At 34.8% G+C, this 103,518-nt stretch overlaps 3 protein-coding genes across 8 annotated transcripts; all 3 read left to right on the forward strand.

Moving 5' to 3' along the window:
* Window positions 1-6,227: 6,227 nt before the first annotated feature.
* Window positions 6,228-28,500, forward strand: mRpS11 (mitochondrial ribosomal protein S11). Of its 4 annotated transcripts, none has more exons than XM_071591163.1 (6): window positions 6,228-6,334; window positions 6,507-6,605; window positions 8,123-8,250; window positions 12,192-12,292; window positions 12,382-12,447; window positions 26,702-28,500. In XM_071591163.1, the coding sequence occupies exons 2-6, from the start codon at window positions 6,529-6,531 to the stop codon at window positions 26,807-26,809; spliced, it is 480 nt and encodes a 159-aa protein (XP_071447264.1). In that variant the 5' UTR covers window positions 6,228-6,334; window positions 6,507-6,528; the 3' UTR covers window positions 26,810-28,500. The 4 variants fall into 4 exon arrangements, with proteins under 4 accessions (XP_071447264.1, XP_071447262.1, XP_071447263.1 ...); XM_071591162.1 differs by having other exon boundaries at window positions 6,241-6,370; XM_071591164.1 differs by lacking the exon at window positions 6,228-6,334 and adding an exon at window positions 8,002-8,041 and having other exon boundaries at window positions 6,493-6,605.
* On the forward strand, window positions 27,672-78,357 carry Chd1 (chromodomain-helicase-DNA-binding protein 1). 2 transcript variants are annotated; one of them, XM_071591158.1, is made up of 29 exons: window positions 27,672-27,776; window positions 29,393-29,556; window positions 29,657-29,807; window positions 36,930-37,084; window positions 37,238-37,447; window positions 37,527-37,699; window positions 38,054-38,223; window positions 45,884-46,043; window positions 46,836-47,077; window positions 52,235-52,348; window positions 54,751-54,915; window positions 55,003-55,283; window positions 56,707-57,061; window positions 58,057-58,281; window positions 58,416-58,565; window positions 60,259-60,513; window positions 60,932-61,099; window positions 61,262-61,391; window positions 62,423-62,571; window positions 65,437-65,647; window positions 66,353-66,509; window positions 68,932-69,169; window positions 69,793-70,203; window positions 73,312-73,490; window positions 73,601-73,727; window positions 73,821-73,972; window positions 75,102-75,587; window positions 76,169-76,276; window positions 76,872-78,357. In XM_071591158.1, exons 1-29 carry the CDS (start codon window positions 27,768-27,770, stop codon window positions 77,143-77,145), a joined length of 5,769 nt encoding a protein of 1,922 aa, XP_071447259.1. In that variant the 5' UTR covers window positions 27,672-27,767; the 3' UTR covers window positions 77,146-78,357. The 2 variants fall into 2 exon arrangements, with proteins under 2 accessions (XP_071447259.1, XP_071447261.1); XM_071591160.1 differs by having other exon boundaries at window positions 36,945-37,084.
* A 7,753-nt stretch (window positions 78,358-86,110) lies between these two features.
* Window positions 86,111-101,440, forward strand: LOC139692836 (ankyrin repeat and LEM domain-containing protein 1). 2 transcript variants are annotated; one of them, XM_071591136.1, is made up of 9 exons: window positions 86,111-86,332; window positions 86,430-86,591; window positions 86,985-87,214; window positions 87,299-87,408; window positions 91,126-92,053; window positions 94,999-95,217; window positions 95,713-96,083; window positions 100,835-100,964; window positions 101,212-101,440. In XM_071591136.1, the coding sequence occupies exons 1-9, from the start codon at window positions 86,262-86,264 to the stop codon at window positions 101,373-101,375; spliced, it is 2,385 nt and encodes a 794-aa protein (XP_071447237.1). In that variant the 5' UTR covers window positions 86,111-86,261; the 3' UTR covers window positions 101,376-101,440. The 2 variants fall into 2 exon arrangements, with proteins under 2 accessions (XP_071447237.1, XP_071447239.1); XM_071591138.1 differs by lacking the exons at window positions 100,835-100,964; window positions 101,212-101,440 and adding an exon at window positions 98,759-98,843.
* Window positions 101,441-103,518: the final 2,078 nt, after the last annotated feature.

Here is a 103,518-nt window from a genome sequence, read left to right on the forward strand (position 1 = left end):
AAAATGGAATGTAGAAGCATTAAATGGTTTGAAAAGGAAGGATTACCAACAGGCTGTAGAGGAAATCATGGAGGATGGTAAAGAGCTAAGTACTATCGAAGAAAAATGAGAAAGTATCAAGAAAGGGTTGTCTAAAGCCGCAAAAAACACTATTGGAACCATTAATGCTGAAAGAACTAGGAAGCCATGGATCACGGATGAGATGATTACAAAGATGGATGAGCGGAGAAAATGGAAGAATGTAAATGCAGAGTTAGGCAAAATGAAGTACAAAGAGTTAAACAATAAATTGAGGTAAGCTACAAATAAAGCGAAAGAAGCATGGTGGAAGACACAGTGCAAGGATATGGAAAGTATGCAGAGGAAGGGTGAAATCAGTGTGCTGTACAGCAAAGTTAAATCTTTATTGGGAAGTAAGAAATGGAGATCTATGCTAACAGTTAGAGATAAGGCGGGTAAGGTAATAGTTGACACAGGAAAGATCCAAGAGAGATGGAAGGAATATATAGAAGAACTGTATAGTAAAGAGCTTAGACCAACAAAGTTAGACATTGAAAAAGAATATGACGTAGAGGAAGATAGCTTAGGTCCAGGCATACTAGACGATGAGATAGAAAGGGCATTAAGGGAGGTGAAACTAAATAAGACCGTGGGGGTGGATAACATTCCTGCGGAACTATTAAAAAGCTTAGGAAATTGTGGGAGGAAGAGGCCAAATGGACTGATCAGTAGTATTTATGAGGAAGGAATCTGGCCGGAAGACTTTGTGAGATCAGTTTTAGTTCCTAATCCGAAAAAGGTAAAGGCTATATCATGTGAGGACTACAGGACAATAAGTTTGATTTCCCACACAGCTAAAGTTGTTCTCAGGATCATAAACAAAAGGATAGAGAGTAGGGCAAATGATTACTTAGGGGATAATCAGTTTGGGTTTAGGAAGGGGAGAGGTAAGCTTGATGCCATTGCAGTAATGAGATTATTAATCGAGAGGAATATAGAACACAACCAGGAGGTATTTGCCTGTTTTGTAGATTTCAAAAAAGCATTTGATAAAGTGAATTGGGAAAAACTAATGAGTATATTGCAGAAAATGGGAATAAATTGGAGGGAAAGGAGGCTAATCCACAACCTGTACATGTCTCAGACTGCTCAGGTGCGGGTGAGGAACAGGGTGTCCGGATGGGCAGTTTTAGGAAGAGGTGTAAAGCAGGGTTGTGCATTATCACCATTGCTGTTCAACCGATATGCAGAGGAAATGATTAAGGAGGCATGGGAAGAACTGGAGGTAGGAATGAAGGTGGGCGGGGAATTCGTAAAATCAGTTAGGTTTGCTGATGACCAAGCTTTAGTTTGTCAGTCAGCCAAGGGGTTGCAAGCATTGCTTAGTGCATTGGAAATTCAGTGCGACCGGTAAGGGATGAGAATCAATATTAATAAAACAAAGGTTATGCGATTTTCTAGAAAGAAAAAGGCCAAGCTTAACATTAAAATAGGAGGGCAAAAACTAGAGCAGGTAGAGCAGTTTACGTATCTCGGTAGTGTTTTGAACCAACACGATCAAAGTAGTAAGGACGTAAGGAGAAGAATTGCGCTAGGCAAAGAGGCTTTCACAAGGAAGAGGGAGTTGATGACAGGGACATTGAGTAAGGATGTTGAGAAAAGACTTGTTAAAACTTTGATATGGAGCGTAGCTATGTACGGCGCGGAAACGTGGTCATTGAAGCTGGAGGATAGACGTAGATTGGAGGCTTTTGAAATGTGGGTGTGGAGAAGAATGGAGAAGGTTAAATGGACAGAGAAGAAAACAAATGAGGAAGTACTTGGTATGGTGGGCGAAGAGAGGGGTTTGTTGGGAGCAATCCTATGGAGGCAGGAAAAGTGGATGAAGGGGGTGTTGACTGGCAGTGGGATGTTGAAGACTGTGATAGAGGGTAGAATGTTGGGCAAAAGAGGAAAGGGAAGGAACAGGATAGGGATGTTGGACGGGATGAAGGGAGGAAGAAAGTACTCAGAGATGAAGAGGGACCTGATATAGAGTAGGATGATGGATTTTGTGTTTTGTTAGGAGTAATAAAATATTTGTTTGGTAGTTGTGTCCATCCAAAAACCTACCTTAAACAGTAGATTACCTTAAAAAAAATATATATATAAATGTGTGTATATATGTAATATACATACACACATTTATATATATATATATATATATATATATATATATATATATGTATATACATACAGAAACCCAAGCTATGTGATTTTTTTGGTACCAGGTCTTCCTGGGAAACCATAACCGGTACAGGGATAGGAACTGGCCCCCCTACCCTGATGTCTGAATTTCACACGCCGTCGTGCTTAGTACTGGGTGAACTCTAATAAAAATTGGTAAATATATATTATAACAGGTTTGCAACATTAAGATTTAGAAATGGTACAATTTAAATGAAAAAATTATGTAAACATATCTAGCACAATGCATTTCTCTTGCAAAATAAATAATTATGTATATTCATGCACCAGACATACTCATCATATAAATATTACCGACACGCAAGACATTAATGTATTATCATATGCACTACTTACCTTATGTATCTCATGAGGATAACCTTTTTAGTACCAGTTCTATTTTTCATTAATATCCCATATGGATAATGCTATGATGCAGTACTCACATAACTTTTAAATTATTTAATTGGAATTCTTGTTGGAAAAGATATTAATTGCTAAGATAATATCTTTAAAATACCATATTATTTAGGGTGATCTGCTGATGGTGAACTAAGAAATTTAAAAAAAATAAGGGCTTCTCTCCAGGAAACCTCACAATGCTCCATCAAGGCATATTTTCCATGAATTAATTTTGCTTCCATTCCCGTGCATCGACATTATGTTTTTAATTCTATGTATAAAAAATAAAATCGGCAACTATTCTCCTAATTCTAACTATCATCATCATTACACCTGAAGAAAGAATGACTTCCATTATGGGAATATAAGAACTAAAGCATTGAAATTAGGACCCAATGAAATGGGCATCAGATTATATAACAAACTAACCAAAAGTATCAAGGATACAAAGAGAACTGCAGCATTCAAGCATAAATTAAAAAGATATCTACAGCGCAATATGTTCTACTCAGTTGACGAATATCTCAACAATATTCCCGACCAGTAAGCTCATACTTTTAGTTTCTAGCAATGGTCATGGTCTGATTCATGTTGGTGTTCAATGATTTTTCTGAATTTGATATTGCATGTGCATGTTACAGTCAATGTTCATGGGTTTATGCCAAACATTTATGTAACCATGAGCATCATTTCTTTTATGTATCTTAATTGAGCCTGTGTCTTTGCTCCTTTTTGATGTGCCTTATATCATGTACATACACCACCCACCTGGCATTTTTGTATTGTGATCTCTGGGCAAATAAAAAGTAATAATAATAATAACTTCAGCATATGTACTGACTGGACTCTCTCTCAACTGAGCTGACTCTCTGAAATTGCATTTTTATTATTTGGACATGATTGAAGTCTTATAGGGTGAAGAGTAATACAGTTGACCAAGTAATTTTCTTTTAAGTTTCAAATAAATTTATTTTCTAAGATGAAATGAAGCATAGTGAAACTCTAAATGGTCAAATATAATGATCACTTGACTTAGGATCTTGCTTATGTCAATGACCATGCACATGTCCTTTTACAGGAAAATTTAATTTTCTATCATTTTTTTAGAAATGTAAATGTATAGATAAAGTTCTAAGACTTCAAATGAATTGTTCTCAATCGCGTCCCCCATTGTTGATGCTGGAGGGGTTCAGTACCTATATAGTTAATATCAGTAGAGGCAATGGCAAGAATGACTGCAAGTTGAATCAAATTAATCTCCAGTCAGTATTTTGCCACACTAAAAAGCCAAAAATCAATAATTCAAAGCCAAACCCATGAGTAATATATGATTACCATATTTTCCAAATCATTTTTTAAGGAATAACTTGGTTCATGATGTGGTATTCTGTCACAGTTAATATACACCACTGGAAATCTTATACGAGTATGTATTAAATAAATGGTTCAGGAGTCATGACTGTTACGTATCTAATTATTAATCTTTAGATGTTTGATGTATTTTAACTGAATAGCACCTTTTGCCCATAGTGATTTCTAATACACAGCATTACATATAAAAAACTCAATCCTCGGAACTTAGAGCAACTAGGATGACAACAGCAATCATAAGCTCGGTCAATGATCATTTTCTGAGAAAGATGTGGATGTGTAGTTTTTCATACATCGGCATTCCACTACCCTTGCATTTCGGTATACAATATTTGGAGATAAGGCCTAAGCCCTCTAAATAAAAAACTAGTCGTTCAAAAAAATTGGTGCCCACTTGTTCGAACAATACCACAATTTCGATCATGGGAAATTACTTCTCGATAGTGAGTCTTGCTCATCACCCACCGCCCATTTCAATAAACATTAATTCCTTTGCTTTACCGTGTTTAGCCACAGACGTAAATTTTCCAAAACCATCCTTTTAAATAACACCATAAAAATGTTCTTTACAGCATACAAAAGAGAATGTACGCAGAAAAACTTTCAATCAAATACCCACATAAGAAATGGAAACCAGTTTGAAACCACCACTTGTGCCAGTTCATATTGTGATAAAAGGAAATTATTTCCTCAGAACTGTAACATTATAGACAAATTCCAATGTCATGGCTATCTCCTTCTAATACGATGTGTAAACCTTGTACTAAGAAATAGGTGGTTAGTTTTCATTGGGTTGAATCAAGACTTCGGGACTTGGTATTGCAGGGATTGCTACTCCGCAAATCATATTTCAGTGGTGACTACAAAGGCCGAAGTTTTCCATCCTTGAATTAAGAAGAGGATAACTTATGAGAACTGTTAGAACTACCGTGCCTTCATTAAAATTTTCAGTTACCGTCTTTGATAAGACATCTTCTTTGTCAATCGAAATGATTTTTCCCAATAAACCCAGCCTAGCGGTAAATGACAATGAAAGTTGTTTTAATCAAAATAGCAAACTTCGGAAGACGAGCTCCTGTGGACCCTGCGTTAGAATACTCAAATTTAATTTATTAAATAAACAACAGCGTAGTTATTATATATTAATTATATGATGCATATATAATGGAAATATGGTCTCGTCCCCAGAATTTAAAGTAGCGCATTTCGTGACGCCTTTAACATATATGGTTTCCCTGGATGTCAATAAAAACGGCAAAGGCTCACATAACTGGCCAAAACGTCTTGAAATATGAATATTGCAGTCTAGAAAAGGGGTTGGGAGTACTCTTAAAATAGCAGAAGACGTTGTGGCGTGTACCTCTTGATGCATTCCTAGTTTAGGTGACTAAAGCATATAAAAAACTCAAGATTTATTTGAATGGTTAGAATACAAGTCGAACTAAGTTAATGTTGCGTGAAATGCACACATCACTGTATGGGGCTTCCTTGAAATCGTTTTCTAAGTACTCGCTAGCTTATGAAGACGACTTATCAAGGGCATAACTATCTTAAGATCTACTTATTAATTATTTAGGTTGTCACACCATACTCGAAATATAATACGTCCCTCGACAAATACAGTGTCCTTGGCAAGAAAAAAAGTCGGGAATAAATGTTGCGGGAAGACTGCAACACAGGGTGTGTAATTTCTTATTGAATTGAAGGGTTACATCTTAAGCCAATAGGGAGTTAGGGGCCGCAACAATGTACAAGCCATCTCATGACTAAGCATAAGAAAGTATTATTATTCTTCTTGCTTCCATGATTCAATACCAAAGGCTTATGTTTGTAATAAAAATGAGCCCATATTGTACTTTTTTTACAATGAATTAGTAGCATAAGCCATTTCGTCATCTCTAAGTCATTCTCAACACCTCGAAAAACATTCCATCAAGACGACGCATAATGTTGGTGTTTACAAGAACTTGAAGAATTATTTAGACGTTAAACACTCAATTTTGCGAAAAACTCCGCTGCGAATTGTCAATTCTGATCGATGAAAAATTATTTCTGTCGACGGCTATTATTCGATACATAACTGATAGTCATATATAATATGAGTTTGCAGGTTTTAATTCTAAATAAATGTAAAAAAAAATATTCGCGCACTCCATATTTATCTTTTTTAGAATACCATTATTCATTAGATTTCTCTTTTATTTATGTATCGAAATTTACCATCGATTCGATTGTCTTGTACATCAGATGAGTAGGTCATTCGTTCTAGGCGAAGTGTTACTGGGAAAAGCAGTGTCAGGTTACTACAGAGGAAACGTAGGAGACAAGATGATTGGTAAAGCAGTTAATTATATACGTCTACTTCCTAGAAGTAGGTGTAGTCTGAACTGTATTATCTCTAGTGAAAATGTTGGCTCGACTTACCCCAAATCGAGCTCTGTTTCTTTGTCTCCAATACGAAGCTCGTTGTGTAATAGCAAGCATATTCACACTTCTTTGCCACGTAGAAAAGTTGAAGGGCGACGAGAAATGCTAGCCTCCATGCCAGTGAAGGATGAGGGAACGGAAGGGGAAAAGTCAATCATTGTCGATGCCACGATAAAGAGGTAAGTGAATTTTAAAGTTCCTGGTTTAGCGTACCAAAATTCTATACTCAAAATGGCGTCCGAAGGGAACAACTGGTGTATTTTAAGTTCCAATATGGCTGAAGTGAGCTAAAGGGTGCGGCTTTGTTATCCTTAAGAGCATTCCTTCGTAATGGCATATCTCAGCGTTAATTTGTTGTTGGTTAAGTTGCACTTGATATTCTATTTAATATTTACATTTATCTCATCCCTCAGCAAATAAATTCATGTTATACAGAAATTATCTAGATGTCCTTGTACCAAGATAGATAGCCAGCGTCAAAATGTACTCCTCTAAGAATTGTGGATATTCTGCGTTTTATACATGCGATGCAGTGTATGGGACACTATTGTAAATTCATTGGAGTACTTCATCGAATTCACCAGAATCATTGTTGTGCATACGCCATAACTCTTCGTCATTGCTTACATTCTCTTGTGCATTGATAGCCCTTTAGTGATTGCTCATTCGTAGCATGAATTTTATGTTTTAGAACTTAGCCTGTATATTTTTGTTACTAGCTCGATTAACATGACTAATACCAACGAAAACTAATGCCGTTTCACTTGCGGGCGTGATACCATATATATGTTGTCAGTTGTGCGGATCCTGATTTATTATATTATCATGTATCCTATGCAGGAGCAAAGGAAACAAATAACACCTCTGAAATCCAAATGAATTAATTTAGTGGTTGGATGTTGGACTTTATCAAAATAGCCTACCTGGAACAATGTTATCTTGGGTTCAGGTGATACATACAGTATTCGTATGCTGAAATATAAATTGATGAAATTGCGATGGATGCTCGAGAACAGTTAAAAGAAAACTTCCGTAGTTGCAAAGGATTATTATGCGTTTAATAAACTTTACAACCTTACTTAATGTCAATCAACTGCTGGTGTGGTCATAAAGAGGTTTTTGGAATACCTGCTAGAGTCATTTGTTCCCAGGCTTTCCCAAATTCGTCGCTGAACGTCTTCTTAGATGATTCACGATTTTCCCTAGTGTATCTTTATACTATATAACGCTGTTACCCACCATGTGAGTGGTCTCTTATTTGCCCTGTAGTTATGAGTGCCCTGCTATAATTTTGTTACGTTTCGTTTTGTTAACGAAGACCACTAATATTTAAGTTTATTTTAGTTTCTATGTCTTAATGCTGACTCCCTAGGAATGGCTTTGCCAATTCCTCCCTGAAGATGCTGTTAATCTAATGGGAGGATCTAATTGCATCATATTTAATTTTAGAAGCACTGAAATGATTTCCTTTGTAAGGAATCGTGCAGTAGAAAAAGATAAGATTTTTTCTTTGTGTATGAATTGAAGTATTTTGTTTGTTCACCATATAAGTGACTGAATTTGTTTATGTTACAGGCGGTATGACATTCCTGGGGAAGAGGATTCATTTTTCACAGTATGTTTACTTTAATTTGTAATCATTACACCTTGTTTGTAAATGGTTAATATTTCTAACAACTCTTATTTCGTATTTTAGCAAAGATATCTACCCAGATGAGGACACACCAAACAAATTATTTGGAGGGATACCATTTTCTGACCTTCCAATTTGCCATATACGTGCATCTCCAAACAACACTATACTGAGTGTAACGGATAGTAAAGGTTTGTTTTCAAATTTTTATTTGAATGTTGGGAAGAGACTTTAGAAGGAAGCCTGTTATATCTGTGCATTCAGTGATAATTATAGTTGAACCTCTCCCAGTGCCTGTCCCTGACAAACTAAAGGTTTTCACAGAGCTGAGTAATACCCAGTTAGGTAGGTGATCATACTTAATTTTTAATTGATGCAAAAATTACAAACTTATTTTGTCATAAATGGTTATTTGGAGCTATGTTTTAATAATTACTGTTTGATGGATAATATCCTGGTCTCACGTGCAATTGCACAAACATTATGTAAAGTTAGTTTATTCAAGGCTACAGTTGACCCAAAATATTGTATCAGACTTTTTCGTCTCAACTCCTTTTAATATCTTAAACTTGCCTTGAAGAGCACTTAGGTCAGATCTGTTAGTGGTCAATGTGGGCAGCATTTGAAATTCGCAAAACAATGTATATTAGAATATTTGGGGTTGATTGTGCTATGAATACCTGAGGGTTTGGCTTTCACCCTTGTATCTGCAGTTGTAATTTTTAATATTTTTGTTGGTAATGAGTCTTAAGAGTAAATGTAAGGAATTGAAAAAATAATTTTTGGTATATTGGAATGATATCTATTTGTAAAGTGAAATCATTAAAATCAGGAACAATGTGTGAGCAACGCTTCAAGAATATGGACGAGACTTTACTATATAGATGCTTCAAATAAAGGGATAAATATCTACGAAACCATTATGTATGCTCAACGGTGTTGAAAGGTTCAAGATTTAAGAGATAAAGAGACAAATTAGATGAAATGTGCCTCGACAAAAAGCAATAGCTATGTGACTAAATAAATGAGAATATAATTTGAGAAGGGAAAGTGATTTTCATTAACCTCTTTTATAAGATGTCAGGCTCATCAGTGACCAAACAAGTGTGTAAGGCAAGCCGTGCATGATTCCAGCTCAGCTCAAAGCTCCAAGATCTTTGAGTCAGCAGCAAACTTCGTCATTGACTTCAAGAAGCCTGTGGATTCTGAGGGTTACCTGCCACAACAAATTTTTAATTGTGGCGAGACTTCTATTGTGGAAGATGATGCCCAAGCAAACATCCAGGGTCCGTACATTAAGCATTGTGACTGGTTCGCTCTAGCCTCAACAGATCGGTGGATGGGGGGTCTAAACCGGTCGGCTCAGTAGAAGGGTCCCCCACTACTCAGGCACACTTAGTTCAGTTGCCTCCAGGCATGTGCTGAGACAGGAGGTGGATTTTTGTGAGGCGTGATTGTTTGTGGTGTTGTCGCGCCAACATTGAGTGCACCGTCGAGCAATGCTAAGGTGTGAAGTTTTGCGTTAAACTCGGGAAATCCGTGTTGGAGACCCTTGAACTCATTGAACAGGCATATGGGGATGATGCCTTAAGCTGATTAAGAGTTCTTGAGCGGAACAAAATGTTTAAGGAAGGCTGGGAGCTCGTCGAAGATAAGCACCTCTTCGGATGCCTGACAACTGCTCGAACTGATGCTCAAGTGGCCAAAGTGAAAAATGTTTTGGAATCTGACAGGGGTTTAACCATCGCCCTTATCAGTAAGGAGACCGGCCTTTCAGTCGGAACCGTCCACATCATTGTAACAGAGGATCTTGCGATGAGGAAAGTGTGCATGAAGCTGGTGCCAAAAATCTTTGGCGAGGAACCAAAACTGTCGCTGGTGAAAATTTTGCAAGAAATTTTGGACTGTGTGCAGGAAGATGAAGATTTTCTCGACAGAGTTATTACCTCAAAGGGTAGCTCAAAAGGAGCTCAAAGGATATTGGTTCCACTCCATCAAGGTGGTTCAAGCGGTGACGGCAAAGGCTCTGAACAGTATTCTGGAAACAGACTTCCAGTGGGCTTTTGACGAGTAGTAGACGCACCTAACTTAAGTGTATCAATGCAGGAAGAATGTATTAGGAAGATTATTAGTAATTGTAATGATAACTGCAATAAATTTTGATTTTTGGAACCAGTCCCAATACTTATTGTACAGCCCCCGTATATTTGTGTACCCAACAGGAGAAGAGAAAGCATTGTTTGATCACAGGCTTATGAAAGGCAGTCTAACACTGCTATTTTGCGCAAGAGTGAGCGGTGATTTGAAAATCAAACCCCTGCTTGTTAACCATTCAGAAAATCCATGAGTCTTCAAGAAATGTTAAGTCCAAAACAGCAAGCTGAATGAAATGTGGATGTCACAGGAAAATTTTGCATTGTACCATGCATATGAGGCATCGCCCTAATAAGGAAGTGGTGCTGCGTGCCATAAATTTATTTGAGGATCATTTTGATTGGAATTTTTACCCAAATGTTGAAGAATTGACAAAAGGAATTGGGTAGATATCATAAATAATGAAAAAATTATTTTTTGCTTTTACAAATCAAGTTTGCATTCCCGGTTTTTCCATTCTGAGATAAAAGAAAAGGTGACTAATTTTTTTATGTGGAACACGTTCTTGTATTTTACATAAATTTATATGTAAAAGTTGTTTCACCATGTCTTTTGCTGATCGAGAAGGATAGCAGAATGGATTATGCTCCTATTATAGGTTCCACCGTAGAAGTATAGGACGGGAAGCCCCTTTCAGTCTTCACTCCTAATAGTGAAGAGGGCACAAAAAGGTCAATTGGCATATATTGCGTTCCTTGATTAGGAAAAGCCTTTTTTTGTCTAAAAAATATTTATGATCTCTAATAAGAGAATGAACAATGAAGGTGCCCCCTTCTAGTGTCAAACCTTGGTGAAGAAAGCAGTTATAGTTGTAGCTGAGAATATTCTTTGAATACCTCTGAATTGAACATTTTTGTGGCTTTTTCCTTTATTATAATCACTGAGTAGAGGTATTCTCATTTGAAGTCCATGAATTTGGGATGGCAAACTTGTATCCCATGTCTTTAGAACAAAAAGTAAGTGAGGGGTTGATTATATATTGTGGATGTAGGACTTCAATTTCTCCCGGCGGATGATGGCAGTGAATTCTTCTCGGGATTTCATCCGGGTAATCTCCTCCATCTCCATCGCTGCCGACGTTTCGATGAAATCCTTTTCCATCGTCATCAGGGCCGATGATGACGATGGAAAAGGATTTCATCGAAACGTCGGCAGCGATGGAGATGGAGGAGATTACCCGGATGAAATCCCGAGAAGAATTCACTGCCATATATTGTGGATGTTTTGCCCTTCAAAATTTGGTTAATAGCTTACCTGTAGTTGTGACTATAAATGTCTCATGGTTTCTGTCAATAAGATGATCAGCAGTATGTAGAAATACCATAGCTGGTGATACACAGAATACACATTATTGTAGCTTGAAAGGAGTCATTCTCAAACAATAGGACATTCATTACTTTTCCTGAAATGCTTTTTGTAAGTTTGTTGTGGAAATTGTCATCAAAATATTTGATTTTTTCCAGAGTCCCCAAAAAATTTACTAAGAACGTTGATGCAGATGAGCAAATACTAATAACTAATTTATTGCCTTTTTCCACCAAATAAAAATTTTTTGTTACATTTTTTAGCTCACAGATCCACTATTAGGCACCAGAATTCGTTTTATGAAGAAATGAGTCTTTTTGGGTTTCTTTCACAAGATCAAGCATAAAATTGTTAACCTTAAAGTGGAAACTGTGATTACAGCAGAATGCTGCACACTCATTGTGCTGGCTAGTCAAATTTCATAGAAAGGTTTAGAAAAAAAAACTATGGAAAGTTCTGGGGTTATTGAAATAGGAAATAATTGGTACATGTGAATAGGAAATGTTTGCAAGAAAATATTTGATAATGCTTGGCCGTTTAATTTGCTATTTGAAATTATTTATTGAATATCATAAGGGGTCACTGGACTTTTTGAAATTATTTTTAAATATTTTTCATTAAGTGATAGTACTACTTTTATTTGCTATTTATCCTGGTGCTAATTAAATTTCAGGTGGTGTTAAAATGCTTCGGTCCTGTGGTATGGAAGGCTTCAAGAATACAAGAAAGGGCACTAATATTGCTGCCCAGGCTACTGCAATTAGTTTAAGCACTGTAAGTTATTATGACAAAGAAAATATTTTTTGGCATAACTTATATGAAGTTTGGCGATTTAACCGCTGTAAATTTTCTTTGCTTTTTAGGCTGCTGTCACTAAAGGTTACAAGATGGTCCGTGTTAAGGTTCAAGGACTAGGACCTGGACGAATGGTGAGTTACAATCTTACAATTAATTTTGCTCTATGAGAGTGGTTGTCCTCTTTTTGCATAATGTGAAAACATTTAAGATACGTTTATGAAATTCTGCTGGATAAGCAGGCAAACTCTTTGTCAAAAGATGCAAAGTTCTATTAATCAATTATTTATGCTCTTTTAATTTTTGATTTTTTTTTTAAATCTCAGGAGATTCAATTCTTTTTTCTTTGAATTGCCAGCTCTTTTTAACCATTAGGTAACAAGATTTTGAATAGAAGTGAATTGTTTTATTTAAGACCTTTTTGTGTAAAAGTAAATATGTTAATGAAAGTCATTTGTTGAGGTACACTACTGCCACAAAAGATTTGAAGTGTTAATTCTCTGGTTAGCTAATAACAAATACAAAAATGTGTGCAAAATAACTTGCATTTAAAACTGGGTAAAAAGCTGTTGTAAATGTCTTTTCTTATCTTTAGAAACTGTGTTAGTAGCGGTATAAATTCAAAGTCATGCTGAAAATCTGTGATGGTATTCAAAATTGAGTTTATTTATTTATTAAAATGACTGTGAAAACAACCCAATTCCCTTCCACATAGGTTTTCTTATGTGAAAATAACAACTATAATGCATGTGCTCAAATGTTCATGAAAAAAGCATTACTTATGAACTCCCAAACAAGCAATTTTTTAGGTGAATCGTGTCTCAGAGAAAATTGGAGGTGTTTAGAAATGAAAAGTTTTTATTGTTTTCTGTAAAGGTTGTCCCAGTTCTAACAATATTCCCCCATGGTTAAGGAACAGTGTGACTCATGGTGGTGGCTGAACACACTTTACCCCCTGCCCTTGCATGTAGGGCATATATGTGATACTTCATCCCTTCGAGGTGACAATTCATATGCCTCTGTTTGTCTCATGAATGTATGCAGAATTTACCTGATAATCCATTCCCTATTTGAAGTTTAATTGCTCAACACTCCTGATGCCTTTTATTAATTATTATATTGGTTGACTTGTCATGTTGCATGCCAGTACCTGTATAACTTTCTATTTCAGTTTCCCATTGATCATTAGCAGTGTTTTAATCAATTGGCATAATTTCAGGAGTTAAATTGAAATGGTTATTTAGTTTGTTCAAATTCACCTGACAATTTTTAATCGTAAGGTCAGTTGAATGTATTTTAAACATTTTAGATGTGGGCCCTGTGCATTCCCATAAGTTCTTGCATTTATATATTCACAATAATTGTTTTTGCTGTGAGTGTGCAGAGTCATCTTCTCCAAGTTTTTCCTTAAGTCTTAGGATAATTGTGATTGGCGTGAGTTCTTTAGAGGTTTTAGTTATTGCTCCATTTAGTAGTGATTTATTTTCTTATATTCATGAGAACCATTTGTGTGGTTTAACTTAGCTTAGCTTGAAAGTTTATATCTTAAATTAATAAATTGGTTATCCTGGTCAAATTTATGAAAGTTTTAAATGATTTGCTGAGAAATATCTAAGCAGTTGTGTTAGTCTGACATGCATGGAAGAGTATGTAATTGTTTTTGTAGTGATGTTAGTGTTCCAAAATTATGGAAAATAATTATGGCTGTCAACTTCTTTTAGTTTGATATTTTATTTCACTTTAATATCAATTTATATTGCCGTAACAGTGAAAGATAAACCAAACTTGTGAAAAGAGTGCTTACCAGAAATTATGCAAAAAGTCAAGCAGAAGTCTGATCTGAACATAGATATTGAAATTCCAAATACTGACCAATGAAAATGGCCAGCTCTAAGAAAATACAAGGAAATCCTATACACCTTGCATTGCTATTTACCTTGACCTAGAGAAAGTCAGCCATTAAAACACTTAAACACTTAGGCACCAACAAATATCCAATGTGAATGGAGATCTCATTGGTTTGGAGTATTTCAACATTTAGTTTGCGTTGCTAATAGTGAAGGACACTTACTTGGTTAAGTAATGGTATTTAATTCTTTTATTTATTTTATCTTTTTTAATATCTGATACTGGCATTATAACCTGTTTACGTAAAATATTGCTGGGGATCAATAGTATTTATTCATTATTATTCTGTGATATATTTGATTTGTAAAATATCAAGATCATCCTTCAGCTTTCTCTTGTTCCACCTTCAAGGATGTACGATTATACTTCTACACAGTCGCCACCCTTAACGAACATGAAGATCTTTATTGAATTTCTCCAGTTTTCCACATTTGTATCAGTTTATATGCAGAGGTTTTCTCATGGATGTTTAATCTCTATAAACGGACTACTTCACAAGATATACACGTTTGAACAAATTCAGGAGAAATGAAATAAGCTGTTTTGGTGAATGTGTCATCATTAGCAGTAGACTTATTCAGTATCTCTGATGTTATATTTTTCTCTTCAGAATAAGTTTCCTTGCACATATCTGGTGTGAATTCTCTTTGAATGTCCTTCCCAGGCACCACATCCTCTGGCTCCAAATGAGCAAGAAGAGCTGTAAAACTAATAATCTGCTATTTGAAATGGCTAGCTCTGCATGGGTATCATTTTTCAATAATGATAGTTATGGACTACTTATTTTGGCACGTGGATTGAAATTTTCTTTTTTGACCAAGGAACTAGATATGGATAACTGAGGAGAAGCTATAGATTCTTCATTGGAGTTGCTGTCACAGGTCTCAGCGACAATGGGGAAGGCAAATTATCGTAGGCAGTAACTATTGAGTGGTTAATGTTGCAGTCACTTTCCAAGTGATATTGAAGAGAGCGTTTGGTACTTTGACTTAAGTTTTATTCAAAATTCCATGTCATTATGTGTCCCTAATGCTTTTTCATGGCAGAAATGGGTTCTCTATTGTTTCTTCCGGTTTTGTAAGTTGGAAAACCAATTAATGCTTATTTCTCCAGTACAAGGATTGAACTATTTTATTAGTTGTTAAGGAAAATTTGGCAGAAACCTCCCATCTTGCATTTTAATTGTTCAAAACGCAGTGAGACCTAATGATAGTGCTATTATGCTTACATATAGTTTGTTGTTATTCTTTATAGAAAGCTGGTTTAAATATAATTTTTTATGAAAATATTTTATTGGCAGCTTTGCATTATTGTGTTTGGGCCATGTTTCACAAATTCATGCTTAGCAAAGGAAACCTGTATTATATAACTATATCTGCTGAAGAGAATACATTTAAATCTCAATTAATCATTTTAGCTGACCAGGGAAAATATATGAAAATTGGGTGGAGGAAAACATTTTTCCGGTATATTTTGATATAAAAAACAGTTATCAAACTAAAGGTTGGTTTGGTAAGTGATAGCTGAGTTCACCCAGTACTAAGCCCGACGGCGTGTGAAGTTCACACATCAGGGTAGGGGGGCGAGTTCCTTTCCCTGTGCTGGTTATGGTTTCACAGGAAGATCTGGTACCCAAAAATCACATAGCTTGGGTGGAGCTGCAAGTGCCTAGAGACTTGCCCGGGAATTGAACTCAGGACCCTCTGGCCAATAGTCCAACGCTCTACCCCCTGGACTACTGCGACCCATTTTGATAAATTACAAATTAAATATTTCTCAGGAATGTAACTAGATCTAAAATTTAGACAAAAGATTTGTTTGTGTAAATAGGTGCGATACATTAAAAAAAACATGCATTGAAACAATTGAACCATAGCTTGTTGTATAGGAATTAGGGCTATAATTATAATTCATTTATTCATTAATGTAAATGAAGAAATAAGTTATATATATAATATATATATATTTAATATATATATATATATATATTAAATATATATATATATATATTATATATATATATATATATTAAATATATATATATATATATATTATATATATATTAAATATATATATATATTAAATATATATATATATGCATAATTCATAACCCATACATATGTGTAGTATATACCATAAGAAAATCTCGGAGTGTAAAAGGATGCTTGGATAGCTTAACTGGCTAAAGCACTCAACTGGACATAGAGGGATCCGGGTTCGAATCCTGGTCAAGGCAAATGATATTTACCTTGAAGTAGCTGCATGGAGTCATTAAATGTTTTTCATGCTGACAATTCACTCCTGTTTTATGTTGTTGATTGCTTCTTGAGGTTGTATTAGGGCAAAGTGGCACTAAATCTTAGAAAATAAATTTTTTTCAAAATTCATTTATTGGTGGCTTGGATTCAATGTGGGGTCTGTATTTATTTGTTCAGATGCAGTATTTATATTATCTGCTGTTTGCGTTGATGGTTGGTGGTATCTCACATTTTCTATCTTGAGGTTTGTTATCATATTAGATGATATAGAACTTGAGGTGAACATCTCAGATGTTTTTGTGATACCGTTTGTATATGTCTACATGAAGTATCAAATACTTCCTTATAATGCATTGTGCAAGGCATTTTTGTGAGCAGTTATTAGTTTCCATTTAAATGGGGCCAAGGAAGGAGGCTTCTTTATAACATTAAGCATATATAATGAAATCAGGGTGCTTAAAATAGTGTAATATGTATGAACCATATGTTGAATGATGAATGGACTGGGATTTAGCTTCACATTCTAGCATTAAAAAGAAAAGACTTCATTCTTAACCATGAATTTTTGCTAATATTTAAACACCAGGAAAGATACTACCTTGATCAAAAAGTTCCCGGAATAACCACCGTGTGGCGCTCCCATCGTTCCGATTTGAGTTCTGTTTTTTTTGTTAAATTGGTACATCTGTTGTTGATATTCCCTTTAAATCTTAGTGTCATAACTTGACATTTGCAAAAGTTACGGTCGGTTTTCGGTATGTCCATCAGTGCTTCCTGCGATTTTTCCATTACTTCCTCTCGGCTGCTAAAACGCGTTCCCCGTAATGGTTTTTTAACTCGATTGAACGGAAAGAAGTCACAGGGAGCCAAATCAGGTGAATTCGGTGGCTGTTGGATGGTATTTGTTGCATTTTTCGTCAAAAAATTACGAATAATGATAGCACTGTGCGACGGTGCGTTATCATTGGTGCAAAATCCACGAGTTTTCTGCCCACATTTCTGGTCTCTTTCGGCGAATTGCTTCACGCAAACGTCTCATAACGCCCAAATAATACTCTTTGTTTACTGTCTGGCCTTCTGGCAAAAATTCATGATGCACTACACCGTTGTAATCCATGAAAACCGTCAGCATTGCCTTCTTTTTTGACTGAAAACGACGTGGTTTTTTTGGTCTCGGCTCATTTGGTGAACGCCATTCACTTGCCTGATGTCTGGATTGCGTGTCGTACTCATAAACCCACGTCTCGTCTCCAGTAATGATCCTTTTGATGAATGTGGGATCGGATTCAGCCTCGCAAATCATGTCTTTTGCGACGTCAACACGGTCTCTTTTTTGCATGAAATTGAGGTCTTTTGGAACCAACTTTGCTGCTACACGACGGAAACCCAAATCATTAACCACAATGTCTTGGGCGGATCCATAGGCAATGTTCATGTCCTCCGCTATTTCTCTGATGGTTAATTTGTGGTTATTGACCAACATTTCTTTTACTTTATCAATTTTTTCACCGACTTTCGATGTCGATGGTCTGCCACTGCGTTCATCATCTTCGATTGACTCACGACCACTTCTGAACCGCTCGTGCCACTGGTAAACGACCGTTTTTTTTTAGAGAATCGTTGCCGAAACACTTTTCCAACATTTCCAACGTCCGTGCGCCACTAAATCCGTTTTTTACGCAAAATTTAATACAAGTTCGTTGTTGCAAATTTAAATCCATTTCTGCAATTGTAAAAAATCGCCAACACACACAGAGATAGATGTACTCTTGGCTACGTAACTTTTGCAAATGTCAAGTTATGACACTAAGATTTAAAGGGAATATCAACAACAGATGTACCAATTTAACAAAAAAAAACAGAACTCAAATCGGAACGATGGGAGCGCCACACGGTGGTTATTCCGGGAACTTTTTGATCAAGGTAGTATGTATTGAACTACCTTTGTAAAAAAGCAAAATTGCCCAAAATTCAATAGTAATAATTTGGCATGCATTTTTAAAACAAGTGGCCCCGTTTTTACCATTTAATATTTAGGTTTTGGAATTTCTGAAAGTAGCCTACATTGAATTGTATAATTAACTAACAACAATAAAATAATTTGATATGAACGAGCTAGCAAGTGATAGTTTGGTTTTGTCACGACAGCTCTAATGCAAACTGTTAACTGTAGCACTATCACACAAAGGAAAAAAAATTGATTTTCTCTGAATTGGGTTTTATCAAATTTAATTTTTCTGTGTGGCTGTTAGTATGAACAGTGTGAACCAGCTCTCTAAGGCACACTTCCTATGAATCTCTGTCAACTCCTTGGATTTGTGAAAGTGGTGCTGCGTTTATTTTATATGCCATGAATATTTTTCTTAATTCATTCCAATTCACATAAATGTTCAATGAAAATTTCCAGCTATTTAGTTTAATTTGTGAAAGGGTTACCAATACATGGTGGTGCACATTTCAAACTGCCAGTATTATGAATGTTGTTCATTTCATGTCCACATTTTGAGTTTATCATTTTTTTAACGCAAATTATTAAACCGTTTATATTAAAGCCTATCTCTTCTGCCCTATACCAAAATTCCAGTAATAATTCTTGGATATAGTGTCCCCATTGCTAATTTTAGAACATGCATTAGGCTGGTGTACTTCATGTATGCTACAAACTTTGGCAAAACTAAACATTTGGGTAAAGCACTTTGAAAATATTACTTATTATCCCTGTGTATGAGGTCATTTTATCAGATATTACATATAATGTATAGTTTAAAAAATTTCCAAATAAGATTTTTTCTTGCTCAAGCCTCTTTTAAAATGTGTTACCATTATTAATTAGGTGTAATACTGATTACTGTAGGTGCAGTAATGTCTTATATTTGGTTCGCTTATTCCCATTTCACAGCATGCATTTTTTAGTGCTAGAGGTATCTGTGGCAATTCAAGAGACTTAGGTTCATTGATTGTAATTAATCAATTTAAGGAGTCCCTGGCCAGTCAATGGCCAGCATTGAGGCATCTTGAGGCACATCATTTGACAAATTTTGATGTTATTAAGATTGGTTGTATCTAAAGTGATGACTGGTAATGAAACAATTACTTTGGTTTTTATTTGATAATCAAGAATTGCTCTATGTGTAAGAAATAGTTGAAAAACAACTGAGAAATTTTTTATCCCTAGTTTATTCCATAAATTGATTGCAGAAAAGTGTTTACTGGATAGTGGATCTGAAATCATAAGACTGCTAATAAATTGATTATAAATGCTATGATAAGTTCTCTTCCTGCTGACCGTTACTGATCATAATTGAGTTTATTATAGTAAGATCTGGTGCTTTCCAGGCGAATTAGCTTCATGAAGTTTTCTCAGGTCTTCCACCGGGCCAGGGGATCCATATTGGCTGACGTTTCGATGCGCGACTCGTGCATCGTCCTCAGGGTAGGTGATTTCATCCACCCTGATGACGATCCCTGAACCGGGCATTAAAATGTCTGCCAATATGGAACTCCTGGCCTGGTGGAAGACCCGAGAAAACTTCACGGAGTTCATTATACCTCCTCATTACTTAGAGGTTCTATTTTAGGTATTAATATGGTAAGTGTGTTTCAAAGAGTATTTGCATGGGTGTAAGTTATTTGTGCCTATAAAAGTGCTGTAAACCCTCCTTAATCTGCTCCCAATAAATCTGGACTCTTGCTCAATCAGGATAGAGTCAGGCTGGGTACAGTGTGAATTATTAAGGGGTCACGAGAAACAGCACTGCTGCACTCTGCCAAAAAGTTTAGTTTTCAAGTTTCTATGAATCAGGCAGAAAAAATCATAATAATTAAATCAATAATCCAGATGTGAGATTGTAATAGTGAATAAACTATTGCTACATGAAATATAATTCGTAAATACATCTAAATGCTGCATGTTTTACATATGCAACACATATTTGAAACAGCAAATTCTTTCCATTGGATTTCATAACTCTTCATGTGCGTCGATATCAAATAATTGTGGAATCATTTGGCATAAACACCTAAGCAAATTTTGAAAATAGCACACAGAAGGCATCGAACGAAGTGAAGTTTCTTATGAAAATGAATTCGGAGGTTTTGTTGGTAGTTAGATATAACTTGATACTATCCGATCGCCAGAATTAAGAAGATTAAAGTACATTTGTTTAAACTAAGTATTTTAATTAAATTTCCACTCCCTGGCAAGTCAATTTCGGTGAAGTATGTTACTGGAAGCGGAAAGCAAGAGGCTATATGTACATAAACAATCACACGAGAAGAAATGGCATAGACTTAAAAGATACAGCATAAATAAACTAGTCAAATATTTTCATGCAAAGAAACTCCAATGCAATTAGTGGTTGGATTTGGTGGTTTAGTATGCATATTATTTTCAATGAAGGCACATCACACTTGCTTGTCCATCAAGCTTGGTGATTTCTGAGCTATCAATCAAGGGTAATCTCTTTCAGTTTGTTGGTCTTTATCCGGTTGATATATGTGGCATAACTCAACTAAATTAAGTGGAACACATGTACTTAAAAGCAATGACAATAGAGGATTTAGAAGCAATGGTGATGGATGTGATACTTGGGAGAAAGTACTTACGTACTTATGAGACAGTTAGTTAATATGCAAAAAAATTGATTTTTTGGGAAGTAATGGAATAACCTCTAAATACATTATATTTAAATTTATTAATTTTTGAGTTTTGAATCCTTAAAAGAGCGTCCGGTAATTATATAAAATCATTAATTTTTGGCATTGTTGATTAGAAAAAATACATTTCTGATGTTTTGCATCAGTAATAGAAAAACAATGATTGTCAAGAATTGCTAGCTCCCACCATTGCAATGTTTTTAAAGTTGAATTCTGCGTAATAACCACCTTTCCTTGTTAACCTTTTTCCTTATTAATTTGAATGCAACATTAATCCCCAATCATTTGCTGTAATCAAATCATCTGTTATCATAGTTTGATAGTGGTCCTGCATCATATTTTTTCTCACTTCAACCTCATAAAAGCAAATTATATGGCAAAATGTTTCAATACTGGCATTGAAGTCTGGATAATATGGCATTGAAAGAGTAAAAGTTACCAGGTTAACCGTGATTACATGGCAGTTTATTTTTATTCCCTTCTCAATAACTCTTGGTTAACGTAAAAGTTTTGATGGTCTAATTCCTGGTGTGTTACATTTAGCCTTACATTATGGTCATAAAATTGAAAACCAAATATACAAGGATTGTTCAATTATGAGTGGCTGTACAGTTTTTATTTGCATAATTTATTATGAAAATATTGAATTTCATATTGTTAGCTTATGTTTTATATACATGTGGCACAAGTTTCACTAGTGCTACAGGATCCAGTATAACAGTGCTTCAATTATAAACATGCTCAGTTCCCCTCATTGATTGATGGATGTTGCCTGAGATGCTGGGTTGAAATTTTGCATTATTGTGAACTAATCAGCTGAGCCCTATGTAAATATGCATGAATATTAAAAAGTCTTTTTTCTACACTGCACAGCTAGAGGATGACATAAAATGGGGGGGGGGGGGTAGAATTTTAGGAGCTCTAATTACTCCTATTATGGGAATGAAGATTAAGCACCACTGCTACCATTGTAAGAGAAGATAGTTATTAATGTTCAGAGTGCTATCAGAAATATTGAAAATTTAGTCGGGTGTTACCCACTGGCCGATATATAGCAGAAAAATGTTCTTGAAAAGTGTTAGTGTGTTGGGCTCAATGGAATCATTATTGTCTCACTGTGAAGAGTTTTAATCTCCTTATAGTCCAGACCTGTGACTTTTAAATGTTCCCCATTTTGAAAAAACAAAGTATTTTTCAACATCAGAAGCAGGTGAAGGCAAACTGAATTTGTCAATTAGCAATGGCTGCCACAATATTAGAGTAAGATCACTGAAACCTGTGCCAAGTACACGTAGAGCAATCAGTATTAGTGTAAAATTTAATTTTTTTCAAATTATGCAAATGTAGAAGTATATCTTTATTGATCAGCCATTATGTTATGGTGAAAGGGACAGAGATTACAGAAGTGAAGAAGATTTGGAATAGTTAAGTAAAATAATTGCTATTTTGTGAGTCACTATTTCTTAACCGTGTTTCATTACACTTCTGAAGTAAATGAGATCCACATAGTGACACACCTAATAACATTTATAGGGATGTTTGATCTGAATAATGGCCATTTATGTCCATTGGTATACAGTGACCAGCTGATAAGTAAGCTGGTTGCTGAATGCCTTGAGACTTCCTTTTAATGTGTAATGTCTGATGTGTAATGATTGCATAAGTAGTCTAACCAATGATGTTTTCGTATATATGAGGTAAGTGAAGGATATAAAATTTTACCGTTGTGAAATTTAATTTTTCTACATAGCCTTCTGGGTCTTATCTGTGATATTATTCTTTTTATGCCACATATCCTACAATATCAATCTAAATTCTCATGTGACTATTTAAAGATATAGTATATCTTAATTTACTATTTTATTCAATTATGTTCTCTGCTAAAAGTTTCCATAGTTGTCTTAAGTATGCAATCTAATATTCACATTAAGCCATACTAACTTTGGTAAACGAGCTAATTACAGTGGTAGGTCTCCTTTCCATTTTTTGCCATAATATAGATGCACAAGGTATGTGAGGACACATCACTTTAATGCCTATTGGCACGTTGACCATTTTCATTACCAATCATCGCTTTTCATCATAATTTAAATAACTACATAGCAGTGAAGAATTTTCTTCAATTTCAAGCTAGATCATCAAAGAAAGTAAACATTAGTAGTAATTGTATTCATCATAAAACTGATGCTGGCTTTTCATCATTCAATATCCAAAACTAATTATTCCTCAAAATTTACTACGTGCCTTCTAAACTTAAGACATTTAAAGGAAGAAAGAGTTGGGAAGCATTTTTATACTGCATTACAAAGTGTCAAGAAATTGCATTACTTGTAAATATTATTATTAAATACTATATTTTACAAGATCAATTAAAAACTTATGATAGTTGTCATGGTTTGTACTCTTTACCATTTCTTACTTTAAACCCTAAGTGCATGCGTACACATCTTAAAGGGATCACTGTGGCACAAGCCTAATGGGAAAGTTAAAACCTGTTTTTTATTTTCAGATTTTCATTTTATATTACTAGCTAGATAATTTCTTGATATATTCATCAAATTCCTCCACGTTCACCACTTGGTATCCATAGTGAGTATGGCTGTAAGGGTAATATTTATTCTGCATCTATAATAATGTAACATGTGGATAATGGATTGATTTGTAGATGGTCCACCCTACAAGCCAGACTGCCTAGGAATTGCAATTATTCCGTGGAATATCAATCAATAAGAAAACAAAACATCATAAGATTCTCAAAAAATAGTAATGCTATAATTAACATTTAAAGATTCAGGTAGAAGCATTTTACTTATGAATGAAGATGTAGAAATTAAATGAAGACTTAAACAAAGTAAAGGAGATTAAATAATGAGAAGGGAGTTGAACACTGGGACCTCAGATATTTAAATAAAAGGTATAACTGAAAGTGGAAACTGGCCATTGAGTTTTGAGGCTTGGCTATCGAGTCTTGAGGATAAGCATAAATTTAAAGCTTGTGAGGTGATGGTGAGGAAGGATAGAGTAAGATGGAAGGAAAGGATGCTAGGCATGGTAGAGTAGTTTAGTTAAGGGTGTTAGAAATTAATTGAAAAAATATAGATATGGAGTGGTATTGAAATGTTTTCGGGGAGAAAGTTTTGTAAGCACGATAGAGACAAGAAAACGAACATGCATATTGGGTAGAATGTATGTGGAGTTGAATGGTTTATTTTAATGCAGGGTATTAATGAACTTGATGTCTTGATGGTTGTTAAAAGTAAACAGTATTGAATCCTTGGTGACATTAAAAATCAACTTTGATTGGTAAATACTCTTAGCAGTTGTAGGCGCGTTAATTCAGATGTAACTGAATTTGTGCACGCATGAATATCTGCTATTCAATTCCTATTTTTAAGTAGTTTTCAATTGCTTCCTTGCTTATTGCTCTTATTTGTAGTGCATGTGAAGAAATATCATTTGAAAAGTAGGTACTACATATTACTTTGATGTCTATAATTGTACAGTAGTTGTTATTATTTGCCAAAAGTTACTCCTTGTGTGTCATATTAAAATTTTCACCCAAGTTATTAAAGAAAGAAAAATTACCACTTTGATGGAACAAACTAGGATGCCGTAGGTTTGGTCCTGTCTCTTGACAAATAATTTGCTCTTAGACCTCTATTGGGTTCACTTTGTGAATCTGCCTCCATTGCCTTTATTTGGTTTTCCTAGTCCTTTATCTATATTTTATCTATCCTCTATTCCATTTAATATAATTTCTTCACTTTCTCGTTTATGTATTTGCATCTTCTTTTCATCCCTTTTTACTTTCTGAATTTTTCGATTAATATTCCTCATTTTTTTCTCTTTATTACCTTTGCTATCATTACTTGTTTTATTTTCTCACCAAATGTTTATTATTTCTTTGAGGGTTTATCAAGGATCTGGAACACTGATGGAGATGAATTTTTCATGGAGTGTATTTTTGGGCTGCTTGGCGTCAGTTTTAACAGCAATTATCATAATTCTGATATTTTTTCTATTATCATTTAAGCAGAGAAAAGATAAATTTATTGTTCTAATACATACTGGGAGTCATTGAAGCAACTTTTTCCAGACCACCCTGTGGCCCCAAAGACTATTGTTATTTTCTGATTTAAGCTCCTGCAGTTAATATAATAGCAACCAATTTTTAGTCCTCTCTCCCACTTGTTAACAACTATTGCATCAACCTGGTGACGTAGGTGACTTTTCACTCAGCCACATGGTTGCTTCTTCATAAGATTATTGGGGATAGTTACAAAGTGGATTATCAAGCAGTAGTCTAAACCATTTACATTTGAAATAATTAGTGGCAGTGTTAAAGAATTTGAGCTGTCTCTCATTATGCTCATACCTCCTACTAATGTCTGACCATTGTCAAGTGCGCACTAAGGGCCAGTCTTAAAGATGTTTGAAGACGATGATATTAGAGATTAGTGTAAATCAAATTAACTTATCTTATTTTGCTGAAATAAAATGGAGGGTGAAAGTGAACGTGTCATTGAAAAGTTATCCTGCAATAAAAATAATTTCCATGCAAATATTTCAAAAAAACAATAGGTAATTTTAGGCTAGCAAAATAATTTATTCAAATTTTATATTATATTGATGGGCCTCAGCATTCATCCAAAATATCCTCAAATTCATTATCCTTCCCTCAGTAGGTATATTTCAAAGTGTCTAACCAATACCTGATATTATTAGTGGAAGTAGTAATCAGAAGAAATCAAAGTTGGTTGAAAAAATTTATTTGGGAAGTGTGATAAAATTGTCTCTTTAACGCTTTGTGTGATATATTATTTTGTGAACATGAAATATAGTGGAAAATATACTCATGATGGTGGGCAATTCCCATGTGGCTGTTAAGATTATTTTTATAATGGTATGCTTCTCTAATATTAAATTTGATTTTGGTAGTAACATTCACTTGTTCTAAATTATTGGTTGACTTAAGTCTCCATTTCATTTTATCCCTTCTTTCAAAGATGACTTGGGAAGAATTATAATTTATGCATGGAAATATTATGTTGTACCAGGCTGTAGTAGGTTGAATGACAGCTTTTTCTCCTTTTTTTGCTGCTGTTGGTAACTCCTCTTTCCTAGGGATTTAAAGAACCTTGACAAGTCATTAGACTCTGGTTAGTCTATAGATGGGTATCATTTTCAATTATCGTTTAACTGTTTCATTTTCCACAGCATTCATTCCTGAGATGACTCAAGCCTATATATCTTCAAGTTAGTGTGTGTGTCGTACTTTCTGGAGAGTAATAATTCGAAATACTTATTAGAATGACCCCTCAGATGTTCCCATTGTTGAAAAACCTTGCTTGAAAGCAGCTGCTGGTACCATAAATGCATAGGTTTGAGTCAGTCCTTATTTTAAGTAAAATATTTCTGTGCGCCTTTTTTAATATTTAAAGCATTCTAAATTAAATTGCACAATTGTATTTTTCGAGTTGTTTTAGGTTTGTCAGATGTTCTGTGGCAGTGTTATTTATTTTCTTAGTTTAAATAAACTTGTTTCTCATCCATCATTTTATTTCAGTCGGCCATTAAAGGACTTCAGATGGGCGGCCTGGATATCATATCAATCACTGACAACACCAAAGTGTCTTGGAATCCACCTAGACCCAGAAAGCAGAAGAAACTGTGAATTTGGTGAAATCAATCCAAGTAAACATTAAATGAGGACTGATTTTGAGTGTGGGGTACTGTGTGAGCTAAGTGCGCAAGTCTGAGATGTTGTTAGTTTATGCATTCTGCTAAATGCGCTCTTACTGGTGAAGAACATTTAAGGTCAACATAATTAAACCAGAGATGCGAATTATGTTTGGTCCATGTGATGGCCTGTTGTATCAACCCTGTACAGGAAGATTTATTTTTGCGCCTGAAAACCAAGGCTGCAATTGTGTAAGTAAAACCCAACATATTTCGCTCGTTTGCAATGGCTCCGTCGTATTTTATTCCTTTAAATCTGCGGATACATCCTGCTAAATAATACTTGTAATTTTAAAAATCCGCCCGTGCTTTCAGGACTTTCCTTTGGCGGCATATGAGAGAAAAGAGGTCGGACCTTTATATGTGGTTAATTTCATTGGACTCGAATGACTGCATTGGCTAGCAGGGTAGTGGGAACGTATTTTCGGGCGAAATCGGCGTTGAATTGTGGCACGTAACGTCCGCAAAGCATTCTGGGAGATGTCTGTGAGGAAGGTATCATGGCTGTCGGTGAGGTGAAAGAGTCATGTCTTTGATGCGTTGCCTTATCTAAGAGGAAGAGAGTTGTCTCATCGATTTACATTATTGTTATATTCATCATCAAGCAATTCCCATTATTTATCAATGCTTTTAATTTTGGTAGTTTATCAAGATGTAGTTAATTGTCCATTTTAGTGAAACGTTGCGAGATGAGTTAAAGCAAGATGGCAGACTACTTACCGTGACGAAGGGAGATAGCAAATTATTAGGTTTTCTTTGTTTACGTCGATGTTTCGAGTTTATATTCTCTATAATTTTGAAATTATTGTTAAATCTAAAGCTCTCGGCAACCAATCGGCGTTGTTGTTAAATTTTTAATAAATCGAGAGAAAGTTGGTGACAAACGATCGGGTATGGACCAGGTAAGGGCTAATAATGTAATTATTTGTGTTCTATTTACCCATATAGTGATCGTTGTCTTTCATTTTTGTTATTTACAGTTAAATTAGTATTGTATCTTTGCTTGGAACTTCATTCATTGTGCAATCGGAAGCGTGATGTTTTACAGCAATTCTTACTTTCTTACGTGAATTCCGTTCCTAATCTTGTAAAAATTAGTTGATGCAGTATTATATGCATAATCTGGTTAATCAGAACTTAATCTTTCAAAGGCTATAGTTTGGCAGTGTTAGATGATTCAATTTATTACCTCATGATGATTCCTTTACCTTGTTGCCGCATTGTTTACAAACGAAAAATGCTGGGTTTTACCGGTAAAATGTGTGTGTTCCATGTATTTTATGTAATATTTGGGTTCAGCATTAGTTTTACTTTACGTTGATACCGGAAGGTTGCATTTTTGAGGTGGACCCATTTTCGCAATTTGAGCTTAAATGCTGGGCTTGTGACTACGGGAAATAGTTTGTTTACCTTTTCCCTCATGCAATCATATTTTGAAGCTCAATTAGCATTGTTGCCTTTTGTATATTAATGATTGTGTTGGCCTCATATTTACCTGTGAGCTAGTCGAAATAGCCTGGGCAAATAGTTTTGTCAAGGCAGACTTGTATTCAAAACATGGTTCAACAGTCACTATTTTCATGTGTTGGTGGTGAGAATAAAATCATGGCACTTAAACCTGAATAACTGCTTTATTTATTTCACAATAGGCGCTATGGATTCGTTGGCTGTATTACTTCTATTTTATGATTAAGGCTTACTCTTTTTGAACCCCACTGAATTTCTTTACTTCGTAGTTGACTAAAGGTATTGGACCTTTGAGCATCGGTCGATTCGTGGCTCCTTAACAGTATAATTTCTTTAATGTTGAATAACTCTCCAGTTTTACTGGTGTTAACTGATAGTCATTGCTATTTTGATACTTGATTTTGAGACATGCTCTTTAAATAAACTGTTCTTTCTATATTTGTGATATTGCCCACTTATTTAAGCGTTAAGAATTAGTTCTAACCATGGAGGTTTGTCAATCTACTTCCAGTTAAAAGATTCTCTACTTCTACCACCGTTTTTTAGAAATCTACTTCAAAGTTAGCTAAGTTTTATTGTAACTTAATCACTCAAGGGAACAGCTGTTTAAATTTTACTTGTCGAAACTTTGAACTGAGCTTTATTGGAGCAGATCTCACGTTGCATGGACATATTATATTAGCTTAAATAATGGTAGGTAGCACTGTTAGGAGAATACTTCGTTCTCAATTTCGTTGGATGCCTCTAGAATTTTTAGATTGCACAATACGGAGAATTTCACGTGCCGTCCTAGTGGGCTGCTTTGTTGTAGAGCCTTCGGTTGGCTGCTGCTAATTTGCCTTGTATAATATTGCTTAAGGTGTGTAGTTTTAATTGGGCACTTCCTTCGATTCCATTTTTCAAATGACATCATCAGTTCACCTGTCTCATAATCCGAAGCGTTACTGATGTTTATTTAACGTTTTAGTGATTTTTGCGTAATTGTGTGTGTCCTATGAGAGGAATTTTCGTGTTAACGTGTGGTAAGCCTGCAAACGATTAAATTTTTCAGGGTTCGGGAGAAGAATCCGGACAAGACTCTGGGTCCGATTCGGAAAAAAACACTTCCATATCGGCTTCTGAAAATGAGTCGATCCAAGACGACGAGAGACCCAAAGAAAATAATAAAAGCACCGTATCTGGTTCTCAATCTGGTTCAGGATCTGGATCAGATAGGTATGGAATTAAGTAGCAGTCTTCGGTTGTATTGCATAGTAGTATTTGACCACACAGAACCCCTCTTAATATGTATAACTATTACCTGATATGCGTGCAGCGACTCGGGATCTAGTTCTTCAGCTTCATCAAAATCTGGAAGCCCTGGTGGAAGCGGATCAGATTCGGAATGTGGCTCAGATAAGTTGTCCGAGAAGAAATCCAGCCCAATCAAATCTCCTCGGAAGGAGAGAACCTCTGACTTAAAACAGGTAAGGTCATAGAGTCACTTAGCTAATCACATGACCTATTAGGGAATGGTATGGTAACGGTATGTTTATAAAAATGTAATTGGGGAATGTGGTTGTTCTCATTATATCAACGATGTGCTTTGATTTGGCAGCAGTGTGGCTGCATACTTTTTATTTATTAGGTGGATGGGGTATCTTTCAGTTAAATCGTGTGCTTGACCGTGGGTTTTCAGTAATTTCCTGGGGTACTTTGTAATATACTGGAAAATGTAGTCGGGACTAGGTGCGAGATGAGTGCTGGAAACGAGTGACATAGAATGAGTTCTGTGAATAAGTGATTATTGGTGTTATATAAAACGAGTGGGTATTAGAAATGGCTGTGAGATGAGTGCTGGAAACGAATGACATAGAATGATCTCTGTGAATAAGTGATTATTGGTGCAATGTAAAACGAGTGGGTTTTAGACAAGTTGTTGCTCTTTTACTCTACATATTTGTATCAGGCCATGAAGCAGCTTCCGATTTTGTCATTTGCAATGGGAAGTATCGGCAGGTTGTGAAACTCTAAGTGGGCGACTTATTTGCTGACAGCCTCCAACATGTAACTGACCGACAGATATTTGCCAAGTCAGGGTCGTTGGCGTGAGAAGAGAGAACTTTTCTGTTGTTTACTATACAGTCGTCGCTTGTTAGTAAAAAAAGCGCCAAAGCACATTAAAGTTCAAGTTAGTTCTAAAGAAGGTTAATTTCGACAATAATTGATAGCTTTATAACAAGCTTTAAAGGTACCTAGGGTGACAACATTTCTTCAATTGACTGAATGACTTTCTTCTGGATTCTCTTTGTGTTTAGCTGTGCGTTTTTCAGCCTATTAGATATTTTATGCATATATTCTGTTCCACAAAACTTGTTAGTTTTTTGTTCAATTAGCAGTAGGAAGCTATGCACACATCTCATGTCAATTTAGAAATTACCGTGTTTCATCTGTCCCTTGGGACCTGATAAGCCTTAATTCATTGTTGAAGTTCATACAAGGAAATGGTGTATAATTCTGAACCTTAACTCCACACTTCATTCATTGTTATTAAATTGGAAGTTGATGTTACAAGTTATCAACCAAATCTACAGTTCGAACCCTAATAGGCGAGTGTGTCCCTAGCCATGTGTGTAATACTGTAAGGGTCAGTGGTCTTGTGGGTGCAATGTTTTCTTTAATTATTGTCATTCGTATAAATTTAGCTGTTGTGTTGCAAAATCAGCGGTAGAACTAGGTAAGCTGCAATTACATGCTGTATCAATATTTTTTATAATACAGGCATTGAGTGATGATAGAAAATACTTAGAACTTTGTAAAAATGTCCCTGCTGCTATTCTGTCATCCAGTGGATTTGTATTCAACATTTTATAGTATGATTTATCTGTATAGACATCAGAGGGGATCCTGTACCCATCCGCAGCGAAAAAAATTACATTTAGCTCATTAAGATAAAGTAAATATTTTATAAAAATAAAAAAATATTTCTATTGATGAACAAAACTCAAATATTAAGAAAGCCTTGGTTGATAGCTACTTGTAATAAGCATTGTATAGAAAGCTTAACATACTGGGGGAAATGTATTAGTTTTACGCTGACATTGATATAATTTTATTCAACCATTGGATTAGAAGGTGAGGTCACCAAGAGATTTTGAGGGCAGTGGACTTATGATTGATTTTAGGAATACTCACACTCTATTTAAATTACACTTTATTCTAAATTTTAAATCACTTTGCTAAAGATTGTTAGATAGCAAGAAAACTAGAATATTACATTAAATCTAGATGAATTGATCAAATTACACATTCCTAAAACTTGTGGCTCTTTACATGCCCTGCCTCATATCCCTTTAGAGGCTTGCGTGGCAATATGTAATGAACTTTAAATTTTGCTCTTTTGTTGAAAAGGTTTCCTGTGACATGAACCTGACTGGAGATTCTGATATGTATCACTCCACAGTATTAAAAATGTTAATTAATTTTGGGGAAAGAAACTATGACAACTTTGTTATAATTTTTTGGTATTATTTGATTGAAAAAATACTAATTATATTGATATTTTTACAAAAAAATTTCATAATTCAATGCCTGTTATCTGTAAAAGTGACCCTTGGATCTCGAAATAAAATATTTAGTGGAACTTTTCAAGCATTTCTATTCTTTTACTTCATAATGGTTTAGAATAGCCTGAGAGAATACCTTGTTGACTGTGGCTGACAAATTAGGACTCATTAGGGTATGCATCTTTTATCTACTTTATTGTAAAAATCAAATATTAAAAGTTATAAATTGCAATAAACGGGAAGGAACGTTTGCATGTATATGGGATTAAATGACTAAATGTAGTTGTTCATTAAATATTTTTTCATAAATGGGAATTTTCTTTTTTAAATCTGTTAATTTCATGTTGTATCTGAAGTGGAATATAAAAAATGCACTTACATAGTCAACTTTGGACATGCCGATAAATTCAAGGTCACAAATTTATGCTCTTTGTAAATGAAGCTAATAATTTTGTATTGCACAGTACCTGGTACTTTTCATTTATTCTGTTTTAACATATTGCCAAATTTTCTTTCACCATTCAAACAAGCCAGCTACTCTAGTAATATGCTTGTGGAGATAAAAAGGTTACATTGAATTATTAAAAATATTTTATATTGAATTGATACATTTTTCTTTTTATTAAGATATAATGGAGTGATTAAAGTATTGCAAATCATTAATTATTCCAAAATGGGTTTATAGGCATCAAAAATGTGAAAATGGGTTTGTGAGTTGTTTAAAAAATCAGAAAATACTTGGCAATTCCAAATTAAGGGAGTGTGGATTCACAAAGTATTTTCAGCTTGTTAAATCATACAGAGGTTCCATTAAGTCACACTGGAAACCATTTCCTATTGGCAAGTAGGTGTTCCAATAGGTTGGGACTCTTATAAAAATGAATGCTTACAACTAATTAAGTTATAAGTGAGCTAATGATTCCTGTTCTCTGAGGAAATATTTATGTATGGAGAAAAACCTGTTATCTCTAATGGGGCAACTCTATGCAAGCTTACTCCTAATTGATTTATATTGTGACACTGTAGAATATGTAATGTTAATGAGGTTTTGAATGATTGAATAAAATTACGAATGTAAACATTGTAAGTTTCAGCTGCATTGAATGCCCATTAATTTGGTGATTTGTTATTTAAGCATAGTATCTGATTATTGTAAAATTTTTTAAAAAATTAGTTGTTGGGCATTAATTTAGTCTTTATTTGGCCAATAAAATTCATATTATTGTAATCTTAAAGGCCTCAAATGAACTTAATCTCTTCTTTCTGGGCTTGTAAACACTGGTAAAGAGCATCACAGGCATAATTCTTTCCAAATTATTACATTTAACATCGACATGAATACTTAGTATAATTGTGATTTTTTGACTCATGGTAAGTTTCATAATGTCTGTTCAAAAACAATTTTTACTATATTTTCAGAGAGATTGTTTAAGTGCTTTTCCATTTAAATCAATTCCTCTTAAAATTCAACTTGTGCATTACTATTTCTCATTAGAGCTATTATAATATTCACCTAATGTTAACAGTTTTCCTCAAATCCATGAAAAAAACTTATTTTGCTCAGTAATGTATTGAAAATATATTTATATGAATAATGTAGTCAAAAATTATTCATTCACCATATTTCACTTCTTTATTCTCACCAGTGGAGCCTCTTCTCTTAATATGGTGCTTAGTATTCATGATTGTGTGAATTCCAGCCGCTAACTATTGATGAACAGGTTATGGAATACAGGATTCATGCTGTGAATGTCTTGATTTACAGCTCATTTAATTGTGCATAATACATGCTCTTATTATAATTATATAATGGAAGTATTGTAACCAACTAGATTAATCTTGGTACCTATTTGTTTGGGATTAGGCACACCTGGCTGGTGTATACATATTTTATATGTGCTGCCAAACTTGACTTAATTATGAAGTATGACTTCATAATTTTCCAACTTAATGCTTTGGTAAATTTTAGGCAAGTGGCAGATTCCCCATCTACGGATATTATAAACTTCCTCCTGGTACTGTAGTGTTTTCTTTAAGAAGTTGATATTAATGCAGAGTAAATGGATTACTTTATTTTTATGGAATTCATCCATTATTCATAATTTTATTCCACTATAATGAACCTTATTGTAACAGGTGGCTTATTTAGGTAATGCATACTGAAAGTTAGGCTGGAGTTCATCATTTTATGAATGTTTTATCATTTCATGACTTTTTGTATCTAAGATTTCTATGGATAATGGATTGATGTGTAGAGGTGTAGATTATGTATATGGATGTATACTTGTCATGGAATGGCAAATTTCATGAGGTGAGGGATATACATCATTCCATTTGTATTTGTGGGACTTAATATTTGGTGGTTAAATGTCCTCTCTATGAGGATGAGAAATGGGAAAATGTAATAACTCTTCTACTTCTCTGATTGTTTCATCTTAAAAGCTGTTATTCTTGAGGGTTTCTAATATGATATTTGCACCTTGAAATTATTGCATCTGTAATTAAAACTTCAATTTTTCTATAAGTGGTTTGCTCTGATTTTTGAGCATTATTTCTGGAGAATTATCTGCAAGGATTCCTGGGTAGACACAAGGGTGATCTGAGAAGTTCTCAGCCTGATGATGAAAATTGCGTTAAGGTTTAAAAAAAAATTATTTGTCAGCATAAATAATTGCCTTTAATATTAATGCATTTCATCCAGCAGTGTTCTGGCCCTGGTGGGAGTCCAAGGGAGCCATATCTGATATATAGAGTGGATATTCCAGCCCTTAATTAAACCTTCTTTAAAGAAGAATTTAATCTCTGCACAATGCTAGATTTTTTCCATTTCTTACAAAACACCCAACAACTGATTGAATTACTGCCTACGCTGGATTACTGCTGGATGGAATGCATTGCAATTTCACACGGCTTCTACTCACAGTTGAGCCAGCACGAGAGAAAATTATTCGATTAGTGATGCCATCTATGGGCTGGGCCGAGGACTTATCAGAGCACTCTCATGTGACTATCTCTGTGTATATGCAATGTGCATTAATTTCTCAGGTCATGCACCACTTTAAGTTGATACTGCAACAGTTTCAGTCTTTAATTTCTGTTCCGTTCTGGCTGTTCCGTCGATCCAATTGGTGAAATCTTGCTTGAAATGAAAACTCTAGTGTATTGTCTATTTGAATTGTCATATCTTTGCCAAATATGAGGGTATGGAACTTCTTAGTAGCATGAACTATGGGAGGTGAATAGATTGATATTTTTTCATTAGTATTTTATAATGTTATGCATTGATATTGAAAACTCACTAACAGTTTCAAGTACATATGGAGTTGAAACATACAAGAAAATTTCTTATTTCAAATTTTTACTTAGTCCAAGATTGAAAATCCCTTAGTTCTTGTTTTAGATGAATAAATTTATAACAAAAAATTTGAAGTTGGTAATTTCACAGTATTTTATTTATTCTCTGGGTTTTGACGTTCAGTGCCAATCATCTGGTGGTGATGTTGAACGTCTAAGTAAAGTGTGCCATTACAATGTTTTATTTTACCCTATAAAATGCATCCATTCCATTAAGTCTTGCCTCTAACCACCAACAAATAAGTTTACTTAGTAAGTTTAAACTTGAAGTTCACAATTTCCATTATCTGATAACCCAAATGTCAAAACTTTTCCCTAAGTTGTTAATTTCAAGAATAGGTTTTTCCTTTTCACCCAGGAAATATATAAATTTGAATAATTTTAATGGTATCAGCTCATTTTGGTTTTATGTATGATGCCATGATCTAAAAATGTGCACTGTTGCTCATTAAAAGGCAAATGGCTGCACACACATGGTTTTGTTTGAAAGATGTGACTTTTTAGTCATAATCTCTGAACCGTAAAGATGTTATATTATGGATTTTTACTTTTAATGTGATGGTATCTTCTTCAACCTTCTGAAATTGTATCTTGAGGAGCTTGAAAAACTTTTTAGGTTTCAATGCAACAATTTTAAAGTAAAAATCATTTTCCTTTAATAAATGATTATTACTCGTTGAAATTGGTGCTTCGTAATGTGCATTAGTGGCTGACTCCTTTAAATGTTACTGCTGTGGCGGCATCTCCCGCTGTTTCGTAGAATTTTTAAATTTCACAGAATTTTATCATGGAGTTTCACTTAAATGTGGCAACTTTACGTTACATTCGTGATTGAACCCACCATTCCACTGTAAAGTTTGGTGAAATGTACAAAGGTTTTTTAAATTTACCATTATTATTTTTCTTTACTAATGGTATCATGGTATGATGGATAATTAATTTATAGCTGACATATTTTAGTTAGAAAGTTAACTATAGATAATAAAAGCTGACTGAGTCTGTTAAGAAGTTACTAGACTATATTAAATGGTTGACATGAGTATCAAAGCTTTTTAACATGGTGGTTATTGATTGTATTTCCTGCAAGGTGTTTTAGGTGTCTTATGAGCATATTCAGAGTTGTTATTATTACTCATCTAATTAAATTTTTTTGTTGAATGTTTTTAGCAGATTTATTTCCAGTTGAGTGTATAATACAGCCAAACATTAAAAGTTGGTTGAAAACACGTAACTAGCCCTTCATCTTTTATGATGCTGTAAAAATTTTGAAATCTATTTTAACCCTATTTTTATGCTAAACAATACAGAGCACCCGGGTTATTCTTGATAGAATTATAATCTTTTGTTGAGTCTCTTATCTCAGCTCCTGCTAAATTTAGAAATATATCATTGTATGAGTTACATGATTTCACTGATTTTCTATGTTCAAAATTAATGATGAATGAATGAAATTACTTTTATAATGTATTTTGCTTAGGATGTACTATTTTAAGGTTGTTCCTGTTCACCAAGAAATAGTCATGTAACAAGTTTTCTTCAGAACGAGCTTTAAATTATGCTTAAATTTAATGTTAAAGTTACAGAAATTTTGAATTTTGTTTTATTTTTCATATCATCACAATCATTTATTATTTGTATTTGTTGTTCTGTAAAAAAAATCATTAAAATAATTTATGACCCTGTTCATAGAACAACCTATTACAGTGCTGGGAGGAAAATCCTGATGTGTATGGCATACGGAGGTCAGGCAGGTCTAGGAAAGAGCCAGAGAGATTGAAGGTTGCAGAAAGTGATTCTAGTGACCGGGGTAAACGAAGGAGCCACCAGTCAAAGTCTCCTAGAAAGTTAGTATTGCTCATGTATTTATTCTAAAAATATGTGCTCATTTTTTGGTAATATATACTGAGCATTTGGTAAATTAACCTGATAGATTCTGTTACTACTAATTATAAATTTTTTGGATGAGATATTTTGCCCAATCATTTAATTTTGTTTAGTTCTAGCACATGGAATTCAGATTCTTCTGGGTCAGAATCTGATGAATATGGAGAAAAGCCAAAGCAACAGCATCATTCAGTTCCTTCCAAGTCTAAAACCCTTAGGTCACGAAGTGAGCATCAAGCTAAGAAAAGTAGTCACAGACGTAGGTTAAGTGAATCATCTGAAGATGAATCTAGTTTTGAGAGTGATGGAGATTGTAATCGCCGGTAAGGCTAATTATCTCATAGTTTTGCAACGTTTTTCAAATAACTTGGATTCTAATTCAATGATCATATTTTGTAAAAGGCTTACATCACGGCGTAGTGCTGCTCAAGTCAGCTATAAGGAGGCAAGTGATGACGGAACAGGATCAGAGGATTTGGTTGATGTTGAATGGCCTCAACCAGAGATCCCTGTGGAAAATGATAATTCAGAGACAATAGAAAAGATTATTGCTCAAAGGAGAGGGAAAAAAGGAGGTTAGTGAAATCACTTAGTTTTACATGCATTTGTATGTATGTGTATGCATGAATACTTATATAGTGACCTCTCAGTTTACAATTTAGTTGATCCCAATAAAAACCTTCATTTAATGAATTATCATGAAATGTAGTTACATGAAAAATGAAGTGATGTTCTTAATTTGTTCCAAAATTCAAGTAGGTTAGTCTACAGTTAGGAAATTTAAAATTGGTGGTAATTTTCTCTCAAATGCTTATGTTTTGTAAATGTTAATAGCCCCTTGTGTAGTGTACATCAAGCAATCTTGGAAATTCAAATGTCATTTTGTGTGTGATGCCATTGCTGAAACATTATTTTTCTGATATTTTTAGCCACAGGAGGTATTACTACAATATATGCTGTTGAGGAAAATGGAGATCCAAATAAAGATTTTGATTCAGATGATGAGGAGCAAAGTGAAGTCCAATACCTTATTAAATGGAAGGGGTGGTCCCACATCCACAATACTTGGGAGTCAGAACAGTCACTAAAAGATCAGAAAGTGAGTATATAAGTTAGATGAGAGCAACTGGCACGAACTTACTGTATTAAGTTTTGTGAGCATGGTAAGTGTAAATGGCTGATGGGTATGTATGATACTTTGGTGATGGAATAGTGTGTATTCTAGGTTTAATGATGTAAAAATTCAATCAGGTGTAAATTAGTATGAATCTGTGATAGTAAATGAAAAGGTTATTAAGTTACTCACAGACCACATATGAATGTAATGTATATATTCATATCAAAAGCATTCTTAAAAATTGTTTTGAATGTTAATTTGCATATACATTTGCGATTTAATCTCATTGTTTCAATCTTCTTTCAATACCTTTTATATACCTTGCATTTACTATGACTAGTCTGCACCATTCAAGTAATTTTGTAAGTGAACGTTTCAATTTATTTCATCAAAATTACTCACCTTCTTCTGCACCTGTTTGCCACATTTTCAAAAGGTATTAGTTTTGAGCCTACTGATTAGTCTTCAGCATACATAAACATATGTCTAATAAATCTCTCCAAGTTACTGTGCATGGCAAGAATATGAACATGCATTTATGAGTCTTCCTTTGCTACATGCCGTCAGTCTTGATTGCATGTCAGTATATTTCTGTGGACTCATCTGCATTGAAATTAATTGCATGAAATGAATTGATTACTCATCAAATGCATCTCTTCTTGATGTTTCTTTTTCAAAGGAGTGTTACCAATATATGTTACATTTTTAGTGTAATGACAATATATGTGAAGTGATAGATGGAGAAAGTTTTATTTGCTAGTTTAAGCATTCATGTATCTATTCTATTAAAGCATAATATGCCCATTCAGTATTTATTAGGTTATTTAGATTCTGAAGTTAAATGACTTCATACTAAATATTTCATCAATATTGCTTGATGAAATATTAGAATGAATGTCCTTAGAGCTGTGTTGAGTTTGTTAAATTGGTTTGGAATTAATGGAAAAATGAGATAGTGTTATCCAGATATTGAGAAATCTTTCTTAAGCGCCTCCTGCTAGGTGTTTAAAAAAAGATTGGCATTTTAGGAAGAAATGGCTGTATAGAGATTTAAGTAGTTTAAGGGAGAGGAATGAATTTACAACTTTAATTCATTTGATTTTATTTGGCTATGCACACATGTATTGATACTGATTGCTCTAATATGCTCTTCACAAATAATATTTTATTTTAGAAAATTAATTGTACAATTTTTATTTATTTGAAAAGCAAACTTTTTTAATTGAAAAGCTCTAGTAAAAAAATCATTTTTTTTTCCTTCAAACTGCCTATCATACCCATTGTATGCCAAAATTGACAGAAATTAGTTATTAAGTTCTATGATCAAACACCAGGGTGGATTGTGTCATGTGTAGGCATCAAAACTATGAATATTTAATGTTTTAGAGAAGTGAAATTGTAGGTTTATCTGTAGACCATTGCCAAACGTTATCAGGATATTACTTTCTTCAATAACATATTATATTACCTTAGAGAAAAAATCTTCATGAATAAACAATGCAGCAGCCTATATGTTTATTTTGTTGTAGTGATGTCAAGAACCTTTCTTCCCAACAGTGGAGAAGCATGTGTTTTGAACTATGGAAACTATCATCTTGTTAAATATGCGACATTTCCAAAATTTAACTTGTTAATTGGGTATGTGAAACCTTCAAAATGGATATTCCCATTCTTTGGTTTTCCTTGGCTGCTTTTAATAGAAACCCAGGCAGTACTTATGAAATATGGGTAAAACAAAATATGATCATAATTTAGGTAGGTATAATAATAACTGGGAAATGTTCACAATGTTTTGTATCCAAATTCAGTCAATGTTATTTCCTGTAAAGATTTTGGTTTCATCATAAATTAATGATGGCTCTCAGAATAGCTTAGCAGAAAATGTGTTTTCAAAATTTAGTAGTGCCAGGGATGATATCCTCTCCTGGCCTTGGGTGTTTTGCACGCATATCTTGATTCTCTTCATCATTGAGAAGGGCCTTCTGGCATAGAAAGTGTATGGTTGAATGGTGATTATCATTGAAGCAACTCCCTGTTTTACCAGAAACAGTTTCACTATCTCTGTTGTTGCCAAATAAATTGTACCCTTACAATGCTGTTCTTGTACATTTGACTCTATAAACAAGATGCATAATTCACTTTCTCTAGCTGGAAAAATCAATAAGGGTCCCATTGCTTCTTAAATTTTTTATTTGATTTTTAAAACGGTTTTCACTCTAAATTAATTATATCATAGTTCATAGTGTGTGATTTTCCTTTGTATGAAATTTGAATTTGACAAATTTCAAAATGCTCTTTTATAATGCCCAAAGAAGAATTAAAATAACTTTGAATTTCCACAGGATGCATAATTCACTTTCTCTAGCTGGAAAAATGAATAAGGGCCCCATTGCTTCTTAAATTTTAAAATATCTCTTCTGGAAATTTTTTATTTGATTTTTAAAACGGTTTTCACTCTAAATTAATTATATCATAGTTCATAGTGTGTGATTTTCCTTTGTATGAAATTTGAATTTGACAAATTTCAAAATGCTCTTTTATAATGCACAAAGAAGAATTAAAATAACTTTGAATTTCCACAGGCTAGAATTTCTACTGTCCATTAGTTTCACTGCCCTGTCGCATCATCTGGTCTGGTCCGAGTCCAGATGATGGTAAAGTGTAGAGTAACTAGTTGACAGTTAAAAGTCTAGCCTGTGAAAATGCAAATATATTTTGATTCCTCTTGTAAATTGCAAGGGAATTCCACTAAGCCTCAACTATATCTCCAAAACTCCTTTATGAATTATCTTGTCTTCTAGGCTCTACTGAAATAGTAGCTAGCCTCATTGTTTTTACTGGAGGGGAATCATTCTGGCTATTGGTAATTAAATAATATACCCTTCTCAAAACATTATCAAAGTTTTCTCTGAAGTTTGATAAATAAACGGAAATGTTTTCTACACTAACTACAAAATTTAATTTCAAAAACCTTTTTTGATGTGAAACAAATCAAACTGAGGAGATGCAGATGAGGAAATGTTGGGGGGAAAAATATTTTACAGCTGTGAACAAGCCTTGTGTCATACCAAACCAACCACAATAATTGACCCAAGGTTGGCTTGATAGGTAGTGGTTAGGAAAATATTTTTCACAAGTTAATAAATGTGAAAGATTGAAATAATACTTAATTCATTGTGTGCCCACACATTGCCTCAGGTTATATTTGAACTCTTATTTGAAGGCCACTGTATTATCTAGACATTACTGCTATTATCTGCAGAACTAGTTTTTCACTTTTACATCCTTGGAAGCAACTAATATGTTGAACCAGGGAACTAGCTGATAGGCCATTGTATCTTTGATATATGTAAATCTTTCCTCAATATAGGCAACAGAGCAGGATTGTGAATTGTTAAAATTTTGCATTAATGTCGCCTGCTAATCTTTGCCTGCAAAATAGTTGCCATGAAAGAGGCCTGGCAGCCTTTTTGTTTATTTCATCAATCTCAGAAATGAGTAATTTTGAATATTGCTTGGCATTCCTGAAAATAAGTTCAATTAATTAGGTGATTTAGGAAAGCGGTGAGAAGAAGAGGGCTTACCCTCTTTTTCCATCATTGTTATTCTGTCAAGTCATTTACTTAGGCAGTGTTGTGCACAGTGTGTAGAGAGGCCAAGGTTCTGCAAAACAGGTCAGGTGGTGCAGAATCATTACAAATTTATTAAGTTGGGTTAGTGGAAGAATAAAAAACTTCTTTTATTTCCTATTTTGGCATAATCTCTCATCTCCTTATTCTGGTACTACTATCATGTGGCCCCTATTGTTGAATTTGCTAGTGCTGATTATCTTGAGTTCCTGTTAGCTGATTTTATTAATGTGTGATAGGGGAAGTTGTTATTCCATGTAAATGGAACAATTACTCTGGATTGGGGATGATGGCGGATAAAATCATATGAAAGGATCTTAATTGGATTTTGAACTTCTACAAATATGCCTAAAGAAATTTGTATTTCTGGAAGTTAATTTCTCATTGTTATTAAATCAGACTTTTATGTTTTCAGCGGGAAACAATTAAGAATTTCAGGTTTTTAATATTCCTTTTGATGTATGAGATTTTGTCTGCATTTCAACGGGATGATATTTTGATTTAGTGGGAATAATGGATAGCGGCCAGCTTACCAGTCTCTTCCTTCATACTACGTATGAGTATGTGAAGTTAATGTGTGTTTTGTCTCAATACACTGGACAAGCAGTTGGCAAGCAACATAGGAGCTAGGTGATAAGAGCTCATGCATAGTCAGTCATAAGAAGTCAAGATTTAGACATGTTGTTTAGTATGCATCAAAATAATTTACCAGCTTGATTATTTTCTTCTACATTTTCTAGTCAAGTGTGTGAATAAATATTTTGATTATGCCTATATGAGGCAGTTGACTTCTGAAATGAATAATCAAAAAAGACCTTGTTCATTTTACTATATTTTCACCATAAAAATTCACAATAAAACAATATGGGGACCCATAGAATGTTTTTATCATGTTAATCTGGAAAATGGAGCCCTAAGGACTCATTCTAATGAGGTTATTCTAAAAGTAAATTTGTGGTCGATTTGGTGGGAATTTAAACCTTAGGATACATATTTCTACATTTCATTTGTGTAGCAATTATTCTTTCATATAGCCCTAAGAAATGTTACTCAATGTGTTCAGTCTGGTGTCTGTTATTCCTTAGGAAATAAGCGTGAGTTAACCTTGATCCCAAATGGTATCAATGGCAAGTATTAATAGCGTAGTCATTTTAATCTAAATTTTGATTCATATTCTTCAGCATTACAAGCACCAGAAATCACTCATACCTCAGCCTTCTGAATTTATTTGGGTTGTGAAGTGTTTTGTTTAATAAATTAAATATTTCATGAAATATGAAGTGATGTATGTTTAAAGCCAGCAAATGCTTCATAAGTGTACACTATATTTTAGGTATTTTACCAATACCATTATATATGTGCATTCAATATATGATTATAGAAGACATTTTCATTTAAAAATGTATTTTTAAGGAAATATTGTGTGATAAACAATCATAAACTTTAATATAGGATTATCAATTATAACAGTGCAGTATTTATTTCCAATACAAACTATCAGTCTAGTATAAATATTGCCATATTCATGGCACAACTGTGTGGCAACATTGTTGTGGATATATTGAGCTATAATTCCAGCATCATCATCTACTATGTTTTTGTAGCAACTATATCTTCATGTGACAAAATCCATGTTGACAATGTAGTTTGTATTTCCTTTATCATTCATGGTGAAAGCGTATTCATATCATCAACTCTTGACATAATGGTTTCTTTGAATTAATCATCTTAGCCCTGTTGAAATATAATAAAATATGGAACTGGTGTTGATAGTTCATTATGTTGCACAGTCTTATTAGAAATTTCAATAAATCAAGAATCCCTGTACATACTGTTTTATGTAATGAAATAGATCGTACGAATTTCAATTTTTCCAGGTTGATTACCTTTGCATGCATATATCTGAGATTGATACCTTTTAATAGGAGTGAAAGGTAATGGCATTTAGTGTGACAATCCGGTCCTTTTAATGTTGTAAACCCCTTGTGCATTTTTCCATTAATTTCATAATGAATTTTGTGCTGGTCTACTTTTTGAGTAAAGAACTCATAGCATACCTTGAATGCATCTCTGAGCTGAATCAAGTATTTTATGAATAATGCTCGCCCCACTTGTGATGACATTCATATTGTTTATCCTTTCCATTTCATCCTGTTGTAGTTACATGTGTGTTGTATTTTGTTGAGACAGAAACTGCCTGATTTTGTAATGCTCTCCCCCTTCCTTTGCTTAGGGAATATATAGCAACCATAAATTCTAAGGGTATGTCAATAATAACATTGTCTAATTGATTGTCATGCTTTGGGGGCTTTCAAAATGTTCTGTACTATGATTGCCATACTTCATTGGTTCAAAGTTGCACCATTGTACACGTCAATATTTTCTAATGGTTGAGATAGGAAGACCACCTTGCTGAGTAGGTCAGTGCCAATCACATGATTCCACTGTCTTATCCCTGAGAAACATTTGCTCCCTTAGACACCTGAAAACTGTTCCTTCAATAAAAGCCTAGTTTTATTTTAAATATGATTTAAAATAATATATAATATAAGTTTCTATTCAATTATGTAAGAAGTCTCCAGAGTGATGGCTAAAATGTGTTCAATACAGTTCGTATTGACCATTGATGTGATAAATTCTATGCGATAAACCTCTAATATATCTTTGTAATAGCAAAAAAAAGAAAATTTGAAGTAAGCAAAAATTAATTTGTTCTCTTCATAATATTGAAGACTAAAGCAACCAACCGCAATGAAAAATAATACTTTTAAAAATAAAGAATGATTTAGTGGGCAATTATGACAGTGATCAAAATAACCTATCTGGTACTTTAGGGTATATTGGCAAATATTTCAGAAACCAATTAAGTGAGAAAAAATTACTTGATGTATGCATGTAAAACAATAATTTATTGGAATTCATGAAATTGCCATTATTTTGGCCTAGAATGGGAGAAAAGTTGACTTGAAGTTAGAATGCATGGTCAAAATGGCTGCTCATATGATGAAAGCAGATTAATAATTGTATACTTTTAAGGAGATGTCAAAGTCAAACATTACACCCTTTAGAGTTTAGTGATCATAATAAATGTTATGATTGATAAATTCTACTAAAGAAACTAATGATGTTATTCCAGTCATGAAATTTCCCTCACTTTCCATCGCAAAACCGAAGACTGAATGCATCATTTATTCTTTACCATTCAAGATGATTCTCTATTGTATGATTTCAATTCATTACTTTATGAGTTAGCATAAAATTGAAAACAGTGCCTCCATTCTTGTGGATTGCAGATAGGTAGACACTATGTGTAATTCATTCTTTATTATTCATCTTTGTTGGCATGACATTAACTTATGTTTGGCCCTTTCTCTCTGGAGCATGTGAGATGTAGTATAGTCATTCTTCTCTAATGATCTTTCCTAAAATCTAATGTACCCATTAAATTCGATTTATGGAATGAATAGCCATTTAATAGTAGCTATGAATACTCTCCTATTCTTATTAATTCTTGTAATTAATATAAGTTAGATATGTGTATCACTCATATTGTTTTTCTGAGCATTTTGCTCTGTAGTAATTTATGTTATATATGCCTTTTTTGTGCTTCCAATGTAAATAATTCATCAATACACTCAATAGTCATTCATTAAAAATCCATTTCTATCATTGGTATGCTACTTCGTGTACTACATTTCATCATTTCTATATAATCCTTAAAAATCATCAGTGTGATTCTCAATTACAGCTTCATAAACTATTTAGGCAATCATTCACTGTTGTAGAAGTATTATTGTAAATCATCCATTGACTTTAACTTGATGTGCATTAACAGTTGTTTGTACATGTTGATCATGTGTAGCTTTTTTGTTCTCCTTGTTTGGCAGCATTTTATAATGAAGAATTCAGCATACCAGGGTGTCATGGATAATTTAGGCTAATTTAAATTTCATGACTAATTTTTAGCTTTTTCTAATTATACCTGGTGGTATAATTAGTGTTATGATTTTCAGGTCAAAGGCTTAAAAAAGTTGGAGAACTTTGTGAAAAGGGAGGATGAGTTAAGGTATTGGAGGCAGCATGCCACCCCAGAAGACATAGAATATTTTGAATGCCAACTAGAGCTGCAACATGAACTCCTGAAGTCATACAATCAAGTTGAAAGAATCATTGGTAAGTGTATATTTTGATTTCATTAACATTAGTATTAATTGTGGTAAAGATGTGTTTTTAAGTTTCCATATTTTTTGGAAAAGGATGAGCTCAGTCTAGAAAATACAGATTTCATTCCTGCTGGGTCACTAGAGTGTTCACTGGTTTTATGCAGGAAACATGTTTTGTCAGTTTTGTCTTGTGTGCTGTGCTTACATAGGTGTGTTGGTGGGCAATCCATGGGGAAAAATTACTGAAAATAATTGTTAATTTTAAAAGCCTCATTTCAGGCTATTGTTCATGAAAGATGTTTTTAAAATTAATCAGGATTTACTATTTTGAGTGGCTCTTGAGGCATAAGATTTCTTGGTTTAGCTTTGCATCACCTTCTTTGTTAAACCTAAATCATATTCAAGTCATAGGTTTAGGCACACCTTTGTCAGAAGGCTTGCTAGTTCTGCCGAATTCAAAATGGTTATACTTTCATGGCTAGCACCTAGTTTAATATCCTTAGTGGATGAAATTTTTCTTGTACTGTTACTTTTATTTGGATGTGCAATGTACCATCATGTTTATATTTTCTGGCTCCTTGGTGATGTTCATTGTGAAAGCAATTATTGACCTATAAAATATTATTGTCTAGCCAAAACATACCTTAACTGGTAGAGTACCAATTATAATAATAATTTAGTGCTAGGTACTTGCTATTGCCGAATTTGCCATTTTTATTGCAGTCCCAATTCAATATATTTTATCGTATAGTTACAAAATACAATTTTTCAATTCGTAAACTAATCAGATTATAAATTTCAGCTCAGTTTCAGAAAGCAGATGGGCCACACCCAGATTATTATGTTAAATGGGAAAGTCTTCCATATGCTGAAGCCACTTGGGAAGATGGCTCCCTAATCATTAAAAAATGGCCGAAGAAGATAGAGACTTTTCGTGAAAGAGAAGACTCTAAGAGAACACCATCCAAACACTGCAGGGTTTTAAGGAGTCGTCCAAAATTTGTACCTGTGAAGAGCCAACCTGAATACATGGGTGGAGATCAGGTAAGTTTTTTTTCTAAATCTTCATGGTGTATCACTCAAGTTATAATTTCCAGAAAAGGGAAACTGGGAATCACTCAAACTGTGAATTGTTTAGCAGGTCAGATTGCTGAGATTTACATAGAATAAACTCAAGAGGTGCTGGAGAACTGAAAATCAAACCTCTTGAAATGTAATGTGGACGCACCTTGTCTACTCTTATACCATCATACAGATGAAATTATTTTCAGTTGGATGTTAATGCAAACAGTATTCCCTCAAATTTTAAGGGTCATCACTTTCTAATGGATATTAAAACATGCTTTTGGGAGTCCCATGGGGGCTTTAGTTTTTTCTATTGCATTGTGATAATTGAAAGTGAGATTTGCACCATCTGTCTATTGAAATGCTTATATTTCCCTAAATGTTAGGCAGCTCTCTCATTTGTAGGTGAGATTAAATACAGGGATAGTGGTGGGTCATGAAGTCAGTAATGCCTGAATGGATCTAAAAGGTACCTTGTTAGATGTTGCAAGTTTGGTTCAATTTTTTTGAATGGTTCAACTTCATAATCCCTGGTAATAAACCTCAAGGCCAGTTTGACAGGCGAGAATAGAGTTCCCATTGTAGAAGCCCTGTTCAATAAATGAAGCTCACATGTATGAGTAGGGAGTTCAGGTTCTGTTGTTTATGCAGCACAGCCTGTGCTATTGCACTCCTATTGGAGATCAATGTGAGGGGTCAAACCAGGCTAGTTTTTTGCTTTATATTTATAGATATATATCTGTAGATGATCAACATTTAATATAATTTATTCACCATTATAGTACATCCTCCTAACATTCTTGATTTCTCTTGGCTGTGTAAATTACTTGTATACATATTTTTTATAATACACAATCCTAATAAGTCATGGGCTATTTCTTAAAGAAATATTTGGGAAAATATACTATGTAAAAGGAGAGGATGCTTCTCTCTTCTGATGTGAGAGGAGAGGATCGAAGCACCCAGAATCTGTGTTGAGCCTAGCTACTTGGTCCAATCACCTCCAGGACCTATTGTGACATGGGTTGACCTGTCTCAGCTGAAAAACTGACATTTGGGAGCAATGTAAGCTCTATTGCTAATTTTTTTAAATTTATACTACAATTTTCAAACTTACGGTGAGAATAGGAGCTAAATGTATATTTAGTTCGCTATACATTCAAAATAGTTTATCGGACCATTGAGTTGAAAAAACTTTTATGTAACCTTTTGAATGTTTGCATTGCTTTTTATATTTCTGACTATGGTTATAATCCTACAGTGGCTGAATAAGCAAGATAGTGAGGAAACCCCGAGGAAAATGTGGGTGGTTATGTTCTGATATGAAATATGTTATTCTAAATTAGTGAAGTTACAGTATTAGCAAAGGCAAAATCATTAGTCAAAGCTCCTAGGTTATGAAAACTGCATGTTCTGAAATGATCTTTATTTCATGTAATGAGTGAGGCCAATGTAAATATGCCACTAAAATAGTTAATAGTGCTGGTTTCAGTGAAGATGAGAGGGATCATTTAACAATTATAGGGAGTTTATGTTCCCTATGACACCATTGAAGGCTGCAATCTTCATTTACCGAATTATATAGCTCAAATTATGCATTATTTTCAAGCTGTTTCAAGTTGATTGTTAAATTAAGATATTTTGTAGGAGCATCATCTCTTATATCATGTACAAATGTCTCTTGGATATGGTGGTTCAAGGGCTGCCAATAATCTCTGAAAACTGAGTAGACATTGTTGATATAATTAGCAATATTAATGTAATTTGTGGATACGAGGGGGAACCAAAAGTAACGGGAATTGGGCTGCGGTGGGGAGCGAGAGTGGGGGAAGCCTTTGTTCGGCTGGTCGTATGTCAGGCTCATGCCTCCTGCATCAGTATGCGCAGCACCGTCGCTGTGACTGGATCGGTCCGTCCGTGAGAGCTGTTTCAGTGAAACAACTTTTTTCATTTTGGCAAAAAACGTGATGGTGGATTATTAAGAGCAATGCGCTGCAGTGATATTTTGTTTCCTGTTGGGGAAATCAGCCGTGGAAACTATTGTAATTCTCAAGAGTGCTTATGGGGAAGCTGCCCTAAGCAAAACCAGAGTCTATGAGTGGTTTACATGCTTTAAAAATGGTGAAATGTCAATTGAAGACCAACCCAGTTCAGGCCGCCCTTCAACATCAAGAACTGACAAAAATGTCGACAAAATCAATGCCCTCATTCGTGAAGACCAGAGCCATTGATCGACTCTGTGAGATGTCTGGAGTGTCATGGAGTTCAATTCAGAGAATTCTATCTGAAGATTTGCATATGAAAAGGGTTGCAGCCAAATTTGTCCCTTGCCATCTCACTCGCCAGCTCATACCGCCCTCTCCGTGATGTAGTTTTTGACAAAAAATGGCATGACATCGATTGCCCAACCCCCCTGGGTTGAGCTCCCTGTGCCTTCTTTTTCTTCGCCAGACTAAAAAGAGACATGAAAGGAAAGCATTTTGACACTGTGGAGGAGGTAAAACAAAAATCGCTAGAAGACCTAAAGGACATCCCGATAAATGAATTTCATAAATGTTTCAAACAATGGAAGCATCGTTTAGAGAAGTGCATTGTGGTTATTGGGAAATACTTTGAAGGTGAACAACATTTAATGTAAATATATTGAGAACTAAGGAATCCAGAACAGCATTCCTGTTATTTTTGGGTCTCCCCTTGTGTATCAGATGAAATGTGTATGTTGGGAGTTAAGAAAGTCTGCAAAACTGATAACTACCTAATTTTGATGGATAAATCATTTTTGTGTTCATAGTCTTGTTTTAGGCTAATACATTTCATCCAATGCTGCTTTAATTTTTGATCCATTCCAAATATTGTAATTGTTCTAGCTCTGCAAATTAGGCATTGGTTTACATTATTACCTCATTTGAATAAAATCTTCTTACTGTCAGCCATTTATTAATCAAATATTATTCCAAATGAGCCAAATTTATGGAATATGTGGGTGGAGAATGAGTTTAAATCATAACTTCATCAATTTTATGGACAAAATAGTAGAGGAGGAGGTGATGAATTGCCGTGATGGTAAAGGACTTGGTTGTTGGCCAATCATGGATGTTTTGCTTGCAATTTGGTTTTCAAAAAGTCTAATAATTATGCATAGTTTTCACATATAATGGTTTGACCCTTTTTTAAATGGTCGGTCATGATCATTCCTTCTCAATTCCAAAAACCTCACCATAACAACCCACATGAAGAAATGGTCTTCAAATTCTTTGGTGTATAATTCCCTTTGAAACCCATTGCTTTGAACTGTTCCCTGGTTTCAATAATGTAGTGGTGTGTCCATGTTCCATCTACCGTGATGAATTGTCTTATGTTCAATTGATTTTAATGGAATAGCTGCAAAATGGCCTCAGGACATGTCACATGATTTCATTTTTGGTTAACTGTGAGCAATCATGGTATCTACCTTGTGAATAGCTTTCTCATTTCCAAATGTTGATGCTCGAGAGTAGTTAGAAAAGTTCTCGGAATGGAATAGAAATAAAACTTACATGTGAAATTTTTTTATTTTTCAATATAGTCTCCCTGTATACTAATGCAAACTACTTAGGCTGTTAGTGCTTTTTTGAAGTGAATCTCCATCCACCGAGAAATATTTTTAGCTTGGGAAAGAGATGGAAATCTGATGGAGCCATAGTAACTACACTTTTGTGCAGGTGTGCATTGTCTTCATGAAAGATGACTTTCTTGTCAAATCTTGCCTTTTTTCATGTATGTTCTGCTGTAGTTGGCCCAGAAGATTATCATAGTGTTGTCCAGTAATAGTTCGACTAGTAATTGTTTGACTAATCTATCAGCAGAATCCCTTTTGCATCCTAGAAAACTGAAGCAATCACCTTTCTGGCCGACCATATCACCTTTGCTTTCTTTAGTGGTGGTCAATCAACATGTTTCCTCTGCATTGACCTCTGTTTTGTATCTGGGATATAGTAGTGGACCCAAGTTTCATCTGTTGTCACAAACTGGTGCAGAAAATCTTGTTGGTTGCTTTTAAAATGGGTCAGACATTACTTGGAAATTTCCATTCTGTTGTATTTGTGATCCTGCATCAAGAGTCTAGCAGATAATTTTCTCATATGCAATTTCTCTGTTAAAATGTGCTCTGCCCATTCAGATGACATCCCTATAGCATCAGCGATTTCTTGCTCTTTCAGTTGGCGATCCTCCATTTTATGCACTTTTTCAATAATTTCTGGGGTAGTGGCACATTTTGGCCGACTTCTACTTGGATCATCATCTAATCTCTGCGAACCGAACTTAAACTTGTTTGTCCCCTAGGAAACAGTTGAATATGAGGGAGCACAGTCCCCCAGAGTTTTCTGAAAGTCCATATGAATTTTCTTTGCTTTCATACCTTTCTTTATGAAGTATTAAATGACTGCTTGAATCTCATTTTTTTCCATCTTCACAAGTCACTAGATGGGAACAACAACAGAGAGGCATCCGCACCACAGATCTTTTACCAGAGCACTGACACCTTGTGTGTTTATGAAGGGTTGTTTATTAGTATGCAGAAAACTCGTTGCACTAGTGCTGACATCTGGTGATGATTCAGAGAACATTTCTTAACTACCATGGTATCAGGTACCCATTCATTTGAAATGTCTGCATAATTAGTAATCTCATGAATGTTTTACTCTTCTATCATCCATTCTATCATGGATTTTATCAATATTTTCCAGAGTAGGGACCTGAATCTGGCATCCAGAATGTTCAGTGGTACTTGTGTTCATATAGTTACGCTGAAAATTTAAAAACCACTTATAAACCATTCTAATTAAAGTTTTAGATTTATCATAATAATTATCAAGTCTCCTAAGGTGATTTGCCCTGTATAGAATAAGTTTTGATCGACAAATTAAATTCTTCTTAATCCATTGTTTGGAATTCACTTGTTTTGCTCGGATCAAATGAATTCTAGGCATTGGGTAATTCACTGATCTGGCTGAGACTTGGGGTGTGTTCCTCCATGAGATGCTACTAAATAAAAATAACTCTTAACAGTCTCAATGACTTACCTTGGTCTTTAAAACTACATTTGTAATTATAAAATAAAATAACTGAAGTGCCACCGTTCATTTTATTTTCTAGGTTTTGGTGTTGAGAGATTACCAGCTGGATGGTCTGAATTGGCTAATCCATTCATGGTGCAAGGAGAATTCAGTTATTCTTGCTGATGAAATGGGCCTGGGTAAAACAATTCAGGTAACAGTTACATTTGTATGCAAACTGCTGCACTTGTATGCACCTTAAAGCGAGGGTAAATGTATTAAAAAATGAAAATACCATGGATCAATTTCAAAATTCATTAATTATGATGAACAGCCAACATTAAGCTAAAACATGAAAACTAGAATTATAATTCTTTTCAATAGTAAAATTCACTTGTTATATGATACAAATTTAATATCACATGATCTGTGCAAACTTTTTGATGAAAATTTTAAATTTTCTTACCTGGGTTTGTCCAAAGAAGTAATACTACCTTGATCAAAAAGTTCCCGGAATAACCACCGTGTGGCGCTCCCATCGTTCCGATTTGAGTTCTGTTTTTTTTGTTAAATTGGTACATCTGTTGTTGATATTCCCTTTAAATCTTAGTGTCATAGCTTGACATTTGCAAAAGTTACGTAGCCAAGAGTACATCTATCTCTGTGTGTGTTGGCGATTTTTTACAATTGCAGAAATGGATTTAAATTTGCAACAACGAACTTGTATTAAATTTTGCGTAAAAAACGGATTTAGTGGCGCACGGACGTTGGAAATGTTGGAAAAGTGTTTCGGCGACGATTCTCTAAAAAAAACGGTCGTTTACCAGTGGCACGAGCGGTTCAGAAGTGGTCGTGAGTCAATCGAAGATGATGAATGCAGTGGCAGACCATCGACATCGAAAGTCGGTGAAAAAATTGATAAAGTAAAAGAAATGTTGGTCAATAACCGCAAATTAACCATCAGAGAAATAGCAGAGGACTTGAACATTGCCTATGGATCCGCCCAAGACATTGTGGTTAATGATTTGGGTTTCCGTCGTGTAGCAGCAAAGTTGGTGCCAAAAGACCTCAATTTCATGCAAAAAAGAGACCGTGTTGACGTCGCAAAAGACATGATTTGCGAGGCTGAATCCGATCCCACATTCATCAAAAGGATCATTACTGGAGACGAGACGTGGGTTTATGAGTACGACACGCAATCCAGACATCAGGCAAGTGAATGGCGTTCACCAAATGAGCCGAGACCAAAAAAACCACGTCGTTTTCAGTCAAAAAAGAAGGCAATGCTGACGGCTTTCATGGATTACAACGGTGTAGTGCATCATGAATTTTTGCCAGAAGGCCAGACAGTAAACAAAGAGTATTATTTGGGCGTTATGAGACGTTTGCGTGAAGCAATTCGCCGAAAGAGACCAGAAATGTGGGCAGAAAACTCGTGGATTTTGCACCATGATAACGCACCGTCGCACAGTGCTATCATTATTCGTAATTTTTTGACGAAAAATGCAACAAATACCATCCAACAGCCACCAAATTCACCTGATTTGGCTCCCTGTGACTTCTTTCTGTTCAATCGAGTTAAAAAACCATTACGGGGAATGCGTTTTAGCAGCCGAGAGGAAGTAATGGAAAAATCGCAGGAAGCACTGATGGACATACCGAAAACCGAATATAAAAAATGTTTCGAGGATTGGATCAAGCGCTGGCATAAGTGTGTTGCAGTCGATGGGGATTACTTTGAAGGGGACAATATAGATTTAGATGAATAAACTTGTATTTTTAATTTTCTGAATAAATTCCGGGAAATTTTTGATCAAGGTAGTATTCTGATCTTCCTTAGCAGTATTTCTGAGGCAGTCCTGAAATTTGCTAAAAACATATTAAAATGTTGAATGGTATAAATGCCATTGGCTGCATTTGCCCATTAACTCTCCAATCTATAGTTTATGAAAACAGTTGACTTAATAATGTCCAAATCAGTTATCATAGTGAATCATTGATATGAAAAAAATTTAAAATTCAACCAAAAAATCTGGGATATTACACTCAGCAATACCAAAATACAAGTTTCCCTTGGTTTTGAACCCTTTTTCCCTACGACACCTTTTCAGAAAGCCATTACTCTCTAGAAAAATAGATTATATCAAAAAATCTCCTTTTAAACGTAGCGTACCATACTATTTGTTGTTTCATAGCTCTAGTACCATTCTACTGTATGATTATTTTTACGTTCCCTGTTAAAAATTACAATATGATGAGGCTGGTTTTTGATTTATTGTTGTACTCATTTTTTCATATCACATAATGTGATAAGTATAAGCACAAATGTTAATGATCTTTAATAAAACTTGTGTTCTGGGTAAGAAATTATGATTCGGCCATTTGCCAAGGACAGGCGGGATCTTGATCTTATATGCATGGTGCTCTTTTTCTGGGTAAAATTTCTCTTAGAGTATTGTCAAAACTGCAGTAAATGACTGTCATTTATTAAATATAATTTTTATTTATTATTGGTTGATAATTTATTAACCTGGCTTTTGTTGTGATTCCTTGGCTAAAAATGGTATGGTTTTATGCAGCAGACTTGAAAATGGTTTAAATGTTTTATCGTTCCAGACAATTTGCTTGCTGTATTATCTCTTCTATACGCATCAGCTTTATGGCCCATTTCTTTTGGTCGTACCTTTGTCTACAATGACTTCATGGCAGAGAGAATTTTCTCAATGGGCTCCAGAGATGAATGTTGTCACATACTTGGGAGATGTTAATTCCCGGAATATAGTATGTCATGCTAAGTATTATCATTATTATTATTCTCCTTCTCCATAGTAATCAGAAGTTTTTTCATAATTTTTTTATTTATTACAGATAAGGCAGTATGAGTGGTGCTATGCAAGTTCCAAACGACTGAAATTTAATGCTATTTTAACAACCTATGAAATAGTGTTGAAAGATAAAGCATTTTTAGGAAGTTTAAGTTGGGCAATCCTTATGGTAGATGAAGCTCATCGATTGAAAAATGATGATTCATTATTATATAAAGCGTTGATGGAGTTTGATACCAATCATAGACTCCTCATCACTGGTACACCCTTGCAGAATAGTTTGAAAGAACTCTGGAGTTTACTGCATTTTATAATGCCCCAAAAGTAAGTTTTTTGAATAAAAATTATGTTTAGAATTGAACATTTTCATGGCGATTCTTAAATGCTTTTTATTGCAACCTTTAAGATGTGTTAATGTGCAAGAAATACATTCATATTTATCACACACACACATACATGTTTTTTTTTTGTCTTTTATTTCATTTAATCAAAAAAGTCTATTTCTCCGCAAGAAACCAACTGGGAAAATTTTTCCCTTCCTTCACGATTGATTTGGGTGAGAGCTTGTGAAAAAAAATACAAATATATATATATGTAGACACATGGATCATGGTAGTCCAGGGGTAGAGCGTTGGGACCGGAGGGTCCGAGTTCTATTTCAGGGCAAGCCTCTCTGAGCACCTGCAGCTTCACTCAAGCTATGTAATTTTTTGGGTACCAGATCTTCCTGGGAAACCATAACCAGCACAGGGAAAGGAACTGGCCCCCCTACCCTGATGTGTGAATTTCACCCACCGACGGGCTTAGTACTGGGTGAACTTTGCCATCACCTACCAAACCGACCTTCAGGTTGATTACTGTGTTTATGGTTTTTTTATATAGACACACACACATCATAAGTGCAAAAATATTTCCAATTCATGCATTTTGGTTCATATCAGCAATTGACCGTGTTGAAGTAGCTATCATGGCCAACACACCAAGCAGGCCAAACCCTGCATTTTGTTTATGCTTATCCTGGTACATGCAAGCTTAAATTCTTCCATAACTAACAATTGGGTGAAGCCCATGGCGCCTCAGCAAAAGCACAGACCCTGTCTGTGCAAATATGCCAACAGTAACAACGCTCTTGTGTGTGGAAGTCTAGATATATGTTCATGTGGAATTTTGGTTTGGCCTAGGAACAGTATTGAAAAGTTTGCAGATTTTCTTCATTTCCCAGAATTTAATTTCTGAGAACCTGCTGCCTTAAAGAACTGACTTTTATGTTTTTTTAAATTCTTGCATCATGCAGCTTTCTATACTGGATGAAAACTTACTGAACATTTCCTAGTCAGCAAAATTTTATATTTTTGTTGACTAGGAATTTTTGATTGTTGGTTTTCCACCATTTTTGTTGCTGTGTGATAATGAGCATGATGCATATTATTAAACAATGCGTTAATACCAAAAATTGTCAATATTTTCTCTCCTGTGTATTATCCTTCAACATAATCTCCATGTGGGCTTTCCACAGACTTTAAATTCAGTGTACCAAATATTTAACTTTTGCCTAAGATAAACATCTACTTTATTACAGTATGTACATATTTATCTTTTATGAGATTTACAGTTTTTATTTTATATTTGAATTTTGTTGTGTAAGATGGATGGGAAGGGCGTAGATGGATGAGAGGAAATATTATGATCTTGTGAAAATGTTTAATCCCCTGTAAAATAATAATAAAGTATCCTATTTATTTTTTAGATTCCTACAATGGGATGATTTTGAGAAAGAGCATGAAAATGCTGCCCAAAAGGGATATGCAAAACTTCATAAACAGCTTGAACCTTTTATATTGAGGAGAGTGAAAAAGGATGTGGAAAAATCACTCCCTGCCAAAGTTGAACAAATCCTTCGAGTAGAGATGACATCTGTGCAAAAGCAGTACTATAAGTGGATTTTAACGAAGAACTACAATGCTCTACGGAAGGGTGTTAGAGGTTCAACCACTACTTTCCTGAACATAGTCATTGAATTAAAAAAGTGTTGTAACCATGCTTTCTTGACTAAACCTACAGACATTCAAGATTCAAGACCTTCAGCAGAAGAGCACATACAGGTTGGTGAAGAACTAAATTTAGGTTTTCAATTTTATTATGCATAAATAATGGTTTCATATATGAGTTGGATCTTTTTAGAATAGAATATATCTCTACCATTTATAGTAAATCATAGGAATCATAGGATAAGTGTTTTCTTTTTATGCACAACTGCAAAAGAGACAAAAGAAATACTCTCCATATCCCTCAACTATATCACCCATTGCTATTTGCCTATGGAAGTCATATTGGTATTAGCTTTGTGAAATTACATCAGTAGCTTTTCTATTAAAGTTGCTGTTGCTGAATGCGATTTGTGTCACCTTACCAAGGCCATTACTTAAATTTTTTGAAAGAAATTATTTTTCTTTTGGCAATCTTCCATCAATATCTGCTGTCATGGATAAGGTATTAATTCACTCTTTTCACAAGTTTCCGTGGCAACATAATGGTATCATTTGTAACTGATGCCATTTGTTGATGCTGATGATGGATGCTTTATGGAAGTTGTACCATGAGAATGCATCCCTCCAAAAAATGACCCATGTGGCTACCATCATTGGTGTTATATATTTTAAGGAAAACACTTATTGTTCATTGATTTTCTCTTCAGATTTCTCTGCTTGCCCAATATAAGCTGCTGGGAAGTCATTTGAATGTTATTTATACACACCACTTTTATTCAGTTTTTCCGCTGTCTTTTGAGTGACTAATTATTTTTCTCTGTTTGACTGTATCATAAAATAATATGCATGTGATTGATGCATAGAAAGATTCAGAAATGGGAACTTTCCAGAAAGGCAAAAATATTTCTTCACATTATGCACAGAAACTGTTAAGAAAAAACATGATTGAAAAACTGGAAGAATCTGTAATTTCCAATCATTACTTCCAGAACTTACACCACGTAGTGCTATAAATTTGTTTTGAAATTATTTTGTCCAACTACACTGATACTGCTAAGTAAATATATTATTCCAAGAATTTAGTACATCTCTCTCTGTTCATTTTACAGCAACTTGTACGAGGATCTGGAAAATTAGTCTTGCTGGACAAGCTATTAGTCAGATTGAAGGAGACAGGGCACCGTGTTCTTATATTTTCACAAATGGTGAGGATGTTGGATATTCTTGGAGAATACTTACAAATGCGTCACTTTCCCTTTCAACGTTTGGATGGCAGCATTAAAGGTGAACTGCGGAAACAAGCGCTGGATCATTTTAATGCCGACGGGTCTCCGGTAAGCATTTTCCTTGTTTTTTATCATTTGTTGAAAAAATGTGAGCTATGTCACATCAACTCCCCATGTAAAGGAGAGGATTTGAGAAATATGTATACAAAGCTTGTATTTCGCCAATTTTATTATTTTTTCAGGATTTTTGCTTTTTGCTGTCTACAAGGGCTGGTGGTCTTGGAATCAATCTAGCCACAGCAGATACTGTGATAATATTTGACTCTGATTGGAATCCTCAAAATGACTTACAAGCACAAGCAAGAGCACATCGTATTGGGCAGAAGAATCAGGTAATATTTTCGTTTCTTATGCAGTGAAGGTGCCACCATAATAGTTTTAGCTATTAAAAATTTTATCATTGTGCACATATACTGGATTTAAAGAAACAATATAGTAGGTCAATTTACTCATTTTATAAGCATAAAATAAAGAAAGTAAATATTGCAGAGAATTATTTTTGTTATTTGTTGTTCAGTAAAAATATTTGAAAAGAGGAGAAGAATTTAATTGAAAGAAATGATTTAACCAAGTCAAAACTAGCTTCTTATATTGAATTCTTTAGCTGATATTGATTGGTGTGTTCTAAATTGTCTGGGTGATAAGTACCAAAATTATATAAAACTCCATTTTTTTGGGTAAATATATTTGTGTGTTTAGCTCTTGGTGCAATGACCACTTGTCAGTGCCTTATGTTGCTCTTTGCAATTGATATGGCCTCTTAAAATGTTCAATGCATCCCTATTATATGCCTATTTTATAATGGTATGTTATGGTACAAAATGTTGATAAAACATTCTTTTCTTAACTTGCACATGCACCTACAAATATACCTTATGTCTTTGCAATGTTTAATTTTGTTCCGACTTGTAAAGTAAATGTTTTTAATATTTCTAAAGTGACTTCAGTTGCTTACTATTATGATTCCTGATTGCTCAGGGAAAGAATGAGTATTTGTATCAATCTGTCCTGGAATCTATCTCCCTTATTTTATCTTTGTGGTCTGATCTACTGAAGTAGTGTGGGGCCATAATAATTCCTTTAGAGTCATTGTTAAACTCGTTTGTTCTGAACCTTTTTAAAAGTCTGTCTCGCTTGTTCTCTTTGTATCTCATGTGTCTCCCAGCCTAAGTCCCCAAGAAACCTGTCACACTTGTGTTCTTATTGTAACCATTTTTAACGAATCTGGTGGATTTTCTCTGAACTTTATCTTATTCTTTTTGACTAATTATCTCCAAAGGATCCCAAATATTTGCGGCATATTCCAAATGAGGTCTAACTAGAGCAAAATAACACATCTCTTTAGCGTTCTTCTGTTTCTTTAAGGTGGATCCGCTTATCGTCCTAATATCTCCCCATGAAAGGCATGGTGTTAGAACTACCCCCAAATATTTAACTTGATTGGCTGTAGTTAGCTTTTGACCCTCTATTTCGTAGTTTATGTCCTGTTCGCCGCTTCCTTTGTTCCAAAATTTCAAAACCGCACATTAGTCTATATTAAGCATAAACCCCCATTCCTTGGACCAGTACACCGCAAATAACATGCAGTCCTTAAGGATCTAAAAGTGGAGGGAGGGACGACTTTTTCCATCTTAGCTCTTCTGCTGCAAGATATGTAAATTTTTGAGCGTTGATGATTGTGAGCTTGTGATGTCATAACCTGGAATAAGCCTTCTCCCTTCATAATATTCATTAATTTCATTGAGTAAATCAGGTATAGATAATTTGCAAGAATTATTATGAAATGGGAAATGAATTTTTAATTTAACTTTTAAAAGAAGTTTAAAGTGTCATTTTAACAATTCATAGTACCAGGTTTAATTTATTCTTAAAAATGGCATCAATCAAGTCAAGATTTTCCTTGATATAACTAATCAAGTTTTATTTTTTTTCTTTGATTCATTTTTAATTCTTCCCTCATCTCCTTCATAACCTCTCTTATAGTCTTAAGTTTTAATTTTTAAAATTTTACCATTCCTTTTTCAGGTGAATATTTATAGGTTAGTCACACGTAGTTCTGTTGAAGAGGAGATAGTAGAACGTGCAAAACAGAAGATGGTGCTGGATCATTTGGTTATACAAAGGATGGACACAACAGGACGTACTGTCTTAGATAAAAAGTCCCACCCCTCTTCTAGTGCTAGCTCGGCTCCTTTCAATAAAGAAGACTTAACTGCAATCCTAAAGTTTGGAGCAGAGGAGCTGTTCAAAGATGAAGAAGACGGTGATGAGGAACCCACTGTGAGTATTAATTTAAGCCTTTGTGGTGCTTTCATTTTCTGCCATTCTCTTTCTTAATATATGTATACCATTTTAAAAGCAATTTTTAAAGTGATAAATTTAGGTAAAACACACAATTTCATTTTGAGGTATGAGCTGTCCATACAATATCCCACCTTTTCTGCCCCATCTGCTCTTCTTTCCTGCTTATGGATGTTGTCATTTTTTTCTTGACATCATCCAAAAATACTCTCAATAAACACTTTTTAATTTTATAAAGTGAAATTAATAGTGACATTTATGCGACTAGACAAGGGCAGCAAAATTTTTAACATTTCATGGCTTACGTAGCAGTAAAATTATGGCTTTCGAGTGAATGCTTAATTTGAATAGAAAAATATATGTAACTAATTAACTTGTACTAATTTCCATGATCCAGTGTGATATAGATGAAATTTTAAGGCGTGCTGAAACTAGAGATGAGGGTCCCACCATGGCTGGGGATGAGCTCTTATCAGCCTTTAAAGTGGCAAGTTTTGCTGCTTTTGATGAAGACAAAGATGCACCACCTCTGGACCAAGAACCTGATGATGAGAGTAAGGACTGGGTAAGTCACTGACTGATTGTTTAAATTAAATATCAATTGATTATTTGCAGAAGAATTTTGTGTCCTTTGTGTTATCAGCTTAAAAGCATGGAATTAAAAAAATGGTATTATTCTTGAAGAAGGTCAGTATTTAGTTATTTAATGTAAATTGTAACATTTTAGGATGAAATAATCCCTGAAAACTTCCGGAAAAAAGTTGAGGAGGAGGAAAAGCAAAAAGAAATGGAAGATCTTTACTTACCACCTCGGAGTAGGAAAACGTTACAGCAAATTAACCAGTCAGAAAGTGATGGTATGTCTTTTTTTCTTATTTCATGCAATTTATATGTGCATTAGTAACTTCAAATACTTACCGAAATAAACATATGAATATGCATTTCTGTATAATTCTTCCCCTCATTCCATCAAACATTGTTATCTTTTTCCTGTCCCTTCCTATCATTATCCCCTTGATCACAGTCTTTATGTTCTATTGTCAGTTAAAACACAACTTTCCTACCTCATATGTATTTCTGTCAACAATCCTCTTGTTGGTAATTATAAGTACCACTTAAGCTACGTAAAAAATCTAACTTCATTTGCTTTAGTGCTCACATATAGCTAGCTGCCTTTCTCTTTTTTGGGATGGGAACTAACACTGATCTGACAAAATCTTTCAGCCAAATTCTTCACTCATCAATGCTGCAAATCAGCTCATTAAAACTCTTCTTTCTGTTTTTCTATGCCTTAAGTAATTCTGCATGAATATTATCTATCCCAATTGCACTATTTGATTTCAATTCCCTTATTGACCTTTCCATCTCGCCATAAAGTATACTTGGACTTAAGCTATCCTCATGCAATATGCTCTCTTTCAATGCGTAAGTTTGCTGGCTTAATGTCTTTACCATTTTGTTTCTCTATAATATTTTTTACTTCTCTCTTGAATCTTACCAGGTTCAATACTTAAAATTCCTGACTTTGATTGTTTGCATGAATTTTCCCTTCTTACTTTCTGACTGTGCTTGCACCTTTCTGTATAGTGCTCCCTTTTTACTCTTCAATTTGTAAAGTTTCAATATCATCATTGTCTTCTACCACACTCCTTTCAATAATTATATGTGTTGAATTTTTTTGCCAAATAATTGCTAAGCTTTGTAAAAAATGGAGGATCTCTGAGGTTTGTGCAATTGAGATTTCCTTTTGTTCCAAAATAGTTAGTCATGATTTCACCTAAAACATTTTATGAAACAGTTACAAGTAATTTCACCTTTTTAAGTATTGATAGATATTTGATTTGGTTTAACTAATGACCCATTTTCATCCCATGGACAAAATAAATAGGAGAAGGAGGTAAAGGTAAAAAAAGGAAGAAAAAAACAGATGAGTCAGGAGACTCGAGTGATGAAGGAAGTGATGATGACCGGCCAAAAAAAAGAGGCCGTCCAAGAATGATTCCGAGGGAAAATATCAAGGGTTTTACTGATGCTGAGGTGAGATTTATAAATTATTGGTCAACAAAAAATTTGGAATCTAATGATGCAAGTATGATTTGAAAGTCTTTATTATGTGCTTATAATTATGCTTTCATGTATCTGAAATTAATATAATTTCTCATGTCACTGAGTGGTGTAATTAATAGGCTGAATGGTCCTAGAAGTGTAGAGTAATTTATCCATTAAGGAAGTTAGTTTTGAGTACATTTTTCCTAAAAAACTCTGCTTGTTGGCAGATATTCTGATATGATTTTCTCACCATAAAATATATGTAGTTATATCCATCTATTTTTTATGTAATTTTACACGTTTTGCATCAGCGTATGGGATATTTCCAAATTTTCTGTATTTGTTTGAAAATAGTTAAATATGATGTAGTAAATATTTCTGTGTCAAGTGCATATTTAAGTACCATCAGCCAAATTTTTTCCATAAGGCCATCAAAATATGGAAAATTCAGTAGATATTCAAGTTCAAGGAATTATAGTTCAAGCAGAGGTAGATTGTCATCATAATTATTATTATTTTAGTTCTTATATTGTCCAATTTCTTTTCCAGCATACATTTCGCATAATGAGAACTTATTTTGAAAACCAAAAAATATAACATCCTAACAGACTTAGCGTAGTTTTCCATCTTTCTCAAAGTTTTAAGTAGATCAAAAACAATTTCAATTCATCTTCAATTGGTGGTCCCAAGCCGGGATAAGTTCGGTCATTTTGTCTTTAAATTCACCTTGTGAATAAAACTCAAAAGGCAAGTGCATGCTGTATTGCTGTTCAAAATGTATTTACAGCTTAGTATTTGCATAAGATTATGCAAAGCACTTTTCAATTTTCATGTGCTAAAATGGCCACTGTATAAAATAAAATATTGATTTAAATTAAAAATAAGTATTTAATGACTATTAAAATTTTCTCAGAATGTGTACTCGGTCAACTTTTAATTTTATAGTTTTCTCTTTGCACTGATGAAATGCCTGTGTAAATAATGTTATGAGTGTAAATCTGTATGTGCTCATCAACCTGTATATTCCCACTTGCCTCCACCTGTGAGAAGTAGGGAAGCATCAGACTCAAGTTACCTCACTCCTTTCTCACAACCTAGGTTTGAGGGGTGGACCCATGGAAAGGAGTCCATTAGGTATTTGGGGAGGCAAGTATAGAATAAAGTGTGAGGAGTGGGAAGGTAACACATGTATGAGAGATAAGAGGTGCCCAGTGGTCCAGAGGAAATGGGAAGGAGTGTTGTAAAGGTTGTGGAAGGAATAAGTGTCTTCAGAGGTTAGATGCAGGCAGTTTCTGAAGGCACAGCCATAGATGGCTTAGAATAAATAGGAGCTATGGAAGGATTGGCATGGAAGGAACTTGACAAGTGTTGCCATATTTCCCCTCTTGACTTTCCCTCTACCCTACCTCAGGTGAACCCTGGCTTTGTCAGATCTCAGAATGACTTACCGAGTGAAAATGAAATTTCAGGAAAGTATTTTCATCTCTATCAGTGATTCATTCTGGAAACTCTATCTATACTTATATGTACGAGGGTCATCCGGAAAGTAGTACCCGTTCGTGCCGCATGAAGTGCTGACGACGCGAGTAGCCGCTGGACGAGGTCAGATAGCTTCAGTGGCTTGTCTGCCTTCTCTGAGCCAAGTTGTGTGATGCTAGCATTGCCTGTGTTGTTTCTGTGATTGTTTACAATGTTTAAAAAAATTGAGAACGCCGCCAGTTGTGAAGTGAGGGCAGTGATTAAATTCCTCAATGCAAGAAACGTTCGCCCTTGTGATATTCATCGCCAATTAAAGGAGGTGTATGGAGACAATGTAATGGACGAGTCGTCTGTTCGGCGGTGGTGTCGCAACTTCAACATGGGGAGGGGGAACACACACGACGATGAGCGTTCGGAGAGACCGTCTGTCATTACAGACCAACTGGTGAGCTCAGTTGACGAATTCGTGAGGAACGATCGGCGCGTCACAATTGATGACATCTGTGAGCATTTTCCCAATGTTTCTCGAACAATTGTTCATGAAATTGTTAAACACCATCTGCATTATGCAAAAATTTGTGCAAGATGGGTCCCTCGCGTATCTCAATGAGCTGGCGGCGAAGGACTATGCAGCAGGAATACAGAAACTTGTCACACGTTATGACAAATGCCTTAATTTGCTTGGAGATTATGTTGAGAAGTAGTTTAAAGTATCCTCTTTCAAATAAAATTTTTTATGTTTGTTAATATTTACTTTTGTGTCTTTAATTCACGAACGGGTACTACTTTCCGGATGACCCTTGTATATAAACTATGTAGACCTATATCTTGTCAGCTAATGTAGGAAATACTAGCAGAAGCACCAACACAAATATTGGACTGAATTTTTTAGCCCTCCTTCTTAGTGATTCTTTTCGTAGGTTAATTTATGTCACGTTGTACTTGGAAGAATCAGGAGAAAATGTTTTTCCTAAGCCCGTGCAATGAGGGTTGCCAAGTCCAGGTTGAGGCGAGGGATTCCCTGTAGGATTCTTCTCTTACACCCTCCTCCTATCTCTGTGAAGGAAGGAAGTGAAACTAGAATGAGATAACTTAAATGCTTTGCGTTTGTACAATATCTATGGTAGCAGACCAATATATGATGTATTGCTCAGTGCTGACTGTAAAGAACTTATCTTGCCCATACCTGCATGACTCGGTAAGAGGCACAGTGCACTTCATCAAAGGGTAAAAGATACACAGGGTTTTTTTTTGTCTTTTATTTTAGCTCTGAGTCGGTAAGAGTTGCTTCTTATGAGAATTTAGGTGATTTGCATCTTGTTAGTAGCAATGCCATGATATCAGCATAAATTTTTCTTTTCTCAATCGTTTCAGATTCGTCGCTTTGTTAAGAGTTACAAGAAATTTGCCGCTCCACTGAGGAGACTGGAAGCTGTGGCATGTGATGCAGAGTTGCAGGAAAAGCCGCTTGCAGAGTTGAGAAAATTAGGGGAACTACTAAAGCAAAGATGTTCTGCATCTATGAATGAATATGTGGCTCAGAAAGAAAATGAATCTGCTGTTAATGAGGATAGTAATCTGTCTGGTCAGTGTCTCTCATTTATATTATAATTTGATTTTCTGCTGCTGTAAACATTATTAATTCCGTGATTGTTAGTAATAATAGTTTGTTTCAGCTCACTATAAACTTGTTCATTTCATCCAAATACTTAGCAAGCAGGAACCTGTCATTTTTCAAGAATTTTTATCAACAGTTTTGTGGCTTAAAAACGTATTTGTTTGTTTTGTCCAACTCATTCAGTTTTTATTCATCCACGAAATTCACAGTAAGTTTTGATGATACCAAGAACGGCATAGTTTGTGTATATTATGAAAAAGAGAGTGATGAAAATATATAAAGTATGTGTTTCTACTGTTCAGTTTGAGTTCCTAAAATTTGATTTATGGCTATGTTGTTATTCATGATTTGGTATTAAATTGTGTCTGATATGATGTTCTGAAGTCAATGACTACATTTACGATTATCTTATGTGTTAGAAACAATCTATTGCACAGAATTATTTAGTCAAATGTCTTTTGTGCCCATGTCCGTCACATTTGTTCATCAATGACGAGAAAGCAATTCAAGCTTTATGATTAAATATTTCACTTGCATTTTTAATTTTCTTTGCTTTGGACTTGCAATGCAAAAATTCTGTGACTGTTGTATCAGTCAGTTATGAGTGAATAGCCATTTTTGTAACCTTTAGGTTATATTCTCATTTGTGGCATTTTGGTTTTCACCTTTTAGTTGTCCAAAAGAGGAAAGGCAGGGGACCTTCATTCAAATTAAGTGGGGTCTCAGTAAATGCCAAAAGCCTGTTGGCTTGTGAGAAAGAGCTTGAGCCCCTAGATGACCTGTTACCATCGGATACTGTGGAGAGAAGCAAATGGGTGTTAGATTCAAGGTAAATATGTCAGCAAATTTTCCGTCTGATTTTGAAGTTATTTAATCGATGAGGTGAAAACAATGCTTCCTGCCATTTTTTTAATATTGCAAAACCTGCAAAGAAACCCATCTATTTAAAATTTTGTCTCCATCAATTATACAATTAAGAAAGTACTATTATTACTTATACATGCCTTTAATTCTTCTAGAGATCCATAAATCCATATGTTGATTCTAAAAATGATGTTAGCATTTCATACTGAAGGAATTAAAAAAACAAATTATTTTGCTTATAGTTTAAAAATTACCAAATATGCAAAACTGTAATGCTTAAAATTGTTCATATTGACAGTCCAAATTTCACAAAGGATGATGCATGTGTAATTCATGTGGGTAAATTTGTATCACCATTATCCCTAACACATGCAATTCATTGTCTATTCCCATGCTCAGCCATGGAACTGACCAACTTATCAGTAAATTCCCCTACAAATTTAGTCCTGGATGAGATCACATCCCAGGGATAATCATAAAAAGGTCATTTAATACTGTTAAAGATCCACTGTTTTTGTTAATTAATGAATCACTATTAATGGAATTTTTCCAAGCCCTCTTAAATCAGCAAAAATTGTGCCAATATACAAAGGAAAAGGTCGCAAAATGGCAATGAATTTTTATCGACCAATATCCCTGTTGAACCAGTTGGGGAAAATATTTGAAATAGTTTTTTATCATCGTCTCGTATCATATCTTGAAACATATAACCTATTATCCACATCTCAACATGGATTTAGAAAAACAAGGTTCACTACAACAGCCGCTTATCACATGGTGAATGAAATACTTTTAGGATTGGATGATAGAACTGAATCTTTAGGATTATTATTTGATTTCACTAAAACTTTTGACTTCGTCAATTATTAGCTACTCTTGTATAAACTGAAATGCTGCAGTATAAGAGGTACATCCTACAAATGGATTGGATCATATCTAAGTGAACGGCATCAGCATGTGGAGCTCTGAAGAAATAGTTCCAAATTTGTTTTTGCTGGTAGAGAAGTAACACTGGGTGTTCCCCAGGGTTCTGTACTTGGCCCTATTTTATTTTTAATTTATATGAATGATATAGCAGATGGGCTTAAGTTCATAAAGGGAATAGACCCATTACTGTATGCTGACTATACAAATATTATTGTGTCAGCCTCCTCAGTGGACAGTTTGACAGAAAGAGCTTCTTAAGTAGCTCAGATTTTCTATGAATGGTGTCTTCTTAACTTCCTAAGACCCAATTTAAACAAGTCCAGCCTGATTTATTTCACTAATAAAAACAAAGTTTCCACTGCAATCTCAGAAGATGTAGAAGGTGTGAGCATTCCCCAAAATTCTAGTACCCAATTCCTGGGAGTTATCCTGCATAAAAAAACGTCTTGAGATGAACACATTTTCAAATTACGTAGAAAGTTAAGTTCCCAATGCTTCTTCATTAGAAATATTAGATATTCTGTAAATTTAGAGGACTTCTATCCATTTACTACGGTGAATTTTATTCTCATGTTACTTTTAGTATCCTCTTCTGGGGTTCCTCTCCCCAGATAGGCATTATCTTCAAAATCCAAAAGAGGATTATACGTATTATGAGCAATGCTCCTTGCGATGCACCATGTAAACCTCTCTCCAAAAGACTTGGTTTATTACCAGTACCTTGCATATATATATTTAATGTCATCTTGTATGCAAAGGCTAATATTTCTCAGTTCAAGTCTAACCACAATTACCAAAGCCACTAAACAAGGACCTGCAATGATCTGCACCAGCCATTTGTCAGAACACACAATACTGCTCATGGGCCCAAAGGAATGGGCTTAAGGTTATTCCATAACCTTCCCCATGAAATCAAATATGAAACAAAAGTACCTATTTTCAAGAAAAAGCTGTTCAACTTATTAAAAAATAATATGTTCTTTTCTGTAAATGAATAACTGGAATTGTAGCTACGCATCAATTCTGACTTAACTAATTAATATGTAAATATACTAGTTTATTGGTATGCATATATATATATATATATATTGTATTTATTTTAAAATTTATATCTGGCCTATATTTGTGTAGGTATGAAGATGCAACAAATCTTTGGACAAATAATAGCATTATTATTATTGTAAAGTGGATAAATTAGACCATTTTTATCTTAGAGCATTTCTTGATCAATTGTAATGAGATTTAATTCATAAGTCACAATATGGTTTTTGACTATTTTTAGTTTTTTGTGTACATGCATGTTAACAATTTTAAAAGGATTAATGAATTGTTTGTTGTTTTGTTAATTAATGAGTATTTTTGTTTTATAATCTGTGATCATGAAGGAGATTCCTATTTCCAACCATGTACATACGTATAAGTTATGATTTAATTAAAATGTCTTTTTAACTGCTTATTAGGGTGAAGCCAGCAAATTTTGATGTTCCCTGGGATGTGGAGGATGATTCTAAACTCCTGCGTGGCATTTACCAATATGGGTTGGGATCATGGGAAGCTATTAAAATGGACCCTTCTCTAGGAATTGGAGACAAGATATTAGCAAATGAGGAAAAGAAGCCCCAAGCAAAGCATTTACAGTCTCGTGCAGATTATTTACTGAAGATTCTTAAGAAGTTAATTGAGCAGAAGATGGGAGTGGTAAGTTAAATATATTTTCAAAAGGATTAACACTATCGTTCTCCTGGAATTTTCCATTTGAGCGAAACACCTTTTTTAATACCAGGTAGTTCGTTTGACTGTCAATAAAAATGTTTCATGTCCTTGAGACAAAGCACATAGAAAATTGTCTGGTCAGTCTTCAGATTTAAGTCTGACATCCTCTATCGAAAAGTGAATGAGGTTCAATACATACATCAGAATCAGGGCAAAACCTCATTCAAGGCTTAATTTTAACACCTTTTCCCTTTGGCTGTTATAAGCCTGCTATACTCTGGAATCTATGGCTAATATTGTCAATAACCCAGAGATATGTTTAAATGGTTCACTTGAAGTAAACTTGATTGTGAATTACCCATAAGGTGAAAGTGAAATCCCCTCTTACAGAATTCCAAACCGTACACACAAAATTATTCTTGAATTTCAACCGTCTAGAAATTGCCCAGCACTACTTATTCTCAGAACCTGCTTAATTATTGGGAGTGTACTTAATTAAAAAAAGCTTGATGTCATTTACACAATTTTAATATTGAAAACTGAGTGTAAATATGTATTGATATAAATATGAATTGAGTGATTAAATTTGTTTCCTTTTCATTTTATAGGCCAAACCAAGAAAAACTAGAAAGACTAGAGAAGTGAAAGCTTTGACGAAGGCAATTATTGAGCATGATGACATAAGTTCAGGTGATGAAAACAATTCTACGTCTGTCGCGCCCTCAATTGTTAAAAGTGAGAAAAGAGTTGCAAAGCCTAAGGTTGAAAAGCCTAAAGTGAAAGTGGAGGAAGAAGAGGTGGTTAAAAGTGAGAAAGAAGAAGAAAAGGAGAAAGAGAAGGAGGTTGAAGAAGAGCGCAAGGAAAAGGAGGAAAAGAAGAAGGTAAAGAAGGAGAAGAAAGAAGATGTCAAGAAAAAGAAAAAGAAAGCAAAAGTCACTGGTCCAATGCATTTCACAGCCAACAGTGAACCGAGAGCATTGGATGTTATGGGAGATTTAGATCCAACAATCTTCAATGAGGTGAGTAGTTCAATGTTGATTTAGAGATTTATAGTCATTATTGAGAATTTATCTGGTGTTGAATGGGCCAGAAATAGCACATGCATGTGTAATTAGCAGTGACCCTTAAGTTGATTAAAAAGATTTTTTTCAAGTCACTAATTTACAGTTCTTCGAATGTGTATTCATAAAGTTATTCATGTATGAAACATTTAAGGAATAATCTCTTTATTACAGAGCTCCCACCAATATTTTTATGTACTTTTATTTTCATAATAATATGTGCCTTTGAGTTATTTTTCTCCATCCTTCCTCATAGGTCGGAGAAGCGATCCCAATCAAGTATTTTGGCAATAAAACTAGCATACACAGCTATGTAAATTATGCGGTTATTACAATATATTTAGATACTAATCAGTCTGGTTACGTTCAGTTGAACAGCCTTTATATTTCACTATAAAGTAATGCCCATAATAGGTAAAAAATGTCTTGTTGCAATATTACATCATGTTTCTTGTTTGTTTCTGATAAATGGTTTCTTTATTAACAATCTAGAGATTTATGGCAACAGTTCGGTAAATTTGTATATTTATACTCTTTTAATGTTTAAAATTTCAAATATAATCACAGTCTTATTCTGGATCTGGATTTAGTTTTACAAAGAAGAGAAATAAGAATGGTGATCCAGTTTATGCCATAGCTGTGTCAGTGACTTTTTATTATTTGAAGAAAAAAATCCATTTGCAAGTTTATTTATAATTAATACAGTTAAATATTGGGTATATTTCAATGAATGAAGATTTAATATATATTCATATCATTGTCTACATTTCAGTAAATCAAAGTAGAAAAAAATTGATGGTGAATTTCTATCCCAAACATTTTTTGCATACATAGTGTATTGAAACATTGCAATACATAGCATAAATATCTGAAATATTCCAATTTGTTTTCTTGCCTTCACATGGTGACAGTATGATATAAATTTAGAAACTATTACTATTTTTCAATCAAAGATATGAAAAATTTATTATACAGTATACATATGTAACTTCTGTGCTATCATCCTTTAGTTTTGAGACTTTAAAAAAGGCATAAGGATAGTATGTAAAATTTATACTCGGCAGAGATGCACTGCGATGGTGGACCAAAGTTGCCTTCAGGTTTGTCAATTTTGGCACGAATCTGGAAACATTTGCGAGGATAGGATACATTGAAGAATGCACCTAATTCTAATGCTATATTAATAAGTAAAAATATTTTTATTATAATTTTAATGTTGGCACACAATAGATATGGAGGTGTGCAGTATTCATTTACAAATGAATGTCTGGAAGAGATATGAATTGATACCGCATATGTGCCTTTTCCATTCCTCGATATTCCTACACAATTTTATGGATCTAGATTTGGAATGAAATTTGGCCGTGACATATAGCATGAATTCACTATGTAGGTATTACACCATCAATATATTGTTTGATTTAAATAGCTGCAGTAAGTGCATCCACAATTTATTGCTTAGTATGGAGGTAATTGACTAAGTAAGAAAAATCTTGTGCAGATGCGGATGGATCAATAGATAGATTAATTTCCTTGTAAATCTGTTTGAGCAATACCACCCTGTAAATGTGATCATTATAATCTTTTGAATGTGTGTCTGATCACTGGCGAGGGATAAACTTTCCCCGAAAATCACCACTCATCTCTAGTCCCCCCTTTTTACTTTCACAGTGGTGTAAAAAACCTTTTCCAGCTTAAGGGAATATTATCTAATATAATCAGTCTAAAAAGAAGCTCAGTTTATCCTTTCCATTAGATTAGGATGGAAGTGTAAGCTCAATACGATGATACTGCATTTAATTTGTTCACACAAGAGACTACAGGCACCTTTGCAGCTGATTCCAATGTAGATATATAACCATTAATTTTAATTAAATATTAATTTTGGTCTGTGAATATGGAAGATAATTGGAGACTGCCCTCAATCTAGCATCCATGATGTTAGGCCTATAAAAACAGCTTCCATCTTTAAAACATTTAAAATATTTTTGTGCATCAAACTGCAATCGCAAGCGATACTAGTAGTTCTTTATATACTATGAAATGACTGTTTTTTGAGTTGGAGGAATAATAAGGATTTTTCCATTTTGGTAACGCAAAGCATAGGAAACCATAATTGTGAAAACAACCTTACAAAATTCCTATTATTTGAACATAATCACACTTTGACAGCGGGAAGCTATGAGTAATAAATGTTGAAGTTAGGTCTCATGAAATCAAGATTGTGACATGATATAAGTTTCTGATGATATTTAGGCTTTAGAATTGACCACTTTTTACGCATGCATAATTTTAAATCAATCTCAAGATTATGTGATATCCTTACATGTTGTTTATTTTAAACCTTTTGCATCAACTTTTGTTTTGCATTATTATTCTTCCGTAATTATATTTGACTGAGATGTATTTTTTTAAGTACTTTTTTATAACACATGTGAATATCATCTGAAATGTGGTCAACAAAATTAAACCCATTAATTTGAAAGTGAACGCATTCTTCTTTTAAAATTGTAATCACGTCCTTTAATTGTTTAATATCAATAATAAAAATAGAAAATGCATTGGATAAAAAGAACATTTGCTAATGGATTAACAATATTATAAAAAATACTTAATGAATTTGGGTTGGAGCCAATCACCAGGCAAAATGAGGCTGAAAAAGTAGGTTTGATTTAGGATTCAGCTGTTAATGAAAGAAAGAATTTGCATTCAATCAGATTTAGAATTTGATCTAATCTGACCAAAAATATCAGAGTTGGAAGCCAAGAGCTGAAGCTAAAAACTGAACTCACCTTGGAATTGAATAAAAGGTTTTATTTCTAATATTTATAAATAGGATGTAATCGTTTTAAGAACGTAGTTTCATAATTAAAATGAATCAGTGATCTTAGATATTCCAATTATAATTTTAATCCATTTGAAATCTACATGCCCGCATGTTTAAGAAATTGTTATGTATAAAAAAATGGAACACATACTTTAAAAAATTATTAACCTAGTTTAAGAGTTAAAATGGTTCTGAATAAGTGCTGAGATTAATATCTTAAAATTTTTCACTTTGTACAGTGTAAGGAAAAAATGCGACCTGTTAAGAAGGCACTCAAAGCATTAGATAATCCAGATCAAAGTCTCACTGAGGCAGAACAAGTGAATCATACTCGGCAGTGCTTATTGCAAATTGGTGATCAAATTAATCGTTGCTTATCAGTTTACAAAGATCCAGATAAAGCCAAAGAATGGAGGAGGTTAGTATGTTATAATTTTACATGTTTGCCACCACGGTGAAAAAGTAAATGGTGATTGAATAAACATTAGTCAATATTTCTCTCTTTAATGGAAAAAATTTTATTTACAGTAATTTATGGTATTTTGTTTCAAAATTCACTGAATTTGATGCAAAAAAATTATATAAATTGTACAAGCATGCTGTAAAGAAAGACCAAGACAAAAGGGGGAGATCAGATAAAGGTGACAAAGAAGAGGTTGGTATTATTTTTCATTGTAAGGTTATTTGTAATCATATCTAAATCATACATCTACAGGCAATGTGAACTGTATTGAAATACTTCCCTTAGGTTACTGGAAAGGATTCTAAAGAATCAGGAGGATATGGAGGTCGAAATTCATCAGGCCAAAAACGAAGATTAGAAGATGATCAAGATACATCTGGAGGTGAAACCCTTCATGCTACTCCTACAAAAAGATCTCATATGTCAATGGATTCTAGGTAATGAACTTAATTTGATATTTCTGATCAATACATTCGTTTGATGGACTGTTTGTTTTTATTTTATTTATGTTTTGGCCAAGTTAAATGTTTGCTTTGCCACTGTGGTTTGCCTAATCACATAGTAAAGGACTGGTATGGGATTGACAATGCTTATGAAGTTCAATGCCTTTATAGATAGTTGAACAACTGATTATCAGATGATGTTGCTGTAAGAATGTTAAATAATTTTTTCAGGGTCATCTGCTTTTAAAAGTATAGACTATTAACATTCAAAACCATTGTGTTTACAGTTTTTAGTATATCTTATATTCTTATAAGCTATTATGGAATGGTTAATTACTTATTACCGTTGACTGTCTTAACTGTTGACTTGTTGCTTACCCCGACAAAGTCATGCATTTTAATACATTTCCAATTCTCTCAAATGCTTTTCAAGCTCATGTAGTATTATACTATGCACACTCAATGTGTTTGCAGCAGATCTGTCGAATGGAACATTATTTTTTAAACTTTGGAATAATATTGCATATTTTATCATCTTGAATTGTAGACTACAATGTGCAACTGTGAATTAGAAATTATCAATTTCTGTTCACCGAACATAATATTCAGATCATTATGGTGTGACATAAATAAACAAATATCTATGAAGTATAAGAATGCCACAGTCATGATAATAAAAGCTATGCCCCCTTGGAAATCGTAACTTCCTGGAAAAAATGATTTTGATTGAATCCCTGGAAATCACAGTTTTGGAAAATAATTTGGTAATATAATTTCTAGCATAAATTACCTGCCATTGTTATTGCCAATTTCAAATTATGGCGAAAGGCATATAATGTTTTCTTGGCAAGTCTAAGTATTTGCTTAATTCCCTACTCACATGCCATGATGTGCACTTTCATGGTTACCTCCTTGCAATGCATTGTGTTTAGTCAAATTTCCCTTTTATATTAATATCAGTTATAAATGTGATAGCTGTCTTAGTTATTGTGGCATGAAAATCAACTTGCACTATTTACCACCTCCATGTGCAGGCAATTTGATATCATAAAATTGTCTCTCCTGCTAAATCTTGTCGCACTTCAGTATTTTACACTTTTCCTATTGATTTCTTTGATTCCAGGAGCAGAGACAAGGAAGAGAAGACACCAAGGAGTAGTGATAAGGAGAAGAAAGGTGGCGGTGAGGGGCGAGAGGACAGAAGGGACATGAGAATGGATAGGGACTCAAGGGCAGAGAGGGAGGGGCGTGGGGAGCGAGACAACAGCCGGGGAGATCGAGAGTCACGGGCTGAGAGGGAGTCACGGCCAGAGCGTGACCCCCGATGTGACAGGGACCCTCGCTCTGATCCAAGAGAGCGCAAGGACAGCAACAGGAGTGCTCAGCCAACGACTCCTCAGAGGGGCTCGGGCTTTTCACAGCAACAGGCATCTCAAGGGCAGCAGCAGTCAGCCCCTCAGTCTTCTTCTTATGGCACTGGTGGAGGTGCGAGACATGATTATGGTGGCAGTGGAGATGGACCAGGTCGTCATGGTGCACAGGGTATGGATGCAGCGATGGAGAGGTGGCCTGGTTCTCAAGGGGGCCGGGAATATAGTGGAAAAGACAGGTAAATGGGAAGTGGTAGCATTAGTAAGTTAAAAATGTCATATGCTTAATGATGTAACTGAGGATGTTTCCATGCCACTTAACATAATGCAGGATATAGTTAATTACAGCAGAAGTGGTTTAAGCATGCATTTCTTGTGTGTTGTATGTTTTTTTATTTTCAGTAATGTTAAGCTTAGAATTGTATTTATTTAGGAAAAATTATTGTATTTTCATTTAAAGAATTTATTAAAACCATAAATTAGCTAACACAAAGGGTGTAAGATCCTGACTTGTTTATAACGATATTTAAGGATTGTTCAAGAAATGGTCATATCTTTTCAATAATGTGCTTTTATTTGGGAGCATAATAATCTAGTATGTAGACTGAGGGGCCTGAGTTCAATTCCAGGTGATGCCTCTGGGCACCCTCTTTTTCACACAAGCTGTGTGATTTTTCTCTTTAAGTTATACAAAGTAAGTAAAAGAATGGGATGATCAAATTTTGAATTTGTTTCCGTCATTTCTTTCATAATAGTTGTTGTCAAGAGTTTTATGATGTGGGTGAATTCAACCCTACATGTACTTTGAATATTTTTCCAGGTTTGGAGGAGATCACAAAAGAGAAAGATTTGATAATTACCAAAGAATGCCTAACTCCAGTTATCATAGAGACCGGGATAGGAATCACAGATTACCAGACAAGCGAAGGTATTAATTACAAAATATTTTTTTTCCCTAAAAAAGTATGTCCAACCAGTTTTAACAATCAACCTTTTCTGAAGTTTTGCTGCTATCAACAACCCATCTAGAATTTCATAAAAATGAAAACAAACAGGGTGCTATTGCTCTAATCTCTATTTCTAGCACTTTAAAAAATAAATAAATATATTTTGTGCTCGTTTGCATGCATTGTAAGGTGTAAAACACCAGAAAAATGAAAACGTTGTTTTAAGTGATCACTTAATTATATGTGCATTTCTTTTACCATTAACCCACAGGTTGTTGACTGTCTGAATGTCGATATTCACCCAATAATTAATGAAAACTTTACAGGTGAAAAAATACAATTTTGTTTTTTAACTTCAATCAAGGAAAATTATTAAGGATTACATTTTCTGTGTTTGTAACTATGAAAAGTAAATATCACCTTAAAATGAACTTCCCTAAATTTTAAAATCTGTTTTTTGATCTTGATCATGATAAATATAATTGAGTGCCGCTTAATTATTTATATTTAAATATATTCTTTCATGAGTAATTATCATTGAGATTCAATGTTAGTAATCTCTGAATTGTGTTTCAGGTTTCATGGAGGTGGTGGCATATCAGGTTATGCATCACATGGTTATGGCCCTCCTGGGCCCTCACCTGGCGGAGGTGTTAGTGGTGGAAATTTTGGTGTAAGTGGAGGTCCTCCGTCATTATATGCCATGCAGGGTGAAGTGCCATCCTCTGGCTACACTAGAGACCGCTATTCAGGAAGTGGAGGTTCAGGAGAATGGAGGGGGGGATCTGGAAAAGACCGAGACTATTATCGTCGAGATTATGACAGGAGACCTCCTCCTTCTGGTTCATAAAGATTTTAGTATTTGGAGCTGTGAGATGGTTAGGTTGTGGGAAGTATACAGTGAGGATTGTGAAATATTCTTATGTGTTTTGGTGATTTAAATGTGGAAAGATATTTTGCGAGAAAGTAAAAATTTTATGTGAGCCATCAAGAGAGTTGATAGAAGAGATTTTGTTTATTTTATTACAATGTTTTGCATTGGTTAATTGTGCAAATATAGTATCAGTACCTGTTATGTGGTCAGCATGTTTGACAGTCAGCTGCTGAGGGTGAAAGAGAAAGACAATCGTGTGTTGTGATTTTCCAGAGACCGAGTTGGCTGACATTTTGAACTTCTAGATGAATTTATTATTCATCTGTTGCAATATTAGTGTTTAATAGCACAACAATTGAAATGTGAACTATCATGGACTGATTATGGTGATTTAATTATTAACTCGTAAATGTGTATTTGTTGCAATTACAAAATCATGTGATTCATGGTCATTCATTTTTATACATCTGTTGTCTCAGGTTGTACTTTAGAATGCACCTGCATTCATGTAAGTTCCATGCACCCTTAGTTGTTACTCTCGCTTATAGGTCCGTATAAGTTACTGAAGTCATTTGTCAAGCTGCTTATTTTAAGTGGCCTACTGGTGAAAGGGACTCAAGGCTTTGCTCTAACACCTATTGACATTCTTTTAGTTGAAAATATGTGTAAACTAATAGAATTGAGCGTCTGAATATTAGAAGGGATGAAACAATTAAGAAATATGGAAGGGTTAATGCTCAAAGAAAGATTACCTGAAACTATATCAGAAGCTGTGCTATGGTACATTTAGGTTTACATATAGAGTGTATCTCTATTTAATTGTGTGTTTCAAGTATGAATGTTTGTACCTTCTACAATTCTCATCAGATGCATGTATCTCAATTGTGATTAATGTGTATAAAGTAATGGAACAGAGTATTTATTTTAAATAAAAGTGCCTATGACTATTAAAGAATTTATATAAGGGATATGAGAGTTAAAATAGTTTGGGTGCAGATAGTTAATTTAACCTACCTAAAGGGTTTTTTTCATTTCCAAGCCGAGCTTAATTGTGATCATGGCTTTGAACAAAAATCCAGAAATTGTGTCTTCTATACCGTACATAATTGTACATTTTTTGCATTGCTTTCATTATTTATATGTAATTAAGTTGTAATATACACTGTAAATAAAACATTTAATACCCTATCTTCTGCTTAGTGTCTCTTTGTATAACCTAGGTAGATTACTGGCATGGAGTTCTATGAGGAACTTGAGGAAGTTTAGTCAAGCATACAAATTTTTCTTTGGGACTGGGAGTAGTACGAGTATATAGAAAGATGCAGTTGAGGTGAACATTTTCAGGCACTCATCATTAATACAAGGCGTAAACTGCTTCACAATACAGTGAATTGGGTTTGTGTAGCTGCCACTTGAGTGAGCAAGCATTTTAAATTCATAAGATGTGGTGTATAAGAACAGTATGTTTTCATCCATTTTCTTCACTAGCATGTATTAATAACCTTCAAAATTCTTTGGCAATTAAGTGAGACATGCTGATGGTTGTGAAACATATTTGTAGGGGTGGAAATTAATAAAGGCCAAATGTGACAAGGATCCCAAAACATATCAGCTGTGAGCCATCAGCAATTTTCTAATTAGCAAAAGGACCCTTACAATGCATTCTCAGCTGTCATGTAATCATGGTGTCAACATTGTGAAAATTGTGGAATTCTGCAGAGACTAAGTAGTACTCATTTTTCCCTAATAAATAAGTACACATTCAATGAATCCCTCCCATAGCCTACAATCTTGACGTGGTGGAAGGGCTTGTGCGTTCCGATGACCCCTAGAGCTGTGCTGGCGGGAGTAATGATAATTGCCCCTGGTAGAGTCACCCATGCCAGATAGGTCAAAGGTTAGGAGCCAGACAAAAGGTAGTCCACGCAGCTTCTGTTCCTCAGTGATGCAGCTGCAAAGGCCCCAGTGAGGTGGCCATTGAGTGATGGTGTCGCATTGTAAACACTATTGAGGAAGGCAACAGGAAACCATCTCAATTATCATTCCCAAGAGCATAATGATGATTGATAAAATAGAGAATATGAGTCCTGGCAACTGGCTAAAGCACTCGACCAGATACTGAGGGATCTGGGTCGAATCCCAGTCAAGGCGAATGATTTTTACACTCTGAAATTGTTGCATTGAAATGCAAATTAGCAGATGACTCTGTTAAAAGTTACTGTTGCGCCATCTCCCTCAGTTTATTTGTAAATTTGTCAAGGTATAAACAGCATAATTGTTTAAAGTTGGTTTTAACCTCGTGGACAGTGGCGCGATGGGCACGCCTACGAATGCCTGTGATTTTGTTTGCATGGTATTTCGTCACAACATCTTGTTCCTGTAAAAGCCCCAAAATTTCAGAGTTAAAGAGGATGCCTCGGTAGCTTAACTGGCCAAAGCACTCGACCGGATATTGAGGGATTTGGGTTCGAATCCCATTCGAGGCAAATGATTTTTACACAGAATTTGTTGCACAGGAAAATAGGTATTTCAGAGTTATGTGAGGTGAGATGGAAGGATCGCGGCAATTACTGGAGTGATAGTTATAGAATAATATGCAGCGGCCGGGACAAGCCAACTATGGGTTGCCATAATATTGAATAAGAAAGAAGGAAGAAGTGTCGTCAACATAGAAAAAGCAACATATAGAATATTACTAGTAGTGATAAAAGCAGAACCGATGAACTTGGTCATTGTTCAGGTCTACATTCCACCGAGCAACCTAAAGAGGAAGAAAATTGGATATACGATCAGAGGACATAATCAAGTGTTCCTGCAGGGAAACATTTGATAGTGATGGTGGATCGGAGTGCAAAGGAAGAGATGGTGATGAGGTGGGGGACAACAGTTTAGGCTTGAGGAATGACTGCGGGGAGAAGGCAATTGAGTTCTGCAGGAGACGAGGGTTAGTCATCGCCAACACTTGGTTTAGACACCAAAAAAGCATAGGTATGCATGGAAAATGCCAAGTGAGTCAGAAAGGTATCAGTTGGATTATATACTGGCAAGGTGCAGGTTTAGGAACTGTGTGATCAATTTGCGCAGCTTCCCGGAAGCAGATGCTGACTCTGACCATAATTGAGTTATGATGAAATGTAGCGTCCATTTCAAAAAGATAAGGCAGGGGTGGTGGGTTAGGAAATATAATGTAGAAGCATTAAATAGATTGACAAGGAAGGAGTATCAGCAGGCTGTAGAAAAAATCATGGATGCTAGTAAAGAGCTGAGCACTATTGAAGAAAAATGGAAATGTATCAAGAAAGAGATATCAAAAGCTGCAAAAGACACTATAGGAACCATTAACAGGAAAAGGACAAGAAAACCATGGATCACAGATAAGATGATTATGAAGATGGATGAGAGAAGAAAATGGAAGAATGTAAACACAGGGTTAGGCAAAATGAAGTACAAAGAGTTAAACAATAAATTGAGGTAAGCTACAAATAAAGCGAAAGAAGCATGGTGGAAGACACAGTGCGAGGATATGGAAAGTATGCAGAGGAAGGGTGAAATCGGTGTGCTGTACAGCAAAGTTAAATCGTTATTGGGAAGTAAGAAATGGAGATCTATGCTAACAGTTAGAGATAAGGCGGGTAAGGTAATAGTTGACACAGGAAAGATCCAAGAGAGATGGAAGGAGTATATAGAAGAACTGTATAGTAAAGAGCTTAGACCAACAAAGTTAGACATTGAAAAAGAATATGACATAGAGGAAGATAGCTTAGGTCCAGGCATACTAGACGATGAGATAGAAAGGGCATTAAGGTAGAAGAATCCAAGGCCGTAGGGGTAGACGCCATTCCTGCAGAACTACTGAAATGTTTAGGAAAATGTGGGAGGAAGACTATATAGACTGATTTGTATTATCTTATAAGGAAGGAAACTGGCCGGGAGACTTTGTGAGATCAGTTTTAGTTCCTATTCCGAAAAAGGTAAATGCTACATCATGTGTGGCCTACAGAACAATAAGTTTGATATCCCAGACAGCTAAAGTTGTTCCCAGGATCATCAACAAAAGGATAGAGAGTAAGGCAAATGATTACTTAGGGGATGAACTGTTTGGGTTTAGGAACGGGAGAGGCATGTGTGATGCCATTGCAGTAATGAGATCACTAATCGAGAGGATTTTAGAAAACAATCAGGACGTATTTTATTTGCCTGTTTCGTTGCCTGGTTTGGGACGATAGGCAGTGCAAGGAAGAGGCATGAGGCCGGGTTGCCCATTATCACCAGTACTGTTCAAAAAATATGTGGATGAAATGATTAAAGAGGCATTGGAAGATCTGGAGGTAAGAATTCATAAAATCAGTTAGGTTTTCTGATGACAAGCTCTAATTTGTCAGTCAGCCAAGGGATTTCAAGCATTGCTGAGTGAATTGGAAATTCAGTGCAATAGATAATGAATGAGAATTAATAGAAATAAAACAAAGGTTATGCGATTTTCAAAGTCTAAGCTGAACATTTAAATAGGAGGGCAAAAACTACAGCAGATAGAACAGTTAACATAGCATTGGAAGTGTTTTGGATCAACACGGTCAAAGTAATAGGGACATAAGGAGAAGAATAGCACCAGGCAAAAAGGCTTTCACTCGGAGGAGGGAGTTAATGATGGGGACGTTGAGTAAGGATGTTAAGAAAAGACAGGTCAAAACTTTGATATGGAGCTTAGTTATGTACAGTGCAGAAACATGGTTATTGAAGCAGAATGATGGAAGGAGATTAGAGGCTTTTGAAATGTGGGTGTGGAGAAGAATGGAGAAGATAAAATGGACTGAAAGGAAAACAAACAAGGAAGTGTGGAGTATGGTGGGCAAGGAGAGGGGATAATTGGGAGGAATCCTAAGGAGGTAGGAAAAATGGATAAAGGGCATATTGATCAACAATGAGATGTTGAAGACTAATAGAGGGAAGAATGTTAGGCAAACTAGGAAAGCACAGGAACAGGATAGGGATGTTAGATGGGATGAAGGGAGGAAGAAAGTACACAGAGTTGAAGAAGGATTTGATGTAGATTAGATTGCTGGATTGTATTTTGTTGGGAGTTACAAAATATTTATTTGGTTTTTTGTGTCCATCCAAAACCTATCTTAACCAGTAGATTACCTTAATTAATAATTCAATGAATGAGGATTATTACATGAAGAGTTAGGCGGGAATTTGGCGCACGCTTTCTGGTGTACGAGGAGGGTATCATAAACTTTTTATTATTTTGTTTAGGTAATCAGTTAACCGCTTAAGGTAGGTTTTGGATTTTAATTATAACAAAAAATAATTGAGAAACTTAACTTTTTTATCGTTAAGACTTTTGTTCATAGTTACTATCTATATTTATACATTCCTCCCAAAATTTCTTGATCTTTCAAATGCCATCATTGTAGATTAACTCTTGAACTCAGCAGATTGCATTGAAAATCATTGTTCTAACTCTTGATTGACATAATTTTTGCTAACAAATCTCTGACCCCACAATGGTTTTTTGAGTTATGGGAATGAGAAAAAAAATCATCTGGATTGAGATCACGGAAGTAGAATGAATGTGGCAATATCTCAAAACCACATCGCTTTGGTTTCCAGTTACAATTGCAGGTTGCACCATGTTTGCTTCTGAAAAGGATTCAGTATTCGTGGAACCCAGTGAGCTGACACTTTGACATTTGCAGTTCTTTATGAATAATTTTCCTCATACGGTCATAACTATAATTTTTTTCATGATTTTTGGATGGTTGCTCTTTGGACTTATTGGATAAGTAATAAATATTGATAGGTTAACTGTACCTTGCAACCTGGCTGATTGCCAAATGGTATTGTAATAAGTTATAATAATAAAGTGCTCCACTCCTCCCACTGTGGCTGCACCTTCCAGGAATCTTCAACTTCTTGGTTTGTCTGTGATGGACATGTGGCCAAATTGAAAAGTCCTTTTCCACCTCATTGCTGTTTCATAAACATGATTTTCATAAACAGCTATGATTTAACTGTGGATAAGCTGGGTATTGAAAGCTTTCAAATGAAGGATATTAATTGCACTGTGAGCCTTTATCTTCTCCATACTGCAGGTTACTTCAATCTAAGGCTCCCTGAAATAAAACAAATCACCATTAATAGCTGCAATTTAAAAAATTATGTACATAATTATCAATTAATATGCAGAAGAAATAAGCAGTTTGCCAGAAAAAAATCATGATACCTTAGAACTTGAAACCTCCTTCTAATACTGTAAATATGGCTGTATTTGAAAGAGCATCAATAGACTTTCATTTTGCATGCTTAAAATGAGGATATATTTGGTTGCCATTCCAGAAACATTATGGATTACAATCGTCATGATTGACCTGAGAGGAACATGGTTGGAGATGTTAGAAACTCTGCTGGTAAGAAATAATACCAATTTGTTGGCATGCCAATTTGATAATAATAGTTAATTTCATTAATTGGTAGACCAGTGGGTAGAATGTTTCTTAATTGACTAGAAGGTCCCAGCTGATGCCTCCAGGTATCCACAGCTCTACCAAAGCTGTGATTTTCTGGTTACTTAATCTTCCTGTGGAACCATAGAAAGCAGAGGGAGAGGAACTGGCTCTACTACCCTGAATGTCTCCAGGGGACGGTATGTGATGAGCTCTCCCCTAGCTAACAAGCCCATCTTGAGTTAATTATGTTTCTTGTTTTAATTATTGATAACTGCCATAGTGGGTAAATTGTCTCATAAATAATTTAGAATGAAAATTACCCTTCAATTTGAGGGTAGTTAGAAAGTTTCTCAGAATTACCACCAGATGTGAGCACTAGTGTGGCACGTTTCCCACATAGTAATAGGTAACCCTTTATGAGTAAACACATAACGTGTCAGTGCTCTAGGAACAGACCTGTGATGTGGACACCTCTCTGTCGTTTTTCCCATCTAGTGATTTGTGAAGATGGAAAAAATTGAGATTTGAGCAGTCATTTAATATTTCATAAAGAAAGATATGAAAGCAAAGAAAATTCAGACGGACTTTCAGAAAACTCTGGGGGACTGTGCTCCCTCATATTCAACTGTTTCCAAGGGGACAAATAAGTTTAAGTTGGGTTGGGACAGATTAGATGATGATCCACATAGTAGTTGGCCAAAATGTGTCACTACCCCAGAAATTATTGCTAAAGTACATAAAATGAAGGATTGCCAACTGAAAGAGTGAGAAATCGCTGAGGCTGTAGGGATGTTATCTGAGCATGCAGAGCACATTTTAACAGAGAAATCGCATATGAGAAAATTATCTGCTAGTCTCTTGATGCAGGATCACAAATGCAACAGAATGGAAATTTCCAAGTAATATTTGACCCATTTTAAAAGTAACCAACAAGGTTTTCCGCACCAGTTTGTGATCCCAGATGAAACTTGAGTCCACTACTATATTCCAGAGAGAAAACAGTGGTCAATGCAGTGGAAACATGTTGATTCACCTCCAGTAAAGAAAGCAAAGGCAATATGGTCAGCCAGAAAGGTGATTGCTTCAGTTTTCTAGGATGCAAAAGGGATTCTGCTGATGCATTAGTCAAACAATTACTAGTCGAACTATCACCGGACAACTCTATGATAACCTTCTGGACCAACTACAGCAGAACATACATAAAAAAGGAAGGTTTGACAAGAAAGAAAGTTATATTTCTTTAAGACAATGCACGCCCACACAAAAGTGTTGTTGCCATGGCAAAAATACAAAAACTAAGATTGCATTGTTGCTCCACCTGCTTTATTTTCCCGATTTGGCTCCATCAGATTTCCATCTCTTCCCCAAGCTAAAAATATTTCTTGATGGATGGAGATTCTCTTCAAACAAAGAACTAACAGCCAAAGTAGACAGGTGTTTTGCAGGTCTGAAGGAATCTAATTTTTGAGAAGGGATCCAGACATTGGAACATCAATGAACCGAGTGAATTAGTGTACAGGGAGACTACATTGAAAATTTAAAAAAATTCACTGAGGTAAGTCTTTTATTTCTATTCCATTCTGAAAACTTTTCAAATTGCCCTTGTATTTAATAATATTGGACCAGATATGACAAATTAAGATTAAGCTGAGGTTAAAGATCACAGCAGAATGGGGCTTGTGGGTAAAGGAGGGGATGCATATTTTGCACTGGTGTCAAAATTCAATACCTAATTAGTTTTTTGATTTATTTGTCTTTTTTTGAAGGATAAGGTTTACATTTAATGCTCAAGTGTGAAAGTTATTCAATTACTTGTTTGTTAATGGTTGTGATGCTTTCAAAATCAAATTATCTCCTTTTTTTAAGGAAGCTTCCATTTCCTGTTGCCAGTACCCAGGTCTTGTCAAATTCTATGCAGTTTCCTAGCTTGGACCATACACGTCCAGGAATTGTTGAGAGGTGAAATTAAGTCGTTGTGGTCCTTTGGTGTTCCTTTATTCTGCCCTGTGTTATTCTCCTTGTTTTTCATTGAGTGAGAGTGTTATAATGATACAATGATGTATACGTTGTGCCAATATCCTAACCGGGTTTATTGAGCTAAGGACATGCTTGAAAAGTGGCTTTCATTTGTTTCTCTGTGTATCATCTAGCAGCCTCTCTAGCTTTCGTGCCAAATTTTATGAAGCCGGCAGGAGAAAATTTTTTTTGTTCGACGTCTTATTTGTTGTCAATGCCATAGAGCTCAAAACATTAAACCCATTAAACATCTGTGTACTTTTCTATATTTAAGTTAAAGAAATAGATACTATAAATAAATAAATATAACTAAGCACCAATAACGTATTCTATATAACCCATTCTTTTCGCCATAATGTTATTATTATACGATGAACCTAATATTTTGGGAATGTCAAATGCATAAATTCCCGCTTCCATTAACTTTAAAAACAAAAGCCTAACAAAAACCCTCCTCTTTGCCTAGGCCGTTCGAATTTCGAATGCGCGTTGGTATTCAGGAGAAAACTTGCACTTGCCCGAAGGAACGGTGGCATTGGAAGGAGATATCGTGGGACTGAAAGTTTTTTATGGATTTAGTAGTATGCTCTTTTATATATACATTTCGAAAAATGTGAAATCTCCACGATGAGCAGTCGAGAGGTTGTTTTGACATGGGCCTTGCGTTTATACGAGGCAGTGGAAAACGTTGATGCCGAGTTAGTACTCACAAAGAGATTAATTAGAATAGAATTACTCATTATATTATAAAACCTGTTAAATGATTTATCTTATTAATATACATGTCTTGTACAGTGCAGTGAAAGATCTCGTGAATCGTAAAGGAGCAAATCCAGACATAATTTTGCCGAATTATGGTATATCGGTATTTCATTTGGCAGTGGGGATCGAGCCCATCTCATTCTCTAAGGAAATTACGGCAACGTTTTTACTTTCTGGAGGAAATCCAAACGTTAGGTATGTGGTTGCTTTGGATCTCCACGTGAATACCAATTCTGCTCGTTCTGTCATGCTATCAAATTTTCATTTTTGTCTAAGTGAGTGGCAATTTCAGCAATGTTCAAAGTCAAGGAGTACTCTCAAATTCTTTTGCAAGGATTTATTTCTGATACACCAAATGAGGTAATCCTTCTGAGGTGATTATTCCTGACGCAAATGTGTGATCTTTTGTGCCCCCAATATCAGGGACTAATACTGCAGCCACGCAAACATTTCAGTGAAAGTTTTAAAACCCTAAAAGCTGTTTTTTTTCAATTCCTTCGGAATTTAGGGTTACTCATACTCATGGTTCTCGTAGTTCCATTGTAAAAAACTTAGTAGGCGTATTATAATTTGCATGTTGTATTTCAGATCTAGTGAAGGATTAACGCCAGTTCATGTTGCTGCAATATGGGGTCGCGCAGAAAATCTTAAGTTACTGTTATTAGCTGGTGGAGATCCAAGGACTTTAGATGACGAAGGTTGTTCTCCATTGCATTATGCGAAAGAAAAAGATTATTTGGCATGTATTGAAGTCCTTCAAAAGTTTATGAGAGTTGAGCCACTCTGTAGTCCAGTGTTAGGAGTATTTACCATTCCTGGTAGGTATGCATTTTTGATAAATATAAGGGAAGAAGAAAAGTCAACTGAAATTAATGTCTTGTGTGTGTACCAATTTATTGCAGATAGAGAAATAGAACCAAAGAAGAGAGAAAATGCAATTGACTTAATTATGAGAAAAAGCTTCAATAGACAAAACAGACTTTGGGGAATTCCTGGTTGCAGGCCTTCCATGGTCAGTATGGCACCTTCAATTGGTACCACTGTCAATGTTTTACGTATATACACTAGGGTGAAGGCTAAAATGGAAAGTTTTGAAAGTTGTTGGGTCAACCATGTCATTAAAACAATAGCATGTAGAGATTTTGTTCCGTGGTGGTTCTTATTTAATTTACTTTATTGTGCCAATGTTGATTTTTAAAATGTGGAAATTTCCTTTTGTGTTCCTTAATTATCTTAGATCATCTCATTTTGCTCTGCATTATTGGTGACCTAGAACCCTTGAATGCCTATACCTTTAAATTAAGGCATCCTCTCCCAGGTCCATCTCAGCTACCGTTAAACTTGGTAATATGAATTCCACTTTTTGAAAACCCTCCATGATATTTTAATTATTGGGATATTTAAAAAAATGTTACATTACTGTTCAAATGGATGAGAATTTTATTTAGCCTTTATTAACTGAACATATATTTATTTTGAGGAGAGGTCTTGCGGCTCTTTTGAAACATGGCCTCTCTGGTGATTTGAATCCCTTTCTCATGGTGCGAGTCTCATATATACTCCTTTTGAAGCACAAGTATACTACTTCATCAAAAACAGCAAGGGGTGTCAGTCTCTCCCCCAGATACCATTGCACCCAGTTCATTCAAAAAATGAAATTTGTGGACTTTCTTATAACTAATGTAAAAGTAAATGTCTAACTTTAAACTTAACTGCGAATTAAGATGACTAGATATGCTACATCTGCTATGAATTTGCTGTGAATATAGCTTCAACCAATATCCATCCATCTTAGGGGCTCTAGAACCTGCCGGATGTTGCTTTGAGTTAAAGATGTAGTCATGGGAGCAGTGTGCTAGGCCTAGTTGTACACTTTCACTAGAAATCTACATAGGTACAAGGTCTGTAAATAAGTAATGACTGATTTTTCTTAATTTTTCCATTCCAATAGAATTACAATTTTATATTTTTACCCTCAAAATTACTTCCTTCTGAAGCCACTTAATGCTAGAGATGGTTTTTCCCCTCCTCATAGCAGTGCTGAAACTCTGATACTGGAATAGCTTTCAGCTGGTCTGATACATCCGTTTGAATGTTTTCAACTGTCCCAAAATGAGTTCCCTTGAGGTGATTTTTCAACTTCGGGAAGAGAAAAAATCACAAGGACTCAAGTCAGGCAAATAATAAGGCTGAGGAGCCACAGGGATTTTTTTAATGGCCAAAAACTACTGGTCCTTTTGGTCTGGCGAAAGGTTTTTTGGAACCATTTTTGCAGAGATTTTTCTCATCCCCAATTCATTGGTCAAAATCTGATGAACGGTGGTGTTAGTCAAATTCAAATCTTCCCCAATCATTCTGACTGTCAACCGAAGATCTGAACGCACAAGATCCAGGATTCTATCGACATTTTCATCGGTTCTTGAAGATGAAGGCCTTCCACTTCGTAGTTCATCTTCAAACTCTCTTCCTTCTGAAAATGCCTTAAACCACCAAAAAACCTGGGCTCTTGACAAAACAGTATCTCTGTAGGCCTGCTGAAGTTAAGCAAGAGTTTCTGTTGCGCTGTGCCCAAGTCTAAAGCAAAACCTGCTAGTGCATTGAAATTGATGTCACTTATTTTTAGGACTCAATAGAATAAACTGTTTCACAACAAATATTGTTACGGACAACCAAATGACTCAAGCAAGTTCAAACCTCAGATCACATGTACCCCTGGCACCCATCCATGCCCAGTGTCACCAGATCGAACGCTACGTTGCCCATCTCATTACTTAATTTACAGACCTCTTATATCCTGGATACCTTTTAACTAAGGGCGAGTTAAGATGAACTTGAAATATCAATACTATGAATGGGAGGCCCTTTTCATGCTTTGAATATTATGGAGTGCAATTGGCACTCCGAAACAGTTACCTTTGGTAGAATACAACCAAGAAATATTAGAGTGATTTCTAGAAGCTCTCTATACTCGTCTTGCAGTTGAACCACCTAGAAAATTTGCTGCAATAAGGATTGAAATCTTTTGTAACTATAAAATTGTGCCAATTCTCTCAGATGTATGCCAATTAGAAATAAACTCATGGCTTCATTAGACAACTCTATGGCTCCTCATATGGACTTAAGTGAGAGTCAAGTTATGTAATGCAAAGTCCCTGTGATGCCATTTTCCCAAATTTTTGAAATCTTTGAAATATTCGGGCTTTAAGGATTTTTAGGGTCTCTTTTTAAGCTTCTAAGGCTACATTCAACACATCTCATGTATATGCCTGTGGAAAGCCACGTAGAGACTATTTTTCTGTTCCTTATCCTTTCTCCTAGAAGTTACTCTATGAGAACACATGCTCCATTCCATCTGTTAAGAAAAAGCAACAGTGTAAAATTTCAAATCTTTCAAAGAGAATGCTCATGCTCACATCTCATAAGAGGAGGATATTATACATAATAGTGTAAGCCTGTGCAACTCCAGTATGTATTGCTTGTTTGAGCACACCCAGGTCTTCTATCCCTTCCAACTCCAGGACCTCTATTTATTAACTCTGGCCTGAGTGGCAGCATTGCCAATGGTCTCATCCCAGTGGACAATTAATTGAAATTACACCTTGGGAGTGAAACTTTCCTAAATGGTCTTGGCATGCCAGCTTGCATATGGTCAGGCTTCTGAGTTGTCCATATTTCAGCAGTAATCAAGACTGCAAGTCTAGTAAAGGTGTTCGCCCTGCCCAATTAGTTGCCCTCTGATGATGACATTTTGGGCAAGATCTCTATGCATGATCCTTGAATTCTTTGACACTTTGCTTGCTTTCCACAGTATCTTCACTATGTAATTTCATTGTTTCCTAGCAAACACTCAAGCCTCCTGACTTTGCAGAACCCCTCCTGTAATGTCTTGCTTTTGGTTTCTTTGCTATGGCCTCTTCTTAAGCAGATATGTAGACAATCCTGGTAAACTGCTCGTTTGAACTAGTCTTTAAGTTAGGAGAAATATTTATCCTCCTAATTATTGATCATTTTCAGTGTAAACTGTACTGCAATGCAAGTCAGGCTTCAAAATTTTATATGGACTCTGCCTCCTTTTTTTCTGGGACACTCCTATGGTGTCACTCATTCATTATCATTCATTTTTCTTTGTTGGCATTCTGACAGACTGACTGAATGCAAGATATTACGTAGCCTCTACAACATTCATACTTATGCTGCTATCTGTTGGCAACATATGTATGAAATATAATTTAATCATGGTTTAAGGTAAACTGAGGTTTGGGACTTATTTATAGACTTACCCTTGTACATAATGCTCTTGGAAAAGACCAAGTCCTTCTAGATTGTTGATGTTATCTCCAACCGTATAAAACTTCTTTCGAGCGCTCAGAGCCATAATGATGTGGCAGTTTGAAGTTAGGAAAAATCAATACCAATAAAAAATGAAAAAAATGCTGTTCACAGCCATAACTCCTACTCCTTTGTGTGATGGCATAGTACATGTGACCATCACACTGTACAAACCCACTACTAAGTGACACAAAACTTCAGTCAAAATGAGTGACCACTGATTGATTTCCACTTGATCTGAAATTTTGCATGGAAGGTTAACTCATTGATTGGCATTGTTCAATGCTGGGTTCTGTAAAACTTTCAACATTTTTTGTTTTCAGCTAGACCCTAATGGGTCTCGTATGACACTCACTCATGTTATTGACTTCTCTTGATCTTTTTCAATTTGATATTTCAGAATGCATGTGAAAATGAGCAAAGAAAATATGATGAATATTGCCGTGAACAGGAGACAAAGGAACGAGTGATGCAAAACATCATCATTGAAGATAATAATTTGATATCTGAAGATGGTAGGAGTGAAGATTCTGTCCAAATCATTGAGGAAATGGTCAATTCACCTTTGGGAGGCAGTGGAAATAAAAGATCATTCGGAGTAAATGATGAAACATACTCAATTCACAGCAGTCCTGAAGTTAGGTGTTCAAATTCTCATTACAGCCTTGATGATTGCATGAACCAAAATTTCTCAAGAAATGATTTAAGTGCTGCAGGTAAAAATGGTAAGACAGTGAAAAATACAACTCGGACTATTTTAGTTCATGATAGTCCGAACAACTATTGGTCAAATTCCTACTTAACTAACGATGCATCCATTGAGATGGGTTGGTCTCCGGTTGGTGATAATAATGGATATAGCTGTGAACCTAGAACGTTCACCTCTAATCTTTCATATGCCAAATTTATGCTTTCTGCGGATTCCTCTGGAAGCTCCACACCACTTCAAAAAAAAATTAGTGAAGTCCCTAGAGGTCATTTTGGGAAGATCTGTGTTATGCCAAGGATGGTAACTTGTGATACGAGTAGTGAGGGTTCAAGTATTTTATCAATTTCATGCCCTGAACTTCATCAAAGATGTTTAGAGGAGGAGAATAAAAATGTTACCACGAGGAGAAGGCTGCCTCGTGTGAGTCATATTGCCTCAAAGGTTTTCACCAATTCAAGGTCTGAAAGTGAAGAATATTTTACTGTTCCAGAAGAAGTTTATGAAATCACAGATGAAGAGGAAGGATTCATATTGGAAGAAAGGAGACTAGAAACGCCCATTTTGTCAGGAAGGGTGATTTTTGGGAGGACTGATGAAGAGCTTCCCCGTGAAGGACAGAGTATGTATCAGTAAATATCCTAGTACCTTCATGGAAAGAATGAATTTTATGCTTTCTATAAATTATTCTTGTGTACAACTGGTTTCAGCTGTTAGACCATCAATGCAAGTGTAGTGTTCCAAATTGCCAACTGGGCTGCCGCAGGGAGGAGGTTAGTAAGGTGGTTGAATTTGGAGTGGACGTTTTAGGATAGGGAAGCAGTGTGAATGGGTGGAAAAAGGTTAAGGAAGTTGGTATTGTTGATGGAAAGAGATCGAGAGAGAGATCGTTGAGATCATTAGCATGGAGACAAACATATTGTTATATCCAGGCATGTCTTGGAATTAAAATGCGGTACCTGTAGTTCAAAGGTATAATGATGGCTCTTCTCCATCAGATTCTTCCTGAAGCCTGATGATTTATTACATCTTTAGTCTTGTTTTTTTGGTTCTGGTGGAATTATTTTAAAATGTTTTTATGGTTTTAGAAGCCTTGGCAGCCGTCACATTTAATCTTATAAATGCCAATCTACATTTCAAATAAAAATCAGTGATATCTCTTGAATCAATTAGCAAACAATCTCTCCTCCTCCTTCTTTCTCTGGTTTAAAGCCTGGTTGCAACTGTCACCAACTTCTTAATTTAGGAAACCTCTAAAATACTCCCAAGTTACTACCTTCCCTCTAACCCTGCTTGCTCTTACAATGGCATTAACTGTTTAAACGAGCACCACCTCTCCATTTTCTATATCTGATAATAACTTGGCTCCAAACCACAATTATTAACCTAACGGTTGTTTTGATGGCAAGGGTAGAGCTCACCTAGTACTAAGGCTGATGGTCTGTGACATTCGTACATCTGAGTAAGGGGGGGTCAGCTCCTTTATTGTACCACCTGTGGTTTTCCATGGAGATCTGGTACTTGGAAAATCACTCTTTGGTAAAGCTGAGGTTGTTCAGTAGCATGTAACTGGAGGACTTGGGTATTGAACCCAGCCCCCCAGTCTGCAGCCCAGTATCATCTACTGAACTTCCATGTACCCGTGATGTATTAATAAGAAAGAATCACAAGAAAATGAAGATATTGCCATTCTCAAGAAATGGGAAGGTTTAGATAAACATTTTAGTTGATGTAGGTTAGAACAGTAGAACGTCTATTGAGGATTTGTTTTGTAGAAGGGTGGGAAGGAAATTACAGGCAAGAAAAGAAGAATTGTGTTCGGTCAGGAAGTGTTTAAAAAGAGGTAAGGTTTGATGACAGGCACCTTATGTAAAGACTTCAAGAAAAGATGAATCAAAAATGTAATATGGAGCAGAGTTTTTTATGGCTGGGAAATATGGTCATTGAGATAAGTGGATACGTATAGATTGGAGGCTTTGGACATGTGGGTTGGAGGAGAGTAGAGGAAATAAAATGGTTGGGAATTGAAACCAATGTTGATGCTCTTGGTAGGGAAAGAGAGATTGCCGCCGGGATAAATTTGAAGGTTGGACTAGTAGGCGCAGGAGATACTGGGAAGCAATGAGATGCTGTAAGCAGCAATAAAGATGGGAATACTGGGAAAGTAAGGATGACGGAGGAAAAGAATAGGCCTTTTGGATGGAATTAATGGAGGTAGAAAGTATGCAGGGCTAAAGAGTGATAATAGAATGTTATATGTAGTATGGGATTTAAGGATTTTTTGTCACGTTAGTTAGGGCTAATGGGTATTAAATTGAGTAGTGTCCGGGCATTTCAAAAACCTAATCTAAGCTGGTACAGTATTGTTAATGTGGTAACCGAGTAGCTGAAACCAGTTTTAAGATGGAATAAATTGTGGCAAGCATAAAGCTCACTCTTTAGTTATTAATGCATTCCTCAAAGTAAAAAAATTCTAATACCTTGAAGTTAATAAGGTAAGATAAGGTAAATAAGGGAAGATATGTATTTCAAATGAAGCCATGGGATTTTATTTTTTGACTTACAGTTTTGAGAATTTTAAGTTAAATAATATAGAATAAAGAATTTTAAATAAGCACTTGACATCCATCTCATTGTTAAATGTTGATTTCACTATGAAGTAGTGTGATAACTTTAATGTGTCTAAAGTAATTTTTACTTATGAATTTTTCACATCAAAATTACCTGTTAGTTTCTTGTAAGCTAACTAATGAAACGATTTGGAGGATGTGGAGCTATTGGCTGTTAAAGAAATAATCTCAAGGAAGAAGATCCTAAGGCCAATAAAAATAATTACGAAGAACTCCTATACCGGTATTTCGGTCACCAGGTGACCATCAACGGGGAGAAAATCAAATAGGGAACTTGAACTTGGAGGAAGAATGTGCCCCAGGCACTGTCCAAAGTCAAAGTCACTTGACTTTGGACAGTGCCTGGGGCACATTCTTCCTCCAAGTTCAAGTTCCCTATTTGATTTTCTCCCCGTTGATGGTCACCTGGTGACCGAAATACCGGTATAGGAGTTCTTCGTAATTATTTTTATTGGCCTTAGGATCTTCTTCCTTGAGATTATTTAATGAAACGATTGATTGAAAAAAGACTGGATGAGTTATCATTTTTTGTAGACTTATTCTTATTCAAATCATCTGTATTCTTGCCGCAGACTAATACTTGAGTAAAGGACTAAGTTAAGGCTTCAGGGAGCAGGTGTAATCATAGTGATGGAAATATCTCTTAGACTTAAATGCAAATGGCAAAATTTGGCCGCCAAAGTCTGCTATGGAGCATTTGGAGAAATTCGTCCTTGTGGAAAAATTGAGATCCTAGTGAATGCATAGCAAATGTAAACTTTTTGTTAACTTTTTACTTTCATTTTAATGATACAAAATACCTTGTGATTAATTAAGTTGTGTTCCTGTAAATAACTGGTAAGGCATGGATTTGTAAACAGAATTTGTGGTGAGCCTTAATTTTTTTGTTTAACATATGATACACAATTTTTAACGTACTCTATTGTCTTTGTGCCAGTGTGCAGAGCAAGCAGTGCAGGTTCCCTGACTAGCGGCTGCACTGAAGATATTAGAAGAGAGCTGTACAAGGTTGTGTCTTGTGGTTGTCGCTGCCCAATGGGACCCATCACTTCCACAACCAAGAGGGTATATCTTAAAATGATAAAAAAATTCAAAGAGGCAAATCCACATTTGATGGATCCTGAGCCTCCTTTGGAACCATTATGCTCCGAAACAAGTAAGAGTTAAGAATGGTAGTTAACAAGTTTTCATTACCCTTGTCCCACCAGTCCGAGAGAAGTTCACAAAGACAGATTTAAAATCACGTATATTCTTTACCTCTCTCATTAGTGGAAGGTTATTAATACCTTTAACATCACTTTAAACCTAGCACACATTGAGATTCATAAAATTTAAGACCTAATTAATGTTTCTATTAAGAGTCAATTTCTTACTGTCTAGCTTTAGCCATAAATTCCAATTTTTTGTATGCATAAAATGAAAGAATTGTATCTCTACTTGCTAATTACAATTTCAATATTCAATTGAGAGAACCTTAATTGATGATAAACTTTCTTAAGGCAACTCCTATCTTCAGCAGACATTACTGCTGACCATGCAACTGAACTGTATTACTTTCAGTCATTGCCTCCATCATTGTGTTAGTTAGGCTTCATCAACCTTTTTCCATAATCGAAACAACTGTCCCAACAATTTATTATTTTTTTCTTAGAATTTAGCCGTGAGTTGGAGGAAACCTTGATTAAGCCCTCAAAACTAAGCCATGGAAAATACTTTGAGCTTGAGCAGAAAATGATGATGCAGTTTGATGGAAGTGGAAAATTCAATCAATGGAGGGAAGGTAACCAGAAGAGCTCTTTCAATTATTTGCTGCTGGATCCTCGCATGACTCTTAATCTTCCTCTGAGATGGGCCAATGATGGCTATTCTGACAAAAGTTTCTACAGCGATGGAAGTTCTCAGTATTGGCGAGAGTTTTTGAGTTCCATCTTTTATGTTGGTAAAGGGAAACGCTCTCGGCCATACTCACATCTTTATGAAGCAGTTGCCTTTTGGAGGAGCAATGTCAGTGATGTGTCTAAGGTTAGTTCCCAGTAGAGTATGAAATTACATACTCTAAAGAAATTTAGGAATGTAATGTGTAATTAATAGGTTCCACTAAATAGATACAATTGTTTAGGGTACATTTTTCCCAGATTACATATGGGTGCTAATCCTAAACAATTATGAATACTTAGGAAAACATGCTGATATATTTAGAGTTAAGAAATGTATATTTTTCCCTTTTGTTTGTAGTGATTAGGCCAAAATAGTCAACCTTGGGTGTCATTTTGTTGCTTTATATTCCTTTATGCATAATGCATGGGATTCTGCTATGCATGTTCCTGTGAGGCATCAAACTGTATCATGGCAAACACTAAATTGGTTCCCTGTTAAACACTTTGGGACATGGAAACATGTTTATATTGCTAACTGAAACTGAAAATGTATGAGTCTCCATTAGTATGGTGCAATATGTACCACAGTAGTGCAGTTTTTAGATTGATTATGAAATAACCCTACTAAACTTTTCTATATTAGAAAGCACTAATGTAGAAATTTTATCTGTACCTAATATTTTTGGTGGTTAAATAAAATTGAAGCTGTGATACAAAAATATTTTGTACAGTTGGACGACCTTGATAGGCCATTTACTATATGCATCTTTTAGTGTGTTAAATTAATTAAGGAAAAAAACTCTATATGAAACTCTATGGAAAATTGTCATGTGGAGTAGGGACTTAAGCTGTTCTGTGTAACAGTGTTTGAATTGATGCTAATCCATGGTTTTAACAGTTTGCAGTCTGAATGAATTACATTGTTTGGTGTATGGGATGATTGAACCTAAAAGTTACTCTGTATTGTTTCTAAAGAATGAGTGCAGAAATTTGTGTGTGCTCTCAAGTTTTATAATGAAACACCATTTTATTAATCATTTCAGGGGTAAATTTGTAGAATTTTCCTTGATGAATAATGTTAAAATAAAATTTAGTGAATCCACATGAAATCTCATTTTTCTTGTGGATTTTCAGTTTTATTTTGACATTATTCAGCATGAAACACCATAACCGCTGGTTTTAAAATGGAATCAATTCCTATATTGTTCTACATATTTCTTTTTCAAGTTTGTCTCTTAAATTTTAAAATTATAAAATGTAGAGGATAAGCAGTAAAACATAAATGAAGAATGTTTTTAGAGTCACATGCTACATCTCTTAACTTTATTTGCTTGCTTTAATGTAAGGATGATGGAATTGGGATTGGCTGTATCCACCAATGATATGGTTAAATTCAGTGCTGTCAAAAATATTTGGGAAGACCCTCATGATTTGAAGCAACACTGGAGAATCCATTTAGTAACATTCTTTGAAGAGTAACATATGGCCTCTTGCTCCTTAAACGATTTAAATGCACCTGTCTCTTCTTTTGATTGGTTTAGGTTTAAGAGTAACAAGGATGCATCTATTTGGTGTGGACATTGTGCGCCTAATTATCATTTGATGGTAGTTGTAGAAATGTATTTACAAAGTGACTCAATTTGAGAGTGGAGATAATGATAAAATTGTGGAAATTGTGGAAAAAAATCCCTTTTCATTATATGACAGGTCTGCAAAATTAATAAATGTAATGCAGCATCTTGAGGGTAATAACAAGTAGCAAAGTGTGCTAACATTTGAGTTTGAAGAAAAGAATTTGAAGGAATATTCAAAGCAATTGTAAATGAATGAACATCTTAAGAAGCCCTTTGGACTAAGTCCCCTGGGTCTTCAAGATCCAGCTCCTGGTCTGTCATCTCTCTTGAACATCTTGGATTAAAAAAAGAATTCTTGGTATGTAAAATCTTCATATTTTTACCTATAACATGTTTAGGCAAAATCAGCGTCGAGGTTTATTATTCAAATCCTAATTACCCAAATTATTAGTCAAAACGTGTAATATGGTGGAAATTAATACCTGAAATAATTATATGTATTTTATCAAATGAAACAGTGGCAGATACAACCTTATGAAATTTCACCATTAATAAACCAATTAGGAATATGCAGTAAAAACTCATTATTGCTAAACTTACTTAAATGAAATAAATTTTGTTGCTCTAATTGTTGGTTCTGGTAAAAAGGTCATTCTAAATACATTGCATGCCCTTGATAATACAAAATAATGAAAAGACAAAAATCTTATCCATGGCCCTTAGTAAAAATATTTTTTAATGCAAGTAAAAAAAGTAGGTGTTGGAATTCAAGGCTGACACTTCTCAGGCACTTTTGTGGGCACTTAAAAAACACTTTAAGAACTCCAGCTAGAGCTCTTGCCTCTCACTTATTAAAATTAAGGAAGTGTTCAAGGATTATTTTTTAAGCTCAGTATATTTGGTCATAAAAATAAATATATTCATAGGAAAAAGATTTTGTTGGTTAAGTAGTTTTTGAAGAATAATTAATATTGATGGCAAATGACCTCTATTGTTTCTTCCCTGCAATTTCATGCATCATGTGGGAATAGTGGCTGAATAAACCAATCACCAGTGATTTATTTATTTATTGATCCATAAGGTCACATATACATGACATAGATCTCATCAGAATACAAGTATGAACTTGAAGTATGTATATCATTGTGTTTATCCAGCCATGTTACAAGAATTCATCAATAGAATACAGTTTCAAATTGTGCATTTATTTTTGTACAGTTGCTCTATTCATCTTTTTGTTTTACAGAGTTTATCCTACAGTGTTCTAAGATTTAATAAATAGAATACAACTGATTCCAACGAGAAAAGTTTCAGTTGCACATTTTGACCCAACAGTGGTAAGGACCTTTCCTGTTTTGTTCATGTCACCTGGAGTGAACATGGATGTTGTTTTTTTCCTTTTATCATACCCATATACATTGAAATTCCTTTCTAGACTGATCTCATGTTTGTGCATGATTCCATACTCAGAGCTTCCCTTAACTTCTCTCATAGTTATGAATATTGTTATTCTGACTCAAAAGCAATTGAAATCATATGCTCATTTGTTAATTACAGGAACTGATGATGGGGGTGACAATATTATTATTTCAAGTTTTTTAACATGTGTAATGTTGTGACAAAATTCATTGATAAGAAATGCTCATTTTTTCAGACAGGTTTATTCTGTAATAATGAGTTTTTACTGGAATAATATAGTATTTATCTAATTATTTTCCTTGATTGCCTGTTTGTAATTGGATACTTATTTGGCAACTAAATATGTCATATATACATTAATGACAATTAATTCATTAATTACCCATTTTTACTGGAGAGGCATAGTGATTCACAAATCTAAAGAAAAAGTGGTTGATGTCAAGACTCCAATTTACTATGTCAATTTTGTATTATTTGTTGAAGAGTGCTTCATATAAACTCAATGTAAAAATGTCTCTTTTTATGGCAAGGTGTTTGAATGGGATTTTTCCCTCCAGATTTTAGAGTCACCAAGTAGAACTTTTCTTTTGACTAAATGCCTTTTGAATTTTTTTATAATTTGAGTCAAATCATTAATTATTCGTCTCATTCTTTGTATGAAATTCAGGATCTCTCCTTTTCATCATGTTTCTAATAACATAGGCTATAAATGAAATTGATCTGTCACAAAAGGTATTTGACTTTTGTACCATGTAATTTGGGAATGTTAAGACTGAAACGGAGAGCAGTATGGTATCTCCCAAAGTGTTGATCACATATTTTCTTGGATATAAAGCTAAACAGGGGAAGAAGATAATTGGATCACTGCATTTCACTGAAACTTAGTGGTCCTTGAAATCCCTGATCACAGAAACCCTTCCCTTAGGGCATGGAAAACAGTTCGTGAAAATTGGTTTTTAAATATTGTAGAAATCTCTCAGTTGATCCATGCATAATTTTAATGAAGTATTTCTGGGATGCTTTTGGCAGACTAAATAATTGACAAATGATGTTCTCATTAGATGGAGTTCATAAATACAAAACATTATAAATGCTGTAAGAGTAGAACAACATATATGCCCAATGCTGATCAGAATGACCAACCAGCCTTATTAATGTTTAGAGAATGATGAAAAATAAAAAGGCTCTTCTGGAAGCCAATGAAAATATTTATTCTTTTATTTATGATAAAATGAAAAATTATTTGGTTCCTATATGTAATATTGTTGAATAGTTATTTCCTTTTCATTTATGTAGCACTGAAAAAAGTCATCAAAATACTCATGCCACTAGATCATCCACACATTTAGTATATTTCCTATCGGATATTGTTTAAAAAGTTTAGTGTGTGAAGTAATGCTTCTAAGGGATAGCTAATTATATATAATTAATTTTCTTCAGTGTACACTAATTGTAGGGTAGATATTCCTGAATAATCACTTTGTTGGTGCATCTATCTTTAGCTTTGTGTTGATTTATATTGCCTAAGCACTCATCTTTCCTTTTCTTCCTTTAGCCCTTCACTTTGAACTGACATCCCCTGCCTGGTCATACATATCACCTCCTGTGTGCTAGTATTTTAAAGCATGATTATTGACTGTGGTGTATTGTGACCATTATTATCTGAAATCAGAATTGTAGCTTGTGGGAAAGATGATTAATCATGAATAATTGAGAATAAGTGAAACTGTTGTCAGCCACGGATACATATTTAGACATTATTCAGCACTGAATAATTGTCTATAATTTCTTTTATTGATTAGAAATAACTGAACTGGCATGTTTTGTTGATGATCCTTGATTAGTGGGGGTTATTGGTGTGGGGTTGTTTTTTTACATTTTGTGCAACTTGAACATTTTTCAGATGAAGAAAAAGGTGAAGCAAATAATTGATATATGGAAAGAAAACTTGGGTGTTGTCTGTGTACATCTGTTCCAGAATGTTATACCTGCTGAAGCACTAACTAGAGAAGCTGCGATGATTGATGCTCTAGGTATTTTTGAGTGAATATTTTTTTAAAATATTTTCTTTTTGAATGGCCCATATCACTAATGTGAGGCTACATTGACAGAAGAAACCTTATTGATTAAGACACTAGCATGTTTCTAATCATTAAATGAATGATCATATTGGGTCTTATATCCATAAGTATTCTAAATTAAGGAAAGGAGAAGACTGGATGCCGAGCTATTTATTTTCCATTTATTTCCAAAGTTAAAATTAATTTAAAAATATTTCAGGTTTAAAAAATGTGACAAATGAGCAAAGGGGAAAGTATTATGGTTTGATCTCCACATTGCGGTTTTCAGAGAAGAGATATTTTGGAACTTTTCTTCTTCACCGAGCTTTGATCCTTTTTTTGGCTGAAGGCGAACGGCAGATTAAGCCAACTGACATTGATTAATCTATCAAGTTTGAATTTTGTATCACTAGTTTTGACAAACTAACTTTTGTAACTACTTTTATAGCACCAACTCAATAAATTATATTATTTAAAAATTATGAGTGATTATTTACCATCACTTCACTGATTGGGAAGCTGGATCATTGTTTTATTTAAGAATTTATTGTTGTTATTAGGCAATTTTCTTGGTGGCAACGGTCAAGTCTGGTCAATTGTCACTCTTACAATGGACATACATACATGCACAAGAAGAACAGATAGGAGACAGAAAGCTCTTATATACTATGACACTTGAAGATTACCAACTGCACCTTTACCATCACCCATGAGCTAGATTCACACCATACGAGTACATATTACGCACCATCCATCGCTACACTCAGTCCGTAACCATGCACTTTTCAATTTCATATACCATTCAAAATCATACACCGTTAACATATCTCTCACTTTAGCAATACAACTTCTAATGCCATCCACATCACATACAAACAATGTTTTAATAAGTACAATAGTATAATAATGACTGATCAATGAAGTTTATCACCCAGTGACTGCTTTACACTTTTTCTTAAAACTCCTAAAATTGAATGGAAAGGGCTCAAGCAAACCTACAGGCAGCTGGTTCCAATCAACAATAGTTCTCTTTAAAAAAGAATGTTTTTTCTTATTTGCTTTTTTTGTGCTTGTTTTTTTTTTTAACTGTGGCCATTTTTTCTCTTTAAGTTTGGTTTTTCTATCTCTTTCCATAAATCTTCCCATGCTTCCTCATTTTTAACAATTCTATGGATCGCACCTAACCTACTCCTTTTTATTCTATTTTTCAAACTCTCCCATTTCAATATATCCAACATTTCCGTGACTTTATCTATTCTTTTGTACCTGCCAAGTACATATCTTGCTACCTTTCTTTGGACTTTTTCTATCTTTTTTATATGTCCCACCTCAAATAGATCCCATACTATGGACAAGTATTTTAGGATAGGGCTAACCAGTACCTTATATGCTTTTTCTTTTGTGGCTATGCTAATTCCTTTTAAATTTCTCATTACCCAATGCAGTACTTAAAATTCCTTCTGAGTCATATTATATACTTGAACTCCCAAACCAAGATCCCTAGTTAAGTAAATACCTAAATATTTGCAGTGACTGGTTCATGGGATTCTTTTTCCAAAGAGGGTGTAAATATCCTATTCTGCATTCTTTTTGTTTGAAAAATTTATATACCTACTCTTACTAACATTAATTCCCATATTATTATTGGTAACCCAGTCACCAAGGCGATCGAAGTCATTTTGTTGTATTACGTGGTCATTAACATGCTCTACCCATCTGTATATGGTGCAATCATCAACAAAGAGTCTTATTTGGGAATGTTTATTGTTTGGTGGATCCTTCACATAAATTATGAAGAGTAATGGTCCTAAAGCGCTGCCTTGTGGAACACCTGCTATAATGTTTGCCTCTTTTGAAAATGCATCCCCTATTTTTACTTTTTGAATTTTGCCTGTAAGAAAATTTTTTTATCCATTGCTTTACCCTCTAATCCAATTGTAACGACTCCAACTTTAGCAATAATTTATCGCGAGGCTCAGTCGAAAGCTGCCGGAAAATCAACATTACTGCATCAACATCCTTTCCTTCATCTATTGCATTGCCGATAAATTGGCTTTATCCCAAAAGCTGTGTTTCACACAAGTATCCCATTCTAATCCCATGTTGGTGTTTGAATAGCTATATATCTCTTGTCCTCCATTCCCGGATGAAGTCAGTGATTCTTTTTTCCATTATTTTGGCTAAAACTGATGTTATGCTTACCAGTCTATAATTATTGGCTATTGTTTTATCCCCTTTCTTGAAAATTGGTGTAATGCTTGCTTTTTTCTAATCATTAGGCAAGGCATCATTATTTAAAGTTACTTTGAATAGATGACTCAGGTACAGAGCTATTGTGGAATCAACCAGCTTTAGAATGTCAATTGACATAGTATCCGGTTCTACTGTCTAATTTTTCCTCATTTTCCATATTTGTTTCACAAAATACGAGTCCACCTTGATAATACCATTTGTCGAGGAAAGTGAGCTGTTTTTTGCTGTTTCCTTGATGAATTTCTCTGTCGTTTCTGAGCTATTTAGGTAAGCC

Source organism: Hetaerina americana, unplaced genomic scaffold (assembly GCF_022747635.1).
Source record: "Hetaerina americana unplaced genomic scaffold, ioHetAmer1.1.p SCAF_42, whole genome shotgun sequence".
In the NCBI taxonomy this organism is placed as follows: domain Eukaryota; kingdom Metazoa; phylum Arthropoda; class Insecta; order Odonata; family Calopterygidae; genus Hetaerina; species Hetaerina americana.

Bases quoted from the DNA above. Each gene is read 5' to 3' on its own strand.
- mRpS11 (XM_071591161.1), top strand. From the start codon at position 6,247: ATGAGTAGGTCATTCGTTCTAGGCGAAGTGTTACTGGGAAAAGCAGTG. The intron at 6,606-8,122 runs GTAAGTGAATTT...TTCGTATTTTAG, and splicing joins GTCGATGCCACGATAAAGAG to CAAAGATATCTACCCAGATG. The intron at 12,293-12,381 runs GTAAGTTATTAT...TTTGCTTTTTAG, and splicing joins CTGCAATTAGTTTAAGCACT to GCTGCTGTCACTAAAGGTTA.
- Chd1 (XM_071591158.1), top strand. The intron at 38,224-45,883 runs GTGAGTATATAA...TATGATTTTCAG, and splicing joins AGTCACTAAAAGATCAGAAA to GTCAAAGGCTTAAAAAAGTT. The intron at 73,491-73,600 runs GTTAGTATGTTA...TTTTATTTACAG, and splicing joins AAAGCCAAAGAATGGAGGAG to TAATTTATGGTATTTTGTTT.
- LOC139692836 (XM_071591136.1), top strand. From the start codon at position 86,262: ATGAGCAGTCGAGAGGTTGTTTTGACATGGGCCTTGCGTTTATACGAG. The intron at 87,215-87,298 runs GTAGGTATGCAT...AATTTATTGCAG, and splicing joins AGGAGTATTTACCATTCCTG to ATAGAGAAATAGAACCAAAG. The intron at 100,965-101,211 runs GTATTTTTGAGT...AAAATATTTCAG, and splicing joins TGCGATGATTGATGCTCTAG to GTTTAAAAAATGTGACAAAT.